General features: G+C 38.2%; 1 protein-coding gene across 5 annotated transcripts; it reads right to left on the bottom strand.

Annotated features, from left to right (window-relative positions):
• Positions 1 to 44,376: 44,376 nt before the first annotated feature.
• MINDY3 (MINDY lysine 48 deubiquitinase 3) lies at positions 44,377 to 140,352 on the bottom strand. Of its 5 annotated transcripts, XM_058681823.1 has the most exons (15): positions 140,016 to 140,352; positions 128,218 to 128,297; positions 124,498 to 124,558; positions 122,632 to 122,808; positions 119,295 to 119,346; positions 118,304 to 118,418; positions 115,569 to 115,642; positions 114,613 to 114,692; positions 101,186 to 101,256; positions 96,222 to 96,302; positions 76,653 to 76,725; positions 52,562 to 52,634; positions 51,109 to 51,196; positions 47,731 to 47,802; positions 44,377 to 45,342 (listed from the first exon to the last, which is right to left on the bottom strand). In XM_058681823.1, exons 1-15 carry the CDS (start codon positions 140,107 to 140,109, stop codon positions 45,193 to 45,195), a joined length of 1,341 nt encoding a protein of 446 aa, XP_058537806.1. In that variant the 5' UTR covers positions 140,110 to 140,352; the 3' UTR covers positions 44,377 to 45,192. The 5 variants fall into 5 exon arrangements, 4 of the variants coding, with proteins under 4 accessions (XP_058537806.1, XP_058537807.1, XP_058537810.1 ...); XM_058681824.1 differs by lacking the exon at positions 96,222 to 96,302; XM_058681827.1 differs by lacking the exon at positions 128,218 to 128,297 and having other exon boundaries at positions 140,016 to 140,062.
• Positions 140,353 to 144,179: the final 3,827 nt, after the last annotated feature.

Genomic DNA, 144,179 nt, shown 5'->3' with positions numbered 1-144,179 from the left:
TGTAGGTGCCTCCATGCAGGCACACACATATGCAGTAATAGATAACACCGCTTTTATTAGAAACTGTGAATGCAAGGTCAACACTAAGTTCTTTACATGTGTTATCATTATCGTTAATTTTCTTTCTTTTTTTTTTTTTTTTTTTAGCGTTTATTTATTTTTGAGACAGAGAGAGACAAAGCATGAACGGGGGAGGGTCAGAAAGAGGGAGACACAGAATCTGAAACAGGCTCCAGGCCCCGAGCTGTCAGCACAGAGCCCGACGCGGGGCTCGAACTCACGGACCGTGAGATCGTGACCTGAGCCGAAGTCGGACACTTAACCGACTGAGCCACCCAGGCGCCCCCATTATCGTTAATTTTCAAGAGAGAAACTGAAACTAGGAGAGTGGTTGGGTCATTTGTGAGTGTCCTGTTCCATCCTAAAGGCATTTTCCCTTTGGGACGGAGTATAATAATGTCAACTCTTGGTCAGCCACCTGTGTACTTTTTTCTAGCTTGTCATTCCTGTTTTAATTTTACTTCTGGCTTTGTATAGACAGAAATTATAAAATTTTATGTGTCCGTGCTATCATTTTCCCTCTTTATGTCATGCTTAGAAAGTCTTTTTCTATCCTAAGCCCATATAAAGTCACTTAGAATATTTACTAGTTGTATTTAAAATTTTCTCCAGTTTTATCGAAGTATAATTGATCTACAATGTGGTATTATTTCTGGGTGAACAGCATGATGTGATATATGTATATATTGCAAAATGGTTATAAGGTTGTTTAACATCCAACATATCAATGGTTACAATTTTTTTCTTGTGGCGAGCACTTTTAAGATCTACTTTCTTAGGAACTTTCAAATATCCAATATAGTATTGTTAATTGTGGTCACTATGCTGTACATAACATCTCCAGGGCTTAATTATCTTATAACTGGAAGTTTGTGCCTTTTGACCACTTTCACAAATCATGCCCCCCCCCAACCCCTGCCTCTGACAAACTCAATCTGTTCTGTGAGTTCAATTTGTTTTTATTTTAAGACTCCACATAGGAGTGAGATAATACAGTATTTTTTTTTTCCTCTGTCTGACACAATTCATTTAGCATAGCGCTCTCAGGATCCGATCCATGTTGTCACAAATGGCATGATTTCATTCTTTTTTTACAGCTGAATAATACTCTATGGTGTATATAAACCACATTATCCATTCATTGGTCGATGGACACTTAGGTTGTTTCCATATCTTGGCTATTGCAAATAATGCTGCAGTGAACCCGGAGGCATAGATACCTGTTTGAGGTCGTGATTTAATTTCCTTCAGGTGAACAACCAGTGGTGGAATTGTTAGATAATTGTTCTAACAATTATCTGTCTAACAATAGAAACATTGTTCTATTTTTCACGTTTTGAGCAACCTCCATACTCTTTTTGCATAGTGGCAGCCCCATTTTACATCGTCACCAGTAATGCATGTGGGTTCACTTTCCTCCTCACGCCCACCACACTTGTTATTGTCTTTTTGATAATGGCCCTTCTAACAGGTGTGAGGTAATATCTCATTGTGCTTTTATGTGCATTTCCCGGGTTAACGATGTTGAGCACATTTTCATTTACCTGTTGGCCATCTGTGTGTCTTTGGAAAAATGTCTCTTCAGATCTTCTGCCCATAGTTTAATCAAATTGTTGTTTCTTTTGACTATTAAAGTGTATGAAACCTTTATATATGTTTGGGTATTAATCCCTTAGTTACATGATTTGCAAATATTTTATCCCATTCAGTTGGTTGGCTTTTCATTTTGTTGATTTCTTTTGCTATACAGAAGGTTTATGGTTTGATGTAGTCCCACTTGTTTATTTTTATATTTATTATTGCCTTTGCTTTTGGTGTGAAATTAAAAAAAATCATTGCTAAGACCAATGTCAATAAGCTTATTCCTTATGTTTCCTTCTAGGAGTTTTATGATTTCAGGCCTTATGTCCAGGTCTTTAATCCGTTTGGGGTTGATTTTGTGTATGATGTAAAATGGAGGTCCAGTTTCATTCTTATGCATGTGACTGTCCAGTCTTACCATCACTATTTAGTAAAGAAACTAACTTTTCCCCCCTCGCTGTTTTTGGCTCCTTTGTCATAAATTGACCATACATATATGATTTATTTCTGGGCTCTCTATTCTGTTCTGATCTATGTATCTATTTTTATGCCAATATGATATGTTTGATGATAACAGCTTTGTAGGATAGTTGAAAATCAGAAAGTGTGATGTCTCCTGCTTTGTTCTTCTTAGCCAAGACCACTTTGGCTTTTCAGAATCTTTTGTAGTTGTATATGAATTTTAAGTTTGTTCTATTTCTGTGAAAAATACCTTTGGAATTTTGATATGCATTGAATCTGTTGGTTGCTTTGGGCAATACTTATTCTTTCAATCTGTGAGCATTTATTTGTGTCTTCTTTTATCAATGTCTTACATTTTCAGTGGACAGATCATTACCTCCTTGGTTGAATTTTTTTCCTAGATATTTTAATCTTTTTGATGCAACTGTAAATGGAAATTTAAAAAATTTCTCTTTCTGATGAATCATTATTAGTATATGAAGCCCAACAGATTTTTTTTTTTTTAAATTTTTTTTTTTCCAACGTTTTTTTTTTATTTATTTTTGGGACAGAGAGAGACAGAGCATGAACAGGGGAGGGGCAGAGAGAGAGGGAGACACAGAATCGGAAACAGGCTCCAGGCTCCGAGCCATCAGCCCAGAGCCTGACGCGGGGCTCGAACTCACGGACCGCGAGATCGTGACCTGGCTGAAGTCGGACGCTTAACCGACTGCGCCACCCAGGCGCCCCCCAACAGATTTTTTTAAGTTGATTTTGTAACCTGCAAAATTGCTGAATTCACTTACTGGTTCTAACAGGTTTTTTTTTGTTTTTTGGGGTTTTTTTTTTAAGATAATATCTTATCATCTGCAAGTTGAGATGGTGTTATTTCTCCCTTTCTGATATGAGTATTCTTTATTTATTTTTCTTGCCTAGTTGCTCTGCCTAGGAGTCACAGTGTTCTGTTGAATAAGAGTGTTGAGGGTAGACGTCCTGGTCTTATTCCCGATCTCTGAGGAAACCCTTTCAGGTTTTCATCGAGTAGAATGTTGGCTGTCGGCTTGTCATGTATGGCTTTTTTCTTTTTTTTATGTTGAGGAATGTTCCCTGTACACCCGCAGAGTTTTAATCATGAATGGACAATGAGGTTGTTAAATGCTTTTTTCTGCATCTACTGAGACAGTCATCTAATTTTTATCCTTTGTGTTGTTAAAAGGGTGTTATCACACTGATCTGCAGATGTTGAACCATCCTTGAATTCCAGGGATAAATCCCACTTGAACATTTGTTGAAGTTTTTGCATCCATATTCATCAGGGACATTGGCCTGTAATTTTCTTTTCTTACAGTGTCCTTGTCTGGTTTTGATGTCAGAATAATACTGGTCTTGTAAAATGACTTTGGAAATATTCCCTCCTCTTCTATTTTGTGGAAGAGTTTGAGAAGCATTGGTATTCTTTAAATGTTTGATAGAATTCACCAGTGAAGCCATATGGTCTTAAATTTTTGTTCGTTGGGAGATTTTTGTTTACTGATTCCATCTCAGTAGTAGTAATCAGTGTGTTCAGATTTTATAAGAAGTTTCTATGTTTCTATACATTTTTCCATTTCTTCTAGATTGTCTAATTTTTTGGCATAATTGTTCTTAGTAGTCTCTTATGATCTTTTGTATTTATGTGGTTTTACCTATAATCTCTTGGGTTTCTGATTTTGAATCCTGTTTTCTTTTTCTACCTTGATGACTCTAACTAAAGGCTTGTTAATTTTACCTTTTCAAAAGAAACAACTCTTAGGTTCATCTCTTCTTTTGTATTTTTTAGTCTCTATTTCATTTACTTCTGCTCTGATCTTTATTGTTTCCCTTCATATTACCTAACTGTGAGGTTTAATTTGCTCTTCTTTTTCTAGTTTCTTGAGGTGTAAAGTTCAGTTGTTTCTTTGAGATCTTTTTTGTTTCTTAACGTAGACACTTAATGCAATCAGCTTCCCTTTGAGAACTGCTTTTGTTGTTTCCCATAAGCATTGGTATGTTGTATTTCCACTTTAATTTGTAGACAGTTTTTTTTTTTTTTTTTGAGAGTGAGCGCACATGAGATGTGGAGGGGCAGAGGGACAGGGAGAGAGAGAAGATCCCAAGCAGGGTCCACACATAGGGCAGAGCCAAATGTGGGGCTCAATCCCACAACTGTGAGATGTGACCTGACCCAAAATCACAAGTTGGGCACTTAACTGAGCTGCCCAGGTGCACCTGTCTGTACATATTTTAACATTTCTCTTCTGATTTCTTTTTGGACCCATTGGTTGTTCAGAAGCGTGTTATATAACCTCCACACATTTGTTAGTTTTCTAGTATTTTCTCCTTATATTTGATTTCTAGTTTCATATCATTGTGGTCAGAAAAGATACTTGATAGGATTTCAGTCTTCCTAAATGTATTAAGACTTTTTTTGTGGCCTAACGCATGACCTATGTTGCATTATTTCCCATTGTGCTTGAGAAGAACGTGCATTTTGTTGCTTTTGGATGAAATGTTCTGGAAATGTATATGTCCGTCTGGTCTAATGTGTGGATTCAGTCCAGTGTTTCCTTACTGATTTTCCATCTTGATGATTGTTGAAAGTAAGGTATTGAAGTCCACAACTATTACTGTATTACTGCCTAATTTTCTTTTCAGGTTTGTTATATCTGCCTTATATATTTAGGTGCTCCTGTGTTGCATGAATAAATATTTACAAATACAAGAATATAATATAGAAATATGCAAATACAGTGTAAATAAAAATGTATATAATTATATACAAAAATACATATCTAAATATATAATTACATATGACATATGTATATATACAATTATATACATATATATAATATATATATAATATAAACATTTACAAATGTTATATCCTCATTGGATGTTAATCCTCGTTGGATTGACCCCTTTATCATTATATAATGACCCTGTTTGTCTCTGGTTAGTCTTTGAAAGTCTATTTTATCTGGTGGAAGTATAGCTACTGTTACTATTTTGTAGTTATTTTCTGGCTGTTATACAATTCGTCTGTTCCTCCTTCTCTTGCTCTCTTCCTTTGGTACTGGATGACTTTTCTGTAGTGGTATGCTTAGGTTCCTTTCTCTTCACCTTTTGTGTATCTGTTACAGGTTTTTGCTTGGTGATTACCATGAAGCTTCTATAAAACATCTTATTTTAAGCTGATAACACCTTAATTTAGAGTGCACATTGAGGCTTTACATTTTTGCCCTCCTCCATGTTTTATATTTTGATGTCACAGTATAAATTATAAATCACTTTATGTTGTGTGCCCTGTTGCAAAGGATGTAGGTAATAGTTTTATTTTTTAACCTTCATGCCAGGTTGATATGCTAATTACCCACCAAGATGACGGTTAGAGTATTCCAAATTTATATTGACCTTTACCAATGTGATTTATACTTTCATGGGTTTTCTTGTTACTAATTAACATCCTTTTGTTTCCACTTGAAGAAGTCCCTTTACCCTTTCTTGTAAGGCCAGCCTAGTGGGGATTAACTTGTTGCATTTGTCTGAAAAACCTTATTTTTCCTTAAATCATGAAGGACATCTTTTCTTGGTAGAGTATTCTTGGTTGGAATTTTTTTCTTTCAGCACTTTGAATTGTGCTACACCCTTCAGCTTATGGGGGTTCCCTTAGATGTAACAAGTTGTTTTTGTCTTACTACCTTAAAGATTCTCTCCTTGTCTTTAATTTCTGCAAGTTCATTACACGTGTCTCTCTGTATTCATCTTAACTGGAACACTCAGGCTTCTTGGTTATGGATGTATGTTTCTTTCCCCTGGTTAGGGATGTTTTCAGCATTTTGCCTCTTCTTATTCTGTGACTCCTATAATGCAAACACTGGTCTGCTTGATGTTGTTCTGTGAGTCCCTTAATCTACATCTTTTTCATTCTTTTTTCTTTTAGCTCTTCCACTGGGTGAAATCCATTGCCCCATGTATAAATTAAAAGATCCCTTTGTTCCATTTCATCTATTCTGCTGGTGAACCCCATTTGTTGAGTTTTCTTTTTTTTTTTTTTCAACTTTTTTTTATTTTTTTTTATTTTTTTATTTTTTGGGACAGAGAGAGACAGAGCATGAACGGGGGAGGGGCAGAGAGAGGGGGAGACACAGAATCGGAAACAGGCTCCAGGCTCCGAGCCATCAGCCCAGAGCCTGACGCGGGGCTCGAACTCACGGACCGCGAGATCGTGACCTGGCTGAAGTCGGACGCTTAACCGACTGCGCCACCCAGGCGCCCCTCCATTTGTTGAGTTTTCAGTTCAGCTATTTTGTTTGGTACTTGCTTATATCTCTTTGTGGACATTCTCACCCTATTCATGCATTATTCTCCCAAGGTTACTGAGAATCTTTATGACCATTATTTTGAACTCTTTCTCAGGCAAGTCACTTATCTCCATTTCATTAAGGTCTGTTTCTTGAGTTTTATCTTTTTCTTTTGTTTGCAACATACTCCTCTGTTTCTTTATTTTTCCTTGACTCTCATTGTGGTTTCTGTGTGTTAGATAAAATGGTCACCACCCCCAGCCTTGAGAGAGTGTTCTCCTATCCCCCAGCCTTGAGAGAGTGTTCTCCTGTAGATGAACCTTACCATGCAGCCCTGTCCTAGCTCCCTAGCTCCCTAGCGCCTGGGTTTTCCTCTGAACATTGTGATTGTGCCAGTTGCCTTTGTTCTTAGTGGCTCCCAGTAGTTGAGGGTGTGACAAGACTTTTCAGCGTCCAAAAGGGAAGGGTCTGAACACCTAGATGCAAGCTGATGAGAAGCTGGGCTGTAGGCGGCATTTCCTTTAAAAAAGTTTTTTTTTTTTTTTTAAATTCATGTACAGTTGACACACAATGTTACATTAGTTTGAGGTGTACAACATAGTGATTTGACAAGTTTACACGTTATGCTCTGCTCACAAGTGTAGATACCGTCTGTCACTGTGTCGCACTGTTACAATATCCTTGACTATGCTTTCTATGCTGTGCCTTTTATTCCCATGAATTGTCCATTCCATAACTGGAAGCCTGTATTTCCCACTCCTCGTCACTCATTTTGCCCATCCCACCACACGTCTTCCCTTCCAGCGACCGTCAGTTTGTCTTCTGTATTCAGAGGTGTGATTCTGCTTTTTGTTTATTCATTTGTTTTTTTAGATTACACATAGGAGTGGAATCACTGGGACTTGTCTTTCTCAGTCTTATTTCACTTAGCCTAATATCCTCCGGGTCCATCCACGTTGTCACAAATGGCATAATCTCATCCTTTCTTATGGCTGCATAATATTCCATTGTGTGCGTATATACGCACATCTTCCTTATCCATTTGTCTGTTGATGGAAATCATGCCCTGCATCTTTTCTGACCACAAAGGTATGAAACTAGAAGTAGATCACAAAGAAAAACTGGAAAAAATACAAACGTGGTGTCTCCACAACATGGTGCTGAACAGCCAATGGGCAACAAAGCAATCAAAGAAGACACAAGAAACCAAACACATGGAGACAGATGAAAATGAAAACACAGTGGTCCCCAATCTCTGGGACACAACAAAAGCAGTTCCAAGAGGGGAACAGAGAGCAATAGGCAGCAACTTTCAAGGTTCACAAGTAGAGCTCTTTCAGGGAAGGACTGGGAGATAGGCGTTTCTGTCTGCCCCCTCTGCGTTGAGCGCTGGGGTGGGGGGGATAGCCAGTTTTTTTGTTTGTTACAGTCCTTTGGAATCAAGTGCTATGTCCTGTGGGTGGCAGCTGGTAAAACTGGCTGAAGCGGGGCCCACAGATGGTGTCCACCGACCTCTCCATTTCTGGAGAAGATTGCCATCAAGGGTCCAAAGATGGTGTCCACTGACCTCCCCAGTCTCTGCAAAAGTTTGCAGTCAATGCCTAGCTTTGTATTAATTTAGAAGTCTGAACCTCAGGATGAAGCTTTTAAGAGGAGCAGGTAGGCCTCTTTCGTGGCAAGACTGGGAGATAGGCGTTTCAGTCTACTCCCTCTGTGCTGAGCCACCTATGCCCTGGGAGGACAGCCACAGTGACTCCTGGTGATCCTGCTCATTGGCTATATATAGCCTTGTGGGTCTTGTGGACCCAAGCACCACTGGCTCTCAGAGTGTTTTGGGGGCCCTTCTCTCTGGTGGAAGTCTTAAAAATTGGGGCACTAGTTGTTCGGTCCAACCTTTCACTCCTAAGAGAGAAGCTGGGATTTGTGAGTTCCTTCCCAATTGCATGTTACTGTACCAAGGGGTAGGAGTTACTCAGCTGGTTTCTGGATTTCCTTGAGAGAGAGTTGATTCATATCATGGCGGATAGGTTGTGTTCATGGAAGGAGAAGGCTCCTGTCTCTCCATCTTGAACTGGATCCCTTACTAGGACTCTCCTGTCACGTGCATTTGAATATATTTTATTACTAGGTGTGAGGTAGGAACACAACTACTTTTTTCCCCCTCAAATGGATACATGTTGACACATAAATCATTCACCCTTCTCCCATGTTTGAAACATCGCGTCTTCACCACACACATACGTATGCGTGTTTGTGCACTCATGAACTCATTTCTGCAAGCTCTGTTTGACTACGTTCATCTCTCTGCTGCTGGGTCTGTATCACACTGTTAATTATCATAGTTGGTTTTTTTTTGATGTTTATATATTCATTTTGAGGGAGAGAGTGAGAGTGCGAGGGGAGCAGTGGGGAGAGAGAGAATCTCAAGCAGACTCCATGCTCAGCGGGGAGCCTGACGTGGGGCTCAATCTCCCAGATGGTGAGATCATGACCTGAGCTGAAATCAAGAGTCGGATGCTTAACCAATGGAGCCACCTAGGTGCCCCTCATTATCATGTTTCTATTATGAGGACAGCTGGGCAGAAGCGTTAATTGATCCCAACCCTAATGTAGGAAATATGAGAGTAAATATGGATCAATAGATAACAAGTGAGCCATGAAAGAATGTTTCCAACGCAACTGTGGTTTGTTGGGTTCAGTAGGAGGAACAATGTGTATTTCAAGACATGTGTTGATGTTTTAAATTTCCCATAGAGACAGACTGCGGAGACCCCCAATGGGGTTTAACCTTGCAAAGTTCTTAAAAGAAGTAACGGACAATTTTCAGTCTCATGTCTGTTTTATTGCTGCACAGCACTGTCTGATCTCCTGGTGTTCTCTCACAATGAGCATGCTGAGACAGTTCCCTCTTCTTTCTTCTCTTTCTTCTTCCTTCTCTCCTCCTCTTCCCCAGCCCCCCTCCTACTGTAAGCAGTCTTCATGCCCAGCAGAGAGCCCAACACGGGGCTTGAACTCACAACACTGATACCAAGACCTGAGCTGAAGGGCACCTGGGTGGCTCAGGCAGCTGAGCATCCGACTTGGGCTCAGGTCATGATCTCACAGTTTGTGGGTTTGAGCCCTGCGTTGGGCTCTGTGCTGACGGCTCAGAGCCTGGAACCTGTTTCGGATTCTCTGTCTCTGTCTCTCTCTCTGCCCCTCCCCTGCTCATGCTCTGTCTCAAAAATAAATAAACATTAAAAAAAAAAAAAAAAGACCTGAGCTGAGATCAAGAGTCGGACTCTTAACCCACTGAGCCACCCAGATGCCCCATACTTCACTCTTTCTAATTAAGTTCCATGTCGTCCCTGGTTAAATAAGGAAGTTTGAAGGGATGGAAAGGATAGAACAGTAACAAGAAAACTGTGGGAAAGAAACAGCTGTAATTGTAAGGGTCTCACAAAATGTTGAATTTTGGTCCCATTTTCAAGTGCCTCAGTGGAGTCATTCACGTTTTCCTTTTTGTCTTTATGATACTAACAGTAAAGATAAAAAAGGAAATATCAGGGACACTACTTACCTGTAATGATAAATGTTTTTCCTCGGTTAGTGATGCTGTTAAATACCTCAAGCTGGTTTTATCGGTTGGCTCGTTACGTATAGTTTAAAGCATTGAGAAAAAAGACAAGTTACTCCTCCTTTTGCTATAATTTTTTAGTGGCCGCAAATTCATTTGTCAACAAAAACATGCTTGGCCTGTTTGCAATTTGCTTTGTCTGTAAACAAATGATAAACATAGTTGGAAAGGCTTATCAGGTTTTAATCAACAGGACAATTGTTTTGTGGTCTAGTCCTTGAGAATGTACACCATTCCCCCCCCCCTTTAGTTACAGTGTTACAGTGTTCAAGCAAAGGCCTCAAAAATAGCCAAGTGCCAGACAAAGACCTTCTAAATTCAGGCTTTCTTGGGGTTTATAATCCACTCCATGCATCCTAAGAACTTAATTTAGTTCATAAAGATTGCAGTTAGCAAATGAGCTTTCAAAGTCAAATGTAAGCGAAAGATATAAGACATGTATCAAGTTGGTCCGTCAGTGCAGAATAATCAAAAGGGCAGATCTTCCATAATCAATAGAAATCTGCAATACACCATTGGTTCTCAGATTATATGGCAAAACTCTGCTACGAGAACGCCCCAGACTGAATGTTTCTGTCCCTCCGAAATTTATATGTTGAATCCAACTCTCCAAGGAAATGATATTGGGAAGTGGGGCCTTTGGGAGGTGTTTCGGTCGTGAGGGCAGAGCCCTCATGAGTGGGATGAGCGCCCTCATCAAAGAGGCCCCACAGAACTGCCCTGCCCTTTCCACCAGGTGAGGACACAGCAGAACGAAGGCTCTCTGTGAGCCAGGAAACGAGCTCTTACTGACACTGAGTCTGCCAACACCTTGATCTTGGGTTTACCGGCCTCTACAACTGTGACAAATAAATTCTCATTGTTTATAAGCCGCTCAACTCTGGTACTTAGTTATGGCAGCCCAAATGGACCCACACAGAGACACGTCAGCCTCCGACTTGGCAATATCTTTGTCACGTGCCCTTTTTAAAGGTTGGGAATTTCTTCTATGATGTCATTTATCAATTCACTTAGCAAATGTTTCTCAAGTGCCCGAGGTGTGCCGGACCCGAGGTGGACGCATAGGACAAAAGTAGGTAGAAGGTCCTTCAAGTCACAAGGCTTACTTTCTAGAAAGGAAAGACAGACCATAAAAATCATAAAACCAGGAAAGACCTCGCATACCAAATGGTAAAAAGTGGTGTGGAGAAAAGGAACACGAGGGAAGGGAGATAGCAAACGCCTGGTCAGCAGTTGGTAGGGGCGTGTTGATAATTGATTTAGAGCCGATAGGAGGGCCTCACGGATAAGGTAGCGTGTGAAGATTTGGAGGAATTGAGAGAGTGAGCCGTGTGGGTATCTTGGGGAAGAGCGTTCCCAGGAGAGAGAGTGGGAGGCCCGCAGGCCATGCCCAGTGGATCTGGAGCACAGGGAAGCAGTGTGGATGGAGTTCGGGAGGAGAGGCCCTGACAGGGACTGACAGGAGGGGATGAGGGGCTGTGCAGCGTAGGGGACTTCCAGGCCGTGGAAGGGTGTGGATTTCCACGTGAGTGAGATGGGAAGTCTTTGGGGGATTTTGAGTGGAGGCATGACTGTTGGCTCTGACCTTAACAGGATCCCTCGGCTCCTGTATTGAAAATAGATCCTAGGAGCGCCTGGGTGGCTCTGTTGGTTGAGTGTCCAACCCTTGATCTTAGGTCATGATCTCATGATGGTGAGATCGAGCCCCATGTCGGGCTCCGTGCTGAGAGTGCGGAACCTGCTTGGGACTCACTCTCTGTCTCCCCCTGCCCCTCTCAAAATAATTTTTTTTTTTTTTTAAAAAGAAAATAGATCCTGATGAGTCAAGGTAGGGGATGCAGAGGTCCCATTTGGAGGTTTTTGCAATAATCTAGGAAGAAGGTCATGGAGATACAAAGAAATGATTACCTTCTGGATATATTTTTAAGGCACAGCCAACAGTGTTTGCTCATGAACTGGAGGAGAGGAATGAAGACAGTGGGAAGGGTGTTGGGCTGAACAGCTGGAAGAAGGGAGTTTAGCTAACAAACAGCAACCATGCTTATCTCACCGATGGCTCTGGCTACGTCTCTGGGTTTCTTTTACTTTGGGCCGCACCGCTCTACTGATTCCATTTTTTTTTCTTTTTAATTAAAAAACCGAAAGAGCAGTTTTAGGTTAACAGAATAATTCAGCAGAAAGCACAGAGATTTCCCGTGTGCCCTCTGCTCCCCATCATGCGCTGTGTCCCCCACTATCAACATGCCTCCCCCCGCCGCCGAGAGTGGGACATTTGTTACAATTGATGAACTTACACTGACACATCAGAATCACCTGAAGTCCGTAGTTTCCGTTAGGGGTTCACTCTTGGTGTTGTATATTCTGTGGGTCTTGACAAACGTATCTACCATTGCAATATCCTGCAGAATAGTTTCACTGCCCTGAAAATCCTCTGTGTTCTGCCTGTTGTTCCCTGCCTGTGAACGCCTGGCAACCGTTGATCTTTTTATTGTTTCCAGTTTTGCCTTTTCCAAAATGTCCTATAGTTGGAATCCCAAACTAGGTACGTTTTTCAGATTGGCTTCTTACACTGAGCAACAGGCATTTACATTTCCTCCATGTCTTTTCATGGCTTGATAATTCACTCCCTTTTTTGTGCTATTGGAATATTCTATGGTCTGTTACCCTACAACCCAGCAATAGCACTGCTAGGAATTTCCCCAAGGGATACAGGAGTGCTGATGCATAGGGGCACTTGTACCCCAATGGTCATAGCAGCACTTTCAACAATAGCCAAATTCTGGAAAGAGCCTAATTGTCCATCAGTTGATAAATGGATAAAGAAGTTGTGGTTTATATATACACTGGAGTACTACTTGGCAATGAGAAAGAATGAAATATGGCCTTTTGTAGCAACGTGGATGGAACTGGAGGGTATTATGCTAAGTGAAATAAGTCAGGCAGAGAAAGACAGATATTATGTTTTCATTCATATGTGGATCTTGAGAAACTTAACAGAAGACCATGGGGGAGGGGAAGGAAAAAAACATTACAGAGAGGGAGGGAGGCAAACCATAAGAGACTCTTGGATACTGTGAACAAACTGAGGGCTGATGGAGGGTGGGGAAGAGGGGAAGGTGGGTGATGGGCATCGAGGAGGGCACCTGTCGGGATGAGCACTGGGTATTGTATGGAAACCAATTTGACAATAAATTTCATATTAAAAAAAATATTCTACAGTCTGGATGTCCCACAATAAATTTATTCATTCACCTACTAGAGGTTATGTGGGTTCCTCCCAAGTTTTGGCAATTATGAATAAAGCTGCTATAAACATCCCTGTGCAGGTTTTGGGGTAGACACAGCTTTTGGACTTTTTTGGGCAAATACCAAAAAGTGTGATTCCTAGATCACATAGTGAGATGTTGTTTAGTTGTGTAAGAAACCGGCCAAACTGTCTTCCAAGGTGACTGTCCCATTTTGTGTTCTTGCTCACAGTGGGTGAGTTTGTGATGTTCCACATCCCCGCCAGCGTTTGGTGTTGTCCGTGGGTTGGCTTTTGCCCATTCTAGTAGGTGTTCAGCAGGATCTCATCGTTGTTCTGTTTCTTTTGTCAACGGTTGCCAAAAGTCTGTTTCTAAAACATAAACCGGCCTTTCCCAAAGACCTGATCCTCCTGGATCACTGAGGCCTTTTGGACTTCCTCTCAGATTTTAGAAACAGCTGCTTGGGTCTCAGATCAGACGAACCAAGAAACAAGGCTCTGTATCGGGCATTGCTAGTGGCCAAAATCATCTGAGACCCAGAGCCTACCGGTCATAGCTTCCATACACTTGGCTCTCTTCGTGGCCGTTGGTGTCTGTGAATGGCCCTGGGACTCTGTTAGTTTCTCTCTTTTTTATATGAAATTTATCGTCAAACTGGTTTCCATACAACACCCAGTGCTCATGCCCATCACCCCCCTTTCCCCTCCCTCCCACCCACCTCCCATCAACCCTCAGTTCATTCTCAGTTTTTAAGAGTCTCTTGTGGTTTGCCTCCCTCCCTCCCTCTCTTTTTTTTTTCTATGTGAGTTTCTAAATCAGATCATTCCCCTTGCCATGACTTGCTGTCCCCACTCTGCATAGTCTGTCAGAGTGCATCAACATTTCAGCCGTCATACTGAGGCTACTAAGTCTCAAATTTGCACCTGCAACCCTAAATTCTAGACTAACTTCTCACCTAAATTCTAGCTCTGTGTTTCTGGGTACCTAGAGAATATCCCCCTCACGTGTGTCTCTCTCTCCATGTCCCTCTCGGGGTCTCTGACGTTGTATGTCTCTGGGGTGTGCGAGTGATAGTCCTGCGTGTTCATGTCTTTTCCTCACATCCCCCCTTAAATGCATCCATGGGTCTTCCCCCATCAGATGAACTATTACATTCTATTACAGGATGAACTCGTCTATGTTGCAAAATAGTGAGAAGATTTGTGGGTAGAGGTGAAAAGCCTAACGAGTCTGGTGATAGCTGGTTGCCCAGAGTGTATCCACTGATAGGACAGTCCTCATCTCGGCGACTTGCACCCTAATCCAGATGAGGAGCTACCCAGAGTCCTGTGGTAGCTCCCCACCTGGTCCCTCACCCCCACTGTTGCTCCTTTATGATACATCCCCATAGAGCAGCCAGAGTGACCGATTTTCCCCAGCTATCTTCGGATGTAATTGACATATTGTATCAGTTTAAGGGGTACAACATGTTGATTTGACAACAGAATGGTCTTTTTCATTCTATCTATGTGTCTGTTGTTGTTATTATTATTATTATTATTATTATTGTTTATTTATTTTTTTTTAGAGTGTGAACAGGGGAGAGGGGCAGAGGGAGAAAGAGAGAGAATCCTAAGCGGACTCCACCCTGTCAGCACAGAGCCCAAGGCAGGGCTTGATTCCACGACCCTGGGATCGTGACCTGAGCCAAAACCAAGAGTGAGCCACTCAACCAACTGAGCCAGCCGGGCACCCCATGAATGAGTGATCTTTTAAATTCAATCCTGTCACGTCCTTGCCTCATGTTTTCCAGTACCCCATCGCTGTCAGAGTGAAGTTCCAACTTTTCACCGTGACCCGAAACTCTGTGTTATCTCCCCTCTGCCCACCTTCCCTAAACTGATCCCCTACTCTTATCCCTCTCAGTGCCAACGTTCCAACACGCAAAGCTAGTTCCCACCACAGGGCCTTTGCACTTGCTGTTCCCTCTGCCTAGAATGCCTTCCCAAATGCTTCCTTCACTAGCTCATCCTTGTCATCAAGCTCTCAGGTTTCCCTGATCTTCCAAGGTGATGGGGTTACCACCCATCAGTCCCATCCACACTCTACCGCATTTCCTAGTTTTATTTCCTATATGACATTTATAAATTACTATGGATAATTATGTTATGTGCCTACGTGTCTACAGTCTGCCTCTCTGCAGCAGAGTGTAAGCTCCCCAAAGACAGCATTCTTGTCTTAACCCCCACTGGGGCTGGAGCTTAGACCGGCCTCTGGCACATTGTGGGAGATCAAAACATATCTACTGAACAGATATATTTGAAACTCACCACTTCCCTCCTCATCCAACTTTTTTCTATCTGATTCCAAGTGACTTTCTTCCTTCTGCATTTTCCCAATCTTCTACGTGAAAATTTTGGAGTCTTTCCCATTGCTTCCTTTTTATTTGTTCCCCATGTTCCATACAACCCTCAAAGCAATTCCTGTCGATCTTTCTTTCCTGTGATTTTTTTTTTTTTCTTTCAGATTCCTTCTTCCCTTCCCTAGTCATGGCCCATATCATCGATCTGTTTTTCCATCTTTGGTCTTTCTATATTTTCCCAACATTCTGAAGAGTGAGGCCAGACATGTTTCTAAAAATTTGTTTTCAAATGTTATGCCCAAATAGGGTACATTCCTTTTAGGAGTCGGAGGCAAGTACAGAAATATCACTCTGTACAGTTATTGCTAAGTAGAAGCATAAAGAAGTGTATGTGATTAGCTATTAGAGTCACTGATCAACCGCGAGATCTTATGTATGTATTTTGCTGTTGAAACTGGTATCCTTGAATTGTATCCAGAAACCACCCATTTAAATTTAAACTAGTAGATGTGTCCTTGGTAATCTGGTGGTTTTTAATTCTGAACTAATAATCGCACAAGCCAATATTATTAAGTCTTTAAAGTAGAAATTTTTAAATTTTTTTTAATGTTTATTTATTTTTGAGACAGAGACAGAGCGTGAGCAGGGGAGGGGCAGAGAGAGAGAGAAAGACACGGAATCTGAAGCAGGCTCCAGTCTCTGAGCTGTCAGCACAGAGCCCGACACGGGGCTCGAACCCACAAACTGGGAGACCTGAGCCGAAGTCGGACGCTTAACTGACTGAGCCACCCAGGCGCCCCTAAAGTAGAAATTTTTAAAGAGTGAAATCTGGTTTCTCTGTCTAGCATTGTCTGTGGGACTCATTGCTTTGACTCTAATTGACCAGTTCCAGTGATTAAGATGAAAATATTCTTTGGCTTGGAGAATGATAGCCGTAGGTGTTATTAGCTTGCTATAATGTCCTTTTGGCAAGGCAGAGTTTTTATTTTTTATTTTTTATTTTTGTACTGGTTGCTTGCTCCCCAAAGGATCAGAAATTTGGTCTCCCGTTCAGATCTCTCACAAGGACCTGTTGGCTGTACCTGAATGGTACTGAGTTTCAGTGCAGGTAGATTTCCCAAGAAAAATTAGGGAATTGACATTGTCATTTAGAAATCAAGCTCTTTGTGAAGTTGGCTTGGGTGAAGTGATCTCACAGGAGTTCACACCTGGCTTAAGTGATCAATTTGCAAGGCTGGATGTTCAGTCTGTATTTGGTCCAGACACTCCCTGAGATGGTTGTGAGAAGCTGTTCCTTTGGCTGCCCCCAATGGCCCACATCCCTGACACTCATGTCCTGATGTAGTCCCCTTGCTCACCATCTCTGTGCTTGGCCACGTGTCTAACCTTGGCTGTTGCGATAGCAGCTAATGAAACGTGAGTGGAGACCTGCTGGGTGGCCAGCCTACAGCAGCTCAGCCACACAAGCAAGGCCATTGGGAATTTCCCCCCATCCCAGGGTCCCTGTCCTGAGACATAGTTTTCCTTTCTTGAAACACCTTTGGCCTTTCTACCCTAATTTCAATTGCATGTCCTTGACATACAAATAATAATAAGCATAATACAGCCTTTATGAAGCATTTGCTACGCACCAAGCACAAAGATGACTGGTTTATGATGTGTGATAACAATTCTGTGTAGTATAAATCTCAAAAGTTTTTTTTTTTTTTTTTTTTTAAGTTGATTTATCTTGAGAGAGAGACAGAGGGCACGGGAGCGAGCAAGCGATCGGGGAGGGAGCAGAGAGAGAGGGAGAGAGAGAGAATCCCAAACAGGCTCAGAGCGTGGCATGGGGCTCGAACTCATGAATTGCAAGATCGTGACCTGAGCTGAAATCAGGAGTCGGTCGCTTAACTGACTGAGCCACCCAGGTGCCCCAAATGTCAAAAGATTTTAACTCCCCCCAACCCTGCCACACCCCGAATCACTGGCTTAAACCATAGTTTGCCAAATGTTCCTTTCCCATCCTTCAACAAATTCTTCGCTAGAGTAATTAATTCGGCAAATGCTTACTGATTTCCCACTATGTGTTAAACTCTGGTGATACGGTCGTGAACAAAACAAGCAAACATCCTTGTTCTCATTGAGCCTACATTCTGTTGGGGAAATATAGATAAGTGTATCAGTTGGCCTTAGAGTTAGTTATGTGGCGGTAACAACGTTTAAAAACAATGACGACATTTACATTATATGGCCTTCACAGGCTGGCTGCTGTTTCTGTGAGGCTCGGGATATATGGGTAGAGAGAATTTCAAGAAAAGGGAAAGCAAGTGCAAAGGTCCTGAGGCAGGAATGTGCATGGTAGTTTGAAAACAGCGAAGAGGCCAGCTGTGGCGGGAACATCTGAGGGACTCTGTAGGGTGGTCATAGGAGTAAGATCAAAGAGGAAATGGGGGGTTATGGGTACAGATCATATCTGGCAGTATTAGCCGGTGTAAGGACTTAAGCTTTGATTCTGAAGAAGAAAGGCGACCCTTGGAGGGTTGTGAACAGGAAACTGACATGATCTGAACTGCATTTTAATAGGATTGTTCTGCCTGCTGTGTTAAAAATAAGATGTAGTGGGGCAAGACTGGGAGCTGGGATATAAGTGGGGAGGGAGGCTTTTTGGAATAATCCAGCAACAGAGCATGCTGGCTTGTCCCCAGAATGAAAACGGTGTGGTGGTGAGAAGTAGTTGGATTATGGACATATTTTGAAGGTAAAACTGACAGGCTCCTTTGTTGGTTTGATTGTGTGTGTGGTGGGGGGGGGGTGGTGGAGATTAAGAATAATTTTAAGAGTCTTTAACTTGCAGCTCACTCAAAATGAATCTAGTCTAAAGCTTGAATTTCAAACTCAGTGTCAGTCTCCCCTCCCTCCATTCCCCACCCTTACTGGGACTCTGCCTACTTGGACGAGGGGTGAAGGGGGTGCTGAGGGTGATCCTCCCATGTGCCGGGCAAGCCGGGAAGAGAGGGGAAGGGACGGCACCCGAAGGTCCTGCAGCCCCCTCTTGGCTGACGCTACTCCTTTCCTGGGTAACCCTAACCTGCCATCGATCCTCCCACTCAGGGGTGCCCAGTGGTGTTGTCTCAAGGGGGGGGGGCACGGATGAGCTGTTGACAGCGCACTGAGGGGCCCCCTTCCGCAGTTCTCTGATGTGTGTGAGATGCTCTGCTCCCTGGGCTGCTGTCCCAGCGAGGCCACCTGGAAATAATTCCAGCCCAACTTCTCCCCCTAGTGCCCCGAATCAGTAGGAATGAAAGTGGTTCCAGTGTCGGGTCGCAGCTTCCCTTCCCTCCTGTTCAGAACAGCTTATGAACCCGCCCCCGGGACCGCTGTCGGAGGAGGTCTTTCACCCCCTGTTACAAAACATGTTTCTCCTGATGCCTTTCATTTGGTTTCAGGGAGGGGAGCCTCCCTACCCACTCCCAAACCTGGTCTGAGGAGGAAATGCCCTCTGAATATTGAACTCCCACAAGGATGACCGCCCCAGAGACCCTCTCTGCTCCTCCCCTTCCTCTCGCTTTCTCGCACAAAGGAAGGAGGTTGGTGGTGGGAGAGTGGCCTGTGAAGCCGTGCAGCACTGCTGATGTGGGAAAACCAGCATCAGACTCTTTGGGGTCAAGATGGCAGAGAATTTGTTACAGAAGGAAGGGTGCTCATTGGCTTGGCCTCCTGCCCCTGGAGACCAGACTCCCTGATTGTCAGTCTCGCTGTGCCTCTGGCCTGGGGACAGGTAGGTCCTGATAGTAAGAGACTTGCATTTGAGCCCCTGCTCGGTGACCTCGGGCCTCAGTCTCTGAGTTTTTGCTTTCTCACCTGTGTAGTAGGGGTGTAACATGAACTCCACCAGGTTACCTTCTGTCTGTCTTTCTGGAGAGCCTTCCTGCCTGCTGTTGGAAAAGAATATCATCTTGGATTTCACCTTGGGGTGAATACTCGGCTCATGAGATTTCCCTTACTCAAGTGGGTGGGTGACTATTAGAATGGATTACAAATGGGGATTGTATTGAATAAGGATTTAACACACCACAGTCGAGTTTGTTCATTAAGGTGTTATTAGAACTACAGATGTGAGATTTGGTCGCTACCTCTTAGAAGCCCAAAACTTATTGCGGTGATTATTAACATTGTAAGTGAGGTCACAGACCCACATTGGGGAATGTATGACAACTGTGACCCTGTCCCACAAGAAGTTGGATTGTTTGGGACCTTGAATATTTTATTTTTTTTTCAGCGTTTTTTTTTGTTTTTTTTTTTGTTTTGTTTTTTTGGGACAGAGAGAGACAGAGCATGAACGGGGGAGGGGCAGAGAGAGAGGGAGACACAGAATCGGAAACAGGCTCCAGGCTCCGAGCCATCAGCCCAGAGCCTGACGCGGCGCTCGAACTCACGGACCGCGAGATCGTGACCTGGCCGAAGTCGGACGCCCAACCGACTGCGCCACCCAGGCGCCCCTGGGACCTTGAATATTTTAAACGTAGTTCTAGTTTTTCTGTCTAGTCCCAGCAGATGTGTGCACCATCGTTGTTAGAAAAAGAGTATTTTGGGTTGGTCAGGATACAGAATCATTAGTGGGCAAATGAATAACCTCAACATCAGTAGTAAAGATTATAATACCCACCACTTACTGAGACTTTACCTTGAGCCAGAAAATTCATGCCAAATATTTAGAATTCCCATGACAACCCATTTCCCAGGTAAGGAAAACAAGATAAGAAACAAAGCAACTTATTCAAGGATGCAGAGCTACTGAGTGGTAGGACCTGTGCCAGGGGTCCACTCCGACCTCAGAAACGTCCACTAGTTCAACCTCTGGCTTCAACATCTGGAAAGATTGTGTATTTCAGTTAGAATTCTGGGGCTCTGCCACATGGGCAAAAGTGGTACCAACCTCCTTGAAATTATAAAAATGAGGAGATAAGAAGTGTGCCCTCATAGGAAATTTGGCACATGAAAAAAACTCACCATGTTTTGTTTGTTTGTTTGTTCGTTTTTCTGGGGCAGTGTGATTTTGACATGGCATATTTCTCCTATTAAATTTTTACATAATCATATGTGCGTTTATGTGACAAAATGTTTTAATTTAATTCTGCAAGACAGCAATTGCTCGCAATTGCTTTCTCGCTCAGAATATTTGTTTGGCATTAGTCACTTGGTTTAATATGGAACACCAGTTAGTGCGAACACGAAAAGAGTGCATTGACAGGGAGGAAAATATTATTGCATAATATAACCACTGTGTTGATAGAATGAGTTAGTGTTCTTCAGTAGAGATGTTTAGCATTAATTCTGATTTGGAGCTTGGTGAAAAAATACTTGTACTGTGAGTCTTCTCAAAATACTTTGCTAGCCAAACATTTCTTTTCATGCTTAGAAAATTGTTTGAAATTACATATGCTGATAGGATACATACTGTGTTTATATGCCAGTTAATCATGGGATGCATTTTTTTTTCTCCAATTAGTCATTTTTACAAATTCGGGACTGGTGTAAATTTGGTGTGCAGTACAAAGTGTTTCCCAGGTCTCTCTGGCAATTCTGAGATTTTCACATTCCATCTTCTTCATGAGGAAGAGGTGAGCAGAAAAGAAAAAAAACATCCATTGATCATCTAGTATGTGAAGATATCTTTGATATCTTACTTAGTATGTGTAGTATAGTATTCACCAAGTTCTTGTGAATGAGATAAAGATCCTTTTCAACTTCATTTTACATATGATATATGTACAGAAGTATTTCGGTTGCCCAAATCCACTCTAGGGGCAAATATTCAGAGATGAGACCAGGCTTTTTTGTATCTCATTGTACTGAGCTGTGCAAAGTCGTCCTGTCTTTGAAAGCATGGGTGACATTGACTATTCTCTGGACTTAGGGCCACCATGGCTTACTGGCATTCAGGGGAAGGATACGAGGGAGAGACAAGACCAGCCTAGCGTCTGAACCTTGCTATGTTCTGATCATGTGATTATGGGCAGTAACTTCACGTCTTAACTTCAGGTACTACGCTTTAAGATGGGAAAACTTCTATCCTAGTGTTGTTGAAAAGTCTTAGGACAAGTCCAGTGGCTGACGCAGGGACACCATAACAGTGGTATCTGTAATTATAACTGAAAGACTTTGAGAAGGTCATACTTGACACACTGTAGGAGCTAATGCTGAACTTGACCCACAGTGTGGCTTTTTTCTCTAGTTGGCCTCTTTTTTCTGATGGTTACCAAGAATCCTTATGCCAAGGAATAAAACAAGAGAAGATGTTTTCAACTGGCTACTATTGAGTGTAAATTAGAGTGGAGAACAATCACAGCTTAATTCCTTTAACTTTGGTAACAAATGTGTGAGGCAGGCATAATAATTCCCATTTTACAGCAGAGGAATTAGAATTCAACCGTTAAGTAGCCAGCACGCTGCCTGGTCTAGCAGCTAGATTTTATGATCTCAAGTCCAGTGTTCTTTCTGCTCTATTGTCCATCTTCCTGGAATGGACTGGGATGAGCCTAAAATATCAATGGTATCTCGTGTTATTTAGCAATTAGTGTTTGATTTAAAAAAAAAGTTTTTTAATGTTTATTTATTTTTGAGGGAGACAGAGACAGAATGCGAGTGGGTTAGGGGCAGAGAGAGAGGGAGACACAGAATCCGAAGCAGGCTCCAGGCTCCAAGCTGTCAGCACAGAGCCCGACGCGGGGCTCGAACTCACGGACTATGAGATCATGACCTGAACCGAAGTCGGATGCTCAACCGACTGAGCCACCCAGGCGCCCCAGTGGTTGATTTTGAGAGAAGAGGAATATGCTGGTTTCCTTAGCCTTTACCTGTCTCTTTTGTTTAGTTTGTCTATGAGTATTATACGTCCCTATCACTAACATCCTTTTTCATTTGAGATAGAGTTGATCTATAACATTGTATTAGTCCAAGCCGTAAAATTTAATGGTTTGATATACGTATACTGTATTGCAAAGTGATTATCACAGTAAGTTTGCTGGAGCATCCATCACCGAACATAGTTACAGAGTTTTATTCTTATGATGAGAACGTTGAAGATCTACCTTCTTGGCAACATTCAAATATATAGTACAGTATTGTTGGTTATATTCACCATGCTGAACATTAGATCCCCAGGACTTAATTATCTTGTAACTAGGAGTTTGTACCTTTTGACCACCTTCATCTGCTTCAAGCACCTCTCACCCCACCCCCCTCCCTGCCTCTGGCAACCACCAGTATGTTCTCCGAGTCTATGAGTTCGTTTCTTTTTGATGCACATATAAGTGAGATAATACAACCTTTGTGTCTGACTTACTTCACTCAGCATAATACCCTCTAGGTCCATCCATGTTGTCACAAATGGCAAGGTTTTCCTTTTTCTCCTGGATGAATAGTATTCCATTGTAAATGTGTACCACATCTTTATCCATTCATCCAATCATGGACTTTTAGGTTGTTTACATATCTTGGCTGTTGTGAATAATGCTACAGTGAACATGGGGGTACACACATCTCTTCGATAACATGTTTTCATTTCCTTTGGAGATGCACCCTGAAGTAGGATTTCTGGATTGTGTGACAGTTCTGTTTTTAAGGTTTTGAGGAACCTCTGTACTCTTCTCCATAGTGGCTGAATTGGGACACAATCCCAACAGTGCACAAGGATTCCCTCTTCTGCACATCTTTGCCAATTTTATTATCCCTCATCGTCTCGGTGATAACCATTCATATAGGTGTGAGGTGATACTGTGGTTTTAACTTGCATTTCACTAATGATTACTGATGTTGAGTACCTTTTCATGGACCTGTTGACCATTTGGATGTCTTCTTTGGAAAAATGTCTATTCACTTTCTGTGCCCATTTTTAAATCCAACTGTTTGGGTTTTTTATTGACTTGTAGGACGTTTTATTTTAAAGTAAATTTTGGATATTCAATCATTATCTGTTGGGCTTGCCAATATTCTCTCCCATTCTGTAGGTTGTCTTTTCATTTGACGATGGTTCCTCTTGCAATGCAGGAGGTTTTAAGTTTAATAGAGTCCCATATGTAGATTTTATTTTTTGTTTGTGCTTTTGGAGAAGTATCCAAAAAATCATTACTAAGACCGATGTCAAGGAACTTCTTCCCTATGTTTTTTTCTAGGAGTTTCATGATTTTGGAATGTTATGTTTAAGTCTTTAATCAATTTTGAGTTAATTTTTGTTGGTGGAGTAATACAGGGGTCTGATTTAATTTTTCTGCATGTGTTTATCCAATTTTCCCATGATCGTTTGTTGAAAAGACTATCCTTTCCCTTCCAGATGTCCCTTATCACATATTAGTTGATTATATATGTGAGGGTTTCTGTCTCTATTCTGTTCCATTGGTCTTTGTGTCTATTTTCATTCCAGAACCACACTGCCATGATACTAGTTTGAAATCAGGAAATGTGATGCCTCTGTCTTTTTTTTCTGATTTCTCATGATTTCTTTGGCTTTTTGGGGTCTTTTGTGGTTCATTACACATTTTGAGATTGTTTGCACTATTTCTGTGAGAAATGTCATTAGAATTCTGATAAGTATTGTATTGAATCTATATAGTGCTTTGGGTATCATGGATAATTTAATATTAATTTTTTCTTTCATTCTATTAATATAGTGTATCACATTTATTGATTATCACATTTAATGATTTGATGAATCATTCTTGCATCCTAGGGATAAATCCCACATGGTCATGGTATGTGATCCTTACAGTAAATTCTTGACTTTGGTTTGCTAACATTGTGTTGAGCATTTTTGCCTCTTTGTTCATCTGGGATTTTGGTCTATAGTTTGCTTTTTTTTTTTTTTTTTTTGAGTGTCCTTATCTGGCTTTGGTATCAAAGTAATACTGGCCTTGTAAAATGAGTTTGCAAGGTTTTCTGTCTCTTCTGATTTTGGAACAGTATGGGATGTATTGGTGTTACTTTTTTAAACATGTGGCCAAATTCACTAGTGAAGCCATTTGGTCCTGGACTTTTCTTTGTTGGGAGGTTTCTAGTTACCAGTTCAATCTCCTTACAGTAGTTAATCTGAATATATTTTCTATTCATGATTCAATTTTGATAGGTTGTGTGTCTCCAGGAATTTACCCATTTCTTATAGGTGTTTTGACATAATTGTTCATAATAATCTCTTGTGATCCTTTATATTTCTGTGGCATCCACTGTAACTTCTTCATGTTCATTTCTGATTTCATGAGTCCTCTCTCTTTTTGTCTTGGTGAGTCTAATTGTCACTTAAAAAATATTTTCAAACACTCAGCTGTTAGTTTCACCAATCTTTTCTGTTTTCTGTTTGTGTCTATTTCATTTATTTCCCACCTGACCTTTGTTCTTTTCTTCCTTTTTCTAAATTTGGGCTTAGTTCTTTTTTCACTTTCTTGAGGTATAAAGTTAGGTCGTTTATTTGAGACTGTTCTTGTTTCTTAATGTTAAGTGTTGATTGGTATAAAATTCCCTCATCCCATAAGTTTTTGAATGTTGTATTTCCATTTTCATTTGTCTGCAGATATTTTCTGAATTCTCCTTTGATTTCTTCTTTGGCCTGTTCAGTAAGTAGCATGTTGTTTAATCTCCATGTATTTCTTAAATTTTCCAATTTTCTCCTTGTAATTGCTTTCTAGCTTCATGCCGTTGTGGTCAGAAAAGATGCTTTACAGCGTTTTATTTTTTTATGTGAAAAATGTTTTCTAATGTTTTATTTTTGAGAGAGAGAGAGAGAGAGAGGCAGAGCATGAGTGGGGGAGGGGCAGAGAGCAAGGGAAACATAGAATCCAAAGCAGGCTTCAGGCTCTGAGCTGTCAGCACGGAGCCTGATGGGGGACTTGAACCTATGAACCACGAGATCATAAAGTTGGACACTTAACCAGCTGAGCCACCCAGGTACCCCTATATGATTTTAATCCTCATAAATTTATTAACACTTGTTTTGTGATCTAACACATGATCTTTGCTGGATTATGTTCCATTGTGTTTCAGAGGAACGTGCATTCTGTTGCTTTGGGTGGAATGTTCTGGAAATGTTGTGTAAGTCCATCTGGTCTAACGTGTAGATTAAGTCCAATGTTTTCTTACTGATTTTTATCTAGGTAATCTATCCACTGTTGAATATAGAGTACTGAAGTTCCTACTATTATTGTGTTGCTGTACATTTCCCATTTCATATTTGTTAGTATTTTTTCTTAATATATTTAGGTTCTCCTCATACATTGGTGCATACATATTTATAAATGTTATATCCTCTTGTTGGATTACCCCTCTTTTTATATATTGACCTTTTTATGTCTCTTATTATAGTCTTTGACTGAAAGTCTATTGTGTCTGATAAATGTATAATATCTCTTTATTTTGATTTCATTTGCATGGAATATCTCTTTCCATTCTTTCCCTGTCAATCTGTGTGTGTCCTCAAAGCTGAGATGAGTCTCTTGTAGACAGCATATAGTTGGGCTTTGCTTTGTTTTTATCCATTCAGCCACCCTGTCTCTTGATTAGATTGTTAATTTCATTTAAATTTAAGTAATTATTGATAGGTATAGACTTATTATTGCCATTTTTGTGATTCTGATTTTGTGAGCCCTTTGAAAACTGTCTCTTAATTCATTATAGCCTTATGGGTCTCATGAGCCAAAGCCCTATTAATCTACAAAGCTAGATGTTTTGAGAGCCCATCTCTCAGATGGAAGTCTTGAAAGCTGGGGTACCAGATGGGGTTCGGTCTCTTCAGTCCTCAGTTGAAGTTAGGAGTTGTGAATTCCCAGTTGATTGCACGTTGCTCTACTGGGGTTGGGGCTTATGGCAAGACTGTGTCTCATCTCCTACTTGTTTCATTGTTTTTTTCAGCGGTGTTGTTCACTTGAAGGGTTGGAGTTGCTCAGCTAGTTTCCGGATTTCTATATGTAGTGGTACATGATGTGTGTCCTTAGGAGGGGGTGAGTGAAGGAGTCTCCTGGGTCACCATCTAGAACTGAACTCCCTTAATCACCTTCTTTTCTTTTTCTTTTTTTGCTATTTGTGTGTGTGTTTTTCTGTTTCTCCTGATTATCCTCTCTCCACATATTTATGTGTTAGTCCTTTCACATTTCTCTTATCAAAAAGTGCTGTCAATTATTGTGTAAGGATATAATTTAATGTGTTGATTCCCACTAGCCACATTTCAGCCCTGAAAGCTAGGCTAAATTTGCATATGAATTCTTTCTTGTGACAAAATGTATACATAACATAAAATTAGGTATTTCAGTCAATTTTAAGTGTACAGTTTAGTGGCATTAATTACTTTAACAATGCTGTGCAATCAGTACCACTATTTCCAAAAGTTTTCGTCACTCTAAACAGAAACTCTGTACCCAGTAAGTATTCATATGTATTTTTAAAGCCATCAACATAACCTGATGAAAATTATATTTCTGAGAGTATCTCAAATATCAGTCTCCAAGCAGGAGAACACATTTTACTTAGGGAATCTAGCAGAGGGTATCACTATATAGATTGCTTACTTCAATTCCATTCTCCATCCCAATTCCCTGTTTCCTCTTTGCTAACCAAATTCTATTTCCTTCAGGTGCCCATTCCTCAGAATTGATGACCTAAGTGACAGTTTAGTGTAAATCCTGATAGTCTAGACCTTTGACAGGTCTCAATTCTCCTTGTGTGATTGATTTAGGTTTGAGCATATTGCCCAGTTCTGGCCAATGAAACATAAAAGGAAATCAACTGGGAGGTTTCTAGGAAAGCCTTCCCTTTCCTAGGAGGAGAAAGATTCTCTCTCCTCTCTCTCTTTTTTTAAATTTTTTAAATGTTTATTTATTTCTAATAGAGACAGCATGAGTGGGGGAGGGGCAGAGAGAGAGAGGGAGACACAGAATCTGAAGCAGACTCCAGGCTCTGAGCTGTCAGCACAGAGCCAATGTGGGGCTCGAACCCACAAACTGTGAGATCATAACCTGAGCCAAACTGGACGCATAATCGACTGAGCCACCCAGGCACCCCAACTCTTTGTCTTTCTTTGATGGAAGTTTCCACAACTGGACATATGGCTTGGACTATGGCAGACAACTGGCAACTGTGATGATTGCCAACCTGAGTGCAAAGCAGGTATTAGGAGACAGAGAAGTCTAGAAGAACTTGACTCCTTGGTGACACTGCTGAAATACTGAATTAATGAGTCTTGGAGCATTTTATGACTGGAGTGGTATACATGAGTCCACCTCCTCGATGTTTAATTCTCTTTCTACTACATCCCATCCCTCACACTCCCACATCCAATCTACTTCATCCTGGTCAATTTTTTTTCCATGAATTCATCACATAACAGTCCGTATAATTGACTTACTATGTATGTTGTTAGTTGTCTCCCTGATAGAAAATAAGATCTGCAATGACAGGGATTTTTATTTACTGAGGTATGCCAGGTACTTAAGGAAGTGCCTGGTACATAGTAATTGCTCAGTAAAGATCTACTGAAGGAAATAATACATAAAGAAAATCCGTGTTCGAAGAACAAAAATTGACAAGCAACTGTGAAGCTGTAAATAGGTACACTAGAAAGCAAAAGTGGTAGGAGCAGGGGCCCACTAACAGAATTTACTGTCAATCATGAAGTCATAATGGAAAAACTCAAAGTCAACTGCACCTGCCCTGTCTTAACGTGTTTAATATATGTCACCTTTCCCTATTCAAGGTCGCGAGATTTTTACCAGCCATATTTTCATTTTTAGTTTTAGATGAGGTGTAACTTCCGTACAGAAAAGTACCTCAACCTTCAACATGGAGTGCTGTGGTCTTATGCACGTGAATATACACCGATAATCTTTGCCCACATAAAGATAGACTACTTCTGTACCCTGATAGTTTCCCTCATTCCCTTTCCTTGTCAGTGCCAACTGAAAAAGTAACCACTCTTCTGATTTCTGTCATCATAGATCAGTTTTGCTTATTCCCCACTCCCCCAGTTTTATTGGGCTATTATTGACATACTGTACTGTAGAAGTTGAATTGTACAGAATAATGACTTGACTTACATATATTTTTAAGTGAATAACACAACGAGTTTAGTTGATATCCATCTCATATAAATATACAAAAAGAAAAAAAAAACTTTTTTTTCCTGTTGTAAAGAGAATTCTTAGTTAAGTTTTCACATATACCGACATAGACCATCAGCAGTGTTAGCTAGAGTCATTATGATGTGCATTACATCTTCCATACTAATACGTGGAAGTTTATACCTTTTGACCACCTTCCTCCAATTCTACCCCCCCCCCCCAACTCTGGTAACCACAGATCTGATCATTTTTAATATGAGTGTGTGGGTGTGTGTATGTGTTTGAGAGTCCACATATGAATGAGATTATATAGTATTTATATTTCTCTGACATTTAAAAAAATTAATTTATTTTGAGAGAGAGCACACACAAGTGGGGGGGAGGGGCAGAGAGAGAGGTGAGAGAGAATCCCAAGCAGGCTCCGCTCTGTCAGTGCAGAGTCCAATGTGGGGCTTGAACCCATGACCAGTGAGACCTAAGCCAAAATCAAGAGTTGGACGCTTAACCAACTGACTACCCAGGTGCCCCACGTCTGACATTTCACTTAGCATAGTGTCATCAAGGTCCATCCATGTTGTTGCAAATGGCAGGACGTCCTTATTTTTATGGCTGAATAATATTCCAATGTATATATGCCACTTTATCCATTCATCCATTGATGGATCCTTAGGTTGCTTCTGTATCTTGGTTATTGTGAATAAAACTGCTGTTAATGTGAGGGTACATGTATGTTTTTGACATAGTATTTACATTTCCTTCAGATATATTCCCAAAAGTGGAGTTGCTGGATCATATAGTAGACCTGTTTTTAATTTCATGAGAACTCTCCGTATTCTCCCATAGTGGCTGCACCAATTGACAATCCCACGAACAGTGGGGAATTGTTCTTTTTTTCTCTATATCATCATCAGTATTTATATCTTGACATTTACTGCTATTCATTCTAACAGGCATGAGGTGAGTTTGTCATAAAGGTCTTTATTGTGTTGAGTTCTGTCCCTTCTTTATTTCATTTGTCAAGAGTTTTCATTGTGAATGGATATTGAATTTTGTTCAATGATTTTTCTGTGTCTATTGGATAATCATTTGAGTTTTTCTTTCATTCTATTAATATGATATTTTACATTTATTGATTCACACTTATGATTTCATTGAACTTAAATCTCAGTTTTAGAGGAATCAATTCTTAACAATATTATGTATACAAATCTATGATTATGATATATTCCTGTATTTATTTATGCTTTTGTCTCTTAGGAGTGCTTCCCAGTTTTCGGTGTAGAGACTTTCATGTTGTTCTTTGGATTTCTTCCTAGATATTTGATGTCTTTTAACGTCACTGGAAAGGATAATGATATTTTCCAATTGCCGAATCATGTCTATAAAAATATAATTGTTTTTGTATATTGACTTTAAATTCAGCAAGTGGCTGAATTAACTTATGAATTCTAAATGTTTGCATAGATTCTTTTGTGTATTATTAATCATAATACTTTCCAATGGTCGTACATGTTATTTCTTTTTGTTGTCTTACTGTCCTGGCTAGGACCTAGACAGGGCAATGCTATGCAGAAGACACATAATGGAAAGTAGTGATTCTCCTAAATTTGGTGGAGAAAGTGGTTAACATTTCACCATTAAGAATGTCTTTTGTAAACATCGCTTATCATATTTAAAAGTTCATTTCTAAGTTGACTGAGATTTTTAGTTTTTATTAATTTTAACTTTTAATTGTAGTTGACATATATTAGTTTCAGGTGTACAACATAGTGATTCAACAACTACATACTTTATGAAAGTAACAGTTACACACATTATGAAAGTAAATACACCATGATAAGTGTAGCTACCATCCGTCACCTAACAAAATTATTACAATGTTATTGACTGTATTCCCTTTGCTGTACTTTTCATCCCTGTGAATTATTTATAACTAGAATTTTGTACCTTTTAATCCCCTTTACCTATTTCACTTATACTACCAGTTCTTTATATTTATTAGTCCATTTCTATTTTTGTTCTTTTGTCTGTTTTTTTTAGATTTCATATATAAGTGAATCACGTGGTATTTGTCTTTCTCCGTCTGACTTCCTTCAATTAGCATAGTATACTCTATGTCCGTCCACGTTGTCATAAATGGCAAGATTTTACTCTTTTTCATGACCGAGTAATATCACATTGCGTGTGTGTATACTACACCTTCTTTATCCATTCTTCTACTGATGGACTCTTAGGTTGCTTCCATATGTTGACTATTGTAAATAATGTTGTAATAAACATAGGGGTGCATATATCTTTCCAAGTCAATGTTTTCCATGTTTTGGGGTCAATCCCCAGAAGTAGAGTAACTGGATCATATGGTACTTGTGTGTTTAGTCTTTTTGAGGAAGCTCCGTGCTGTTTTCCACAGCAGCTGCACCAGTTTACATTTCCACTAACAGTGCACTAGAGTGCACAACAACAAGTGTTGTCAACACTTGTTATTTCTTGGCATTTTGATACTCTCCTGACTGGTGGGAGGTGATATCTCATTGTGGTTTTGATTTGCATTTCCCTAATTGGTGATGTTGGGCAGTTTTTCATGTGTCTATTGGCCATCTGTACGTCTTCTTTGGAAAAATGTCTATTCAGATCATTTGTTCATTTCTAAATCAGATTATGGTTTTTGGTGTTGGGTTGTATTTATGTATTTTGGCTATTAGCCCCTTATTGGATGTATCATTTGCAAATAATTTCCTTTTAGTAGGTTGCTTCTTCATTTTTATAATCTTTTGAAACTTCATTTTGTTTTAATTCCAGTATAGTTGACATAGTGTTATGTAGTTCCAGGTGTACAATAAAGCGATTCAACAAGTCTATACATCACCCAGTACTCATCACAACAAATGAGCTCCTTAAACCCCATCCCCAGTTTCCCTCAATTCCCCTCCCCCACCTCTACTCTGGTAACCATCAGTTGTTTTCTGTATAATTATGAGTCTTTTTCTTGTTGTCTCTCTTTTTTTCCTTTGCTCATTTGTTTTGTTTCTTAAATTCCACATATGAGTGAGATCATATGTATTTCTGTCTCTGACATATTTTGCTAACCATTATACTCTCTTGTTCCATGTTGTTGCAAATGGCAAGGTTTTATTCTTTTATGGTTGAATAATAATCCATTGCATATATATGCCACATATTCTTTATCCATTCATCTATCAATGGACACATGGGCTGCTTTCATAATTTGGCTATTGTAAATAATACTGCAATAAACTTAGAGGTGCATGTATCACTTTGAATTAGTGTTTCTGTATTTTGGGGGTAAATACCCAGTAGTATGGTTACTGGATCAAAGGGTAGTCCTATTTTTAACTTTTAAGGAACCTCCATACTGTTTTCCACTGGTGACTGTAAATTTGCTTTACCACCAATAGTGTCCTTTGTAGTCACCACCACTTGTTTTTTGTGTTTTTGATTTTAGCCATTTCGACAGGTGTGAGGTGGTATCTCATTGTGATTTTGATTTGCATTTCCCTGATTATGAGTGATTATGAGCATCTTTTCATGTGTCTATTGGCCATCTAGATGTCTTTATTTGCAGAAATGTCTGTTTGGGTCTCCTGCCCATTTTAAATTGGATTATTTGTGTTTTGGGTATTGAGTTGTATAAGTTCTCTGTATATTTTGGATACTAATCCTACATCATAAATGTTACTTGCAAATATCTTTCCCCATTCAGTAGATTGCTTTTTGCAATTTAGTTTTATTGATTATTTCCTTTGCTGTGCAGAAGCTTTTTATTTTGATGTAATCTCATTAGTTTATTTTTGTTTTTATTTCCTTTGACTCAGGACAAATGTCTAGGAAACTGTTGCTATGTCTGATGTCAGAAAAGTTACTCCCTGTTCTCTCCTTGAGAAATTTTATGGATTCAGGTCTCACATGTAGGTCTTTAATCCATTTTGAATTTGTTTTTGTGTATGGTGAAAGAAAGTGGTCCAATTTCCTTCATTTGCATGTAGCTGACCAGTTTTCCCAACATCATTTGTTGAAGTGACTGTGCTGTTTCCCATTGGATGTTCTTTCCTTCTTTACCAAAGGTTAATTGTCCATATAATTGTGGGTTTATTTCTGCATTTTCTATTCTGTCCTGTTGATTTATGTGTCTATTTTTGTGCCAGTACCATAATGTTTTAGTCACTACAGCTTTGTAATATAACTTGGAAGTCTGGAATTATGATACCTCCAGCTTTGCTTTGCTTTTCCAAAATTGCTTTGGCTATTTGGGACCTTTTGTGGTTCCATAAAAATTTTAGGATTTTTTTGTTCTAGTTCTGTGAAAAGTGCTGTTGGTGTTTTGATAGGGATTGCATTAAATATGTATATTGCTTTGGGTAGCATAGACATTTTTTTTTTTTTTTAATTTTTTTTTTTTTTCAACATTTTTTTTTAATTTATTTTTGGGACAGAGAGAGACAGAGCATGAACGGGGGAGGGGCAGAGAGAGAGGGAGACACAGAATCGGAAACAGGCTCCAGGCTCCGAGCCATCAGCCCAGAGCCTGACGCGGGGCTCGAACTCACGGACCGCGAGATCATGACCTGGCTGAAGTCGGACGCTTAACCGACTGCGCCACCCAGGCGCCCCAGCATAGACATTTTAACAGTATTTTTCTGCCACTCATGAGCATGTCTTTCCATTTCTTTGTGTCATCGTCACATTCTTTCATCAATGCTTTATAGTTATCAGGGCACAGGTCTTTCAACTCTTTGGCTACTAGGTTTATTCCTAGATATCTTACTATTTTTGGTGCAGTTGCAAATGGGATTGTTTAATTTCACTTTCTGCTGCTTCATTATTAGTGTATAGAAATACAACAGGTTTCTGTACAGTGTTTTATGTCCTGCACCTGTACGGAATTTATCAGTTCTAGTAGTTTTTTCATGGCATCTTTAGGATTTTCTATTTAGTATGATGTCATCTGCGAATAGTGAAAATTTTACTTCTTCCTTAGCAATTTGGATGCCTTTTATTTCTTTTTACTGTCTAACTGCTGTGCCTAGGACTTTCAGTACTATGTTGAATAAAAGTGCTGAGAGTGGACATCCTTGTCTTTTTCTTGAACTTAGGGGGAAAGCTCTCAGTTTTTCCTCATTGGGTATGATGTTTACTATGAGCTCTTTGTATATATGGCCTTTTTAATGTTGAGGTATGATTCCTCTGAGTCTCCTTTTTTTGAGGGATTTTATCATGAATGAATGTTGCACTTTGGGTCAAATGCTTTTTCTGCATCTATTGAAATAATCGTGTGGTTTTTGTCCTTTCTCTTATTGATGTGATATATCACATTGATTGATTTGCAAATATTGAACTACACTTGGATCTTGGGAATAAATCCCACTTGATGGTGATGAATGAGCCAACAACCTTCATGTATCAGGCAGGCAGAAAGCCAAGCCATGTTCTTAGGATGTAAAACCAGACAAGCAAGAAGGCAATAGATTTTTGGCAGGGAGAAAGGATCAATAACCAATAGGTCTGGATTTGGAAAGGAAGAGATGATGTGAAATTTTATTCCCCGCCCCCCTTTGCTGGGCTTAGCAGGTAACCTATTTACAAAAACTCTTAAGGATTCTCCCTGTGTTTAAAAAATACTTTAACTGTGGCTTTTAGCTTTAGCCTTTGACTAAGGAGTAAAAGATACCTTAAAAATACAGGATCACCTATAGCCTTGGGTAAATTTTTTTTTATTTTTATTTTTTATTATTTTTTTATTTTTAATTTTTTTCCCATTTGATTATTTTGTAAATTTATTTTTAAAAAGTAACTGTTTACTAGTCTCTTCAGAGGGGAAAGGCCGTTCAGACAGAGGATTACTAGGATGAGTACTCAACTAAATGATAGAGGGAAACAGTAGGAGTTACGTCAGTCTTGTAGTCCTTTGGTGTAGGTATCTTTTCAACTCTTTTTCATTAGCTTTTTTGGAATGAATTTCAGTGAAACTACTTGGGAAATTTGAAACCTTCAGGAGGCTTCTGCATGTCATTCGAATAGGTATCCCATTCCACTAGGGAACCCTTGTTTTCAAGTGCACTTCTTTTTTTTATTTATTTATTTTTTTCAACATTTTTTTATTTATTTTTGGGACAGAGAGAGACAGAGCATGAACGGGGGAGGGGCAGAGAGAGAGGGAGACACAGAATCGGAAACAGGCTCCAGGCTCCGAGCCATCAGCCCAGAGCCTGACGCGGGGCTCGAACTCACGGACCGCGAGATCGTGACCTGGCTGAAGTCGGACGCTTAACCGACTGCGCCACCCAGGCGCCCCTCAAGTGCACTTCTTAAGTGATATTATCTAATTAGAATGATTCTTATAATGGCCATTGTATTTCTAGGTTGTAATTCCCCTGAGGGCTAGCTGCAGTTTGGTAGGACCCTAGCTTCAAATGGAGTTAACCCACATTTCTGTCTGGCCTAATTTTGGGGCCCCCCTCCTGATGGTCACCAAGCCAAGTTCCTCAGGACATGAAATAAGCTTAGTAAGATACTGCCATTTTTGCTAGGTATCTGCAATTTCTGGGACTGAAGTTCTTAGGTGTACTGGAAAGCGGTGCTTTTGACTCTTGAGAATTTAAGGATCCCATTAACTAAGACTTTGGGTTTCTCAGAACCAAACTAGTACCTAGAAGAAGGGATGTGCCTTAGGGGTGGAGACTGTGCATGATTTACAGTGTACTTCATTACACAGAAGTTTCTTGAAGTTGGTGGGTGACAGAGTGTCAATCTAACTCATGCTGTTGCCAAATTTTTCCATTATGGGAGTCTTCTTGAGGTCGTGAGCACCCTCCTCCTGTCCTTTAGATATTTGACCTGTGCCCACCAATTTTTGCAGCTTTTTGGTCTCCAAGATCCCTGTTAGCCATAGCTTTTATCTACATGAAACAAGGCAAATGAATGTGGGCACCTTAATGTGTCAAAGGAATTGAGAGATATTACTGTGTCCAGGACACAAGGCCCTTTGTGTACCCACCAGTTCCCATCGAAACTTACTGAGGTTTTCCACCTGGGGAATGTGGTCTGAAAGGCTAGAGGCTTAGCTCTAGCAGACCCTTCTGATGGTTCAGTTGGGCTCTGTGCAAAACTGCCAGTTCATATGGGCTCCAGGCATTACCATCTGACCTCTCAAGCTGACCTGTCCTGTAAAGGAAATCCAGCTCCTTTGGGAGGTCAAAATGCAAAAGTGACTGGAGCTCGGAATTGAGAGGGGCTTTCCCACAGCCCTCAAAAATGGCAAGAAAGTGAACTGAAAAGCTTCTCAGGTATCATGTCTGTGTTTCCTGTGGTCCCTGAATGCTGCTGGAGTTCACCTCAGATCCCATTGCTGCCACCAAATCTGTTAAAGAACAAAAATTCAACCAAGTAAATTTTAAAGATCTAATTGTCTTTATTAAATGACTTATGAATCAGGCAGCATCCCATCTAGCACACAGAGGGGGACTGAAGAGTTGTATAAATTGGAAGGTTTTTACAGGAAGGAGGGTGAGCCAAGAAAGTTATTAGTAAAATAAAAGGAAGGATTGTTTCAGGCAAGATCAACTTCCCTTATGGGGAAAGTCAGGAGATCTTATTATGCATACCATTTCATCTTCCTTTGGGGATGGAGAGGGCCCATGTGACCTATCAACGCATTGATAATGATCAGAAAAGTCCTCACTTACCAGTTAAGAGAACGTTTCTGGAGGGGGTAAAAACTGCAGTTAGATTAGGCATTAAGCTCCAGTTTATTGACTTGGGTCTTAATCTAAGTCATGCCATTTTGGGGCTGTGATTTTCTTTTTATCAGTTCTAATAGTTTTTGGTAGAGTCTTTAGGGTTTTCTACCTAAAGTATCATGTCGTCTGCAAATAGTGAGTTTTACTTCTTCCCTGCCAGTTTGGATGCCTTTTGTTTCTTTTTCTTGTCTGATTGCTGTGGCTAGAACTTCCAGTACTTTGTTGAATAAAAGTGGAGAGAGTGGACATCCTTGTCTTGCGGCTAATCTTAGAGGAAAAGCTTTTAGCTTTTCACTGTTGAGTATAACATAAGCTATGGGCCTGTCATATATGGACTTTATTATGTTGGGGTATGTTTCTTCTGGGCCTACTTTGTTGAAAATTTCTGTAATGAATAGATGTTGAAATTTGTCAAAAGCTTTTTCTGCATCTATTGAGATGATCCTATGATGTTTATCCTTCATTTTCTCAATATGACTTATCTTGTTTAATTTGCAAATACTGAATCACTGGAATAAATTTCATTTGGTTGTGATGAATGATCCTTTTAATGTATTTTTGAATTTGATTTGCAATATTTTGCCGAGGACTTTTGCATCCATGTTCATCAGGAATATTGGTCTGTAATTTTCTTCTTTTGTAATGTTTTTGTCTGGTTTTGGTATCAGGATAATGCTGGCTTCACAGATTGATTGGAAGCATTTCTTACTCTGGCATTTTTTTGGGAATAGTTTTGAGAAGCACAGGAATTAACTCTTTTTGGAATAGTTTGAGAGGCACAGGTATTAAATCTTCTGTAAATGTATGGTAGAACTCACCAGTGAAGTCATCTGGTCCTGCACTTTGATTGTGAGGAAATTTCTCTTCCTTCCTTCCTTCCTTCCTTCCTTCCTTCCTTCCTTCCTTCCTTCCTTCCTTCCTTTTTCTTTTTTCTTCCTTCCTTCCTTCCTTTTTCTTTTTTCTTCCTTCCTTCTTCTTTTTTCTTCCTTCCTTCCTTCCTTTTTCTTTTTTCTTCCTTCCTCCCTTCCTTCTTCCTTCCTTCCTTTTCTTTTTCTTTCTTTTCTTTTCTCTTCTTTTCTTTCTTTCTTCCTCTCTCCCTTCCTTCCTTCCTCCCTCCCTTCTTTATTTCCTTTCCTTTCTGCTTTCCTTTCTTTCTGATTTAACTTCGTTACTAGTAGTCTATTTAGATTTTCTGTTTTTTCTTGATTCAGTCTTGGAAGTTTGTACATTTGTAGGAATTTTTCCACTTCTTCTAGGTTGTCCAATTTGTTGGAGGGTAATTTTTCATAATAGTCTCTTATAATATTTTGTATTCTTTCATGTCAATTGTAACTTTTACTTCTGATTTTATTTGATTTCTCTATTTATCTTGAGTAGTATGATTAAAGGTTTATGACTTTGTCTTTTCTAAGAATCTGATCATAGTTTCATTGATATTTTCTATTATTTTTTTAGTTTCTATTTATTTCTGCTCTGATCTTTATTATTTCCTTCCTTCTACTAATTTAGGGATTTATTCTTTCATTCTTTTTCTAGTTCCTTTCAGTATAAGACTAAACTGTTTTTTTTTTTTTTTAGACTTGCTTTTTTTGAGATTTGTTTTCTTTAGACACAGTCCTGTATTGGTATATACTTCTCTCTTAGAACTGATTTTGCTGCATACCAAACATTTTGACCTGTAGTGTTTACATTTTAATTTCTCTCTAGATATTTTTTTGATTTTTTCTTTGATTTCTTATTTGAACTGTTGGTTATTTAGTAGCATATTGTTTAGCCTCCATTTGTTTGCATTTGTTTTAGTTCTTGAAATTGATTTCTAGTTTCATACCATTGTGGTTAGAAAAGATGCTTGATATAGTTTCAGTCTTATTAAATTTATTGAGACATGTTTGTGGCATAATGTGTGATCTTTCCTGGAGAATGTTCCATGTGCTCTTGAAAAGAATATTTTTCTGCTGTTTTGGATAGAATGTTCTGTATGTATCTGTTAAGTCCGTCTGACCTAATTTATCATTCAAAACTACTGGTTCCTTACTTTCAGTGTGGATGATCTATCCATTATGTGAGATATTAAAGTTCCTTACTATTATTGTATTAATGTCAACTTTCCCCTTTATGTCTGTTAATATTTGCTTTATATAATTAGGTGCTCCTACGTTGGATGCATAGATATTCACAATTGTTATGTCCTATTGTTGGATTAATCCTTTTATCGTTATGCACTGCATTTTTAAAAATCTTGTTACAATTTTTGTTTTAAAGTCTATTTTGTCTGCTGTAAGTATTGCTACCCAGTTTGTTTCCCCGCCTGCCCCCACTCTTCATTTGTATGCAATATTTTTTTCCATACCTTCACTTTCAGTCTGTATGTGTCTTTAGGTCTGAACTGAGTCTACTGGAGGCAGCATATAGATGGGTCTTTGTTCTTTTACCCACTCAGTCATCCTATGTCTTTTGATGGGAGCATTTACTTCATTTTAAAGTAATTATTGATAGGTATGTACTTATTGCCATTTTATGTTTATTGCTTTCTGGTTGTTTTTGTAGTTCTTCTCTGTTCCTCTCTTCTTCTGTGGCTGTCTTCCATTGTTATTTGATGAGTTTCTCTGGTGTTAGTTTGGATTGCTTTCTCTTTATTTTTTTCTATATGGATTATAATAAGTTTTTGGTTTGTAGTTGCCATGAGATTCATATGTAGCGTCTTATGTACACAGTAGTCTATATTAAGTTGATGGTTGCTTAAGTTTGAACCCATTCTGAAAGCACTGTTTTCCCACCTCTGTGTTTTATGTGTATAATGTCACATTTCACATCTTTTTGTGTATAATACTCTGGTGTTTTAACCTTTATGTTAGCTTTCTAAGTAGCTGATCTACTACTTTTCCTGTGTCTTCGCTTTTACCAGTGAAATTTTTTCCCTTTATAATTTTCTTCCAGTTACAGCCTGTTCTTTTTCTACTTAAAGAAGTCCCTTTGGGGCACCTGGGTAACTCATTTGGTTAAGTGTCTATTTTGGCTCAGGTCATGATCTCATAGTTGTGAGATCAAGCCTCACGTTGAGTTCTGTGCTGACAGTGTGGAGCCTACTTGGGATTCTCTCTCTCTCCCTCTCTCTCTGTCCCTTCCCCACTTGCTCATGTGCTCTTTCTCTCTCTCAAAATAAATAAATAAACTTTAAAAAAAAAGGAGTCCCTTTTAGTATTTCTTGCAAGACTGGTTTAGTATTGATAAACCCCTTTATCTTTTGCTTGTCTGAGAAGCTCTTGATGTCTCCTTCAATTGTGGATGATGACCTTGCCAGGTAAAGTATTCTTGATTTTATGTTTTTTTCCCCCAACATTTTGAATAGATCATGCCACTCCATTCTGGCCTGAAAAGTTTCTGCTGATAGATTAACTGATAGCCCTGTGGGATTTCCTTTATATGTTCCTTTTGTTGCTTTAAAGATTTGTCTATCTTTAATTTTTGCCATTTTGATTATTATGTGTCTTGGTGAGGACACATAATAATTGGGTTTATCTTATTTGGGGATCTCTGTGTGTACTGGATCTTGTCTGTTTCTCCAAATTGTAGAAGTTTTTAGCTATTATTTCTTCAAATAAGTTTTCTGCCCTCTTGTCTCTCTCCTTGTCTGGGATCTCTATAATAAAATGTTGCAATGCTTGATGTTGTCCCAGAGGTCCCTTAACCTATCTTCATTATTTTATTCAGGTGCTTTTAACTATTGAACTTGATTGCTTTCCATTAGTGTCTTTCAGCTAGCTGACCCATTCTTCTGCATCCTCTAATCTGCTGTTGATTACCTCTAGTGTATTTTTCATTTCAGCTTCTGTATTCTTCAGTTCTGACTGGTTCTTTTGTATTTTTTATCTCTTGGTTGAAGTTCTGAGTTTATGTACTGTTCTCTCAAGTCCAGTGAGTAATCTTTATGACCATTACTTTGAACTCTTCATCAGGTAGATCGTTGATCTCCATTTTGTTTAGTTCTTTCTCTATGGTTTTATCTTGTTGTTTCATTTGGGAGATAGGCCTCTGTTTCCTCATTTTGTCTGACTCTGTTGGTTTGCATTTATTAGGTAGGTCGGCTATGTCTTTTCATCTTCAAAGTATTGTTCTTATGGAGAAGGTATCCTCTGGTTCCCTATAGTGCAATCCTCCCTGGTCACCAAAACCAGGCACTCCCAGGGGTCTCCTGTGGGCTGTGTGGGCCCCTCTGTTGTGACTGAGCCATGAGTGCTATGCACTCATTGGTAGGTAGTGTTTGTCCCCTGCATGGCTGGTTGAGAAGCCCTGCTACAGCTGCTGTGGGTGTACTGCTAGGCAGAATTTACCCACAGTGCATCTTGCTGAGGGCCTGGTTGCAGGTACAGCAGGTGCAGTGATTTTGGGGTTAGCTCGGTCCCGTCCCCAACGCAGAAGGTGATTTCAAAAGGGCTTGCAGGGGCAGGCAGGTGGGTTGCATGGGGCTGGTCCACAGGGGAATGTTGTGGTGGGGCAAGCTGTGCTAGTAAGGTAGATGGGAAGTGTCAGGAAGTGGCCTCACAGGCATCTGGCTATCTAGGCCAAAGGGGGGCTCAGAAAATGGCATGTGCCAGCACTGCTGTTCCTGGAGAAAGCTCCTGCAAATACTTGCCCCTATAGCATACATCCTAAAACTAGTCAGTAAATCTCCTTTACATTTAAGCTAGGCAGTTTTCAAACTTTGCTTGCATTCGGTCTTGTGGTGTTACACAGCATGCTGGCTCTTTAGAGAATTGGGTTCCTATTGCCTTCTAGCTCTCTTGGAGCTAAGTCCTGCTGATTTTCAAAGTCAGACATTATAGGGGCTGATCTCTGTGGTGCAGGTCTCCAGGGATGAGGATTCCCAGTGTGGAGCTTGAACCCCTTGTTTCGTCATGCTTATGGTATCTCTCCAGTGGTGGGTAGCCACCCTGATGGTTTGGTTCCTTACCATGTCTCTGCTCTTCATTTTCTTTTCAACACGGCTTTCTCTTTATGACTTTAGTTGTGGAAGATCTGTTCTGCCAGTCTTCAGGTCATTTGCAGTGTGTTGCAATACATGTAGTCGTTTCTTCACTGTGTCAGTGGGAAGTGGTGAGCTCAGGCCTTGTCCTTTGCCATCTTCCCTCTCCTGAGATTATTTTAAAATCACGAATAGTTTTTTGTAGCAAATGCTTTTTCTCTTTTGAGATAATCATATGGGTTTCTCTTTTATATCTGTTAACGTTAGAAAAAATACTGATTTTTTAAAATCTGAAACAAGCTTAATACTTCTACAATACTATGTATTGCATATAAGCACATGTACACATACACCTGTGAATTTACTCTTGGGTTTCATATTTGTATAGGACTTTTGTGTCCATGATCATGGAAAATATTTGGTTGTAGTCTTTCTTGTGATGTCTTTTTCAGGTTCTGGGGTCCTCCCAGGGTCATTTTGGCTTCATAAAACCAATAGTTACTCTTTTGTCTATTTCCCAGGAGTACTTGTCTACAATCTGTATTGTTCTTTTTCTCAGTGTTTGGAAGCATTGCTAGTGAAGTCCTCTAGGCCAATAGTTTGCTTTGAGAGACAGCTTTAACATACTCATTAAACTCCTTTCATGGATGTGGAGTTTTCTTCTCATGTCAGTTCTGCTTTTTCAAATTAGCCCATTTCATCTAAATTTTTGAAATTATTGGTGTAATGTGGTTCATAATAGCCTTCAGTTTACCACCTAGAGAATTTATAGTTATGTTTGCCTTTTCATTCTAATCTTAATTTATTTTTCATTTTTTCTTCATCAGTCTTGCTAGGTTTACAATTTTATCAGTTTTTGTTAGTGAGCCAACGTCTAGATTTGTTTTTTTCTTGTTCTAGATGTGCTATTTCAATTTTCTCCTTTCATCTTTATCACAGTTCAGTATTTCTTCGTGTATTCACAATTACATAACCTTACCACTATCTATTCCACTTATCATCCCCAAAAGAAACTCCATTAGCAGTTTTTCTCCAATTGTTTCCCTATTCCATTTATCCTCCACCGCTGGTGACTGGTAATCCCCTTGCTCTCTCCATGGCTTGCCCATTCTGGACCTTTCACATAAATGGAATCATCTAATATGTGGTCATTTGTGACAGTCTTCTTTAACTTATTTTAATATTTTCAAGGTTCATCTATGTTGTAGCATGTGTCAGTAATTCTTTTGTATTGTCAAATAATACTTAATTGTATGTACATAACACATTTATTTATCCTTTCATTATATGAAGGACATTTAGGTTGTTGCCAATTTTGGCTAGTATGAATAACATCACTATGAATGCCTACGTAAAAGTTTTTGTGTGAATATATGTAGCTAGGATTGAATTGCCGAATCAGGCTAACTCTGTGTTTAGCTTTTTGAGAAACTGTACAACTATTTTTTTAAAGTGATTTCATCATTCATATCCCCACCCACAAGGGACCCACTTTCTCTACATCTTTGCCAAGCCTTTTTATTATCTCTTTGATTTTACACATTCTACTGCGTGTGAAATGGTAATTTGTGGTTTTGATTTTCCTTATGACTAATTACGTTCAGAATCTTTTAATGTGTTTACAGTATGGCTGTATGGGCATTTGTGTATCATCTTTGGAGATACGTCTCTTCAAATCATTTGCCCGTTTAAAAATACCTGTTTTTTATTTGGTATTTTAAGAAACCATTGCTTTGAGTTCAAGGTCACCAAGACTTATACCTGTTCCTTCTGGGAATTTTATAGTTCTTAGCTTTACAGTTAGACTTCTGATGATTTTATTTTTTGCACATAGCGTGAGGTAGGAGTACAAATTCGTTCCTTTGCATGCGAATACCCTTTTCAAGAAATCTTGTTTACTTTCTTCGGTGTACTTTGGGTTTGAGATGAAAGTTTACCTTTCCAATTTCCAAGCGTTCTACTTTTCTAATGTATTTAAAGCTGTTCATGTCCAAGCATTGCTTTAGTTACATCTATAAGTTTGACCGTTGGGTTATTCAGAAGTGTACTGCTTAATTTCCAAAGTTTTAGAGATTTTTCTTGACTGCTTTATGGTCAGCATATAGTCTACCTTGGTAAGTGTCCCACAGGCATGTATAAAGAAAACGTATCCACGGGTTTTTTTTCCAGTCATGTGAGGAAAGACCCTTCCAGTCTCCCAGCTGTACCTGTAGATTGAGAAGGAGACAAGCTCTCTCCTCTGTGCTCTGTTTAAACTGTTCAGACCCAGAATTTGTAAAATGATTGTTTAATGACATGAAGTTTGGGGATGGTTGGTTAGGTAGCAGTAGTAAAAAGTATACGCTATTTTGTAGGCTCAGTGTTTCTGAGAAAATCTGTGCTTTTTCATAATCCTATGGAATTTAGGACCCGAATTTGTTTTATATACATTTGGAAGTAGCCAAGATTAACAACAGCCAAAAAGACATTGTACAGCTGTAATTTTAGTAGCTAGAATCACAGTCCTGAACATAATATCACCAAAAGTCATACATAAAATCGTGTGCCACTTTTTTCTTATGCTAAAGTCTACTTATATTAGAATAGTTAACATCTATGACAATTAAATAAAACCCCAAGTAAATTCACAGAGGAAATACACCTTCAGCTAAACAGTGAAGACAAAATTTAGTTCTCTTGACAAATACTTCCCAAGTGAAGGAAAGAAACAATTTCTGGCTATTCACATTTCAAATTGCTAGGCAACAAACCTGAAGGAAATTTCTCTAGACAGGATAGGTCTTCTGAAGCTTTGTCTACTCAGGTTCTAGCACTCGGGGCTGGCTAAGTTATAGAGCTCTTAGGTCAGCATATGGTTTGGTCTCACTTTTCAAGGCATTTGTTGAGTACATCATAGAAAGCTCAAGAACTTTCTGCTGGGCAGAAACACTGTGAAGTATTAGTTTCTTCTGAGTAGCTAATGTAAGAAATGCAAAGCTACAGTTAAAAAAAGTGTTTATTTAGACCATCCACCAGGATAATAATAAATAATGCAATATACTAATGTAATAACAGATGTTCTCATGCATTTATCACATAAATATACAAGAAAGCTGGCTTACAGGCTGCTGGGACAAATTTGGAAAAGTGTATTTGGCAATACAGTTAACAGTGTTAAGACTATCAAACAGATTCTCTTACCTATCATTTTTTTGAAATATGTTCTCTATATATCAGTGAATAAATGGTAATCTTTCCTTATAGTTTCTACTTTTTATAAACATGCCAGAGCTAAGCCAATTGGCAAAGATTCCAGGTTGATAATTTGTTATTTATCAGTATTTCTAATGGAAACCAGATTTTAGAAAAGAAATAAGATTGAACTCTTCTGCCTTTCCATGTGGAGGCTGAAAGAGTGCAAGCCCGGATCACTGAAATAATAAACTGTGTCTGAATGAAATAAAAACCCAAAGTAGAAGTTTATAAAGAGTAACTCTGCTCAATATACAAATACTATATAGTATTAGGATGCTTTTAATTTGATAAATGACCAATTATCCGACTGTAAAAGTGATGAACTTTGATTAAAGCTTAATTTTGCTAGTAAATTTCACATAAAGAGTTAAAATAGGGTAACCTTTAACATAAAGCTTTAAAACAAATAATTTAAACTATCTTAAACACTGAAAATGTGTTTTTAATTGTTATTTACAGTTGATGATACCAGTGTATAGCTTAATGTAGCCAACCGCCTGTCCTGCATTCCTCTTTCAACATCTGCTATTACGAACTTTCTTCTAAATCCGTAGGCAAGTTAGTTCAGTGAAGGAGAGCGATCTGTGGTCCACAGTAACTCAATGTATGGCCATTTGGTTTGGAGACAGCGTTTAATAGGAGTGTCATCTGTCTGTAGCATGGGATCTTCAAAACCCATAACCACTGCAGTCCCTTCAACATACATGACCTGTTGAACAAAATCAAGCCACAAAGGTCAATCACTATTCTTAGCAAATTCTTATGAGGGATATGCTAACAAACAAGGTATTGCATATTGTTTCATCTGGAACTTGAATTTTACTTTGATAGAAATTATGAGCAAGAATGCCTGCTGACTAATGGGAAAATATATTTGGAAACGAGGGTGACAGGCATTGTAACTGAGAGCTCATCAGTTGATTTTTAGCTCATGATTTAAAGGAAACAAAAAGTCTATGTGAATCCTGAAGCACATGCAGGTTGTTTACGATAATCATCCTTTAATTAACATACACCACTTGGAAGAAATGTTTATTTATATAACGAAGGCACTGTAACAGAAACAAAGGTATATATTCTGAATTTAAAAGTGTTAGGTTTCCAGAACTGGAGGCAACTTGAATGTGTGTCAATGCAATTTGCTTACTAGAAAATGCTTGACAGATAAAACTAACCAGGTATTTTATATACAGTGGTAATGATCCTATAAAATATACATGGGCAGTTGGATACTGGAAGAAACTTTAATTTACAATGAACTTTTAGAACTCTCTATGAAATAATATACTAATACCCGAACTCATTAAATGGGCTCACCGTGTACATTAAATGAGTTAGTCAATTTCATTTCGTGAAGAGGAACTCAAATTATAAAAGGAAGAGATACAGACTGCCTTCTTCCAAAGTACGTATAAGTATTTTTATATATTCAGTGTTGGATACACATGATTGTAATTATGTTCGTCCAATGTAAAAGCTGTAAGCTGTTGGACTAAGGAGCCCAAAGAAATAAGCTTCTGTAAAAACACATTTGTATCTTTATTTTGGTTAATTTCTACTTTTGATGAAAGAAACTTGAAAAGTGTGAATTGTAGTTTTACTATAATTATCAGATAAAATAGGACCTATTTTTCAAAAGGAACTTCACTTGCTTCTGGCATTGGAGCAGACCTTCTTGGGCAAAGTACTAGGACCTACCTCTGTGGCCTCAGCCAGCCTGGGGTGGCTGGATCATACTCCCTTCTACAGTGCCAGCATTCCAATGTTTGTTTATTGCCTCAGATATTTTTGGTAGGACCCTACCCTGTGGGAAGTAGTACTGCTCATCGTATTTCTGTTTCATATATGTATACAACTTAACAACATACATGCTTTGCTTTCTAGTACTTACATCCTGTTGTCCCATTAATACTTGATTTCGGATCTTTGTGTTAGTGAGATGCTTGTCATGAGCATGATTTGAGAACTTACTATATACAGGTAGCATGGCCGAGTAGACCAAGGACATTATTGGGAATCAGGAACTCAGTTCCAATCCCTGCTCTGCCAATGACTTGGTGAGTCACTTAATTTCCCTGTCATTGATGCCTCATCTGTAAAATATGAATAATACTTGACTTACCTTGCAGGGACTGTGTAGGCAAATAACTAATTAATGACCATACAATACCTCCTATTACAAGGTTATGTAAAACTTCAAAATCTAGAGGAAGCACTCATCAACATCTATAGCAAAAAAAAATAAATAAAACTTGGATGCTCTGTTCTAATTTATCTTGTGAAAAAAATCTTCGCACTCATATTTCGTTATGAAAAAGTAACTTTCAGTCTCAGTTTTGGATTTGATGTACACTACGATTGTGTATAGCCATCCTCAATTTACTTACGAAACCAGCATGGGTATTCCAAATTAAAAAGGTATGTTAGGCCTTATTCCTTCTAATAGTAGCTGTATCGATTGCAACTGTTAATTGAATAAATGCAAATATTACCTATATATTTTATGTGTAAACAAAGCTAATTACCCAAACTTTTGACTTAAACCAGGTAGAACCAGAGTCCATGTGGAAGTGAATCACCTGTGTGCAGTTGTCAATGATTCACAAAGGAAAGCAGCAAAGTGGAGCACGTACTCAAGTGCAATCCTAGCTCTGCCATTTCCTGGCTGCTTGACAAGCTGCTTACCTCTCTGGGCTTCCACTTCCTCCTCTGTAACATGGGGATGGATACACAAACAATACTTACCCACAGGGAGGGTGGGAAACTTCAGATAAAACCAAGTATTTAACAGAATTCCAGGTAAATGCTCAATAAATGGTAGCTATTATGTTATTAAATACTTAAAAATATTTTCCTCAATCAAAAATCTTACCATTACCCCTTTCTTAATTTAAACAGATCAGTAACTATCATTGGGTGAAACTTGGTTTGGTAATATCTCTACAGCAGAGAGCAATAAAACATATGCAGATCAAGTTAGCTGTTTTGTCACAGTGAAACTATTGTTCCAAAACTCCAATGAGGATCTCGATGACTAACATATACTGATATATTTACCAACTCAGGTGAAGACAAATTACTATGTGAATTATCATACCTTTTCATTATAATTTGACTGCTTCAATCCATTGTAGTGATAGACAGTAAACGACTCTGGACCACTGGAGCCCTATTATAAATAAAAGACTATTAAAACTTTAAATTATACTCTGATATTCGGCAATTTCTAATTAGCAGTTGAAACGAAAACACAAGTTGCTTAAATCCCTACTCTTTGGCGAATTGTTTGATAAAGCAAGAAACTTACTAGACGTCATCTACCAGAAAACCTAAGGGCTGAACTAGTTGTTTCTGGGGAAGAGGTTGCAAAGTGGGAAAGTATTTATTTTTATTATAAGCTCTTCTATACTAGTTTATATTTTTAACTGTGTGCCATGCATTAGTATATATTTTCTTAAAGGATAAGACTCCAAAACACCCATATGTTTTGTAAAATATTATCTCTGCCTTTTTTTTTTTTCTGGTTGTAAATAATTTGTTCCTCTCAATAACTACCTAAGAACAGTAACGTCGCTTTTTGTCAACCTGCAATCACCAGCTAGACATCAGTACTTCTCATTTGGCTCACAATATCAAATTAGGGGTTTCCACACCACCCACCTCATCTAAATACTGTCAAATTTAAATAGCGAAAAGAGCCTTGTGGGAAATGAAAAGCAAAACTATAGCGTTCAGAGCCTATAACAGCATCCAATAAAGAAAGGAAATCCTATAACTTGCTATTATACTAAACTTGCAGGAATGTCTGATGATGTTAGCTCAGCTGCCTTATCCTGGGCTCTCAGCTAAAGATCAAGTTCAATTCTCTGAACTGGGGCATTCAAGGCCATCAGTGGCCTGGCCTCACCAAGCGCACCCGGCTCCAGTGATTTCCCACAGGGCTTGTGGCCTTGTTTTCCTTGCCGTATTGGATACAAGGATGCACATGTGACAGAAGCTGGTCCTGCAGTCTGCCTTAGAATTTGTCCGTTTTGGAATGTAGAGAAGAGAGATGCTAGGAATGCTGGCAAGGATGGGAGAGGGCCTGACTGCCTTCCTGGAGGCTCGCTGCGTCAGTTCTTGAGTTTGTCTAAGCTACTCCCCCCAGGTATGACCTTCCCCCCCGACTTCAGTCAATTCAGGCTGTGCTTTGCAATGAAGCATCCTAAAATACAGGACCTAGTCTATCTTTTCAGCTGAATCTCCAGCTACTCACTTTTCTGAATTCTCTGTTAGGACAGACATATTAGTCATTTCCCATGGAAAGACCTGGTGTGGTCAGCTCTTTGCACATTCATTTTTTAAAAACTCCTTTCTTCTCATTTTTCAAGATCTAATAAATCTTTCTACAAAAAATTCTATCCCACTCAAAATGCTTTACAAGAAATAGAAAAATAACTTGATCATTTTCTTAACTGTATACATCAGTCAATACAATTAGTTACTTAGATAATTTGGCTGCTTATTTTTCAGAGTTAATGTACTTTAACTTAGAAAGTATTTCACTGTCCTGGCTACACAATCTATATTCTTTAGTTCCACCTAACAATTGGGAGAAAATACTGGAGTATCAGCAGAAGGTAGGGTGACATGGTGGCAAAGTACCTACTCTGGACTCCTCAATCAGCCACGGTCTAGCTGTATGACCTCAAGCATTTTTCTGAAATTCTCTAATCCTTAACTTCCTCATGGCCAAAATGGGTGAAAATAGCACCTAATTTATAAGACAGTACCTCATGCACAGTTGTGAGCTCAAAAAATGGTAGCTGCTTCTGCAATTATTATTAACAAATTGCCTTGAAATGCTTACTTGTATTCCACCCCCCCTCCCCTCCAATCTGCCTCTCCTTGAGGCAAAGAAAGGCTCTTCCCTACTGCCTACTTTAAGCATTTGTAGAGATTACAGAAGTTAGAGAAATGTTTTCCTGGCTGTCCTTCTGAGCCCAGTTTTACAACTTCACTGAGTGTTACCATATTGATGTGTTGGGTACAAAGCAGTATAAATGAATGTGAATAGGTGGGGATGTGACAAGTCTTCCTCTGAAGCAGCAGGTCTCAAACAATGGCACCATTAGAATCCTCTGGAGGGCTTCTGATTCCCTAGGGCTGGGGATGAACCCAAGAATCTGCATTTCTGACAAGCTCTGGAAGATTACATTTTGAAAGGCAAGGGGACTAAATTTATCTTTAATTAGCTCAAGGAATACTACAATTAAAAAATGTTCTTGAACTAATGAGTTCTTAGAATACTTGTAAGTCCTATCATGTAATTAATTACATCTAAGATGTATATTTCCAAAAGACATGGTAACTATCCCCCTTCATTTACATTTCGCCAGCACTTTTCAAAATCCTGCCCTAAATTTAGTGCAATTTTTAATTTAATGCTATAAAGTGCTATAACTTACTGAACATTTATTAAGCTGTCTAAAACAGAGTATTAGGTTCCAGAAAAGAACTTTCTTAGAAAACGCTGGTAGTTGGGTGTATGAACAGATTGGTCATCACAATCCAGTGGACGTTCTAGTCATGTGCGGAAAAAGAAAAATTTTTTTTTCATGAAGCATTTACCCAAGTTTGGAGAAGTCTAATAGAGATCTTGTGATAAAGTTACTTTTTGAAATTCACCCCACTTTCTTTACTCACGGTAAGCGATCCAGATTTAGAAAATGTGGGTTCCTTTTTCTTTTTTAATTACCGAGGGTGAATGTCAGTAATATCATCTACTCTGTTAGAGATAATTTAAACCTGAAATATCAAATTAACAATTCTATCTTGACATTTTCCCTCCATTATTTTGTTCTAATTTTGCTTCTTGACAGTATGTCTTTGTAAGAGAGGTGAAAGAGAAACTGGCATTTCTATTGAAACAATAATCTTTAACTTAAGCCAGGCTGGTATCTGATGAAATGATCCCCATACACCTGACTCAAGTATTTGGCTTGGCCGTAAAATCCTTCACTGGGATAGGAAGCATGAAGAAAACACAGGCAGAGGCCGTACAACTGGCTTTGTCAACGATGCGGATGGAACACGTGTCCTAACAGGAAACGGCTCCACTCAAAGGTTCTTCTTTCACTCAACTAAAATTCTGCTGGACCTCAGCAGTTTCCACTACGTATGAACCTCTTTATCTTTATTTAAACATATTTAAAAATTGTAAAACGATGCAGACCATCTATGAACAACAGTGACCTGAGAGAAGGAAAATAGGGGTGCAAGTGGATAAAGAGCATCTTTGTCTTTTTACTCCACGTACTTCTGAATGTTATGCTTCCTGTAGAAGAACAGTATCATGGTATGTATACACTGATGTGCGTACATTTTTCCACTACCCCCACCCCGCAAGTGTTGCATTACTGTACTGAAACAGACAATCAAAAAACGCTCATCCCAATGGAACAAAACCGTAAGTGAATTTCTTCAACCATGTTACCTGATCAGGAAAAAATTCTTGGAGGAATGGACCCAATAATATGATTCCTAATCCTTCTGGATCTAATTTATTCTTCATGAGATTTATACTATAGGAAGAAGAAGAAGAAGAAAAAAGGAAAACAGTGGATACCAAAGGAAAAAAAGCTCACTTTTCTTCTTTCATGATTACATTACTAGCACTGTAACACATCTGACTGCCAAAAATCATAAGAACTGTTCTTTTTAGACCCTTAATGACAAATACACAGGAATGACATCTAATTTGCCAAAACTTGGTTATTTTTAAACCAGCGTGATCTGTTACTATTTAGAATTTAAATTACGATGATGACTTTGGAATATTGTTCCTTATTAGGTAAAGTAATTTAAAAACCTCGGCTTATAAACTCAGGCTTATAACCTCCCAAAGGCAAATTCTCTTTGCTTCATAGGTATGTCTGCATTTAACAATCAAATGAAGCACTTAACCTTAAAAAATGTTTAAGCTCAAAGAGAAAAAAAGAACAACATCGAAAGGCAGTGCTACATCAGATAATCAGAAACATCTCTAAAAATCTTACCTTTAAGAACCAAAGGAGAGGGAACCTTGAAATTCTTAGTCAATGTAAGCTGAAGGGTAAAGAGGTAGGATAATTCTCAAAGAGCTCCAGTGCATGACTTAGAGCAGGGGCAAGGACCATATTGTTCCAGGAGCAGCCTGGATTGAAGGCTGCTTTGCTTGGCCCTTAACATGCAGGTGTAGCCAAGGCTGGTGAAAGGTGTTATATGTAACCAGAAAGAAGGCAAAGTTTTAAAAGTGAAAATGGTCTTTTTAGAAAATTTTCATTTTCCACCTTCTCTCCCAAGTTATAAACGCCAGGTTAATTATACCTTATCATATATACTATGCAAAGGGTAAGACATTTGAATGTCTGAGTAAGGGCAGCAGGTTAGGACATGAAACAAATAGGCAAGGTCATATTTAATATGTTTAATTCATTAATCCTGAATAGGGTCCTGTTAGTTTATAGGCCATCACATATTATAAATGTGACTGGACCAATATACAGAATGAAGAACTCAGTCCAATCTGTCAGCTACTTCTAGAAAAACAATCTAACTCAAGTGTACTAACTTCACAATTCAAGGTATGTTACGTATTCTGATGAAAAAAGGAAAATTAGGTAGATGATATACAGCCACCTATGTAAGAATACGGAAAAAAAAAAAAAAAAACCACAAAACTTTTTCCCTCCTTTCCCTAAGAATTGTCAGTAACCAAAATTGCCTGAATTCAGTTTTCTTTTGCAAATTACAGTGATATAAACAAGATGGTCTCCACTTGGAAATCAGTTTAGCACAGAGTAATTAGGATTATACCATTTATTGGACTAGTTCACCTACTTCAACTTCTAATGTTTTAAAAGCAATAGAGTCTGAGTCACTTAAATAACACTTCCTATTTAGCTTACTATTCAGGATCTGAAACGAGGTCCAATGCTTTCATCACATCTTCTAGAAGTGATTCAGGTATGAATCCATTATCTGGGGAAAAAATTAGCAAAAACATTTTGGAATAAGAGTTTTGCCAAGACCTGCTATGAGAAAAACCATGTAAGAGGCAATTGTGGCTATTGTTACCAGACACTCTCTTCTTTTAGTTTTCTTGGGCACAGAGGCAAAGATTCATTTTAAGGTGAGCTTCTAATAAAAAAATTCCACATGCCTTCTACCTGAGAATTCCAAGGAGACTTTAAAGCCAAATGACTTCTTAAACAGGCTTACCAATTTCAATGAAAAGAAGTTTCTTTCTCTATTTAAAGTTATGGTAATTATTTAATAATTAGGTATGTCTTTGAATAAAACAATGTGAACTTTTATATTCCCTTTAAGAAATCCAATGAAAATCAGTCTTTACCAACAAATTCCTTTAGTTATAATGTCATTTAGCTTTTTGAAAGAATGTTAACTATGAGCTGGTATTTAAGTATTTGACAATATAAGACCGAGAGCTATCCCTGTAACAGACTTGATTTAAATAAAAACCATAGATTTAATGGGAAAAATTCAAAAGTTGAAATTCAGAATAGAATCAAATGGTTGATGAAGACTAGTTTGTGGAAAATATTCCTTTTCTTGGGCTTGTTGAGAGAACAGCATTGGGAAATGGCCCAAATTCAGATGAGGCAATGGAACATGACACACAAAGAAAGCGTGTAGGTCAATTTGAAATCACAGTTTTAACAAGCAAGTTCATTGCCTTAAATGTGCAGTGCCTGAGTTTCTCTACCCATTTACTCATTCTTGAAGACTGTTTCAGCTTTAAATCAACTTCCAACACAATATCCTTTTCAGGAATTAGATAAGTTAAAAACAAAGTCTTTTCATGGAGAACAAGATGTACAAAAGCCATGCTTCTGTAATTCTACAGAATAAAATGTAGCTGTTCTTTCGCGATGTGGCATATACTCTGTCTCTATCCGAAAGGAAATAAAGACTTTAAAGTCTTAAACCTCTCAAGTAGATGCTTACCCATTTGAAGCAAAACTGGCCTGGACTCAAGGCAAAGAATCCTTTAGGATAATTTAAAAAGTACAGTTTTAAAAAGTGAAGGTTTCATTCCAAATTGTCAAGTTATCAATAATTTGAGGTATACAGACTAAACTCTTTTCAAGGTACTTGTGAAAGGACTCGAGCTCTGTAAGCCTAACACTGATGAGTTTGAAAAGCAATCTGCTTAGCTAAGTCAGAGCTAAAACCAGCACTCGAAATGTAAAATAGGCTTTGTCTGGCCACTTGCTGACAGGAACGTTTCTCTGTATCGGTTTCCCTGTTTTCCAGCTATCATGTATATCCACTTGAGAGAAACCCTCTGTATTACAGTGTTCTCCATGAGCACTGAATGGCGGGCAGTTTTCTCTCTTCTTGCCATAACTAGAACCTTGACTAACCGACTGTATCATCTATGCAAAGAACAACTAGGAAAACAAACAACCTTTTTGGCTCAACTGGGATTAACCTCAAGCATAAACATTCCAACATATTTTTAAGATACCTACGAGTATCTTTTTTTTTTTTTTTTTTCAACATTTTTAATTTATTTTTGGGGCAGAGAGAGACAGAGCATGAACGGGGGAGGGGCAGAGAGAGAGGGAGACACAGAATCAGAAACAGGCTCCAGGCTCCGAGCCATCAGCCCAGAGCCCGACGCGGGGCTCGAACTCACAGACCGCGAGATCGTGACCTGGCTGAAGTCGGACGCTTAACCGACCGCGCCACCCAGGCGCCCCGATACCTACGAGTATCTTAAACACAGACATTCTGGAGAATAACAGTCACCAGCAAGCCCGTATTCTACATTTGGTACATACAGTACTTTAAAGCTAGATGGTAATGTAATTTTCAAAGACTTTTTACTATACTCAGGATGAGAAGAGGCGATTTGGTAATTGCTTACCTTTTTAAAACCTTAATTTTGATGTTACTTTATTCTTTAATCAAACAAATCAAATATCAGACAAATTCTTTAAGAAATTCTTAAGTCTGAAAGCAAATGAAACTTAAATCATCTAGTATTTAGGCAACGAATTCGTGGAAGAATATGGAAATAGAGACACTGATATCTCAAGACAGCAGAGGAAATGTGAGTACCATTTGCTGACTAAACAAACCTAAGAAACACCCTAGAGCTTGAACGCATCACTAAATTAAGCAGATAAACATAAAATGGACTTCCATTGGTTTTAAAGCTCAGAAGAAGGGGGACCAGGAGGTGGGAGAACACAAGAGAGTGTACCAGTTGTGATCCTAAGCAGTTACCATGTAAATATTTGAATATGATTAAACTGTGTTTGAAAGGACTTGGAAGGGGGAAAAGCTGTGTGTTTAAAAACTAGAATTTGGTGGGGGGTGGGAGGGTGCCTGGGTGGCTCTGTCTGTTAAAGTGTCAGACTCTTGATCTCAGCTCAGGTCATGATCTCACAGTTCGTGAGTTCAAGTCCCATGTAGGGCTCTGCACTAACAGCCCAGAGCCTGCTTGGAATTCTTTCTCTGCCTCACTCATGCTATCTATCTAGTAAATCAATAAGTCAATAAAAAATAAATTATTTTTATCAAAAGCTTGTAAAAAGCATCAAGTTCCTAAAGGCTGAGCGGAGGAATAACTCAATGTAAAAAATCAGTGATGCAGAAGAACTATAGTTCAGTAATTTCCTGATAAGCTAAAAAACATTTGCACCAATCATGATTTCTGTTCTGAAAGACAACAGACTTGCCCATCTGATGCTGCAGATGGAAAGCAAATATCAGGAACTAACAGAGAAGACAGGAGATTACTTGTGAGGAGATGGGGGTTAGGGTTGGGCAGAACACGACGGCCCTTAGGACCGTACATATTCAAACCACTGTAGGTGTAAGAGAGTCAAGTTTCTTGGGAATAGAAAATAAAACTGAGATTTAAAGATGTTTAACGTCATTTATTTAGTCAAATAATTATTTTTACTAAATGTTGTGTTGTATTATACTTTACCTAATCTTATTAAAAATATAAGGGGAGGAGTTAAGAAGGTGGAGAAGTGGGGGGATGAGGTCAGATCACTTGGCACACTCAGGACATCAATCTGTGGAGTGGCAGAAGGATCTCGACAATGGGAGGGAGACAGCTTGGCAGGAGGAGGTGCCTGTATGTGAACTGGGGGAGATAAAAGGATGTAGGTATGGAGGGGAGGGAACCCCTTCTGTGGAGACACAAAAGGGAAAGACAGACTGTGAAACTGCAGTAATGAGTTAGTACAAGAGGAAAACCTCTCCGGACCGCAGACTGGGGAACAAGAAATACGGAGAGTGACAGTTTCTATTTTGCAAACAGACTTAGGAGCTGCCCCCGTGTGCATGCCTGTGGGGAGGGGAGCCAGCTGGTGGGGGGAGGTGCAGTAGGGATCTCAGGAGCACACAGGAAAGAATACTCTCCTTCCTCCAGGAATGCGGGAGGAGGGTTTATTGCCTCTCTAAGGGCAAAAGACCCTGCAGGCGCCAGCCAAAGGCCTTTCATCAGCAGGGCGGAGTGGTGCTACCTGGAACCAGGGGTGCGGGATCCTTTCAGACATCAGGTTTTGTATCCTGGCTGAGGCCTAGGAGGCTGGGGAGACAGTGGAGCAGGACAGGCTGAGTGCCCGCTCTGTGAGGGCCGCCACTACAGTGTGGTTTGACACACTTGGTCCGGGGAAGGGAGACTGCGGTGGGAGACCAATTTTTCTCCCCATCACCAACACGGTGGGGCTCCAGGGAATAGGCCAGAAAGGACAGCGGCCCCTAGTGGTGGCAGGACCCGCTTACACCAAATCCTGCCCCGCCGTGCCTGGTAACTGCTTATCTACTGACACTGACAGAACCAGACGGCCTCTCCTCCAAACCAGCACAGCCACTGATCCCTGGCACCAACAGACAACTATTATTATTTTTGTTTTATATTTATATTTATGTTTGTTTAATCAGGCATTTTCACTCTATTCTTTTTACACCTTTTATATATCTCCTTTATTTTCTTTTCACTCTCTATGGATTAAACCATGCACTTTTTTTTTTTTTTTTTAAGCTTCTTGGCTTGGTCTTTTTTTCCCCCACTTTCATTTTTCTCTTTGTTTGGGATCAGGCTCCCCCTCCCTTTCCTTTTTTCCAGGGTTACTTCAACGAACAAATCAAAGCACACCTGGCAGAAGGTCCAAGCACTCCACCACTATAAGCAAGGGACAGCTTTGCAGAGGACTGACCAGTGTGATAGAACAGCCAAAACACAACAGAATACGTGCAACACACTCGAAAAACACTTCCTGAAAAGCCAGGCCCTGGACAGTGTATTACCCCTTTTTAATACAGTAGTACTCACAGGTGCAGGACACATAACAAGCTTTTAAAACATGTAAAAGACAAAAACCTGGCCAAAATCCCAAAATGGAAGAATTCTCATTAAAAGAAAATCTGGGAAGAAATGATAGCCAAAGAATTGCTCAAAACAGATATAAACAATATATCTGAACAAGAATTGAGAATAGCAGTCTTAAGGCTATCAGCTGGGGTTGGGAAAAAAACATAGAAGACAGCAGGCAATCTATTGCTGCAGAGATCAAAGACTTAAGAACTAGTTATGATCAATTAAGAAATGCTATAAATTAGATGCAAAATAAACTAACCACACTGACAGCAAGGATGGAAGAAGCAGAGGAGAGAATAGGTGAAATAAGATAAAATTATGGAAAAGGATGAAGCTGAAAAAAAGAGGGAAAGGAAATTACTCGATCACAAGAGGAAAATTAGAGAACTAAGTGATTCCAGGAAACAAAATAATATCCATATCATAGGAGTTCCAGAAGAAGAAGAGCAAGAGAAAGGGGCAGAAGGTTTATTTGAACATATTATAGCTGAGAACTTCCTCAATCTGAGGCAGGGAACAGGCATCCAAGAGTCACACAGAACTTCCTTCAAAATCAACAAAAACAGGTCAACACCATGACATAGAGAAACTGGCAAAATACAAAGATGAAAAGAGAATTCTGAAAGCAGATAGGGACCAATGGGCCTTAACCTACTAGGGTAGACTCATAAGGTTAGTACCAGTCCTGTCCACTGAAACAGTGTCAGAAGACATAGGGTATCAGACTGGATTAAAAAAAAAAAAAAAAAAAAAAGATCCATCTATATTCTGCCTACAAGAGCCTCATTTTAGACCTGAGGACACCTGCAGATTGAAAGTGAAGGGATAGAGAACCATCTATCATGCTAATGGATGGCAAAAGAAAGCCAGAGTAGCCATACTTATATCAGACAAACTAGGTTTTCAAAGACTGTAATGTAACAAGAGATGAAACATTATATCATAAAGGGTCTATCCATCAAGAAGAGCTAACAATTGTAAACGTGAAAGTACCCAATATATAAATCAATTAATTACAAATGTAAACAAATGTACAGATAATAATACCATAATTATAGGGGACTTTAATACTCCACTTACAACAATCATCTAGGCAGAAAATCAATAAGGAAACAACAGCACTGAATGACCATTGGACCAGATGGACTTAACAGATATATTCAGAACTTTTCATCCAAAAGCAGAATACACATTCCTCTCGAGTGCACATGGAACATTCTCCAAAATAGATGACATGCTGGATCACAAAACATCCCTCAAAAAGAATGAAAAGACTGAGATTATCATACCATGCCTATTTTCAGGTCACAACACTATGAAACTTGAAATCAACTACAGAAAAATGTGGAAAGCCCTCAAAAGCATGGAGGTTAAAGAACATCCTACTAGGGGCATCTGGGTGGCTCAGCTGATTAAACGTCCAACTCTTGATTTTGGCTCATGTCATGATCTCATCGTTCATGAGTTCAAGCCCCATATTGGGCTCTGTGCTGGAAGCATGAAGCCTGCTTAGGATTCTCTCTCTCTCTCTCTCTCTCTCCCCTGCTCATGCTGTCTCTGTCTCTCTGAGGATAAATAAATAAAAACTTAAAAAACAAAGAACATTCTACTAAAGAATGAATGGGTCAACCAGGAAATTAAAGAAGAAATTAAAGATATAGAGGCAAATGAAGATGAAAACATTTTGACAGTCTAAACCCTTTGGTATACAGCAAAGGCAGTTCTAAGAGGAAAATACATTGCAATTCACACCTATCTCAAGAAGCAACAAAGGTCCCCAATACACAACCTAACTTTACACCTAAAGGAGCTAGAAAGGCAGTAGCAAAGAAAGACCAAAGCCGGCGGAAGAAGAGAAATAATAAAGATTAGAGTTGAAATAAACCATACAGAACCCAAAAGAACCAGTAGAACAGATTAATGAATCTAAGAGCTGTTTTTTTAAGAGTAAACAAAATTGATAAAACCCCCTAGCCAGACTTCTCAAAAAGAAAAAGAGAACCCAAATAGATAAAATCACAAATGAAAGAGATCACAACCAACACCACAAAAATACAATTATTAAAGAATACTATGAAAAATTATATGCCAACAAAGTGGATAATCTGGAAGAAATGGACAAATTCCTAGACACTCACATACTATCAAACTCAAATGGGATGAAATAGAAAATTTTACCAGACTCACGACCAGCCAAGAAATCAAATCGGTAATCAAAAATCTCCCAATGAGTAAGAGTCCTGCGCCAGATGGCTTCCCAGGGGAATTGTACTGGAAGCAGAGTTAATACCTATTCTTCTCAAACTGTTGCAAAAAGGGAAAAGCTGCCAGACTCATTCTATGAAGGCAGCATTACCTTGATTCCCAAACTAAAGACCCCAAACTAATATCCCAAACTACAGATATTACAGGCCAATATCCCTGATGAATAGGGATGCAAAAATTCTCAACAAGTATATTAAATTCTTGAAATCAAATTCAAGAAAATCAAATTCAACAGTATATTAAAAGAATTATTCACCATAAATTAAGTGGGATTCATTTCTGGGCTGCAGAGCTGGTTCAATATTTGCAAATCAATCAATGTGATATATCACACTAGAAGAAAGGAGAAGAACCATGTGATCCTGTTAATAGATGCAGAAAAAGCACTTGACAAAATACAGCATCCTTTTTTTTTTTCTTCATGTTTTTTATTTATTTTTGAGACAGAGACAGAGCATGAGCAGGGAAGGGGCAGAGAGAGAGGGAGACACAGAATCTGAAGCAGGCTCCAGCTCTGAGCCATCAGCACAGAGCCCGATGCGGGGCTCGAAATCACAGACTGTGAGATCATGACCTGAGCCGAAGTCGGACGCTCAACCAACTGAGCCACCCAGGCGCCCCTACAGCATCTTTCTTAATAAAAATTCTCAAAGTCAGGATAGAAGGAACATACCTTAACATCATAAAAGCCACATATGGAAGGTCCACAGCTAATATCATCCTCCATGGGGAAAAACTGAAAGCTTTCCCCGGGATCAGGAACATGACAGGGATGTCCACTCTTACCACTGTTTGATAGTGTTGGAAATCCTAGCCTCAGCAATCAGACAACAAAACGAAATAAAAGGCATCCAAATCGACAAGGAAGTCAAACTTTCACTCTTTGCAGATGGCATGATACTCTATGCAGAAAACCCGAAAAGACTCCACCAAAAAACTCCTAGAGCTGATACAGGAATTCAGCAAAGTCGCAGGATATAAAATCAACATACAGAAATCGGTCGCATTTCTGTACAACAATAATGAAACAACAGAAAGAGATATCAGGGAATTGATCCCATTTACAATTGCATCAAAAACCATAAAATACCTTTTACCTAACCAAAGAGGTAAAACATTTGTACACTGAAAACTATAGAAAGCTTATGAAATAAATGGAAGAAGACACAAAGACACAGAAAAACATTCCATGCTCATGGATAGGAAGAACACATATCGTTAAAATGTCAATACTACCCAAAGCAATCTACACATTCAGTGCAATCCCAATCAAAATAGCACCAGCATTCTTCACAGAGCTATAACAAATAATCCTAACATTTGTATGGAACCACAAAAGATCCCCAATAGCCAAAGTAATGTTGAAAAAGAAAACCAAAGCTGGAGGCAACACAATCTCAGACTTCGGCCTGTATTACATAGCTGTAATCATCAAGACAGTATGGTATTGGCACAACAACAGACACACAGACCAACGGAACAGAAGAGAGAACCCAGAAATGGACCCACAAACGTATGGCCAACTAATCTTCAACAAAGCAGGAAAGAGTATCCAATGGAAAAAAAGACCATCTTTTTAAGCAAATGGTTCTGGGAGAACTGGACAGCCACATGCAGAAGAATGAACCTGGACCTCTTTCTTACACACACACAAAAGTAAACTCAAAATGGATGAACGACCTAAATGTGAGACGGGAAACCATCAAAATCCTACAGGAGAAAACAGGCAACCTTTTGGACCTTGACTGCAGCAACTTCTTACTTGACATGTCTCCAGAGGCAAGGGAAACAAAAGCAAAAATGAACTATACGGACCTCATCAAGATAAAAAGCTTCCGTATAGCAAAGGAAGCAATCAACAAAACTAAAAAGCAAGTGACAGAATGGGAAAAGATGTTTGCAAATGACATACTGGATAAAGGGTTAGTATCCAAAATCTGTAAAGAACTTACCAAACTTGACACCCAAGAAATAAATGATCCAGTGAAGAAATGGGCAGAAAACATGCAGGGACTTTTCCAAACAAGACATGCAGATGGCAGACACACGACAAGATGCTCAACGTCGCTCATCATCAGGGAAACACAAACCAAAAGCACACTGAGATACCACCTCACATCGGCTACAACAGTTAAAGTTAACAAATCAGGAAACAACAAATGCTGGCGAGGATGTGGAGAAGGGGATCTCTTCTGCACCGTTGGTGGGAATGCAAGCTGGTGCAGCCACTCTGGAAAACAGTATGGAGGTTCCTCAAAAAAATTAAAAATAGAACTACCCTATGACCCAGCGATTGCACTACTAGGCATTTATCCAAAGGTTACAGGAGTGCTGATTAAAGGGGCACATGCACCCCCATGTTTATAGCAGCACTATCAACAATAGCCAGAGTAAGGAAAGAGCCCAAATGTCCCTCGACGGATGAATGGATAAAGAAGATGTGGTATGTATATACAATGGAGTATTACTCGGTGATAAAAACAATGAAATCTTGCAACAACATGGATGGAACCGGAGGGTATTATGTAAGTGAAATTAGAGAAAGACATCATATGACTTCACTCATATGTGGAATTTGAGAAACTCAACAGATGAAATAGGCGAAGGGTAGGAAAAATAAGATAAAAACAGAGAGGGAGGCAAACCATAAGAGACGCTTAAATACAGAGAACAAACAGGGTTGCTGGAGGGTGTTGGGTGAGGGATGGACTAAATGTGCCATGGACATTAAGGAGGGAACTTGTTGGGATGAGCACTGGGTGTTATACGTAAGAGATGGATCACTGGATTCTACTAATGAAGCCAAGACTATACTGTAGGCTAACGAACTTGAGCATAAATTAAAAAAAAATTTTACTAACATATAGCTGCAATTTAATATAACACAGAAAAAAGTACTTTTGTCATTAGGCTAAGTTACGACATTTTCCTGTTTCAGTGTTCCTTGGCCTCTTCACCTTAGTGTTACTGCTGGTTTGTTCATCTGGCTCCCTGATAGATAGGAGCTCCTGCACTGCAGTGATTCTCTAACCCCAGAGCTAGCACAGTGCTTGACACAACTTGCGCTCAAGAACATTTGTTACATTTAATTATTCAACCTAATCCCAACTTCATGTTTCAACAAAGTACTCCATCCAGGCACCTTGGTTCAACCAGAAATGCTTTGTGAACATATTAAGTTCAGAAAGGAGTACTTTATGGCTTCTCCTGCAGAACCACTTTTATTACAAATGATAGAAAAGCTACAAAACAAACATGGTGGTGGGATATGGAAAAACTATGGCTGGGCACCTAAAATAGAGCGATAACTGTGCGACCACAAGGTAAAGCGTTGCAGTGACAAAAGGGGGAAAAGGGGAAGCAACAAAGGAACAGAGAAGAAAATGGTATTTCAGAGGAATAGAGAAGACTGAACAAAAGGCAATTTCTGGAGAATGTCTAAGGACTGATGAATAGTAAATAATCTCAAGTAAAATTATTCTCAAAGGTTACACAAATGCAGCACACTAAAATCAGACAAAAGATGGCAGTCAATATATCTCATCAACTTAAAAAAAATAGCATTTAAAGGGCTCTTTTTATATCAAAAAATAGAGCCCTGGCCCAAACAAGGTTGCCTCCTGAAATATAATTATACCAGGGAGGAGCGCCTGGGTGGCTCAGTCGGTGAAGCATTCGACTTTGGTTCAGGTCATGATCTCATCATTTGAGTTTGAGCCCCACATCGGGCTCTGTGCTGACAGCTCAGAGCCTTGAGCCTGCTTCAGATTCTGTGTCTCCTTCTCTCTCTCTGTGCTTCCCCCACTCGTACTCTCTCTTTCTCACTCAAAAAAATAAAATGTAAAAAAAAAATTAATTATACAAGGGAAAAGAAAGAGAATAAGAGAAAATAAAACAAATCCCATGGTGTGTAATGCACAAACTTGTGTCTGTCATTTCAAATACCATTTATGTAGAATTCAGTGCTTTGAAGGAAACCGAATAAGCTCTATGCCATTTTTTTTTTTTTTTTTTTTAACAACATGGTCAATTTACAGAGTAACTGAATAACCATGTAAACTAGATATAAGTCCATTTTAGGGAGGAGAAAACTGAGGTTAGGAACTTTCCCAAAATCACACAGCTGAGTAACAGAGGTAGGATTTGAATCCAGGCTGTCTGATACCAACAGAAATGTCTTTAGCAGTTTAGAAAGACATTTTACTTTTAATTTTTAATTGTAGTTGATATATACTATCAAATTAGTTTCAGGCATTAAACGGTGATTCAATAATTCTATAGGATACAAAATGTTTACCATGAGAAGTGTATTACAATATTTATTGACTGTATTCCCTGTGCAGTACTTTTCATCCCTGTGGCTTAAATTTTAGAACTGAAGTTACTACCTCATGACCCTCTTCCCATCCCCCCAACCTCCTCTTCTTTGGCAACCATCAATTTGTTCCCCCTGAGTTGTTTCTCTTGTCTTTGTCATCATTGTTATATTGTGGGCTTGTTCATTTGTTTTTTAGATTCTACACATAAGTAAAATCATATGGTGTTTTTCTCTCTCTGGCTTATTTCCCTTAGCCTTATGCCCTGTAGGTCCATCCATGTTGTTAATGACAAGATTTCATTCTTTTTTACGGCTGATATTCCTATGTGTATATACCACATTTTTAACTGTTCTTCTATAGACACTTAGGTTGTCTCCAGATCTTGGCTACTATAAATAATGCTGCAGTAAACATACGGGGGGGGGGGGGGGAACATATATCTTTCCAAATCAATGTTTTCCTTATCTTCTGGTAAATATCCAGAAATGGAATTACTGGATTGTGTGGTACTTGTATTTTTAATATTTTGAGGAAACTCACTACTGTTGTCCACGATGTGCCAGCGTGTATGAGCCTGTATGCACCACCAGCAGTGTACGAGGATTCCTTTTTTTCCATTTTTCTCCACATCCTTGCCAATGCTTTTTTCTTGTGTTTTTGCTACTAGAGGGGATATCTTATCATGATTTTGATTTGCATTTACCACATATACATTTCAACTAATGTGACATTGAGCATATTTTCATGTTGTCTGTTGGCCCCCTATAGGTCTTCTTTGGGAAGATGTGTATAGAGGTGTTCTGCTCATTTTAAAATTGGGATTTTTTTTGGGGGGGGGTGTTGAGTTGTGGGAGTTCTTTTAATATTTTAGATAATAACCCCTTATTAGATATATGACTTGCAAATATCTTCTCTCATTTGGTGCTTGCCTCTTTGTTTTGTTGGTTTCCTTTGCTGTGTAAAAATTTTCTAGTTTGATGGTAGTCCCAACAGATTTTAATTTGTTTCCCTTGAGGAGACAAATCCAGAAAAAATATTGCTGAGGTTGATCTCCAAATTACTGCCTATGTGTGTTTTTTTAAAAATTTCTAATTAAAAAAAATTTTTTTTAGGAGTTTATAGTTTCAGGTCTGACATTAAGCCTTTAATCTATTTTGAGTTTGTTTTTGTGTAGGGTGTAAGAAAGTGGTCCAGTTTTTCTAGCACCATTTATTGGAGAGACTGTCTTTTCCTTTTATATCCTTGCCTCTTCTGTCATAGATCAAATGACCATATACCATGGGTTTATTTCTGGGCTCTCTGTCCTGTGATATTGATCTGTGTGCCATACCATAATCGTTTTGATTATCATAGCTTTGTAGTACATCTTGAGACCTGGAATTGTGATACCTCCAACTCTGTTCATCATTGTCAAGCTTGTGTTGGCTATTTGGGGCCTTTTGGGGTTCCACACCCATTGTAGGATTTCTGTTCAAATTCTGTCAAAGCCACTGTTGGTATTTTGATGGGAATTTCAGTGAATCTGTAGATCACTTTGGTAATACGAACAATTTTAACAGTATTCTTCCAATCAAAGAGCATGGTACATCTTTCCATTTATTTGTATTGTCTTCAATTTCTTTCATCAGTGTCTTGCAGTTTTCAGAGTACAGGTCTTTCGCCTCCTTGGTTAAAATTATATCGAGGTATGTTATTCTATTTGATGTACTTGTAAATGGGCTGGTTCCCTTTCCTTCTTGTGATTTCATTATTAGTGTATAGAGACATAACAGATTTCTGTGTATTGATTTCATATACTGTAACTTTCCTGAATTTATTAATTAGATCTAGTTTTTTGGTGGAGTCATCATGATTTTCTCCATAAAGTAGTATGTCATCTGAAAACAGTGAATGTTTTACTTCTTCTCTACTAATTTGGATGCCTGTTATCTTTTTCTTGTCCAACTGCTGCAACTGTGACTTGCAGTACTCTGTTGAATAAAAGTGGCGAGAGTGGGCATCCTTGTCTTGTTCCTGATCCTAGGGAAAATGTTTCAGCTTTTCACCACTGAGTAGGTCAGCAGTGGGTCTGTCATATATGGCCTTTATTGTGTCAAGGTATGTTCCTTCTATATCCACTTTGTTGAGAATTCTATCATGAATGGATGTCGAATTTTGCCAAATGCTTTTTCTGCCATCTATTGAGACAATCATGTATTCTGTTGTGTGTATTAAACTGTGCTTGCAACAAATCCCACTTGATTGTGGTAAATGATCCTTTTAATGTATTTTTCAATTTGGTTGCTAATATTTTGTTGAGGATTTTTGCATCTTAAATTCTCGTTTTTATTTTTTTTGAGTTGTTTAGTATCAGAGTAATACTAGTCCCATAAATTAATTTAATAGCATTCCTTCCTCTTTTTCATTTTGGAATAGTATGAGAATGGTAAGTAGTAAGTCTTCTTTAAATGTTTGGTAGAATTCACCAGTGAAGCCACTGTCCTGCATTTATGCTTCTCACAAGTTCTTTTGTTTTAAAAAAAAAATTTTTTTTTAAATTTATTTTTGTTTTTTGAGAGAGGGAGAAAGTGTGTGCAAGTTGGGGAGGGACAGAGGGAGAGAGAAAATCCCAAGCAGGCTGTGGAGCCTGACACGGGGCCTAACCCCACAACCCTAGGATCATGACCTGAGCTGAAATCAAGAGTCAGACACTCAACCAAGTGACCCACCCAGGCAGGCACACCTTGTTCCAAGTGTTTTGATTAGTGACTCAATGTTGTTTACAGTAATGGGACCGTTCTCAGAAGAAGGTTGTACATTTTTAGGAATTTGTTTCTTCTATGTTAATTTGCCAATTTTTAAATAATAATCACTTGTAATTATTTGTATTTCTGTGGTCTCATAACTTCTCATTTCTGGTTTTGTTTGGGCCCTTTCTCTTTATTAGCTTCAGTAAAGGTTTATGAGTTTTGTTTATCTTTTCAAACAACTCAGTCTTGCTTTCATTGATCTGTTCCACTGTTGTTTGTTCTCTGTTTCATTTATTTCTGCTCTGATCTTCATAATATCCTTCCTTCTACTAACTTAAGCCTTTATTTATTCCTCTTTTTTAGTTCCTTTAGGTATAAGTTTAGATTATTTATTCAAGATATTTCTTGTTTCTTCAAGTAGACCTGTATTGAGATATACTTCCTTCTTAGAATTGCTTTTCCTTCATTCCGAAGATTGTGGACCATTGCGTTTTCGTTTGTCGACAAGTATTTCTTGATTTCCTCTTGGATTTCATTTAGCCTCTAGGTGTTTGGGTTTCTCCTATTTGTTTTTTTCTTGTAACTGATTTCTAATTACTTGCTGTGGTAGGAAACGATGGTTCATTCGACTTCAGTGTTCTTAAATTTATTGAGACTTGTTCTGTGGCCTATCCTATGATCTATCTTGGAGAATGTTCCATGTGCACTTGAAAAGAATGTGTGTTCTGCTGTTTTGGGGTAGAGTGTTCTAAACATATCTGTTAAGTCCACCTGGTTGAACATGTTATTCAATGTCACTATTTCCTTGATTTTCTGTGTGGATGATCTAGCCACTGATGTAAGTGGGGTATTAAAGTCTCCTCCTATTATTATTATATTGTCAATTTTGCCCTTGATGTCTGTTAATACTTGCTTTATATAATTAGGTTTTGTTATATTGGGTGCACAGATATTTACAAATCCCGTGTCATCTTCTTGGATGGATCTATTGCTTTATCATTATGTAATGTCCTTTGTCTTGTTATGGCCTTTGTTTTAAAGTCTATTTTGTCTGTTGTAAGTATTGGTACCTAGTTTGTTTTTTTTTTTTTTTTTTTAACTTCATTTGTATGAAATACTTTTCCAATTCTTCACTTTCCGTCTGTATGTGTTTTCTGAAGGAGTTTCTTGTAGGCAGCATATAGATGGATATTGTCCTTTATCCATTCAGTCACCCTATAGCTTTTGGTTGGAGCATTTAGTCCATTTATGTTAATGTAATTTTTATAGGTATGCTGCCATTTTGTTAATTGTTTTTTGGTTGTTTCTGTAGTTTTCTGTTCCTTTCTTTTCTGGTGGTCTGATGGTTCTCTTTAGTGTTATGTTTGAACTGCTTTCCCTTTGGGTATCTTTGGGTTATCAGAGGGTTCATATACAACATCCTATGTGTGTGGCAGTCTATATTAAGTTGATGATTGTTTAAGTTCAAATACATTCTAGAAGCACTAAATATTTACTCCTTTAAATATTTACTTCCTCTTTGAGGAAGTTCTCATGGATTTCATCCACTCTTCTCTAAAGTCCTGTTAGTATCTTTATGACCATTACTTTGAACTCTTTATCAGGTAGATTGCTTACCTCCATTTTGTTTAGCTCTTTTTCTGTAGTTTTGTCTGTTCTTTCATTTGGAACGCAGTCCGCTGTCTCCTCATTTTGTCTGAGTCTCTGTTTCTATGTAGTTGGTAGGTCACTTAAAATTCCAGGTCTTGAAAGGAGTGGTCCTGTGGTGTAGTGCCCTCCTGTTCAGGAGAACCAGGAGTTCCTGGGGTGACCCCTATGTGGATTGCATGTGCCCTAATGTTGTGGCTGAGCAGCAAATCCTGTGGGCACCCTGGTGTGCAGATCTTGTTCCCTGTGCAAGCAACTGAGAGAGAAAGTCATTTTCTGATACCTCGAGGTACTCCGAGATTTTTCTTTTATCCCATATCTTTGGTCACATCAATTTACCTCCAAAACATCTACTTTTTAAAGTTTTGTTATTTTTAAAACTTGTATAAAACATGAACCTGAATACAGTGCACATATCCAAACACTTCCCCCACAAAAGGGATACAAAAAAACCACGAAACTATGAACTTGCTTTAAAGACCATATGTAACACTTTCTATAGGTCTGATACCTGATTCATTTTTGGGTCTGAGCACACCTAATGGTGTTTATTTTCATTTCTGAATTTGAGATTATTCATTAAACTGAGCCAAGTAAAGCTTATTCCATCCAGTGGTGGGTAAATATACAGAGGTCAGTTGGTTGTACTTTTCATCTGAAGATTTAGAATGATATGTTTTTGGAAAGTGATGATTATTAAGTCCAAGAGAAAATAAACTAGCATGTTTCTTAAGTTAGAAAAAAGGCAGAGTGGAAGAAGCTAAATCAGAGTCGAGTCACTACTACAAGCACCATTCATTGTATAGAGAGAAAGGATCTCACATTTATAAAGTGGATACTGTGTGTTAAGTACTGGACAAGGTTCTTTCCACAACATTACTCATTTAATCTTCATGATGATTCTAAAAAATAGATGTGGTTATTTTCATTTGATGGATAGGAAAAAAGACTCATCAGACCCAAAAGCAACTAGCCTAAAGCTAGAAAAAAAAAAACTGAATCCATTCAGGAGTTCAAAAGGACTTATTGATTCCACAATGTAGATTTTCCTGTATCGTAATTTACAATGGCATGTCAGGTATGACTTGGTTTTAGTTACACACAAATGCAAAATTGATCAAATTAACCCACCTACAGTGATACAGTGGACGCTCTAGTGATATATATGTGAACTTTTAAAACTTTCTTTGCTAGAAATGTTAGACTTAGACTCAGACTCATAAGGATAATTTGTCTTGTCCTTCTGCATCTTTTCCCAGCACAATCAATTACGTGGAGTGGACTGATGTCAGCAAGATGGTGTGCGAGGAGGCCTTGAGGCATATCTCCTTCCACTCCCCACAAAAAACAACAAAAGCAGTAAGTAGGTAACCATAAACTTAAGAAAACACCTCAGGCAAAGCTCTAGAGTACAGAGAAGCAGCAGCAGCAACAACCCTGTGGGGTTCAGAACAGTGGAGGATGGCCGCATCCAGAAGTACAGCAAACATATTCCCTGGGTCACTCCGTCTCCTAGTCAAGATCAGAGTGCCACCAGGGAGGATCCCCTCTGAGGAAGTTCGCTACATGGCATAAGAGAAAAGAGGAGAACCCCAGCAAGCCTCACCACGGTGACATCTGCAGCCTTCGCTTCGCCCGCCTTCAGCAACGTTGATTCCAGTCGAAGGAGCTACCCACAACCCCCCTCACTTTGCGTCTACTTCCAGAGGCTGGAGCTACTGCTGCAGTGAGCCCTTCAACACGGCTGTCTCACTCCCACAGAGGGGGGCAATAGAGCACTTCACCATATGTGAGATCAGAGGTGCCATAGGTCTGTGTCCCACCTCTGCCCACCGCCCCACCCCCCCAGATTGCGGCTTTATTCCACCACTACCAGGGTGCCAATGGACACATCATTGCTGGCAAGGGTGCCCTGAGCCATACCCCATGTCCTGGATCACAGCTTTGAACATCACTTCCAGGGCTGTGCTGCCATTGCTCTGAGCCCAGTTCCCCAGGACCTGACATGCAGCTTCAACAGACCACCACTGAGATTGTGCTGCTGACCTGTGACTGCTTCCTGGAGCCCAAGTTGGGACTTTGGCTGACTCTATGCAGGCTATGCTGCTACTGCATCGTGTCATCACAGGGCCTGTGCCACTACTGTGTGACCCAACACTAGCTAGTCACCTGAGTGAGCCCCTAAAGCCCAGTTCTGTGGGATATCTGCACACACATGGACCCCAGACACCAGTACCACAGATGCAAGTGCATATGTAGCCCAGGATCTAGGCACTGTGATAGTTCTACACGTGCCTGATCCTTGGACCCTGATGTTAATAATGCTCTGAGTGCCAGCAGGCAAGACAAAGAGCAGAGAATACCCTCAGCAAGAACTTCCTCCCACAGGCAAAAGGGAAGAACAGAAATATTCCAGCAGCCACAGCCTTTGCCTCTGAGGACCACAGCACTACCAGCCACTGCTACCTGTAGGAAACTGTGCAGTCTTAGCCACAGAAGATCCCCACGCTATGGTCAATGTCAGACTCAGCCAATGAAGATGTACACAGTCTGTACCACTGTGTGGTCTCAAAAATCCACGATGCTGTTTCCCACCTAGGGGGTGCCATAGCAGCCACCTCCAGGTTAGTCTTCCTCCAATGAAGCCAGTCCAAAAAGGTGGGAAAAGGTGACTTACAACTTCAAGTGCACAGACATAAATGCAAAGCCATCAGAAACATGAAGAAACAAGAAAAGATAAAACCACCAAAACAGTGTAATTTTCCAGTAACTGACCCCATAGGAATGAGTATCTGCAAGTTACCTGAAAAAGAATTCAAGAGAATTCAGAAAACTCAATGAATTTAGGAAAACAACATGAGAACAAAAAGAAGTTCAACAAAGAAGTATAAATCAAAGAAATGAAATTTTGGAGCTTAAGGATATAAGAAATGCAGTGAAAAAAGCAACAAGTAGCTTGAATAGGCTCAATCAGGCAGAAGAAAGATGGATAGGTCTCTGGATATTATCAAGTCAAAGGAAAATGAAGAAATTAGAATGAAAAAGACTGAGAAATCCCAAATGCATTACACTGTTGGGCATCAACAAGAAAATCAATATATGCATTACGGAAGTTCCAGAGGGAAGAGGGGGGGAAAGAAATGAAAACTTCCCAATTCTGGAGAAAGAGATAGCCATTCAGGTAACATGAAGGTCTAAGATCCAAAGACATCTTCACTAAGACATATTATTGTAATCAAACTCACTAAATTCAAAGACAGAGAATTTTGAAAGCAGCAACAGAAAAAAAAAAAAAAAAGACTCCTCTCACACAATGGAATCTCAAGCCTATCAGCAGGTTTCTCAGCAGAAACCTTACAGGTCAAGAGAGTTTGGGATGCTACATTCAAAGTGCTCAAAAGAAAAAACTGTTAAAGGATACTTTACCCAGCAAAACTGTCATTCACAAAGGAGACAGAGATAAACATATTCCCAGACAAACAAAAGCTGAGGAATTTATCACCATGAGCCTGCCCTATAAGAAATACTGTTTTTTTTTTTTTCAAGCTGAAATGAAAGGATGCTGAATTAGTAACATGAGAACATAAATAAGTATAAAATTCACTGGTAAATGTGAATATAGAGTGAAATTCAGAATCCTCTATTGGAAGTGTAATAGAGAATTGTTTATGTCCAACACCTCAAGGAACTAGAAGGAAAAAAATAAATGAAGCCCCAAATTAATGTAAGGGAAAAAAGAACAAGGATCAGAGTGGACATAAATGAAATAGAAATGAAACAGAAAAGGTGAATGAAACTAAGAGCTGATTTTTTGAAAAGAGAATTGAGAAACCTTTAATAAGACACATCAAGGAAAAAAAAAGGACTCGAATAAAATCAGAATAGAAGATGTGACATCTGATACCACAATCATAGAAATACAAATGATCAGAGGAGACTACTATTAACATTTATATACTAAATAACTGGACAACTGGACAAGAAAAAGTGGATAAATTGCTACAAACATACAACAGATCAACTGTGAGTAAAGAGACTGAATCAGTAATCAAAAATCCGGTCAACAGACCGGACACAAGTCCAGGACCCGATAGCTTCACTGGTGAGTTCTAAATATGTTGAAAGAATACATACCAATTCTTCTCAAACTTTCCAGAAGCAGAAGAGGCAGGAATACTCCCTAACTCCTTTCATGAAGCCAGGATTATCCTGATATCCAAACTAGACAAAAATGGCACAAGAAAGGAAAATTGCAGGCCAATATCCCTGATGCAAAAATCTTCAACAAAATATTAGCAAATATTAAACAATACATAAAAGGTACCACATACAACCATCAAGTGGGGTTTATTCCAAGGATGAAAGGATAATTTAAAATACACGAATCAACCAATATGACATACCATATTAACAGAATGCAAGATAAAAAATCATATGATCATCTCAAGAGACGCCAAAAAAGCCTCTGACAAAAATGAGCATCCATTCATGATTAAAACTCTCCACAGTGGATATAAATGGAACTACCTCAACATAATAAAGGCCATGTTTTTTTTTTTTGTTTTGTTTTGTTTGTTTTTTTTAACATTTATTTATTTTTGAGACAGAGAGAGACAGAGCATGAACAGGGGAGGGGCAGAGAGAGAGGGAGACACAGAATCCAAAACAGGCTCCAGGCTCTAGGCTCTGAGCGGTCAGCACAGAGCCCGACGCGGGGCTCGAACCCATGGACCGTGAGATCATGACCTGAGCCGAAGTCGGACGCCCAACCGACCAAGCCACCCAGGCGCCCCAATAAAGGCCATGTTTGACTAGCCCACAGCTATTATCACACTTAACAGTGAAAAGCTGAAACCTCTTCCTTTAAGATCAGACAAGACAAGGATATCTACCCTTGCCACTTTCATTCAACACAGTATGAGATATCCCAGCCAAGCAATTAGGCAAGAGAAAAAAAGGGCATCCAAATTGGGAAGGATGAACTAAACCTGTCACTGTCTACAGAGGACATGACACTATATATTAAAAAAAAAAAAAAAAAAAAAACAACACACACACAAAAAAAACCCCTAAACACTCCACTAAAAAAGTGGTTAAACAAATTCAGTGAGATTGCAGAATATAAAAACCTGTTGTACATCTGTACACTTATAATGAACTATCAGAAAGAGAAATTAAGAAAATAATTCCACGTACTATTATGTAAAAAAAATAAAATAGGCATAAATTTAATAAGGAGGTGAAAGAGATGTAACTGAAAACTGGAACACATTAATGAAACTGAAAACACAAATAAAAAGAAGGCTATTCTGTGTTTATGGACTGGAAGAATTAATATTGTTAAAATGTCTACACTACCCAAAGCAATCTACAGATTCAATGCAATCCCTATCAAAATACCAATGGCATAGTACACAGAACTAGAATCAACAATTCTAAAATTTCTGCGGAAACACAAAGATCCCAAATACTCAAAGAAATCTTGAGAAAGAAGAAAGCTGGACACATCACACTTCCTGACTGTAAAGTACATTACAAAGTTATAGTAATCAAAACAGTATGATATTGGCATAAAAAAAGACACATAATTCAATGGAACAGAGACCTGAAACTATAAACGGTCATTTAAGAACAAAGGAATCAAGACATACAAGGAGGAAAGGACAGCCTCTTCTATGAATGGTATTGGGAAATGTGGAAAGCTACATGCAAAAGAATAGAACTGGACCACTATCTTAAACCATACATAAAAATTTAACCCATTTAATACTAGAATATAATATCAGGTTTTCTAATAAAAGTTTTATGTTTTCTAAGTGGTAAGCTTCAAGACACGTCTTGGCTATGACTTTCTGAATTTAACCCCAAAGGAAAGGCAACAAAATCAAATGTACATAAAACTAAAAAGCTACACAGTGAATGAAATAATCAACGAAATGAAAAGTCAACCTACCAAATAGGAGAAAATATTTGCAAATGATGTATCTGATAAGGGGTTATTATCCAAAATACATAAAGAACTCATACAACTCAACAGCAAAAAACCCACACAGTATTTTTAAAATATGGGTAGAGGATCTGGATAGACATTTCTCTAAAGTGGATATAAAGATGGCCAGCAGGTACATGAAAGGTACCACTAGTCATCAGGGAAATGCAAATCAAAACTACCATGAGATATCACTTCACACTTTTTGAATGGCTATTATCAAAAAGACAAGAAATAACAAGTGTTGGCAAGGATGTAGAGAAAAGGGAACATTTATGCACTGTTGGTGGGAATGACAGATGACATTATCATATTTATATTATATATATATGATATAAATATATTAACATAAATATAAAACCCTAAAAACTCCATTAAACCACTGCTAGAACTAATCAGTTATTTCAGTAAATTTGCAGGATACAAAATCAACATACTAACATCAGTTGCATTTCTATACATCAATGGACTACCTGAAAGAAAAATTAAGAAAGCAATCCCACTTACAACAGCAATGAAAACAATGAAATACTTAGAAATAAGTTTAACCACAGAGATGTAAGACTTATACACCAAAAACTGAGACACTGATGAGAGACTGAAGACTAACAAATAATGGAAAGATACCCTATATACTTGGATTGGCAGAGTATCGTGAAAATGTCCATAGTATCCAAAGCAATCTATAGGTTTCATGCAATCCTTATCAACATTCCAATGGAATTTTTCACAGACGGAAAAATTATTTTGGAACCACAGAAGACCCCACGTAGCCAAAGCAATCCTGGGAAAGAGAAATAAAGCTGGAGGCATCATGCCACTCGATTTCAACCTGCATTACACAGCTACAATAATCAAAGGGGTACGGCTCTGGCATAAAAACAGGCACATAGACCAGTTTAACAGAATGGAGAGCCCAGATGTGAACCCATGCACATATGGTTGACTAATTTTTCACAAGGGTGCCAGAAACATACAGTGAAGAAAGGACAGTCTCTTCAATAGATGGTTTTGGAAAAACTGGATAGCCACATGAAATGGATATGAAATGAAACCAGATCCCTTACACCACACAAAATTAACTTGAAATGGATCAGAGACTTAAATGTAAGATCTGAAACTGTAAAACTCCTATAAGAAAACATAGGAAAAAAGATCCTCATCACTGGTCTTGCCAGTGATTTCTTGGGTAAGACACCAAAACACAAGCAATAAAAACTAAAACAAGTGGGGCTATATTAAATTTAAAAGCCTCTGCAGAGCAAAGCAATAAACTGAAAAGGCAACCTATAGAACAGGAGAAGATCTTTGCAAGCCATCTATCTGATAAGGGGCTAATACCCACAACATTAAGAATTCAAGGAATTTAATAGCAAAAAAGAAAATAACCCAACTAAAAATGGGCCATGGGTCTGAATAGACATTGTTCTAAAGACAACATACAAACAGACAACAGGCATATGAAAAGATGTTCAATATTACTAACCATAAGGACAGTGAAATTCAAAACTACAATGAGGTATCATCTCACACTTGTTAAGATGGCTTTTATCAAAGAGATGAGATAAATGTTGGTGAGTATGTGGAGAGAACAGCACCTCTATACACTGTTGGTGAAAATATAAAACAGTAACCCATTAAAAAATAGTATGGAGTTCCTTAAAAAATTAAAAACAGAACTACCATATGATCCAGCAATCCTACTGGTAGGTATTCTCTGAAGGCAGCGAAATCAGTAATTTCAGGAGGTATCTGCACAACCCAAGTCACTGCAGCATTATTCACAATAGCCAAGATATGGAAACAACCTAAGTGTCCATAGATGGATAAAGAAGATGTGGTTTATATATGCATAAACAATGGAATATTGATTAGCCATGACAACGGAGGAAATCCTACCTTCTATAATAATATGGGTGGACCTTGACGGCATTATACTAAGTGAAGTAAACGAGACAGATAAAAGACAAATGCCGCACAAAGATCGATTCGTGAAACAGTAGAATGGTGGTTACAGGGGCTGGGCAGGGTAGATTCATTGGGGAGATGTTTAAGAAGTTACTTGCAACTAGTAGATAAAGGAGTTCGGGAGAGCTAATGCAAAGCATAGTGATTATAGTACAAAATTCTCTACTATGCTACAAGACTAGATCTTAATTGTTCTCACCAAAGAAAAATTATAACTATGTGACATGACAGAGGTGTCAGTTAATGGTACTGTAGTAATCATTTTGTAATATATAAATTATAAAAGCAACACTTGGTATACCTTAAACTTACAGAATATTATTTGTCAATTTTATTTCAATTTTTAAAAAACACTCTGGAAGACTTACTTAATATTAGTTCGAATAATAAAGGAATACCTTTTCAAAAACCTTGTTCAGAAGGTGGTATTTTCCCGTTTAACACTGACAGAGGTCAAGATTCAAGTAACCATAACTTTGTTACCCCCAAGAAACCTGCAAACCTTCTATTATGCTATGTGAGGATTTGACAATCACTTCAGTATCCTTATTTGTTCCCATTTTGACACTTCCCCTTTAAAATTTTCAAGAAATGCAATCTACATTTCCTTCAACAATCTAAAAACACTTTTGGATAAAACTCAGGTATTAATATATTTCAAATATGTAAAGAAATAAAACACAGCGTCAGTGTTAATAAAATAATAAAATCTTTTACCTTCTGGATCATAGGTTTGAAAAACTCTCCTGGCTTGTTCTGAAGGTGCCTCAGGAGCAACTAAAGCCATGTCCTGAAAAGACAGAAAGCACGCTATCAACCAGCTACAATATCATGACCTTAAAAATAAACAGGACAAATACAAGGCTAGGGTGAGGACACAGGACATCGGGAGTCAGAAGACTTGGGAGTTATAGTTCTATCAGATGTGTGTGACTAGGTAAGTCACAAACTCTCTGGGCCTTCACTGTACATTTGAAATTTGAAAAACAGGACAAGTACTTCAGCCATAGGGAATCGTTGTGATCGTGACACTGAAGCTTTATATAAAAGCTCTTGAAAAGTTTAGTATTACAGAGATGAGTCATTACTATAAAATAGAGTCTGCAAAAAGCAATGATCTACACATCATTGTTCAAATAAAAATAAACAGAACTTAAAATATACTCTAGTTTTCAAATACTTAAAAATTAAATCAAGATCTAGGATAGCAAACAATTACATAGAAATGCATTTGAAATTTATTAGCTTAGTAAGCATTTTACATCAATACCTGGCCACAGATCAACAATCAAGTTTTGCATGTCCAGGATTTTAATTTTTCTTAACTCACAGGAAACATCTAGAAGGCAGATTTCTTTTTCCCATAAAACGAATTCTCTATCATATCTAATTTCTTTACATAGTAAGCCATATTACAATTTATCAAAAACAACCACAAAATTGAGTGCTATCTTGGACTCTTCACAAAACTTTACTCCATATAAACGGTTAGAAAATTCTACTTCACTGACAGAAATGTAGAACCTGGGCCCCAGTTGTCCTCTATTCATAGTGTTGGTCTGAGCCCCTGTCTATAATTGTGTTCACTGACCCAAACCTCCTCAGGGAACAAGTTTCTAACTACCTCAATTTACCTTCTTGAATCCTCTTTAAGAAGTTATGGGATATACAATTTGAAATGCTGTTCCTCTTTGGAAACACATTTTTGTAAGAAATGTGCTAATTATCTTTTGTCCTAATCACTCCCCACCCCTGCCGCTTCACCCCAAAGATGAAGGAACAAAGTGTAAGAATCAATTAGAGTAGTTCTTATGAGACTAGATGCCTCAGTTTATATGGGAACATAAGTCAAATGGGAATGGGAATTAAAACAATTACACATTTTTCAGGTATTAAAGTAAAAAAAAAATGCTATTTTATAACACAAATTTGTTCTTTCCCACTTACTAGCCCTTTGCCTGCAGTTTCAGTACTACTTTGCAGATGATCTGCATGTCAAGTCGCATGTTTTCATCTGGCCTAACTTTCAATCCTTTCTGATTTCATGATCCAGTCCTTCATTGCTGGATACTTGGATAGTGTCTAATCTTTCACTATGAGAAACAGTGCTCTACCGAACAAAGCAGCACATGTAATTTCACACGTGTGCAGTTTTATCTGTAGGAGACAGCACGGAGTAGGATTGCTGGGTCAGAGGAAGAATGCACTTGTAATTCCGGTTGATACCGACAGACTCTTGTGTTATGTTTATTTAGCCTATTCAGAACATTATTTCTTAAAAACGCTTTCCTTTCTATAATATATCACCGGTAAAGCCTTAGAACTATAATTAACTTTGTACTGAAGCTGGGATCCCAGTGTCAGCTAACACTGGGGCTATTATTATTATTCCCTAGCTGCTTTTATCACATCCAAACCGTAAGTGTAAAAGTCGCTGCATGTATTTCACTGTAAGCTTTAGTTTCCTTAACTATTTTTTTAAGTTTATTTTTTTTCTTTTTAAAATTTTTTTAAATTTCATTTTCTTAATTTACATCCACCACATTTTTTAGCACATAGTGCAACAATGATTTCAGGGATTAAGATTCCTTAATGCCCCTTACCCATTTAGCCCATCCCCCCTCCCACAACCCCTCCAGTAATCCTATTTGTTCTCCATATTTAAGAGTCTCTTATGTTTTGTCCCCCCGTTTTTATTTTTGCTTCCCTTCCCTTGTGCTCATCTGTTCTGTGTCTTAAAGTCCTCATATGAGTGAAGTCATGATATTTGTCTTTCTCTAATTTTGCTTAGCATAATACCCTCCAGTTCCACCCACACAGTTGCAAATGGCAAGATTTCATTCTTTTGGATTAATACTCCATTGTATATATATATACCACATCTTCTTTATCCATTCATCCATCGATGGACATTTGGGTTTTTTCCATACTTTGGCTATTGTTGATAGTGCTGCTATAAACATTGGGGTGCATGTGTCCCTTCAAAACAGCATCCCTGTATCCCTTGGATAAATACCTAATAGTGTAATTGCTGGGTCATAGGGTAGTTCTATTTTTAATTTTTTGAGGAACCTCCATACTGTTTTCCAGAGTGGCTGCACCAGCTTGAATTCCCACCAACAATGCAAAAGAGATCTCTTTCTCTGCATTCTCACCAACATCTGTTGTTGCCTGAGTTGTTAATGTTAGCCATTCTGACAGGTGTGAGGTGGTATCTCATTGTGGTTTTGATTTGTATTTCCTGGATGATGAGTGATGTGGAGCATTTTTTCAAGTGTCTGTTAACCATCTGGATGTCTTCTTTGGAGAAATGTCTATTCATGTCTTTTGCCCATTTTTTCACTGGATTATTTGTTTTCTGGGTGTTGAGTTTGAGAAGTTCTTTATAGATTTTGCATACTAACCCTTTATCTGATATGTCATCTGCAAATATCTTCTCCCATTCTGTCGGATGCCTTTTAATTTTGCTGTTTCCTTTGCTGTGCAGAAGCTTTTTATTTTGACGAGGTCCCATTAGTTCATTTTTGCTTTTGTTTCCCTTGCCTCTGGAGACGTGCTGAGTAAGAAGCTGCTGCGGCCAAGATCAGAGAGGTTTTTGCTTGCTTTCTCCTGGAGGATTTTGATAGTTTCCTGTCTTACATTGAGGTCTTTCATCCATTTTGAGATTATTTTTGTGTATGGTGTAAGACAGTGGTCCACGTTCATTCTTCTGCATGTCACCGTCCAGTTTTCCCAGCACTACTTGCTGAAGAGACTGTCTTTATTCCATTGGATATTCTTTCCTGCTTTGTCAAAGATCAGTTGGCCACATGTTTGTAGGTCCACTTCTGGGTTCTCTATTCTGTTCCATTAATCTGAGTGTCTCTTTTTGTGCCATGCTTAACTATTTCTAACCCTTCTTTTCTTTTTCAATTCTTCCCTTTCGAACGGCTGCTGGAATCCGGGGATTCATCACTGAAATTCTGGCTAAGGAGAAAGTACAGGTCCAGATGAGATTTTATCCAAACATAAACTTGTACAGGCCCAAGACGAGGATACAGTCCTTAAGTTTCTCTTAACCATCTGCTGCATTTCAACCTTTGTTACTAGTAAGTGATGAGGAAAAACTTAAAACGAGGGTTAAAACAGGACTTTGGATTTTCTAAATATAAGTATGATCTAAACAGAGGGAAAGGAAATACTGTTTTTCTTGGTCAATAAATAAACTTTTTAGGGAAGAGGTGGCAGAGAATACATCTGAAGCATTATTTTAATACTCTTAATAAGTGAAGTTTTGGGAAATTACTACTGTTCAGTTACACTAATAAGGAAGATTCTGGTTTCAGCCACAGACAAAAGTTTACATCCAATCCTCTGCATTCAAGGTATCAGAAAATGCAGAAGTATAAAAGAATTAGAAGCGAACCACCTGATACCTTATCTCTAAGTTCCAAGCGCTACAAATGAAAAATATACTATGCTAATGTCAAAAAGATTTAAAACAGGCTTAATGAAAAGCGTGCTGCCTTATCTCTTGCCTTTGGTTATGAACATACAAACCACGTAGGCTTCAGAAAACGTATTATTCTTGTTTGAATAGGCTATATATGCTGGCCTGATACAGAAGATCATCTGAAGCTTGGGCACAACTCCCAGCGTCCTCTGGTTTAACAAATGTTCACTTAGAACAGGGGCTGGTGGTATACTTTTTCTCTAATGGGCCAGGGAGTACATATTCCAGGTCTTGCAGGCCATGTGATCTCAGCAGCAAGACAGCACAGTCAATACATAAACAAATGAGCATGGATATGTTCCAGTAAGTATTTTACAAAAATAGCTCATGGCTTGATTTGCCCTGTGGGCCAGTTTGCTAACCCATGATGTATTATTTCCTCAAATGCACCGACACTTATTAAATACGCCTTCTTTCCAACACATCTGGGGGTATAAAGAAGTCTTAGTACCTTAATGGGTTTCATAAAGAAGATAATTCTGGCTCTCATCTGAAAGAGAAAAGAGGGTAGGGAACCCTTGCTGGGAGGAATTAAGAGCCATGGCTGGGGGACTAGAACTGTGAGAAGAGCAGTAGTCAGCAAGGGAAGTCAGCTGTGGTGGAAGAACGAACATCAGGAGTTAGGAGGTGATGGTTACGTATCCAGGCAGAGCACAAGGCGTTCCCACAATGCTTAGCACACATGGAACACTTAGTGCTGCGAACAGGCCAGCGGAAGCCCGACGCGGGCACTAGACGAGACAGGGTTGCAGAGCCTATGAGATGAGGCACTGGAACGGATGACGGGCGGTTACTTCAAACATGTCACAGGAAAGGAAGGCAAAAAAGGAATTTAGACTGTTCACTGTTTGAAGTTTCTAAGTTGAACCAAGTAGCTCAAAACCCTGTATGTGAGCAAACAGCCCATGTGTCAACCACCTAAACACAAATTCTTTTTCTCCTCCCAAAACACGGCCCAGTGGCACGGGCTATGATATACTAATAGTGATACACTAATAGCTAATTTGCTAAACTCCTTAGAAATTAATTGTTCTTAATCATACCACTCATTTTAAGATGTGTTTATGCCAAAGGGAGAAGAGAAAAAGGAAAAGAAAAGAAAGGCCAAAGCAAAAAAAAGTGAATTCTAATGAAAACATTCCAAATGTTTTCATCCACAAATCAAAGCCAGTATGGTCTTCTAAACGGATTCCTGGCTTGCTTATTTTGAGTATTTACAATGATTTTTAGATTATTATAGAAAGCCATCTCTTAGTTAACACGTGCTTAAATTTACAGAATGTTTAAATGTTTATAGATGAAACCTGGAAAAGTTACAAAACCACCTATTCCCATTCAAGTGTTTCATGCTGAACTCTCTTTAACTTTCTAATTTGGTTTAAAATGACAAATTCCAACACTAATTTTAACCAATTTCTTTAACTTAAATACATTTGAACAAGGTTCTAGTTTAAACATCTGTAACAGAATGATCCAGGTCGTAAATTTGGTAATATATTAATGTCAAATGTATTTCATATTTGCATAGCAAGTTTGGCAAATGAAGAATTCTATTCAACTGAGGAAGACTCCTTTACCATCTTAAGGCAAAATATTTTAGCGAGAGATACAACTGATGTGTTTTTCTCACTGAACATAAAGGATGAAGTAAAACGGAACTCCGATGTAATAAATAACTGTGTAAGTATGAGGAATAATAAGAGAACATTACCCTTCAGATTTCCATTTCCAAGACTTAATATAGCAATAGCTTTTAGATTACATATTTAGTATATTCTTTGCATATAACTATCCACACCTCCATAATGTTTTGAACACTGTCCAGCCTGTTAAATGGTAAAGAAAGAGGTAGTCTGTACATTTAAGGTGACCACCTAGTGGGAGGGAGAAAAATGTGCTACTATATGCTTATTTTGGCGAACAGTATTAAAACTGTCTTAAGAAAATTACACTGCAAAACAAAATTCAAACATACACCCCCCCCCCCCCGCCAGAAAACCAATGAGTTACAAATAGATTCCAATGATGTGATTCCAAGTTATCCAAATCAGCAAGTATACCTGTAGACATTTTTTCCTTCGCCCCTAAATACATTAAGTAGGACAAAATACCGAGTTGTACTGCATCTGAAACTCTTTTAGGTACCCCTCATTGGGAAAAGATAGAAAACCTAACAGTCAAATATTTAAATATTGTTTTAGTTATTTAAACTCTGATTTACCATCAAAATTATTTTTACTCTAAAAGTAGTTCTCCATATTGGTCAAATATAATTGGATGCTTTTATCAGAGCAGAGGAATTTTAGAACAATTTCTATTTAGCCAATTTACTGGGCAACTGGGATTGCTACACAATATAGCTTTTAAAATGATCTGTCCTCAACCAACTTGCCTTAATTGGCAAAGTGCTATTGAAGAGAAGGGGGAAAAAGGCAAGCTGTTAAGGGACTATCTAATATCCTATAGTCATGAAACAAATATCTCTTTTCACGTAGTTCTGCCTACACTGTTACTATAATTATTTGGTGTTCACCATAAACCTTTTAAAATGTAACATTAGCTATCCTTCTCAACAGCCAGTGAAATATAAGGCAGGCCTATGTTCAGTTCATTGGCTAGGTGTAAGTAGCTCATTACTGAAAAGGTCTTTAAAGTTTATTCATTATGGCTTTCATCATTATCAAGAGCAATCTCTTGTCATAAGTAATCAAAGAACTTCTGAGAGTTTTACCTAACTTCAGGAATGATCACACATATAAAGTACAATTTAGCTCCCAGACAACATTTTATAGTGCTATGAAGATCCCTTCAAAAGAAAAAAAAGTTAACTGGTATAGAACATACCTTTAAGCTGTAAGCAATGTTTGCTTTAAAATCACTTTATGTTTCATATGCACTCTTAAACTCATTATACTTCTGAAAATATTTGGGGGTTACTATGAAACATTTTATATCAATTACCAAATGCTATTAAATATGTAACCGTTTTCAGTGTCAATGTTAGAAACAATTCAGGTAATGCCACGTCAACTGAAAGTAGCTAGGACACTGGTCTTTTTTCTTTACTCTTCCATTATTTCCCCCCAAATGTGCAAAAGCCCTTGGCTATCTCCACAGCAGCCCACGGCTGTGCAGCACGGATTTGTGCTGCACTGGCAGTGAAGTCAGGGAAGGAAACATAAGAAAAGCCCTTCAAGGCTCCTTCTCCAAAAAAAACCAAACAAACTTTAAATGTGCAAGTTGAAATAAGGCAGTAGGAGGAAGTCTCCAATAGGTATCATCATCGTCGTTACTATTATTAACACCAGTCAAGGGGCTTCTTTTTCTCCCTTTCATCGTAACTATACAGCTCATCTTAAAAATCCTTCCAACCTTTCTCAATTGGTTTCTGCCGGAGAATTCACCTCTACGACCTAAGGCATCTACTCTATGCAACCAGAATCATGTTCAGTGTTGTTGCTTATGTGAAGAACTGCGCAGAGAAGAGCTGTTAGCCTTTTAATTACTGATTTTCATTACGAAAACAGCTAACATAAGCCATTACTCTCTAGGCACATGATACCTCCATAATTCAAGAAAACTGACTCCCTAACTTATTTAAATGGTTGAAGTTAATATTCACTGATCAGCTGGATAAAAATCAAATACGTTGTTAAAAAGTTCCTCCTGATTTCTAAGTAAAGACTCTATATCAATTGAATCAATTTAAACTGCTAAATCACCTGGACACAAGAGTAACTGATTTATGGTGGTAGAAGGGGTTGTTCTCACACTCTTGCCCCTCCGGGCCTTGTAAGAGGATTATTTATCACTGCCTGTGGCTAGAGGACACAAAGTACCTCTCTGGTAGGGGTCTACTTCCTACCCTCACGGACATCAGGTTTGGCCAGAGAGATGAAAGCAGAAGTGACATCACGCTAGCCCCCAGAAGAAGCTTTAAGCGCCACCTGCGTTTTTGCCAGGTGTCTCTCTGTTCTCCCTCTGCCAAGAGAAGTGCACAATCCTATGGGCTGCTCCTTCAGTCCAGATCTTAGAATGAAGAAGGCACATGGAACGCACCTGCAGCCAACATGTAAAAGTAAGAAAGAAATGAGCTTTTGTGTGCGTTTGGGGAGAAGGGGTATGGGGGGAGTGGTGTACCCAGAATATGCAAATACAGGGTGCCCGGTCTGGAGAGGATTTAAATGTAACAAAACGGACGCCGTCGTAACGCTTTTTATCACCAACACATGCAGGCAAATTTGAACAATTCCAGTGGCAGACATCCCTCCTACCTGGGGTAGACTGCACTCCTCGAATACTGAAGAAATCACTTAAATTGCAAGGTCTTTGCTTCAGGGAGCTGGCATGAGGAATTGAAACCTAATATTCCGCCCAGGGTTTCACTTCGCTTGTGCCCCACGTGTATTCACTTTTCCTATTCATAGGTGGCTACCTTTTCCTCTCGTCTTTCCCTTCGTGTTTACCCACTAACAATTTTGATAATATGAACTGTATAAAGGGGTCGCAGTACTCAAAGTTCTAATATTCTTCAGTTTTATCATGACTTTAGAGAAACATTCTTATTCTTCATTATGAAAGTTGTTCTACTTCCACGAACATGCCTTACATTCATGCCTTGGGTATTCAGGTTAAGCCTCTCATACCAAGACAAGCATGCAAACATAGTATACCAAAGACGGTGTGGAAATAAATGATTATTCCAGCCGCTCCTGTATCTGATGCCAGCCTTTACTTCCTTCTTAATCTTCCAGCACAACTAGTCTGGTTCGGCCATCCTGAACCCATTGCTATTCCCCAAATATAGCATGGACTGTCGTCACCTCCCTCATCTCTCGTGTTTCTGCTTCATCTTTTCTCCAAACCTAGAACACAGCCCTCATCTCATATTAAGTCAAAAACTTATGTCCTTTAATTCATGTATCGTATCCTCCGTACCTCTCCCCTCTTCCAGTCTCTATTCCACTCTTGTATCATTATTTGCTTTTTGTATACCTAAGGGACAGAAGTCGTTAAGAGCTAAGGAGTCAGAAGACTTGAGTTTGAATCCTGGCTTTGGTGCTCACTAGCATTTAACTTCGGAGTTGTTATTTTTCACTGGCCCCAGACTATGAAATGCTGACGAAAAATGAGTACGTACTTACCTCACAGGGGTGAACTGAGGATTACACGAATGCATGTAAGACGGTTAGCGTAATACCTGGCACAGGCAATGCTCATTAAATGTAAAGAGAAAACTACTACAATGCATTCTTTATTAATTTTTGCATTTCAACAGTACTTAGTGCAATATAGGTAATGTAGCTATATTGGGTCCTATGGGAAAACAGATAAATCTCAGGTAGTATCAGTGATCACAAGAAGGTAGAAAGCTGGAAGAAATTACAGGAGCAACAAGGGAGAAAGAGAAACAGGAGTCCCAACACTGAAGATTTCAAGCCTGGACCATGAATAATGAGCAGGATTTTAATCACATTCTAGGCAGAGGGTAACATAAATAAAAGAAACATAAACAAAATCATAAACTTGTTAACACCATCATACATAAATACATGATATAAGACCTTTTGCTCCATTCTATCAACTCTATTTATTATAATTATTTTCATGAATTATAAATAAACACCTAGAGGTGTATCAATGCTGATCTAATTAAAACCCATAGACTTTGGGGCGCATGGGTGGCTCAGTTGGCTGAGTGTCTGACTTCGGCTCAGATCATGATCTCCCGGTTTGTGAGTGTGAGCCCTGCGTTGGGCTCTGTGCTGACAGCTCGGAGCCTGGAGCCTGCTTTGGATTCTGTGTCTCCCTCTCTCTCTATCCCCCTGTCCCCTGCTGCTCGCGCTCTGTCTCTCTCTCTCTCTCTCTCTCTCTCAAAAATAAACATTACAAAAAATTAAACAAAACAAAACAAAACATAGACTTAACTGATGACCAAACTCCTTTAGGCCTTTCTATCAATGATATTTTATCTTATTTGGACAATTATTTGGGTTCTACTGTAATAAAAAAAATCATTAGAAACTAATTGAAAGGGAAAGAGGGACTGCTTTCAGTCAGCAAGTTGACATGACTGAGATAAAAAGGAAATTCCTAAAAATTATAAAAACCAGACACAGGAACAGCTGCATAAGGGCATTCAGAGTAGTAGGAAAGAGAACATAAGAGCAATTTAATTGTCAGTTTTAGGAGGTAAAAATATTTATAATGCATTTTCAAAGAGTTCTGAAAAAAATCAGGTACAAAACAAAAGCTTTATCATGATGGCACAATCGCTGGCATAACCCTACAGATTAGCTGATGAGGGCTAGCTCCAAAGCGTGTTAAGCAGCCAGGTAACAGTTTGTGGTTAAAGATACATAGTTTTTCAATAATTCACGTAACTAAAAATTAATTTATGTAGACTTCTACCCAAACTTTCCAAATTGTTGAAATAACAGATGCTATTCTTATGTTTGAAGATAGATGTTAAAAGTCACATGACAAGTTATGACCTTAACTATTAAAATAAGTAGGTCTTAAATCCATTTTCTTTCTGCAGTAGAGAAGGCAGGGCATTGAAACCTAAGCACAAATTCACAAAGTTACTTAAGATAAATGGATAGGGTGGGGTGCCTCGCTGGCATGTGACTTGATCTCTGGTTTTTGTTTTTTCTGTTTTTTTTTGTTTTGAGTTTCAGTCCCACACTGGGTGGAGATTACTTAAAAATCTTAAAAAGCAAAAAAAAAACCCAAAAAACCAAAAACGGATACATGGATGGGATGACCAAACTGCTTTAATATATATAACAAAACCCCAACTATAACATTTTATGTGTTACAGAATGCCCAACTGTGAATTAACTGCATTCCAAGTTCCAGGACTTTGACTCAACAATGAAAGATACACAGAGGTGAATTTCTTTATAACGAAGTCTATAAAGTGTTGTTTTACTATTTTCCCTTAAAATTATGTTTCTTACATGTAGAGAAATGTATTATTGGTGAAGTAGAGCTGTCCAATTTTTAAATACCTAAAACAAGAAATCTAACACTCAACTGTAGTAGTTTTCCTAATGTTACACCAAAGAACAAACACACAAAAGGAGCTAACGCTGTAAAAAGAATTCTTAACAGTCTCCCAGTAACAGATACTACAGTAAGAGCAGTCAGCTCATGGAGGAACAGTTACATGTTTTGTTTCTCCTTCGCATTAAATTCAGTTTCTTTATATATTCTGAGCTGAAACAGTAATGTGTTTTCATGTGTTCTTACTAAAAGGAAAACTGCTTTATCACAGGAAAGGTCAAAGGTGATACTCTGCACATACAAAGAGACCTTTTTATAACCACAAAAGAGGACAGAAAGGGATGTAAAACTCATCTCTCCAACTTCAAAAGAAAGTATGAAATGGATTACCAAGGCAATTAGTCACTGATCTTCCAAGGATGAAACTAGATGTTATAGGTGGGTTCCAGCTACTTTTATATTGAACCAGCAGCTCTCATCCCACACCGAGGTTGAAATGCACAATAAAAACAAAAGAGACAAACTTATTTTGTCTACTATTTTATACACATAATTTTAATAAAATTAAAAGTATCGTATTTTCAAATGTAAAACCCTTGCTTTCAAATTTGCTCTGAAAACTAACTTCATAATTGCAATTCAAGAGGAAATTACGAAAATGACCCCAAAAATTTAATCTTAAAGCCAAATATAAAAAAGAAAAAGCATCAAAGGGAAAAATGATGGTTGGAGAGAAGGAAAAGATGGGAGGAGAAATGCTCAAATACTGACTGTGTCAGGTAGTATTTGGGCATTTAAATTATATGTTTCAGAATGAAAAGAACTGACTCCCAAAAGACGATTTAACTATTATAAAACAAATGTTACATAGCCTTGTTTTAATAATAAGAGCTCTTTTTTTAAAAAATTAAATATAGGTTCTAAATTCTTGAAGCATGTGCAAAGTCTTTTCTTTTACCTGTTCAGTAAGTTTGCGAGTTTTAAGCTTATCAAAAGTACCATGGCACTAGAATTAAAAAAACAAACAAACAAAAAAGTACACTGGTATGATGATTTTTAACATATTATCCATACCTACAAGGCCTGCTTCCTCACAATGTACAGAAAATTTTATTCTGATATGGCTCAGATGACTTGTTTGGAGAATTATCCACCCTACTTAACGGAAATTAAGTTTCCTTCTTTGAAGAAGTCCCTTTACCTACTGCATTTAGCTCACCCACATCCCTTTTTCCCAGGGTTCTGTGGGACTCCTGCTGCTTGATGACTAGGTTCCTGTAAGATCCCTGCAGTCAGGCTATGTGCTCTTCCCTCTTAGTATAAATCTCCCACTTACACAGGATTGCTTCCAGTTATGTCTTGCAACCACATTCTCTAAGATACATCAAATAATACAATATCATTTTTGTTGTTTCACAGACATAGATAAGAAAGGTCACTTTTTCTATGTCAGATGGAAGAGTACAATGACTTACAAAATGTGGGAGATAAATTTAAAAACTTAAATGATATTAAAAAGATAGCTATAATCAATCTGAAGTTTTAACAACCTGCTCATAAAAGTCAATTATTAAATTTATTTTTACCATTGATTTTTAAATAAAATTGAATTGTGAAAAATCTCTTCCAATCCCACAAAATGTGCTGAATGAATCTCTCCACGGGTCAGGAAAAAGGCTCTGATAAAATAAAAAAAAAGTTAAATTCTGGGCCACTGGACATCTCAAATACGAAGGGATAACTTTATTAAGTAAATAGTTTGGCACTCAAATTTATAATGACAAATTGTACACCTCTTTTAAAATAAATTAAATTAATATATGTAAGAGTCCTAAAAGTAAGCTATTCATCTCAAAAGGAAAAACCAAAACAGACAGTTAAGAAGTTATCTCACTGAATAGGAACAATTTTCTCACTCATCCTCAAACTATGAACATAAATTTTAAATATGATAGAGGATATGTGACGATGCTTATTTATAAATACTCATCAAAGCTGTTTTTATTCACTAATCTGGAGAAAGAATCTGCGTAGGTGTGTGTATTTAAGTTGATCAGCTAGGAGAGCAGAAGCAAGTTCTTCCGTTTTAGTCTCCATATAGTTAATGCATACACTAACTGTTATTTCTTGGTTTACAAGCTTACGGGTATGTTGAATTCTTATGATCAAAGACAACTTAGCATTCCTACGTCCCCATCTCCCTCCGTGTTCAAATCCCAACACAGCTGTATCACAATTTTTGGTGAGACAGATCTTCAGTGTTTTCTGCATGCAATCATTTGTTCAACAAAAGTTTAGTGAGCACCAACACTGTGTCTGGCCCTGTTCCAGGCACTGGAAAACAGCAGGAGATAAAACAGACAAAATTCCTGCCTTCAGAGAGCTTACTAGTGAGAAAGATAGATAATATATAAAACAAACAAGTAAAATATATAGTATGTGCCTAAAACCAGAATATATTGAGAACTCTTGCAATTCAATGAAAAGACCAACAACCCAATTCAAAAACAGGCAAAGGACTTGAACAGACATTTCTCCAAAGAATATATACAAAAGGCCAAAAAGTCTATTTAAAAAAAAGATCAACATTATTAGTCACTAATTAGGGAAATGCAAATCAAAGTCACAATGACTACTCGACACTCACTAGGACGGTTATAATAATAATAAAGAGGAAAATAACATGTGTTGGCAAAGACGTACAAGAACTTGGAACCTCGTACGCTGCTGGCTGGGATGCAAAATGGTGTAGCTGCTGTGGAAACAGGCAGTTTCCCAAAATGCTAACCAGAGAATTACAATATGATCCAGTCATTCCGGTTCTAGGTATTTACCAAACAGAACTGAAAACAGGGATTCAAACAAGTTCCTGTAGAGGAACCTTCACTGCAGCATCATCCACGAGAGTCAAAGTCTGTTGTCTGCAGAGAACAGAGTGTCATTTAGCCACGGGATGGAAGCAGTGAGGATACAGGCTACAAGGAGGTTGCACCTCAAAAACATTACACTCAGTGGGACGATCCCCAACAGAAGGCCACATGTATGATTCCATCTACACGAAATATCCCGTATAGGTAAATTCTCAGCGACTGAAAGCAAATGGGTGGCTCCTGGGGCTCTGGAGAGAACGAATGGGAGTCCATGCTTAATGGATATGCCATTTTATCTTGGAGCAATGGAAATGTTTTGGACCTAGTTATAGGCAGTGGTTGTACAACACTCTGAACGTACTGAAAGCCGCTAAATTGTTCACGTGAGAAGGGTTAATTATGTTGTATGAATTTCACCTCAATTAAAGTGGATCTATATCTAGGTGTGAGAGAGAGAATGTCAATGAAAAGGCGGGAAGAGCAAGGGGCAGAGAGCCAGGGCAGGCCTTCCTAAGGAGACGACACGTGAATACCGACCTGGAGGAAGAAGAGAATCCTTCACACAGGCAGCTGAGGCGAAGGCAACAGCAAATGCAAAGGGCTCGCTGCATTTCGGAGCCACAGCAAAGCTCGGTGAGGAGGCCAAGCACGACAGGAGGGGAGCAGTAGGAAATGCGATTGGAGGGGCAACAGGGAATCAGCTGAGGTGGGGCCGCTAAGTTATTCTAAGGACTTTGGCCTTTACGCTGAGCACAGGGGAGCCTATGTAGGGTTTTGAGCACAAGCGTAACATGAAGTAACTTACATTTTAACAGGGTCATTTTAGTTGCTGAACTGAGAAGATCCTACAGCTCCTCGAAGGGCAACGACAGAGTCATCAGTTAGGAAGCTACTGCCAACGATCTAGGAGAGAGATTTCTCCAATTTGTCTTTCAGTTCCTTATTAGTCCTTCAAATATTCTTTTCTCACAGCCTCCAGAGTTTCACGGATATAGTAACTTCTTTGACAGTTTTTGGTTTTTTGAAAAATTTTTTTTGATCCCTACACTGTCCTACACCAACTCCATTCTTTTTTTTTTTTTTTTTCCTTCTTTAATTTATCTTGAGTTCCTTTCTCCCTATTGCTCTGATTTCTGTTTTCCATGTAAGCATTTCAAGCACTGTCCATATGGGCAGGACTTGTAAACCTCACTGTGGGGTTATCTGGCCGGGCCGTCTCACTGAGATACCGCAAACTGCAGTATCCGTCTTTCCTCTTGACTGGGTCAACTGGCCCAACAAAAAATAAATTGCTTTAACCACGAGTGGGTGCATTCAACAATGCAAAGCTGCTGCGCTCTTTCTGAGGCTCTAAGGTTAATCACTAAAAACACTCATCTCATTAGCTTTCTCCACCCTTCGTCTATCCAATCCAATCTGGCACCAAGCCTGTCAGTTTAACTCAGGAATGGCTCTCTCAAATTTATGCACCTCCATCCATGGCTACCGTCATGACCCTGGCCAAACCACATTCCCTGCTTACTGGAAACACCACGGACGTCCTCCCTACCCACTCCCTAGGTTACGTCTCTTTTCCACAGTTAGCCACAGTCATCTTCCCAAGATGCAAATCTAATCCTGTTTCTTTCCTTCCTGCCCCGCCCCCCCACAACTGTTCCCACCACCTACTTTCAACAAGTCCAGTGGTTGTCACTGCTCTCTGAACGGTCTCCCTAAGTCAAAGACCTGCTTTTGCAGCCTCATCCTAGCCCTTGCCCCTCAAATTCTCCGTGCTCCCGCTCTTCTTCTTCAGTTGGCTCCCACCACAGTCTTGTGCTCCGACTATCTCCTGTCCAGGGAAAGCTCTTTTCTCCTCTTCCCACAGTCTGATCTTACTAAGGCCTCAGAGTGCGCATCTGACAGACACATCAGTTCTTCAAGGAAACGTTCCTAATTTCCAACACTAAGATAAATTCTTACAGCTTTATATACCTGTGCTTTGTCAGCCCTCATCATAGTTGTAACTGTTATAATTTATTAAGTGTGATTCTTTGATTAATGCCCCCCCCCCCCCCATTACAATGTACACCTCCGGAAGAACAGGAGCACATCTATTTTTGCTCACCACTGTTTGAGCACCTGGCACAACACTGGGCACATACTATATGCCCAGTAAATATCTGACCAGTGAGTACACACACGAATGATGACTGCTGCAACTCTTACTACCTCTGGTGTGTCACCTCAAGAATTATACTGCTTTTCAAAGGCATTTTCAAATGCTAAATTACAGATTACTTTGAAGATTGTGACCTTAAAACACACTTTTTTACTTAATCATAATCAGCACAAAGAAGCCAGCATGTGAAATACACATCCATACAATCCTATGAGTTTTACGGAAAAAGACACCAACACTTACGTTAAGCTGCTGTTACAGGCCATAGAACATAAAGTGAATGACCCCCCCCCCCCAAAAACAAACCCAAACTCAAAAATAAATAACAAACCCTAAATTACTTTTTGAGTAACAAAAACAAAGCTAAAATTACCTGATCAAATATAGAAATATCTAAGAAAGAATGATCAAATCATAGATCTTATAAAAACAGAATTTACAGTATTTTCTATATGGCAAATACTATATAGAAATATTTATTTCTATATAAATATTACTGTATTTAAAAATTTATTTTATTTTTTAAATTTTTTATAACGTTTATTTTTGGGAGACAGAGAGAAACAGACCACGAGAGCGGGAGGGGCAGAGAGAGAGGGAGACATGGAATCTGAAACAGGCTCCAGGCTCTGAGCCTGACAGCTGTCAGTGGGGTTTAGAACCCATGAACCGTGAGATCATGAGCTGAGCTGAAGTCGCTGCTTAACCAACTGAGCCACCCAGGCGCCCCTAAAAAATGTTTTTAAACTGGATCTAATAAGTGTAATCAAGTATTAGTGGCCTCATTTCCTACTTCTGTAATCTTCCAGCTTTTATTTCAAAGGGAAAAATTCTTTACTTGCAACTCTTTTAAAAAAAAAAAACATGTTCAAGCAACCTAAGTTCAGTTGTTTTAAAATACACTGAAAAGTAGGGGCGCCTGGGTGGCTCAGTCGGTTAGGGTGCTACTTCTGGCTTAGGCCATAATCTCCTGGTTCCATGGGTTTGAGCCCCAGGTCAGGCTCTGTACTGACAGCTCAGAGCCTGGAGCCTGCTTTTATTCTGTATCTCCCTCTCTCTGCTCTTCCCCTGCTTGCGCTCTCTTTCTCTCAGAAATGAATAAATATTAAAAAAATTTTTTCTTAAACACAGTGAAAAGGAATTACCCATACTTTTAAGAAGCTTCAGAATGAGTCATGAAAAAGTATTTTTAGAAGTTATAAATATCACTGGAACAAGTGTGGAAAATTCATGCAAAGGCTTTATTCACTGAACTAATGAATCCCCTGCACCACGTGCCAGACTATATATCAGATCCAAAGATACAAAGGTAGGTATCAAAAGAATTAGTATAAAATTCAAGACTTCTAAAGGAGAAGGTGATTTTTAAGACCTATTATAGCTGAAGAACCTAAAACCTTACTATAAAATTCTCTCCAATCACTTCACGCGGGTGTGCATTCTCCTATCAGGATTATGAGTAGCTTCCGGGGATGCAAATAAATGAAGACAGATTCCAACACCTTGTCTGACTCAGGAGGTGTACACGGAGCTTGTTTTGCCAGGCCTACAACTGATGTGGCAGGGCTTTCTGTTTCTCTCTGTCCTCAAGTCTCTAACTCGACATTTTGTGGCACGTGGCTGAGGCCTACGAGTAAGATGACTGCGAAAGCCCCTGCCCACAAGGGCTCACTGCTGACCACGGAAGACACAGAAACAGGCTTGGGAAGCAAGAACTGTGCACTGCCTGATACGAGCAATTGCACAATGGACCAAACACTATGGGATAATAGAAAATACCAAGCAGATGGGTAAGAAGTGTATGTTTCATAGAAATGTAGGTATCATTCACTTTCAGGACTCTTGTCAACAGACCTAACATTTAGATGCTTAAATACAAAATGCCTGCATATTTAAGTAGCTTGGTTGACATTATTCCTTCTATTTTACCTCCTGTAAAATCTTTTCTGTTGACAACAAAAATCACTTCTTGAATATCAAACATAAAATTTAAGATTTAAAATATTTTCATCTCGTTATCTTTTATATCTGAAACTTTTCCTGTTTCATAGGATTTATCACTTTTCCTATGCTAAAAAACAGAGCTGGAGATAAAAATAATAATTGGCTTGAAAATACATTTTTGCAAGTAAATTGGAACTGATTTTCTATTCTGGAAATTCAGAACACTTTACACAAAAATTAGTCAAATGGTGAAATCCTCCCTCTGGAATTAAAAGTTGTTCAGTTTCTGTCATTTACATTGTGCTTGTAACTTCTTCTCTACTTTAGGAGGGAAATAAACAGAAAAAGCTCTCAGACTCAATGTAACCTGTCAGTACTTTTAGTCCTGTAGTTCTATAAAAGCCTGTACTTTTAGTTGTATTTCATAGCTTTTTCTGTTTAAGAAAAGTTAAGTATGGATCTTGCTCTAAATCCATTATCTAGATTTTGGCAGCACATTAAAAGTAATACTGTAATAAGGGGCGCCTGGGCGGCTCAGTTGGTTGAGCGTCCAACTTCGGCTCAAGTCATGATCTTGCAGTTCATGAGTTCAAGCCCCGCACAGGGCTCTGTGCTGATAGCTCAGAGCCTGGAGCCTGCTTTGGATTCTGTGTCTCCCTCTCTCTCTGCACTACCCTTCCCCGCCTCGTTTGTGCTCTCTCTCTCTCTCTCTCAAAAGTAAATAAACATAGAAAAACTTTAAAAAAAAAAGTAATACAGTAATAAATGAGGAAATAGAATCCACAAAACTAAGTTTTTGGTACAATTTATACAATTCGTCTTCTTTCAGACACAAATAAAATTACACTAACAAGTACAACCTAAAAAAGTATATGGGGGTAATCAGGAAAGTCCACTAGAAATAAGAAACCTCAAAATACACAATTATATATTTTCTCCCTTTCCAACATCAGCAACTGCATCTAGGCACCCCCATGTTTAAGGAATACAGAATAATGAAAATGGCAGTGATGATGGCAACCACCAATATTTCCTGGGCACCTAACTTGCTCTAGGTGCTGCTAAATATCTTATATTTAAGCCTGATGACAATTCTAAGAGTTAGGTATTATCAGAAATCACTATTTTAAAGACATGGGAAAAAGAGGCTGAACGACGTTCAGAAGTGGCAAGGCTGGGATTCAAATGAAGTCTGTCTGACTCCAAAGCTCTTAACCACTCCACTGTGGACATAGAAATACTATAGTTAAAGGCTGAGATTTAGAAACAGGTTTAAGAATTTTAAAATAAACATATTCAAATACATTTAATCTATTTCAATATTGTAACCCCATATATATTAAAATTATAGGAAATATTACATCTTAAAAGAGAATTTCTATACCACTGAACTATTCATGTATTTAATAATGTTTTCCTAGATGTTGTAACTTAAAATTATTTTATATTACGTAAATTAGATTCTTATCCTCTTTACAAAAGAGCAACCTAAAACTTTTAAATTCAGTTACTTTCACCATAACAGAGTGATTTCTGGAAAATATCAAAAGCCAAAGCTCTCAAGTCACAAAAGGTAAAGAAATTATAATTAAATCATGACAGATTTTACTGAAATAATTGCAAAACTAGAGCAGTGTAACAATATTTTCTTCAGTATCATTTTTTTAGATTTTGGAATAATCCCCCTGTTAGTGGGAATACACTGAAGTTTGCACAAAGATCCAAACTAAATATGGACTTATATTACTTGTTTGCCTAATGTCATACTTAAAAAAAAAAAAAAAAAAAAAAAAAAAATCCTGCTATAAGCATACCTTGGCAAAAAATACGGTGAGGTGAGTTTCACTGCCAACAATCCAAATAGGGAATTTTGGAGATTTCAAGTAAGAACCAACCTAGAACAAATGTAGCAAAATAAACAAACAAATGAAAATCTGACAGTGCCTGTTGAATATTTGCCTGTGAATATTTGAAGCAAATGGAAAAATGTGCTGTGCCAGAATGCCTTACCCATAAAGGTCAAATGCTGAGTGTAAAAAAATCAATGTTATAAATACTGTCAGGGCTAAGTTTATATTGCATCTTTACCATCAGGATAACAATAATACACTTTTAACACAGGTAAAAAAAAAATAGTTTAGCACTAAGAATCATTCTCAGGTTTTACTAAAGTTGCTAGACAGAATGACCACTTTAAGAATATCAGCTTGACTGTCAAACCCTACAACTATAAACTTGATAATTACTTTATCAGGGGAGCAACTGTAAATTAACAAATATATTTATGAATAAATAAAGGGGAAAACCTTAAGAACATCCTGTCTTCAAAGAACGTAGGGCAATATAATAATCCCTCTAAAGCAAAATATATACTCCAAAATATTTAAGAATATGAAAGAACCCTGTCACTCTTTATGGTTGGAAGTTCACTCCTGTCACTCTGCATGGTTGGAAGTTCAAAGTTTTAAAATATGAAGTCTCCTTAAGATGTACAAAAAGTTATAGCCTACCTTCTAGGTTATACATTTAATCTATAAAACTATAGTATCTGAAATTTGAGAGTATCATTTTTGTGGGTGATGGAGAAAGTTTAAAATTCAACAAAAAACAGACTTGGGAAATCGCATCATGTTCACGTCGATCAATTCTATACCCCTATGAGGACAGAGACTACAACTTAAAAACAACCTTACCATTCAAATTTGCTGAATTTTCTTTTCTCACACAGACTCCCCGGAATGGGGGACATTCCGAGCAGCTACTTGCAGCAGTCAGGGCAATTCTTCCCTCATCAGTCAACAGGGTACCCTGCTTTCAACCACCACTACAGTCCTTTGGCATTTATGTTCATCATGGGGAAGTAGGGGAGAGGGACTCTTTTGTATTCACGGATAGAAACACCGGTATGTCTCTCCTATGATGGGCAGGGTGGGTTGGATGTGCTGATGGCAATGGTGAACCAGGAGAGCAGGAAGGGTGATGATTCGGGGGTAAAAGAGAATAAGGGCAAAGGACAAAGACAAAGGAGAAGCTCTAATCACAGGTTCAGAGTAGACGGAATTTTAGAGGTGCTCAGTGCAAGTCCTTCAATTTTACATCAAGAAACAGGAAGTATCCAGGATCCGCGCCTTGTCTGAATTCAAACAGTTAACAGAGCTGGAATTAAAACTCAGGATTTCTGACTCCTAATATGGTAGCTTTCCCTTACATCACGCTACCTCTTGGGGTGAGAAGTATAGACATTATTTAATTTCTATTTTAGAAAATGAGTATGTGTGTGTGTGTGTGTATTTAAATAAGGTAGAAGTAAAAAAGTGAGGATTATATACAGTAGAATCAAAAGGTAAACAAATGAACTCATTAAGTGTTTCATAATAATATAAATAAGTAAAGAGTGCATAAATAGTGCAGCCACTTTGGAAAAAGAGTCTGACAGTTCCTCAACAAGCATAGAATTACTGTACGACAAGCAATTTCATTCCTGGGTACACATCCAAGAGAGACAAAAACACGTTCACAAAAAACTTATACGGAATGTTCTTAGCAGAGTTATTCATAGTAGCACAAAAGCAGGAACAACCCGAACGCCCACCAGCTGATGAACAGATAAACACAAGTGATATATAAATACAATAGAATATTTGGTCATAAAAAGGAACAAAGTGCTAGTAGGTAAAACAAGAATCAACACTGAAAACATTGTGCCAAGTCAAAGAAGCCAGACACTAAAGGCCACCTATTGAAGGATTCCATTGAGATGAAATGTCCAGAACAGGCAAAACCACAGAGAAGTAGAGCTGCCAGGGGCTGGGGAGGATTGGGGAAGCGACCGCTAGTGGGGTTAGAAGATCTTGTCAGAAGAAGAAAAACATTCTGAAATTCAGTAAATGGTGACGGGTGCACGACCTTCTGAACTGCACACTTTAAAATGGTGAGTTTTATGGTATTTGAGTTTATTTATTTAAAAAAAGGGGGCGGCACAGACCAAAGCAGAGTCACCCTCTGCACTGTGTGCATATGTACCGACACGGTTTCATCTGTGTTAATGAACACATATGATCCAAATGACATGAAAATGTTAATGTCTAAAGAGCAATCTGCTGTGATGGTAAAGCACAGGGAAATGTTCAGATGCACAAAACTGATACAAACACAATGATTTCCTTAATGCCGTTTCTCTAAATGTTTGGTAAAAAGTAAATCTATACAGGTTTCCAGAAGGCCATTTACAGTTATGTACACCACAGTGTAATTTAGTTCTTCAAAAAACTTTGTCACACCATCCCGACCACTTCCCTTACAGGTCTCCCACACTCCAGGCCACTACGTACGGCCCTAAGTGCCCTGGAGCCAGCTGTCAGACAAGCAGAGACAGCCCTCAGTCTCAGAGCTGACTGAAACTATCCAACCCCTAGGGAGCCTATGAAACCTAGCCAACTCCATCCCAACGCCCATACACAGGCTGCCCTCTGTAGTAGCACCTTGCTGTTGCCCTGTCCCCAGGTGTCATCCCGTCTGTGGCGCTGTCTGGGAGCCCTCTCTTGTTTGGAGGTGTAAGTAACAGAGAGTTCTGCCTTTCATCTATCTGAGTACCAGTGGGTTGTGTCCTGCCATTATAATAATCTTTAGGGGTGCCTGGTCGGCTCATATGGTTAGGTGTCTGACTCTTGATTTTAGCTCAGATCATGATCTCGGGGTTGTGGGACTGAGCCCCATGTTGGGCTCTGCACTGAGCACGGAGTCTGCTTAAGATTCATTCTCTCCCTCTCTCTCCACCCCCACCCGGCTCGCATGCCATTTTCCCCTACCTCTTGCTCTCTCTTGAAAACAAACAAAAAACAAACAAAAAAAGTTACTGCTAGAGCACTAGAGCAATATGCATTAGGAGAACACATAGCCATTAGTGGTTTTCCACTAAGATCGTAGGAGGAAAATAGGCATTGCTCTACCTGCTCTTCCTGACAGCTAAAGAAAAGCAAAAAGCATGATTTAGAAAAGCTTACAATTCTGAAATTGGTAATTCACTCATTCAACAAATGTTTACTGACCACCAAGTATGTACCCAGAAATACAACATCACTGGCTTCAAAGGGTCTATAGTCCACTGGTGATGAACAGAGAAAAGCAAATTCAAGATCAAAAAAATAAATAAGTTAACAGACAAGAACATTATAGAGAGATTATTCCTATGCTATTATGAAAAAGGGTCACTGAGGCAATGGCCGAAGAAAGGGTCTTGGAGGCACCATTTTAAGTAGGACCTGCAGGGGACAGGGAGCCATCCACTCAAGATCTGGAGAATTCCTGGCAGAAATGATGGCAAGCACGAAGTCCTATTAGGCAGGAAAGGGCTTGGGTGTGTTCAGAAACTGGCAGGAAACCAGGAGGACGAGTGCACAGCAACAGAGAGGGCAGTGCGCCTCCAGAGGGCCAGACAGGATCTGGTTCAGGGCGTGGAGAGGGCAGTACGCCTCCACGGGGACAGACGGGATCTGGATCAGGGCGTTACAGGCCACACGGTGACAATTTCACAGTATATCATCTCCACACCCTATCCTCCTGCAAAACCCACACACATGCTTTAAAAAAAAAAGGCTTTACTGAAGTGTCTTTGACGTGCGAAAATGGTACACGTTAAAAGCGTGCAACTTGATGTTTTTATATATGCATACGCTGTGAAAAGATCACCACCATCAAGCTAATTAACATATTCATCACCTCCATACAGTTACCATTTTTGTGTGTGTACCCATGTGCACACTTGCCAGCACACACACACTTTTTAGGATCTATGAATGTTTGTGTGTGTTTCCTGGGAGAACGGGATGCAGCTTGATGCTCTGGTTGCCAGGCTACTTCAGAATAGCTTTAGCTTGTAAGTTAAAGTCACCGAAAATAATAAAACAGTTGCTACTGTGTAACAATATGATGTCTACTAAGAGATCCGGGCAGGATGGAACCTAATTCATTATCATACCATACCACTCCTTTCCAAGTGTTGTCATGAAAGAGGAACACTTCTGCTTAAAAGAAAGTAAGAAAGCAAGAGGGCAAGACACCGTCATTTTCCTAAATCACTATCACCAGAGCTACTGCTATGGAACCACAATTCTAAAATGGAAAAGAAAATGAGATCCACTTCTCCCTTTCCAAAATCAGGACACCTCATTAAGTGCAAATCATTAATGATTTGAACCCCACTTAAAACTATCCAATAGTTATTTCAGAACATCCAATAGTTATTTTAGAATATGCAGAAAAGCCATGAAATATTTATCAATAAATGAGAAGTTCCTAACCTTAGCCCATATGCTAAAGAATTTAATGCTATGAAATGCTTGGAATTTTGTTTTTAAGTGTGAAATCATTTTTCAGATGGAATAGACAAAACTTAAAACTTCAGGCATCTAGCAAATTCTTTTTCTTTGCCTCCTAAGTATTGCCAGTTGTTTCAGCAAAGCGTACCATTATGAGGAAGCAACAATACATCCTTTTCCCTTGGTTTACCAAAAAATGAATGTATACGCAATAATAGATTTATTTTTATAAATTGGTTTTTTTTTTACTGGGTTCCGCCCTCTGTCCTTGAAAACAGGAAACTCGGCATCATCAGCCAGCTTAACTCTATCCTTCATACGCCTGTCAGTTTAGGAAAGGAGATCAGGAAAGAAGTGGAGAGTATGTACTAGCAAGTTAAATGTCATCTAGGAGAAAATACCATCCACGACATTGGACATGTGAATAAAAAGCATTGAAAACACCTTCAGAATCAACTTACCTTACAGTATCTTAAAGCTTCCATTAATGTTAAGAATCCCACTGCTGCTTGTTCATGTATACCAAGAAGTTCTACAGAAAAGAAGTTAGCACTGCATTAGCATATATAAATCTGAAAAGTACCTATATGTAAATATAGATGTACCCTATATACATATTTTACATCAAAACTTTTATTCCCCAAACTATACTTCAAAACCTAGCACGTATTTACTGTTAAGAGTTCCATCAAATCATCGTATTACTAATTATTATCAAATGCCATTAGATCATGTTTGTGTGGGCGATGTGATATTCAGATGTACATTAAATGTCTTTACGAACTTTATTTTCAATGTTAATGTTTAAAATGAGGACATTTTTCTCTCTGAAAACCAAGGAGTTACGGACAAAAAGAAAAAAGAGATACTCAATAATATCCATTGTTTTGACTTAGAAAAACAAATGAATATGCTAAACTTAATCCATAAAATTTATCATCAGTGAACCTACTTGTAGAATACTTAAAACATGGGAATTTGATTCCATTCCTGACTCCTATAAATAAACACAGTGTGCTTAAGACTCCAGAAATAAAGACAAATAGAACAAGTTATCTGCCTTACAAAGGCTAAATTTATCAAGAGAGATAGAAGAAAAAACTTGTGTCTTCACTGTTTACACACACACATACACAATGCATCTTAAAAGTGATAAAAGAACATCTGTTTATTGTATTACAGAAGGTGTACAGAACTGACAACATGTGAGTTGAACCTCGAAGCATATGTAGGAATTTTTTCCAGGCCAAGAAGATGATACGAAGAAAATTCAAGGCAGAGGAAACAAGAAAGAATTATCAACAATAAAGAAAATCAATGTATTTAAGGGGTGAAGAATATGCCAAACCTTCCTTCAAGGTTTCTAGCCTGGGGAATCTGACAAATGGTGACTAACTGATAGAGTTAAGAAGAAGTAGGTTCCGAAAGTGGTATCAAGAGAGAACATGAGTTTGGTTTTAGACAAGCTGGAAGGGAGGAAACCTCAGGACTTCTAGCTACATACAGATGGATACACAACTAAGGCTCAGGAACACAAGGAAGAGGGGTCAGGGGAGGATACAGAGCTTTGGGCATCATCAGCAAAGAGATGAGAGGTGATGTCATGGATGTGGTTAAGAAAGAACTGACAAAGCTCAGAAAATGAAGACAAGTGATTATTTCACAACAAAGATGTAACTGTGGTGATGATCTTATCTTTTACAGACTATAGCTTTCAGTTGAGGTATATTAAGTAGAACTACAATAGTATTTGGATCCATAAATGTTTCTACAAAGCATTTTTTCTGGTTCAAAATTATGTCCACTGTAAATACTACACACACACACACACACACACACACACACACACACACATAGCTTTGCTTCCTTTTCACCATCTGGTCATGTTTTATCCACTTTTCTGTTAAGATATAGTGTTTTCCTTATTAATTAATGTAATAATATCAATTCTTAGTCATACCATGTATCCTTAAGTACAACATTCAGACAGTGTAAGCCAAGAACTGGTTGTTGAAACTTTTGGATTTGGAAATTCAAAATTAAGAGAATATACATATAATTATATTTTTCACTAGTTTCTTACAGGTACCAGGAGGGTATAGCAATAGTTTCCAAATTGTCATTTATGATTCCTAGGGATCCACAAGACCCTTTAGAGACTACATGGTTTTCATAAAAGGACATTAATTGCCTGTTTTTTTTGTGTGTGTGTTTTTTTTTTTTCTCTTAAACTTTCATGAGTACAGTGAAGTTTTCCAGAGGCCAAATGACATGTCATATCTCAACAGACTAGATCTATAAACAGATATGAGAATGTCTACTAATAACCTCAACATTGAAGGAACTTGCAAACTTTAAAACAATGTCACTCTTCTTACTGATTTTCTTCTTATTTTGGAAAACAGTTATTTATATTGAGAAGTGAAGGATGTATTATTGTCATTTTAAAATGAATTGATACATCTTTTAAATTTCTAAGTCTTAATTTCTAAGAAAAATATTGATCATTATTTGGTTATAACCCATACAAGAAAAAGCTCTTTGGGATCTTCAATCATTTTTAAAAGTATAAAGAGCATGAAAACAAAAAACACCTGAATCACTGAGTTATAGCATTCAAAGGAAAAAAAGGGAGTGGGGGTGAGTGACCCAAATAAGCAGAAATGGTACTCTACGGTCTTACAAATTTTCCCCTTCTCTTCCTTCTTAGATTTATTTTCAAGTTCAAAGAAGAATATGTATGTTGAGAAACATTTTCACACTTTAATTTCTAAAAATCAGATATCACCACCTAGTGTTATGATTAGATATTGCATCATCAATTTCCTTGTAATTTTAAACAAATGTCTCAAAGAATATATTTGTAACTTAATGCTACTAGCTATGGCGAACCAGCTGTTCGTAATTGTTGGGGAATGAATTATTCAGATTAGGTCAGTAATCACATGTTTAGGCATGCAGTTTGGATGATAATATTTAAAAACTACTCCTATTTCCTTAGACTAAATATTTAAATTTTTTATCTGTAGTAGCTAATGTGCATCCTTAAGAATATTTATTAGTGTACAAAGTTGTAAATATAGTGAGGATATACTCACCTCACATATTACAACTTATAGAATTTACTTATATAAGACTTGTCTCAGTAAGTCTCAAAGAAGTCAATTTACGTTTGCAGAAAATCCTAATAATTGTGTCATTATATTTGAGAATTTTCTAACTTTGTTTTCTTATCTTCATATTTCAGATTAATCATGATCAGAGTCCTTATCAACCCCATCTGCTTCAGTCAGTGAGACCATACACATACATACACACACACACACACACACACACACACACAGTTTTATATTCCTTGGTTTGCCATTCTACCCTTTTCTCTTCCACTTCAAGTGTCACTTCTCACCACCATCAGCCCATCTACAAAAGTCCTGTTTGGGCCTTTTAAATTTGATGCTGACTTGGAAACCAGATGACTGCACTGCACTTGTTTAAGAAACATACCCTGAGTGCCACGTAGTGAAAAGAAACAATGCTGCATAGTGCAGGAATACAAAGCTACCAGCAGGAATACAGAGATGAAGACAAGACCTTCTTTGCAAACCATGTAAAGATAAGGGATTAATAACCAAAATATATAGGGAACTCCTACAACTCAGTTGGAAAAATCCAAATCACCCAATTAAAAATTGGGCAGAGAACATGAATAGACATTTCTCCAAAGAATACATAAAAATGGCCAACAGGAAAAGATGCTCAACATCACTAATCATCAGAGAGATGCAAATCAAAACTACAAAGAGTTACCACCTCACACCTGTCAGCATAGCCATTATCAAAAACAAGCCAATCAAAAGCTGTTGGTGAGGATATATAGAAATTGGAACCCTTGGACACTTCTGGGGGCAATGTAAAATGGTATAGCAGCTACGGAAAAGAGTGTGGAGGTTCCTCAAAAAATTAAAAGTACAGCTACCATGTGATAGAGCAATTCTACTTCTGGGTGTTCAATCCAAAAGAAATGAAAATCTTTTGAGATAATCTTTCGAAAATCTCAAAGAGATACTGTGCTCCCTCACTCACTGCAGCACTATTCACAACAACCAACATGTTCAAACAACTTCAAAGTCCAGCAACTAATGAATGGAGCAACATACTGTGGTACATACATGGAATGGAGTATGACTCAGGCTTAAAAAAGAAGGAAATCCTATCATATGTGGCAACAGGAACGACCCTTGAGGACACTATGCTCAGTGAAATACACAAGTCACAGAAGGAGAAATGCTGCATGATTCCACTTAGATGGCTATCTAAAATCATCAGATTCAAGCGTAAGAGACTCTTAAAAACTGAGAACAAACTGAGGGTTGATGGGACGTGGGAGGGAGGGGGGGGTGGGTGATGGGTATTGAGGAGGGCACCTTTTGGGATGAGCACTGGGTGTTGTATGGAGACCAATTTGACAATAAACTTCATATATTGAAAAAAAAATAAAATAAAAAAATAAAATCATCAGATTCATAGAGGCAGGGTGGAATGACGGTTGCTAGGAGCTGGGAGGAGGAGGGAATGGGGAGTTGCTACCCACCAGATAAAGTTGCAACCATGTAAGATGAGAAGGTTCTAGATATCTGCTGTGCAACTTCACACTTACAATTAAAACGGTATCTTAAGTTAAAAATTCATTATGAAGGTAGATCTCATGCTGAATGTTCTTACTACAATTGAAAAAAAATCCTCTCCCCCTCCCTCAAAACAGTAGGTGACAGAGTAGAATGCGTTAAGTGCCATGAAAACGAAATGCTCAGAGGTCAGGACAGATCACTCTGGACTGTGAGACTCAGGAAGCTCCCCCTGGAGGGACAACAGCACTTGAGGTAGGCAGTGAAGGACTAGACAGGCACATGTGAAGGGACATAAGTCTTTGGCAAAAGGCATAGTATGAACAGAGAAATAAAAAACAAGTAGCATAATTTTGTTCAAGCACAGGTTCATGACAGTTGAAAAATAAGCTTGGATCAAGTTATGCAGAGTGCTTAAGAAAAAAGTTTGCAGTGAGAAAAATTAAAAATGATTTATTTCCAAGGATGTTAGAACAGCTAAACTAAAAGGTGATAAAATACTGAGAAAGACTTGGCTATCTACTGAGACATAAATTGCACACATATACACAATTTGAGCTATGAACTTTGTGAAATCTATTTTTGAAAGCGAAGAGCTTTTCAAACCCAGTTACTGTTTGTTTTATTCCTAAGAAGTCAGGTTGCTACAAGGTTCACACGTAGCTACGGTTGCCAAATTTAGCAAAAAAAACCCCCCAAAACCAAAAAAACCCCAAAAAACAAGAAACAAGATGCTCAGTTAAAATTTAAATTTCATATAAAAAAAACAACAACAACAATTTCTTTGGTAAAACTATATTCCAAATATTGAATGTCACATACTTACACTAAAAACGGTTTACTCTTTGTCTGAAATTCCAGTTTAACTGGGAGTCCTGTATTTTACCTGGCAACTTAGCTCCAACTAATTACATGTATTTTTACAAGTAAAAAAATTTAGAGAAAATAAGCACTTGTGCTCTTTTCTTACACAAATTCTGATAAACCAAACACTTCAAATTTGTATATCACCTAGCCACTTAATTACAATTCTTATTACTTAAAAAATACTAAAATTTCAAAATGATCTTAATCTTCAGGTTCTCTTAGTGATTATGTATCATGAGTTCATCAACTTTCAGTGAACTATTTAATTATAGCCTGGATAGACTGGGATATTGATTTCTATTAAAAAAAAAAACAAACAAAACAAGCAAGCAAGCTCTGTGTTTCTGATTTATAAGAGCTGACTCCACCTCAATTCCATAAAATGAAGAAAACATTAAAATAATTATCAAATGAACATAATAAATGTACAATACATTCAATAGCAGTACACAAATACAGCAGAAGGCCTTTAAGACAGAAAAGAGACGACCAGAAAACTGATATACAGGCAAACCAAGTCAAAGAGAAGCTCGGCTTAAAATATAAGCAGTAGTGCAAGCTAAAGAAAGATGGCAGGTAAAGAGGGGCCAGACCACAAAAGGATTTGAGAGCCTTCATTAAGGAGTTTAAGTGCACGGGTAAGCTGGTCACTGAGTGGTTGTGAGAAACTATCATGATCTGATTTAGCTTGTAAAATGCTACACCAGCCACTGGGAAGGACTAAGGGGGCGGGCAAAAGTGATATTAGGTGACTAGTTCTACTGTGTTCTATTGCAGAAGCAAAAGATAGTTGTAATGGTTGAGGTAGAATAAAGTACTTGGATTTGGGAACTGTGATCAACAATATACACTGTCATTTAAAGATACAAAAATAACAATCTAAATGGGAAGATTACTATCGTAAAGATGTCACTTCTTCAAAATAATCTACAAATTTAATATAACCTGAATCGAATTCTAACAAATTTCTTAAAAACTGAAACTTACAAAGCTGAAAAAAAGTTCAGTTGGACTGGATAATATAAAAATGGCTATAATCATTTTGAAAAAGTTCAACAGCAGGAAACATTTGCTGACAAATGTCAAAAACATTATAAAACTACGCAATAATGTAGTTTTGGCAAGAGAACTCACAAACCGATTAGTGGAATAGAGGAGTACGAAAAAAGTCTCATACACATGGAAAAATCTGTTCTTTGATCAAGTGGGTATTTCACATCTGTGGAGAAATGACAAGTTAGCAAGCACAGTAAGCAATTCTTTGGGAAAAAGAAAACAGATCCCTCTCTCACACCACTCATAAATAATCCAAATAGTCAAAAGAGCTAAACATTATTAAAAAAAAAAAAAAAAAAAAAAAAAAAAGCCTACAAAAGCAGTTGAAGAAAATACTAGGAAATATTAGTTTAATCTTGGGATGGGAGAAATACAAAACTGATTCAAGAAAAAAATTAAAAAACAAAACAGAAGCCATAACAGAAAAGATGAAATGATTTATCTTCCTAAGAATGAAAACCTTGGGTATGATAAAAGATACCACTAACAAAGTTAAAAGACAGAAAAGGCTGAGAGAAAATATTTACAACACATTTTTAACACACAAAAAATTTATAGAGCTCCTAGAAATTGTGAATAAAAGAAAATAAGTCCTTCCCCACAAAATTCCAAAAGCTAGAAAGAGGCAATTCCCAGAAGAGGAAATACTAAAAGCTAACAAACACACAAAAAGACAATAAAGCACAGGCTCAGGAGGAATGAGAGAAATGTGAATTAAAAGAGGCTATCAACTATCAGTAAGATGACATAATATTAAAGATGGATGGTTCTGAGAGGTGGCCAGGATGCAGAAAAACAGGAACTCCCCTACAATATTAGAAGCAAAGTGGACACATTAGCAGTTGGTAAGGCAGACTGTACAAGGTAACTTGGCATTATCTATCAGTTTAACAGGTGTTCTTCTAAGATTAAGTATATGAGTTATCATATTACCTAGGATTTTACTCCTAGGTATATAACAAAGAAAAAAGAAAAATGTATAGCCACACAAAAACTTGTACATAAATGCTCCTAACCACATTATTCAGGACAGCCAAGTGGTAACAAGCTGGGTGTCCATCAATCGATAAATGAATACATAAAATATGGCCTATCCACACAATGGAATATTATTCACCAATAAAAAGGAATGAATAGCTGGTATATGGCTAAAACATGGATGAAACTTGAAAACATGCCAAGTGAAAGAAGCTAGTCACAGATGATCAGATACTGTAGGATTCTATTTTTAATTTTTTAAATGTTTATTTATTTTTTGAAAGAGAGACAGAGCATGAGAGGGGTAGGGGCCGAGAGAGAGGGAGACACGGAATCCAAAGCAGACTCCAGGATCCGAGCTGTCAGCACAGAGGTCGATGTGGGGCTCGAACTCATGAACTGCGAGATCATGACCTGAGCCGAAGTCGGACATTTAACAGAATGAGCCACCCAGGAGCCCCTATAGGTTATTCTATTTATAAGAAATCCCCAGTTTCAGCAAATTTGTGGACAGAAAATAAAGTGGGCCTGGAGCTGAGTGGCAAAGGGATTATGGGGACTGACTGCAAAAGATAAAAGGGTTCTTTTTGGGCTGATAAAAATGTTCTAAAATTGATGTGGTGATGGCTGAATAACTCTAAGAACATATTAAAAACCATGGAACTGGACAAACAGTATCACATGGGGCGCCTGGATGGCTCAATTGGTTAAGCATCGAACCCTTGATTTTGGCTCAAGTCATGATCTCTTGGTTCCTGAGATGGAGCCCTGCATTGGGCTCTGCAGACAGAGAGGAGCCTGCTTGGAATTCTCAATCTCTCTCTGCCCCTCCCCTGCTCATGCTCATGCATGCTCTTTCAAAATAAATAAACATTAAAAAAAAAAAAAAAATAGTACCACAGGTATGTGAATTCTACCTTGATAAAGCTATTGCTAACAAAAATTAAGATGCCTAAATTTTTAGCACACATTCTACTTTTAGAAATCCTATAGGAATAGGATTGTACAGAAAGATTTATATACAAAACTGTTCACTGCAGTATTTCTTTATAACAGCCACAAATGACAACAATATACATGTTCACCATAAACTAAAGCAAAAGACAAACTGGCAAAAATGTTTATTATATGTTATATAATATAGGACAAATCAAGCATTGATATCCTCAATAAATAAAGGCAAAAAAAACTGCCCTATTTATCTTTCAGTGAGCCTTCTTGGCCTTTCCTGGATAATACAGAATACTCATTTTCTCATCAACTGCTGGATTGATGATTACTGCAGGGGAAAAAAGCCTATCAGCTTTACTGGTTGGACCCACTCTAAATCCCTCTATGTAAACTCATCCCTGCTCTTACTGCTGACTCCACACTTAAAAATTTCTCCCATCACCCATTTTTTTTATTCCTTCTTAAAGCAGTGGATTCAAACCCTTTCTCTCCTTTATATACCTCTAACTTTACCCCTGTCCACTCATTCTCAGCAGACTTCAAAATCTCAAAAATTCTCCCAATTTAAATCTTTAACACCTCAAATGCCTTCTTCTTTTCTTAGCACATTCTTTCTTTCTGCTTTAGAAGAACTGTGTATTGTTCCAATGTTACTGTTGTCCCTGACCCCATTTACTTTGATTAAAGGTGGTTTCCCTTTCCTGGGCCAATGAACAACTTAAGTGACTTCCATTCCTTAAAACAAAACCTAAATGCACCATCTCTCCACATGGGAATCAATTCCTCTCTTTTCCTCTTTCGCCAGCAAAACTACCTTGCTTATGCTGCTAAAATATGTACTCCCTATGATCTGGTTTCTAGCTCGATAGCTCTTTAAGTTTTTTTTTTTTCAATGTTTACTTATTTTTTGAGAGCGAGAGACAGAGAGAGAATGAGAGGGGGAGGGGCAGAGAGAGAAGGGGACAGAGGATCCGAAGCAGGCTCTGCACTGACAGCAAAGCGCCCGATGCGGGGCTCAAATCTACAAACCATGAGATCGTGGACTGAGCCGAAGGCAAACGCAGTTAAGACTGAGCCACCCAGGCACCCCCTCAATTGCTCTTTTAAAAGCAAAGACCTAGCTAATTGCTCAATTCATAGCCTGGTCTTAGTCCTCACTCTCCTTGAATGAGAAATATAGCATGTGGCTCATTCACTAACTCTGTATCACGGACAAGAATCTTTGGATTAAGGGCACCAGGGTGGCTCAGTCTATTAAGCGTCCGACTTGGGCTCAGGTCATGATCTCATGGTTCTCACATTGGGATCTGTGCTGACAGCTCAGAGTGTGGAGCCTGCTTCAGATTCTGTGTCTCCCTCTCTCTCTCTCCCTGCCCTTCCCCCATTCACGTTCTGTCTCTGTCAAAACAAAATAAATAAATGTTAAAAACATTTATTAAAAAAAGAAAATCTTTGGATTAAATTCTCAAAATCTGTTTCTTTCAATAAATGAGGCAAAAAATTACCTCTCAGGGTATGAATGTAACAAGATGAACTCCTACCACATCATCTTATATACTTACTATCGCACTCAAGATTCTGTTAAACGTAGTTTAAGAGGTGGTTTATCATAATGATTATGCATGCTGGTTACATGGAATCAGACTACTGTCATTCAAATCTCAGCTCTGCTGGTGTGAAACGAAGCAAGATTCTTAACCACTCTATGCCGTAGTTTCCTGTACTCTATGATCTTCATAGAACACTTACAAGAATGAAGTCATTAAGTACTAAGTACGGTTAAATAAACGTTCCCCACTGCTGCTTAATAAGCATTTAATCATCGATAGCTATACCTGCTCTTCAAAGAAAGTCAAATACTTGAGGCCAGAGATTTTTTCTGACACCAAAATACACCAAGTGACTTTCAAGTCAATTGGCCATGATGTTCCTTCATGTGTTCATTTCTTCAAGAAGCTTTATTTGAAAACCTACCGGTCCTTTGTCCATTACCCTCACGCATCTAATCAGTTGGATGCTGTGGGTTCTACGTTCCTATAGTCTCTGTCACGGAGGCGCAGGGTTACAGCGGAAGGTGATATGGTGGAATGAGCACAGGCTGTGGATGTGGTCAGAAGCACTTGATGCCTCTGCTGTTTGACGTTGGGAAATTACTAAATTATCTAAGGTTCAATTTTTGTATCTTTCCATCAAAGTTAAGAAAACACACATCTAAAACATACTGCTTAGCACAAAGCACACAAATACTAGTTGCTCTTCTTTTCTTCCTTCCAAATGCCTTCAATGACTCTTTTCCTAATGTTTGCCAACTAAAACGTCAACTTCTTAGTATCAAGAACCCTGAGGTCTTCTTCAGCCCCACGTTTATGATCATTCCTCATACTGGTCTCTCTCACAGGTGCCGTGCTCTCCTCCAGTGGTCCTCAAATGTGGCTGCACATCAGAATGATTCTGGGGTAATTTTAAAAGTACCATGTCCCATCTCTACCATGAAGAATCTCTAATTTATTTATTTACTCTTGGCGGGGGCCTGGGCACTGACTTATTTTTAAGTTCCTCAAGTGGTAATGTGTAGTCAGGATTAAGAACCTGGGGTCTCCTCAGTGTTGTCTGCCTCCCAGGCCCCAAACACAACCTGCTATTTTCCTCAAAATGCCCTCTCACTCATTCCAGCTGCCACCATGAAAATGTTACCTCCTACTTAAAGTCTCCCTGTTTAACATGGTAGGAACGTAAACATGGTAGGAAAAGTTCTCTCCTTCCTCTGAAGCTGTGCCACAGTTTCTTTCAACATGCTTCATTTCACACTGCATTACAGTCATTTACATGCACGTTCTTGTTTCCCCAAACTAGGTGTGTGTGCTTTTGAGGGAAGGCTGAGTTCTCCTCGTGGGCCAGTTAAGGCATTTTAGAAATTTGATCTTAATTGTCACAACATCTCTTTGAGGAGGGCATTAAACCTCCAAATTTTATAACCAAGGAAACAGAAGCTAGAAGTAAAGTAGCTTGCCTAAGTATTTTAAAACTAGTAACTTACAATTTTTCTTCATATATTACCTATATTGCAACTTTCTTGCAGGTTGTCACATCAGAAAAACGTCCAATAAATGCTGAATAAAGTATAGATTTTTAAGTTTGGTCACTGAAAACAGATCAAGTCAGTACTGCTAACAATTAAGGGAAAATGAAAAAAATATGACCTATTTTCCTTTCCAAGATAATTACTTCAAAGTCATTGCTTGGTTTTGATACTTAAACTATACTGAAAAAAATTCAGAGCAAAACAATAGTTTGGGAAACTACTATTTCAAGAAACAGAAAACAATGAATTTGTACACATCAAGAACCAAAAGTTGTGTAAGTGACTAATATTCTATAAAGAAAGTAATGAATTTACGGCAAGAAAAAAAGCCTATGGGAGGGTAGGTGAGGAAAGGCCTAGGGAGACAGAAAGCACAGTCTGGCTCTGGGAGTAGGAGGGGCACAGGAGAATTTGCAGAAGGAGAGAGAAGGACCAAGATAACCAGTATCAACAGCCAGAGGAACACACCCAAGTCCAGGCAACAGAGTTATGCGCCCCAGCCCAGTAGGGGCACCGAGGACAGGGGCTGCGAGGCGGAGACCCCTCAACCAAAGGGGAGCAGGAACCTTCCTTCTCTGATCATCTGAGATGATGGAAGATACTTCAGGCCCCGGAAACCGCAGGGGGAAGGGAAAAAGAGGGGTGTGGAGAAGTCATGTGGGTGAGTGCATATTACTCAAGAAAGAATGACATACTTTTAACTGGCAGGATTAAATGCCTTCAGTGTTGAATCAGAAGGGCAGGTTCAAGAACAGGACAGGCTCACTTACAAACAACAGAGCAAGGCAACCCGTGCAGTTTGTTCGTTCATAAATTTTTTGTCCTTTCAGAAATCAGCAAGACTAGGTTCTCATTCTAACTAAATATTAAATGAATAATTTCGCAGTATTTTTTTTTTTTTTAAGACAGAGGGGGCAAGTGAGTGAGGGGCAGGGTGAGACAGAGAGAGAGAGAGAGAGAGAGAGATTGAGAGACAGAGAGAGACAGAGAGAGAGAGAAAGAGACAGACAGACAGACACGGGACTCACTCGGGGTTTGTGTTTTACCCAAAGAGGGCTCAGGCTCACCCGATGCGGGGTTCATCCTCACCCAATGTGGGGCTCGAACTCACAAACTGAGATCATGACCTGAGCCGAAATCATATGTGTAACAGCTGGGCCATCAAGGCATCCTAATTTTGCAATATTTTATACAATGTATGGAGGGAAGGTGGTTCTTATATTCCTTAAATGGTAAAACAAAGGGATGGATTGTGCGAATGTGCTTTTAAACTTGAAATTCTATAATCTTTACTAACATTGCCCATGTTAATATTGTATCCTTTCGTGTTTCTGTTAAATAACTATACCCTATTTCTAAAACTGAAGAAAAATTCAAATTTAAGAACCAGATTCGTTCATTTAAATGGGAGTAAAAAGCAAAATATTTGCTTCTGTCATTTGGTGACAGTTTCATCTCATTATAGAAAAAAGAAAGACATTTTTTCTCAATCATATTTGCTTCTATCATTTGGTGACAGTTTGATCCCATGATAGAAGAAAGAAATAAAATTCCCTGTAAAGTATAGAAACTACAGTAGCTTCCTGTCCTATGCTACATACTCCAAAAAGAGGTACATAGCAGTTAATATAAGTTGAATAAGGAAATAACTGAATTTAGAATGACTCAGTAATCAACTGAAAGGAATTTTACTCAGAATTATTTATCAGCTCTTAACTGGATGCACTGGACAATAATGTGGCTTCACTTAAACGTCCCTGGGAACATATAAAGCTACAGCAGAGAAAAAAGTGAGACCAGAAATGGAGGTGTGGTGGATGGGGTGGTGGTTTAAAATTCTCAGGTAACATTACATCTACCCAGAATTTTAAAGGAAATTATGGACATTACATGTAATACAGGAAAAACCATTACCCTCACAAAATTGCAATACTTGTAATTCTCCTCAATTTTACGAAAATCCAATAGTGTCTGAGGCTTATAGATACCACTGCATAAATATGTACCAGATTTATAGATAATAAAAGATTTATTACTTTTCTAATGAAATGAGTCTTACAATCCCAATTTTATACTAGAAAAAACTTAAAGGCTTGAGAAGTAATTTGACTGAAGTCTTACACTTGGAATTTGAATCCAGGTGTGTCTGTCTCCAAACTCCATACTCTTTAAGTGACAGTGCCTTGAAAACAGGTAAGGATTCTTATATATAAAGCACTTATCTTACCTCTAAGTAATGCAGAGCCATTAAATACATGAATAACAATCAACTGTACTCCAGTGAAACAGCAGTCATAAAAGAGATCAACACAGCAAAAAATATACTTACTCATTCCTGAGCATTCTCTATCACCATCCCATACATTAGAAACAGCATGTCCAGTCAGTAGGAGGTTAATTAAACTTTGGCTATTAATAAAAATTTAAAAGTAATTAAAATATGAATAAACTAGTTTTCAAATCAAATGATCCCTATGGTAAGGCATAAAGTAATGACTACTTACATTACATTATGTTGGTTAAGAAACAAAGTTAGAGAAAACCTTACAGTTTTATTTTATACACTCAACTGAACAACAGCTTTGCTAAATGTATCACTACGTGTATCACCACATGGGTATCTATTGTGCTATACATTCAACTACACTTAACTTCATCCAACACGTCACCTTTTAGTGGACGAAAAAAAGATGAGACTAATAATTTGCTTGATATTTATAATACTCTATAAATATAAACATAATTATTATTTTTTGTTTGATGGCTGATTTAACTTTAACCTCTGAGGCAAAGCTCTAAAGAGAAAGACTTAGGTAATACAGTGGGTTAACTATCATTGTTTCATTGATTTTAGTAGAAATATTAAGAACTCGGGTGTGTGTTGGGGGAGGATGTTTCAGAGAAAAATAAGGAGAAAATATTTCCCCCAAACAGGAAAGCATTTACAAATAGTTAAGGATATACTTATTTCTAAGTAAATTTCATCCATTAAAAAATTTCATAAGTGAAACATACAGCAGAATTTGTTAAAACACCCCTGTTGTCATCTTAAAAGAAAATTTTTGCCATAATAGATGCAATGCATACATAAACCTGAAGTGGAAATTAACATTTCATATATAAAGCAAACGATGCGTAAAGTACAAGTTTGCTCAAGTTTCTATACTTTATGCTGTCAACACTGACAGACAAAATTATCTGACTCAGGAACGTTTTATCTTAAAGTCAAGTTCCTAAAAACTTAAGTCTGTGTAGGTAGGGAGATAACAGATTTTAGTTAATTACCTGCCATGTCCATATACAGGATCTATCAAAGGTTCATTTGAATCTTCAATTTCATTTTTTATGTTTTCAATGCCCTAAAGGAATCAAGAAATTCATTGGCTTATTTTAAAAACTAAAATTGAATATTACGGTAATTTAAAAACTGATCATTTTTTACTATAAAAGAATAAAGCACAATTATTTAAGTAACTTTTCTCCCCCAAAGTTACTCAGATTTGATGTGGGGCGGGGGGGGGGGGGGGGGGGGGTGGGGCGGGTGGCATTTGAGATGCTAATGGTAAGAAGTAGCTCCTCCAAGAATATCTTTTCTTTCATGGGCTGTATATCAAGAGTGCTGACGGACTCATGGGTAACAGATCTCATGTCAGCATGATGAGAGATAATGTTTAAGTTTCAGGAGGAAGGAGGAGAAAATTATTTAATCCAAAAGTTAATATTCACTTAATTCCAGGCTAAATAATACACCCGCTAAGGCATCTGATGTGATTGCTTGGGCCATTTAAAAAACATAGGAAATTTAAATATACAAAAGGTATAACTGGCATAAAAGAAAATAGAATTCTGATTTTGCATTCTCACAAACATCAGTAATTTAAATGTACTGACAAAATACAATGTAAAACTAGGAGGGCAGGAATTTTCTTATTTTCTTAAAAACCAATTTTCTGATATTTTTTGATTCCTCACAAGGGCATCCAGATCGTCAAAGGTCTGGATAAGTCCAAGACCTGGGCATTTTAACCTCATCAACTTGGAAAAGGCCAAGATAAACTGCCCTTCATTGTGCTACTCACCTAACTCTAACCACTGGTTCTATCAAATTACAGGCTATTTCTAAGGATTAAAGACATTCATCAACGATCCAAATACTGAATGACGGCCTAAATATTGTAGGAGAATACAAACAAGTATGAGGTCTTACACTTGCTTCCTTTTAAACAACACGCAGCAGCCCATGATAAAGCCAAAATGAGTACTATGAACAAGTGACATCATCACTGGTGAGGGAGGGGACATCATTTCAAAGAAGGACACAGAAGGACAAAGAAGGACAATCAGACATGATGGATTATTGGCTGTAGAGGGCAAGAGACGGAGGAGGTATCAAAAGTTTTGAGTATAAAACACCGGGGAAATAATGAACAGTCAAAGCTCAACTCCTACGAGCCCAGGCATCTTAGGTGCCACCCTCACGGCCACGGCCACTCGGTACATCTCACCAACTACGAGATACTTTTGGTTCTTTCTCTTAAGACATGCTCCTAAGATGTTTTTAAATTTCCAAATTTAGAACATGCTTCTCAACATGCTCCTTGTCTTTTCCATTTCCACAGTCACTGCTCTAGCTCACGTTCGGCTATTCAGTGCCCACTTTTCTCACCTTCCTGACTCCAGCCTTCTACGCCACATACAGACTCTCTCCACACAACTCTTAGCTCCAGTTAAGGAATCTTATCAACAAAAAGATCTTGTTATTCCTGTATTCAAAATTTTTGTTCTAATTTTGGCCAGATGAAATCACAATTATTTTTTGCACGGCACATACAAGGGCCTTCACATTCTGAGCTTTTTTTATATAGATGCGCCGTCTCATCGTCCCCAGTTGCCTTTCTGGTGTAAAATATGCTGCAAGCTACGCTGAATTCCTTATAGTTCTCTGGGTGTCATACCCCGAACCCATATGACTTTACTTGCTGTTTCCATGGCTTAGAAAATCTTCCCACAGCTTTTCCATCTAGAAAACTTTTCCTTATCCATCAAGACCCTATAACCACCACATGGTCCCTACCATATAAAATCTGTCCTTGAATTTACCGAAACAGAACCCCCAAACTCAGACATTTTCTGAGACATTTCTATTTGCCCCCCATGCCTTGTACATGTAGCAAATAGACACCAAAAACCACTGCCATAATGGAATTATTAAAAGTGTCAATTTATTTTTACAGTACTGAAGATGAACCATTAAAAAAAATGTATCTCTTATTATAATTCCAGTCCCTAGCATAGAGTCAATGCCCAATAAACATCTGTCCAATGAAAGAAATCTGCTATCAGACATGGCAAATCTAGCAGGATACTCAACTAACGTGCTGCTGGAGACAGGAGATTGGCACTTGGGGAAACAAGTCAGGATAGGATGTATATACACTGGAATTAACCACATAAAAGTAAGTTGAGAAAATAAAATGCCCATAAAAGAAAAAGGATGTCTACTGACAAGGACCGAAAATTTTTAGAATATAAAAATGTAGAGGGGGAGAGAAAAGAGCAGGAGATAACAGGTAAAGAAGAAAATGAAGCTATCAAAAAAAAAGGGGGAGAGGCCTCATGAAATAGTACAAAAAGAGAACCAGCACCGTGATTTATCTGTAAGTTAGGAGAGGGACTAAGGGTCAGAAAGAGCTTCTAGAAGGCAGGAAGGGGTCAAATGCCAGATACTAGGATGAAAGAAAACAAAATTCAGAACTGAGTCCATTTCATAATTAGAAAATTATTGATTACCCCCGTACCAAAGAAGATCAGGGGTAAAAATAAGTATCAAAGTACATAGGTACTAAGTGAGTGGTGCAGACAGAGAACTTGATAATTAGTAGCATAAGAGAGTTTTACTCAGATTTAGAAAAAGTATTGATTTACAAACAGTATCAAGAGTAAAATTACTCATCACAGCAGGAGAGACAGTCCTAAACTCAAACTAATAAAAGCCAGAAGAGGTAACTTTTTAAACAAACCTTTGTCAGTAACACAGAATACAAAAAAAGCAATACTCCAAATTTGTTTCCCCACATTGAATACTGGTCCAGGACAGCATCCTTTAATTCAGGTAAACTTCTGAATGATCTTTTTCTGGGGGGAAAAAAGAATTAAGTATTAGTACTATGATGAGAACGAGGACATTCACAAACGGGAAAATTTTTAAATCGCCTTATACATTAAACTGTGAACATACAAATGAGATTTCTGTAAGTGCCTCAAATTTTCAAATACGTATTTAGCCATAAAAGCAAAAGCTATTGCTGACAAACGTCCCTAAATATATACCATTAAAAAGAATGCCTATGTGGCAAGGAAACACTTCATCACCTGGGTGACCTATCTGGCATCAATAAATTCCACAATAATTATACATATTTAAAGAATGGAGTGGCCCTCTCTAAAAGGCGTTCAAGAAAAAAGAAAACTTGACTCTGTAAAGGCTGAAGACGATTTAATAAATATCTCAATACCAAAGGTAAGGTGAACATTTGTGGCCTCTTTTAAGAGAAATTAATGTCATATTGCAAATGCCACCAGTAATTCTATCAATGCGGCCATCCTTACCTTTCACATTAACACGTTTAATGCTCTAATGAAAATACGAGCACTTTTAACAAAAATCCTAGAAGGAATCTGGCAAATAAGAAATAATAATTCAAATATTTATCCTATTAGAAATCTTTGCATTCATTCAGGTCAGAGAAACATTAAGCTACAATGATTTTTTTTTTTTTTCATTCTAACGATGGAGAAGCTTTTCACATTATGAAAAAGTATATTTTGGTAGTTAGCTAATTTAGGAATCAGAGTAATTTAAGTAAACTTTTATAACTTATTATTTCAAAAACACTGGTAACAAACGAATCCTCAAGTATACAAATCTAAGTACCTTTCCATGGTATGAACAGACTTAAAATGGCAATGTGTCCACAAGGTAAGTATTTTAAATGTTCCAATGTTACTTACTGAATTAATGCATGAAATCGCTCAAAGCCAAGCTCTTCGACAGCCAAGGCAGCTATACATAAAAGACACTTTTCAGCACTCCACATGGCAAATAAATGACACAAGATACACACAGCAGGCTGTAAATACTTTCAAGCAATCAAAATTTTCCCTGTTTCCTTACTCCCTTAAAATTCTCAGTTTATTTTCAACTTTACTGTAACACAAATTTATATTTCAACTTCTTAGTTACCATGATTCTAACTAAAATGGATATGATACTGAGGATGTGGAAGGGGGATTAAATAATAAACCTTTACTTTCGATTCAATTACACTAGGATAGTTTATAATACATGAAAAATTACTGACAGAGTGCTTCACACATCACTGGGATGTGTCCTGCACTTTTAAATATTCAATTCATAGATCCAAGAAAAAGAGCTAATCTTCCTCCTTCATCATATAAGATCTTTAGGTTAAATGTTTAATTGTTAAACAAATGTTATAAAAAGGCATAGCACTTTGAAACTACACAGGTTCAAAGACAGCTTTAAGTTTGTTTCCTCATTTACTTGTACAACTGTTGAGAAGTTTTCAGTAACTTATTTAGATTATGATTATTATTAACACAGCACAATTATAAATTAAAAAAAAAAAAAAACCAAAGTAAATAAAAGACAGCGTTTAAATCCAAGGTAATGTCTCTGCAGCACTTTAAGTGTCAGGTCCCTCTCCAAAAGCGCTACGGGTGTTACGCCATTGAATGCTCTAACAACCCTGTTATCCCCATTTCACAGAAAAGGAACTGAGGCACAAAGAAGGAGCCTCCCTGGAGCAAAATGTAACTAACAACAGAGCTGAGATCTGAATCAAGCCAGTCTTGGCTCCCTCTACAAAGATACTCTCTTTAAAAATGTCATTACATGAATCAAAACGCCTACTCTATCACAATGCACAATTTCACAAAAATTTTATAAAGCAAATATTAGTACTTTTAAATATTAATTCTTACTAGAGAATGAGAGAAATGGATTTATTAGGAGTTCAAAATTAGGATTTTTGATTTATAATTTAAAATGTCTCATGAGGCCATCCTTTCAAAATCATTTTAATTTTCGAATGTTTCCAACAGTTTTTAAAAATCTTCACAAGTCCAAATAGGTTAATTTCAGTGATTTTTTGATTTGTGGGGGAAACAAACTGAAATTGAACCTGAGCATTCACTACTGCAAACAAGTGTGCGTTACCAAAAGCCAAAACTACACACACCACACAAGCCAATGAAATTAATGTTTGTGCAGAATGTAATATTGACAAGAGGAAAAACAGTTCACATGTAAAATCTCAGGATAAAACAAAAATTCGGCCTAATCTTTTCCAAATTGTACTAACTGTTCTGCAGTGCTTGATCACTTAAATAATTTTACTGGATATACACTATGAAAGTAGACATAAAGATAGTAATTTAGAGAAAAGAGGCAAGCAAAATAAAAAGCTTAGCAGGCAGGATGGTGGAAAAATATATAACACAAGAAAAAGAACATAGCTGGGAATAAAGGAAAGAACAGGTAAAACAGATTGTTATATGAAATATAAACTTTCAGTTTTTTTGCATTTGTCAACATCTATGGCAAATTCTCAAAATTTCAGTTAAAAAAACGTCATATTTTTACAGTACTAAAAACAGATTTAACACAAGGTTTTATTTCATGTCCACTCTTAAAATGAAGCAAGGGGAATTGGAAAACTACTAAAACATGTTTTTTGAAGAGGAATTAAATCTAATATGCCCACCTAAATTAGTTACTGAAGTACCAAAGTTAATATGAGGCTATTTAACCTAGAGCAATTTAACCTGTAACTACAGAAATGTACCGTATATCCCATAGAAAGCACATCGCATACCCCTAAAATACTAACGAGAAACGTTACAAGAAAAGACCTTACTATTTTCTTGCATATTAATATACAGATTGGCTTTAAGCAGATATTCTCTAAAACAAGTTTTAATTAGTTCAACTATTCCTCTGGCAAAATTTTAATGTCCTAAATGCAACTATTAAACATGCTTCCATGCAACCCAGTAAAGCCTGGAAAATATCTTAAAACCAATCTTAAGATTTTTTTATTATCGTCCTTGTGAACATTTTCTACTTGTTTTCTTCTACTGTCATCATCAATTCAAAACGTATGTTGAATTCTTTTTGAAAGGCTAAGTTTGAAAGACCCAAACAGGAAAAGTCATTCAACGGTTCAAATTTTTTAAAACTGTTCCTGGCAAATGTCCTACTGTTAGAATTTGCAACTGTAACTGCAAAAGTAGGAGAAAGAAGATGCTGACACATCAGAGTCATTTCAGCCCATGGAGACAATAGTCCCTGAGGGATCATCCTACATGGAAATGAAGATGTACATCACAAGTAATCAAAATTTACTCTCTATAAATCACGTTTATAATTTCTTTAAAAACAGTTTCTGCAGAGATGATAGTTATTGGAATGCATCATAGGAAGAAAAAGTCACTTATTCAATATAAACACGTGGAGCTACCAATTATCAAAAGTCACATACTAGCAAGAGAATTCCTGAAAAGAAAAACAGGAAAGCAATTCTTTATTTAGCTTCAGTACTATCAGAAGTTTCTACTTTACTAGTTCATTCTGGCAGTTTTAAGGTCAATTAAATAAGAATTTTCAAAGGCTAAAATCCACAGGGTACATATTTTTATGAACAAGAATAGCTATTATTTAAAGAGAAATCTTCAATAATGAAAACCTTAAATGAAGGAATAATTAAAACCCTTACTTAAAACTACCTTAAAATAATGCGTATAGACTGTATCGAGTAATATCCAAAAAGTTCAGGAGGAAAGAAACAATATGTAACAAAGAACAATGTCCCCACCTTTGCTCTAAGAAACAACTAAAGGTATTTAAGAAATTTTCTGATGTCCCTAGAACCCCTTTTTTTCCATTACCAAAAAAACCCCACAACGCTAAGGCATCTAAAACTAAAGTATGTAGGATTATGTTCCTTAAATTTTCTAAATGACAGTTCTAAAGCTCAAAATTTCATCAAGCAGACATTAACTAAAACTTTCTTAAAAAGTTTAAGAGATGCATTTCCTTTCTTTTTTCCAAAAGTGACAACAAGGGAAACAGGCCCCATTGCCCTCTGGTAGCTCAAAGAATTGAAAGGGAAATGACAAATACTAAGGCTCCTGAATTAAGCAGGGACTAAAAACGAGATGTGTTAGGAGATTTTACACCTTTTTTTTTTTTCCTTCAAAAACTTCAACAATTTTACTAAAACAAAGGTACAAGAAACTCCTCCGGGAAGTAAAAAATAGATCTTACCAGAATGCTCCACTTGGCAACTAGATTCTGCAGGACTCCCAGAAATGCCCGCAGTCTGCTCCTCGGTTGTCTTTCCTCTTAACCAGGAAACCAGGCAGAATGCTCCAGAGTTGTCACAACAGGCACTTTCTAAAATATCACATAAGGTATGACAAAGGAGTTCCTTCCGCTCTTCCTCTAAAAATAACCAAAGTACCAGTTATGATGGTTTTCTTTGAATAGAAGAAAATAAATCCTGTCATGGGTAACAACAGTAAGAATGTTTTAATTTAATAATGAAAACCATTTTAAGTGGATGGAGGACTCCTCCCCCAGCATAAATAGTCTTACGTTTTGGAACAACAATGTGCTTGAGGGTTAAAGTGTCATTACTATTAAATATTGCCATTAATTAGAAAAAGAATCCTGAAAAAGTAAGAACTAAACCTTAGGAGAGAGAAGTTCCCTGCACTAACCCGATACTGATCGCTCCCCTTCCTTGGGCTGTGAAGGGAGCACTGAAGCCGTGAGGGTCCCTCTACTGCAGAACCAGGCACAATGTGAGGGCCTGCTGAGACTTCTAGTTTTTTCCTCATTTCTGAATTAGTCTAATGTCTTTGATCTCCTTGTCCCACAGGGGTAAGGCTTAGGAGATAACACACCATCAGCACACACAATACCAAAATCATTACATTAGCAGACGCCATCATGGTTATGTTGTATAATATAGAGGCTCCCGATGCTGTATTGCAGTGATTGGAGCATTAGACTTTTATAGACAGGAGCACAAATGTTCAATTTCTTCCGGAACCTTAGCCACCTCCTCTTTTCAAGCAGTATCACTCCCCAAAAGTAGTGCTGTTCCTGAAACTTTCAGGAACAGCAGGGGGAGATGGGTATAGGAGCTATGCAAAATTTTATACTATGGGGAGATTTCTATTTCTAATAGACTAGTAGTTCTTTAAAGGAGGAACTATGTCATTCACTTTCTAACCACCACCATCTATACGTTTATGACAATGCTATGTATTTTATCAATGTGCATATATTTCTGTACAAGAAATACTTCAAATTTTACCAGTAAAGCAGTGATGTTAATATTAAATAGTATCTCTTGGTTTCTTCTCTACAATTTATTTTGCATTTCAGCTAGTAAATAATAAAAAAAAAATACATGGGGGACACTTTAACTCTTAAATTCAGTAGATTCTATGGGTATAGTTTGGAATGAAACTGTTCTGCCCTTATACACAAAACTAGGATTATATAATATATCCTACATTCTTCAGAAGTTACTGTGAGGTTCACATAAGAGTGTTCACGTATTAAAGGGAAGACGGTAAACCGTCAAGCAGAATGCAAACGTTTTATTATTATCAGCTAGCACCATACAGCTCTCTGACCTAATCATACTGCAGAAGCTATGACAGCTTCATCTGCGATTTAATTCGGTTCTTTGCAGTATCTGCATTGTGTAAGGCACGATACTAAAAGCTGCAGGAATGCAAAGATAACTGAGTTCCTCCTCAGAGCTAAGTGAGATAAAACAAACACAAATGACTATCCTTTACACGGTGCTATCATTTAACAGTTGAGAGAAATGCACCACTTTTTAGCGAGAGGCCAAGGGTTTATTTTCCCTTAGGTCTATTATCCTGTCTTATGCCTCTCAGGTAACCCAAATTTGGGAATATACACATTAAAATTTGAGGTCACTGTTCATGAAATTTTCTGAAACACTGAAAAAATAAAACTCTGGAAAAAAATACTCCATTTATAGTTTTTTTAAGATAAATGGTTTCAGTTCAAGTACTGCCAATGGAAGCTGCATAGATCATCTCTAAATTAGAAGGTGATGGAAAAGTTTATAGAAAGCCACTGTCATACCTGGGCAATCCCTCCAAGAAGACTTCTCAGAAGAAAACAGGAGCTTCTTCAAAAGAAAGGCCTTTATACAATTAAAGCAATAATTATTAGAATCCATTATAAACAAGACTTATTCTTTTTTTTTTAATGGGAAAAAAAACCTAATGTATATCTCCTTTATGGTCTACTGAACAGTGTTATAAAATTTTCAGAGTTTCCCTTCACATTCAACAGTAATTGAGCATATTATTCAGAATATACCACTATAAACTTGATTCTAGATCCCTAAAATTCTTCTTTCATAATATGTATTTTCCGGCAAATAGAACAACTGACCCAAAATAATAGACACATAACTGGAAAATTAAAGAAGCTTACTGCTCATTCACAAAGTAAAGACCCCAGAAACAGGAACAAGTCTACATTTCTCTTAGATACCTTGGGGGAAAAGATGTCACAACACAAAACTGGTTCTGCTCTATTAGTTCTGATTTGTGATATGAGAATATCACTACAAGACTCATCATTTTAAGGAGTTCCTAACTTCCTGGTTTAACTCAAAAAGCTTTAAGATTCAAAAGAAAAAAACAAATTGATCTCTGACCTTTTCTTAAGTGAGTTGACTCTGTTACACTGATGACTTGATAGAAAGAAGATCAGCGTAGTGTTTCCTTCTCAAAGTGTAGTTCAAGGACCATTTCCATCCCAGTCACCTGACTTGTTTACTTAAAATGAAGACCCTTAGGCTCCACCTATTGGATCTGAATCTCCAGGGGGCAGATCCAAGAAAAAGGTTACTTGGACGCTTCTCACTTACTGTTTGAAAGTGGTAGTGTATTGGTAAGAGGACTGCTTTTAGTCAGACACATCTGGGTCTGAATCCTGGTTCCACTACTTTACTAAAAATAATAATAGCATAAACTTTAAAAGGCTGCAGTGAGGATTATATAGAATAATCTATGTAATACACTTAGCACAGTACCTGGCACCTAATAAGCAATCATTTGAAAGTATTTCAAACAAAAAACAAAAAATGAATATTCTGCAGTGTCTTAAAGAAGTAAAATCTAAAACTACTACAATCAAGTGTTTCTGACTTTTTCCCAAAACAGCAACAACCATAAAATGGAGGACTATAACTACATTACAAAAGTTGGGAAAAGTGAGGTGGGATACCCACTGTTTTACCACTGATGTGATCACTGTCAGTATTTTGATATACTTCCTTCCAGTCTTTCTTTCATAACTGTCTTAATTTTTATTACAAGTGAGAAGCATAATGGGTATGTGATATTTCCCATTTTTCTGTTTTCCAACAGGATTCCTAACTATAATTCTTAATCACTACATATCTATCGAGCTGTCGAAATTTACTCAAACATTACTTCATGTTTAAACATTATTGTACACTAGCCTTATAATTGTTTACTACTGTAAATATAAAAACTTCTTATTGAATACAATCTTTTCCATATTAAGTATTATTTCTTTCAGAAAGATGCACAGAAGTGCAATGATTTCATCAAAAAATATGCATTCTTATACTTCTGGTTCTAACGTAAATTTCCCTCCCTGAATCAAAGTACAAATGCACCACATGGCAATATGAGTGTGCCAGCACCATCCTACCCTTCTAGGCCCTGGTAATTATTTTATATTTAAAAATTAGGAAGAGTCAGCAATGGAATCTAGTTGTAGTTTTCTTTGTACTTTTTTGGATTCCTAGTGAGGCTGAACGTCCTGATTCTTTGGTTATCCATCATCAGTCCACCTGTTATGCCTGCACACACATCATTTCACCACTGGAGCCTGAGTGGTTTTCTAACTGATTGGTACACATTCTTTGTAGAAGACAGACAATATCCACTTATTGCTAATATTCGTTGCAAATCTTTTTTTGGTCCAAATCTTTTCCATCTTTCTCTTGGTGTTGGCAATACATTAGTTTCTCTGTGGTTCAGTATTATGTCAAGAACATATTTAGTATACGGTATCAGATGATCTAACTTCATTTTCCCCCTCCAACTGGCAACCAGTCTTATCAGTGACATTTACTAAATTTCATTTTATTCTACCAGTGATTTGTAGTTCCTTCTTTATCACGGTATGTGATAAATTCTTGGTAAACTGCTATCTATAACATGGTCTACTCCTGTATTAGCCATCTGGTTCCACAATAAGCCTATTCTGGCAACAGGACCATGTTCTAATTTTTATAGTTTAAAGAAGTTTTACTATCTAGACTTGCTCATTTCCCTTCATTAGGCTAAATGGTTTAGTTTGGACTTTTACACTAAAAGTATTTTAAAAACCCCAAATTCTTCATGATTGACAAGATTTATGTGACTATGAAACTAAATTATGACCTCAAAGATACAGGAGGGTTTTGAACACTACAATTATCCCTTGCAAAAACAGCTATCATTATGGAAATATACTGAATTTTATAAAACAGGAAACTCCTGTGGTACACCTTACACTTAACTACATTCGTAGACTTTTAGTAAAAACCCTGGGTGCTAATATGGCCCAGGAGGCCCTGGGTTAATATAATCTAATTTAAATACAGACAGAACGAGCAATCTTCAAATTCAGATGGTAAGGTTTTGCTAGCAACCAAAATCTGTCCCCAGCATAACGGCATGATAACTCCAATACTAATTCACAGTTAAATTTTATTCTTTATATTCAGTAACTCCCAGACAATGTTCAAACATTCAAATTTTTCTTAATTTTTAAATAATTTTACTAACGCAAACAAAATCAATTTTAGCCCTTAAAGAAATAAAATAATGACTTATAAAGGGTATAATTTGGAATCAGTCATGAAAGGATTTTTTTCCTCCTTCAGAGAAATAAATTTTTAATTTAATAATATGGAGTATAAGGCTTGAGAGACCAGTTTACTTCGCAGCTAACAGTTCAGGAATGTGTTCCTTTTGTCCAATGAAAAAATATCACATTAAATATGTACTTTCAAAATGTGCTGATTAAAAAACAGAATAAATTCCAGTTTCTTTTATAATAGTTGTGAAGTTACACTGCTGGTCAGACACTGTAAGTATTATAGTAAACCAAAAATTCAATTTGTGGTTTTAAAAATGTAATGATTGTGGCAAACTGGCCCTTGAAATTCAAACAATAGAACATATCAAGATTCAAAATCGTATACATATATTCAGATTAACACTACCTTGTGCAAAGAAAAACCTTTCTTTTTTTAATTTTGGAAATTCTGTTTGAAGTCTGTTATTACTAATTTTATTTTAAAAGCTGAAGCCACAGCCTAAAATTGTAAAGACAACTTATTTTTAAAATGTATACAGTTTTAGAGCATGAAAATATTCACTCATCGTCAACTTTTTAGGAAAATCACTTCTACAGAAAGAACAAATGAAAATAATATATTGCTATGATGTAGCTATCCCTAGTATAAAATGCTATTACTCAACAGGATCATTGTATTAGAAAGATGTCATTATCATTAATTCCTAATTTTCTGAAGGTCAGGGAACACCTATTCTGGTTTTTTTGATGTAAGATTGTCAAAAGGCTATTGCTGCATAACCTGCTGATGTTCTGAACTCATTTTTATTCTGGATATTCATAGCACTTTACAAGAATAAAAAGTTAAAGAGATAACTGATCATGTCTCATGACACAGATATTAGAAAACAAAAAGTAAAGTATGAAACGTTTGAACATGTCCCTCTAAGGAGTCGGTAAAGTAGTCTATGTTACCTGAACAGGTGCAATAACAGCACAGGGGCCACCTTCAAACTGTTCTAATGCAGATCCCTCTGATTCACTAAACACAAACCCTAAAAATGAAAGCAAGTAGCAAAGATTAAAAATGTAATTCAAACAGCAGCCCAAAGAATTTTTAATGTACTTTGCTTTGAGAAAGACCACTTATTACAAAAGCAAAATATCTCCAAGTTAGGCACAGTGGTTCTTAACTTTTTGGGGTATCAAGGAATCCTTTGAAAAAAGATACAGAGCCTATGTTCCCACCCCTGTGCCACACATACGCGCGCGCACACACACACACATTTTGCCCCAGGGAGCCCTCTCAGTAGAATAAAGGAATAAAGTGTGGACCTCAGTAAAAGACCACTAAATTAAGTCATTTACTTGAAGAAAGACTAGATACACTATCTACTGAATTCAAACAATTTTTAGGACCTTTCTGTACAGAATCTTTTTCATTCCAATCTTTGAATCACATTCTATAAGCTAAAAATTAAATGGCATCATAGACAGTGTATGTGTCCACACTAGGTCTATCTCAATTTCAGTACTATCCAACCAAGACTGACTGGGAACAACTAGTACAAGTTCATTACAGAGAGCACAGGGCCAGACGTATGGAGGATTGTATTTGTTATCACCTTCAGGAAATCATTTTGCCTCTGTAGGTCTCTGTGTAGTTATCTTTAAAATGATTGTTTCCAATTCCAACATGCTAGGAATGTGTAAGGTTTCACCTGTAGTTCAGTCATTCATCCAACAAACATTTGATGAACGTAAGATACTATACCAAGCATCTAGGATGTATGCATGAATGACAAAGTCCCCGGTCTGGAGGAGCCTACAGTACAGGTGAATACGGACACAGGAGCAAATAAATAATAAAGAATAAGTGAAGGTTACAACAGAAGTATGAAGATAGCATTGTGGATATAGAGAGGAATAATTTACATGCCTGAGTCAAGTTATAACAGGTGACTTTGAGGCTGATCTTGAATAGGAATTTGCAAGACACAAGGGTGGAGAATGACTCCGAGGTAAAGAAAACACCTTTATTAAAGGACAAAGGTTTGATAAGAGCAGGGCAAGTTTATGGGTCAGGGGGAAATTTAGTGTAGCTTAAAGGTAGTATGGGGATAGGTAAAGGAGATGGTAAATGGGAGGAGGGAAATCTGACAAGAGGTTAATACTGGGAAGGGCCAGACCATGACAAGTACTGATTAAATATGATCATACTGGATTTCTGTTTCTTTTTAAAAAGAATAGAATGGGGATAAGACTGTTTCAACAGCCATACAGAGATGGTGTTGACCTAATAAAACTGACATTAGTATGGACAGGAGGAGCTATTTCTAAACAGTATTTCCAAGGTAAAAGTTAAGATTTGATGTGTATGTGCAAGTGGGACAAAGACATTAGAGCAGATGCTGAAGTTTCTAGCTTGAGACATGAGGTGATAGCAAGTGAGATTAGAAATACTGTCGAGGATCCCATTTCATCCACCTCCTCTCTTCGAACCTTTCAATCCCTCTCTTTCAAACAGTACTTAAACCTGGATCTCACATATTTAAAAACAAAAAAATCCTCCTTAAGAATCCACCAAAAGCTCCTTATTTACTCGAGTTGAAAACTTCTAGCGACACAAAAACTGGCACACAGATGTTTATGGTTCCTTTATTCGTAACTGCTAATGGAAGCAACCAAGCTGTCCTTCAGTAAGTGAATGGGTGGCTAAATGAACTGTGACACATCCAGACAACAAAGTATTTGTTGTATTTTATAATTTAGGGCACTGAAAACACTATGAAACCATAATAATGGATAAAAGTCATTATATGTTTGTCCAAACCCAAAGAATGTACAACATCAAGAGTGATCTGTAAGCTATGGACCATGGATGACAATGATATGTCAGTGTAGGTTTGTCAACTAGAACAAATATTCTACTGTGGTTGGGGGTAATGATAATAGGGAGGCTATGCATGTTGTGGGAGCAGGAGGTATATGAGAAATCTCTGTAGCTTCCCCATTTTGCTGTAACACTGCTCTAAAAAAGTGAAGTCTTGGGGCACCTGAGTGGCTCAGTTGGTTAATCATCTGACCCCGGCTCAGGTCATGATCTTACAGTTTGTGAGTCTGAGCCCCATATCGCGCTCTGTGCTGACAGCTCAAAGGCTGAAGCCTGCTTTGGATTCTGTGTCCCAATCTCTCTGCCTGTCCCCCACTCATGCTCTGTCTCTGTCTCTCAAAAGTAAATAAACGTTAAAAAAAGTTTTTAAAAAGTCCAAATTTAAAAAATGCATTGGACCAGTAAAAAAATCCACCAAAAACTCCAATCACCACCCTCTCCAAGCCCACCCAGTTGTCTATGTGCACTGTCTCACTCTCTTTACCTCACAATTTATTCAACCCACAAAAATTTGGTTTTCAACCTATGACTGCACCAAATTCATTCTCACCAAGTTCATCAATGACCGGTACAGGCTGTTCCTCAAGTCTCTTCTTATTTACTCCCGAGAGAATCATCTGAAATGCTCACCAACAACTTCTGAAAAAGCTTTGCCCCTTAGCTTTACTGGTCCAATTTTGTTTCAATTTTCCTTTTTTGTTTCTTCTCAGTCTCCTTGGTCAGTTCCTCTTAAATGGTAATGTTCCGCATGTCTTGGCGTTAGGAGCTCTATTTTTTTCATTCCAGACATCCTCCTTGGGTAATTCATCTACTCCCAAGATTTCCATTACTGGTAGTATTCAGGAAATTTTCAATTAGAGCCCAGATTAGAACTCCAGACATAAACAGAATCTCATTTCCTTACCATGGTCCTGTCTGATCTGCTTTCCACCTGAATCTCCTCTCTCATCCTTTGCCACTCTTCCTCTCAGATTTCAGGCAGGCTGAGCTTCTTCCAGGTCCTCAAATATCCCTATTCTCTCCGGTTTCTTACCCTTTGAACATACTGTTCCCTACACTGGAAACATTTGCTAACCCTTTCTCTGCCACTTGAAGGCAAGATTCTCTTGTTTCAAGGCCCCAAAACATGACTTCTATCTGTCCATTTCTATCCCATCTCAGTAGACCAGATCAAGCCATGATTGTCTCTCACCTCGAGGACTGTTAAGAGTTTCCAACTAGATGTCTCCACTCCTCCCCACCTGTCCTGCCTCCATCTTTATTTGTTCACCACAGACTTGCCACGGGAATATTTTAGATTTGGAAACCAGATTTTGTCCCAGCCTGCTTCAATACATTTCAGGGGCAATTAGAATGAAATTCAAACTCCTTTTCCTGGCCTTATAAGACACCATGTTGTATTAAACCCACCTTCCCTCAGTTCACTCTCATTTTCATCATCCACAGTGATCTTACAACATGGCAACACCTTGACTTGAGACCTAGTGCTTGCTGTTTCTACTACATGCATGTCCCCTTCTCTCTTCATAAAGCTGAATCCTTCTCCTTCTTAAGGACTCATGTTGGTGTTGACTCCTCAGAGATACTCCCTGATACACCTATCGAAGTAGGTGTGTCTAAATATCTAAGACGGTAGGTCTCTCCTACCATCCTCCAGAACAACCAGTACTTTTCATAATCTGTGATTACGATATTATTGTTTACTTGTTTATTATTGGCCTTACACGTGTCTTGCGTGTTCTGTTGCCCACTGTTTTCCTAGTATGTTGTATAGTTAATGTTCCATAAATGCTTTTTGAACTGTTGCAAGGAAAGAAAATGGGGGAATTTGCTTCTAGGTATTCCAAGTTCAGTTTTGAGATAACCATTTGGCAATATTTAGAAGTGGGGGAAATATGGGTTTGGAGCTCAGGGCAGGGGTTAGGATTAAAGACAGCAATTTGAATTATCTTCAACACGGCAGTCATAGTAAATGAGAACGTGTAAACAAAGACAATGGAGTTGGGAACATTAAAAAATAAGCAGAGGCTGAGTCAGCGAAGATGGACGAAAAGATTAGAAAGGTAAGAGAAAAACACATTGAAGTCCTCCAGGAAGCAAAGAGTAGTTACTTATTACAAATGCTGCTGAGAAAACACATAACATTCAAACAATGGATTAACCACATCACTGGGAATACAAAAGAAATCTAGAGCACTGGAGAGAGTAACCAAATTTTAAAGGGTTGAGGTATGATTCAGAATACAAGGAGAAAGAGTAAATACAAACTATTTGTTAAACAAGTGAAAAGGAAAAAAGATGATATCTTGAAGGGCAGCTGGATAAAGAATCATTATTTATTATTATTTATATAGGCTGAAGGACAGGAGTTTAAAAACAGGAAAGGGGCGATTATATGGGAAAGAGGAAGTTTAAAGACACCAAGTCCTCAAAGAGCTATGGTGTGGGGGGTGGCGAGACTGGATACAGAGAGGTCCTCAAAGTGTGGTCTACAGAACTTTGGAAAACTGAGACCCTTTCAGGGGATCTAGAAGAGGTTAAAATAATTCTCATAATGGTACTAAGACATCATTTGCCCTTTATGCTGTGTTGACATTCACAGTGATGGTACAAGAGTAATGGTGGGTTTTACCGCTGGTGCCTCAGCACACATGAAGGCAGTGTGGTTAAGCTGTGCTAGCAGTCATCCTAGTAAACAAAACCACCCTCTTTGACACAGAAAAAGCCAATTTAACTTAAAGAATGCCCTTACTGATGCTAATTTTATTAAACCTTGACCTTGAATAAAATGTCCTTTAAAAAAATATTCTGCATGACAAAATGGAAACTAAAGCACCTCTGCTACATACCTTGATAATGACTCTGCTACATACCTTGATAATGACTTGTCTCAAGAAAAAGCACTTGTGTAATTTGCTGAATTGCAAGCTGGAACTGCTTTTTTTGTAGAGCACTGTTTTTATTTTGAAGAGCTATCGACAAACTATGATTATTCAGACCTGGGTATGTGGCAGACCTTTCTCGGAAGTGAATGAAGGAAGCCTAATACTTCAAGGAAAATAACAGACTGTATTTTTGCCAGTGGTAAGTTTTCAGGCTTTCAAGCAATAACTAAAATTTTTGGAAAACCTGCATGCACCACTGTGAACTTGACAGCATCTCAATTCTTAGAGATTTTTCTAATGAGATCAGAGGTCATAGTAATAAATATGACTTCTGATATTGTATAATGAAATGTGTTAACATTAACATCTCTGTATAAACCAGTGGACCAGTAACTTCCAGATGACGGATGCATGCTGTTAGAAATGAATGCATCGGTAAAGATCCATTCAAAGTACAAGGCAAACCAATGGATTTCAATTTAAGAGAGTACAAAAAATTCATTGATGTGGCTTCTGATTCCAGATCACTAATAACCTGCAAGAAACTACCACTTGCCAAGTTTGGGTGTAGTACTAAAGAAAAATATCCTTAATTGTCCGAAAGGCCACTATAACTCTTACCTTACCAGTCGCAGTCTTTGTGAGGCTGGGTTTCTGCATACACTTCCTAACAACATCCTAACTCCCTGTAAAAGACTGAACAGAGAAGCAAATGCAAGGAGCCAGCAGTCTTCTAATGAGCCAGACATTCAAGATCCTTACAGAAATGTAAAACGATGCCTCAGGTCTCATTAATTTTATTTTTCATATTGAAATCTTAATAACTTTTAAGGTTATAATGGGGCCCTGAGTTAAAAAAACAAAAAACAAAAACTTGAGAGTCGCTGGCCTATGAGAAGAAGTGAATCTTGGCAGGCTTCTAAATTAACTGTTCAGGCAAACAGGGAGAATAAGAGTGATTTTTAATTACTAAAAATTAAATTATTAAAACTTAAAATTTTAAGTTTAATTATTCACAATTACTGAATAAGAATGAGGGGAATCGGAGAGAATTGAGAAGCAGGTTAATTCTGACAGACATAACAAAAGCTGACAGGATAAAGAACTAAGAGAAACACTGAGGGCTCAGCTAATGTTTGATCGCTGCATTTGTATTGATGGTGACAACAATTTTCTCCATCAGTACACAGCAGCCTGGGAAAAACAGAACAGATGACAGGCTAAATGGAGGGGAGAAACAGGTGCGACGCACAGGACAAATTCAGTAAGGACAATGAGACCTAAGGGTGCTGGTTATCACGTCAAGACAACTACATCTGAGGTCAACACAGGAACAAGAGCTGAAGCCAAGAGGCCCCCACTCAGCCCAGCTCTGCTCCTACTGGATGGAAATAGGGGAAGGGACCCTGGCCTTCAGCCTAAGGGCAAAGGTGAAACCAGGCTCTGTCAAACTTTCAGGGTACGTAATAAACATGAATCAGTACTGAATTCTTACCTTCCTTAAAATTACTACGAATGTAATGCAGTTGTCAAGATCTATGGGTGGGGCTTATAGCTGAAATGCATTACAGTGAGTTGTTTGGTATGTTAGATATAAAGACCCCATGGAGAGAATTCTTGGCAGACCTGCTGCCCACCAAATTCTGTTTAATTACAGTATATGCGTTTGACTGTGTTAACAGATAATGAACAAAGGCCATTAGTGCACAAAAGGAAATACAGTCAACTAAAAGTAAATTAAGTATTCTATTCTAAAACAGGACTATGCTAAATAGGCTTCTCCTTTCATAATAAGGTTGTGCTTGAATTCAAATTTTTTAGGATATAGAGTTCTCTCTTTTGTATTCTCATATTTAAATTACTTCCTACTTTTAAAAGGAATTAACTTTTCACAAAATGGTTGTTTTTCCTGATTAGATCCAGAATTAGCCATCTAAAGCATCTGATCCTAAATATATAATTTTGTATCACATTCCACAGTATTACAGACATGAAATCTGTTTTATAGCTTCTAATTTAAACCTGAGCCATGAACTTCTTTGCAATTTTCTAACCTTTCACTTTCATGTGACTTACTATGCATGTATACGTTATTTAAACCAGTTTTACAACTTCTGTCCCCATAATTCTGGATCCCCATGTAAACAAAAGCCCGGAGGAAAAAAACTTGGTTTGTCATTACAAACTCGATGATAATGGTTGAGCCAAAACTGAACTGGGCCTTAGTTTCCTCATCTATGAAAATCAGGAAACTACAATTATCCTTTGCTATCTCTCAGGGTTGTTGCAAGGATTAAATAAGACTTCCAAAAACTATAAAGTATAATACAATTTAAGATATTATGACAGATACTTTAAACTGAAAAACATGTATTCAAAGTACCAAGAAATTAACTTTTTCATATAAGCTCACAAATTTTAAATTTGAAAGAAATGGATTGTAGATGACATGATTCAGGTAGGTTGGAGAAAGGAGTATCTATTCTTGAGAGAAATAAAAGGCTTTCACCAACAAAAACCTCTGAAATGATACGATCTCACAGTATTATTCTTACTTTAGAAGAAAAATTAATAATACTGGCACATCACTTTATTATTTTGGTAAAATGTTAAATCACATTATAACAAACGTATTAACTTGTAAATACATTTTATACTTAAGTACTTCAAATAAATACTTAAATACTTTATATTTAAATACTTCAAAATAAAACGATCCTTCACTTTTCCTAATACATAACTTTTCCTAAGTTATTTGTTAAGTTTTATTTTTTTCTTCATATTACATAACAAAAATTGTCCCATACCCAAAGTCCAAACTCTGATTTGAACCAACCACAGCTCCATTCCCCACCTCACCCCCAAAGCAAGGCACTGTTAACAACTGTGTTTCTCCCTTTCTGGCTAATCTTATAGATGAAATAATAAAATAAAGCTTAGAGGAAAGGGGGGGAAAAAAGAAAAAATGGTTTCTCAGAGTTTATAATCTAGATCAGGGGTTGACCTGTTTCTGTAAATGCAGTTTTGGAACACAGCCACACCTGTATTATCTAGGGCTGCTGTTGCTGCAATGGCAGAGAGGAGTTTTAAGATAAATAAATAATAAATGCCAGGGACTCTTCTACAGAAAAAAGTTTGCCAAACACTGAACTAGACAATCAATACTGAAAAACAAAACAAAAAAAAAAAAAAAACCACAAACATTCCCAATAAGTCTAATGACTAAATGACTTTGGTTCTGCCGGGAGCTGGTCACTGCGACCACCTGCCACCATCTCCAGTGCTACTGTCATTGGTCCAAGTCACCACTTCCTCCCTGCTGCATTACTGCCTTTGTCTATCATTTCATCTTGCTGTCTCACTCAAGCCACTACAGTCTACCCTCAAACACAGCAGTCAGATCAGTGCTTTAAAAACTTGTCATGTCGTCTCTCTCTGCTCTGAACCTCTCAATGGCCTTTCATTTCATTCAGAAGAAACATCAAAGTTCTGACCATGGCCTCTAAGGCTTTCTAGGCCACTGGATGAAAATGAGGTCTTACATCATAGTTTATTACTCTCCCCTTCCCTCATTCCTTCTCTAGCCGAACTAGTCTCTTTCCTGTTCCTTGAACAAAAAAGCAAGGAATATTCTGCATTAAGTCTTTTATAGTGGCTATCCTCCCTGCCTGGAACACCCTTTCTTCAGATAACTGCACAGTTCACTCAGCTGCTTCAAGGTTTGCTCAAATCTCATCTTAAAATGAGGCCTAGTCACACTACCCCACTGCACAATCCCTCGTTCTTTACCTTCTAACTATCACTTATGCTCAATTTATGCTATGCGCATTATCTGCCGTCCTTCCCATCCCACCAAGTCTAACCTGCAACACTGCTGCCTGGAACACTGTTGTAGTGTGTTTCGGGAAGAAGGCAAGGAGGACAGACAGTGCTTTTGAATAATAGGTAGAGGGGCGCCTGGGTGGCTCAGTCGGTTGGGCAGCCGACTTCGGCTCGGGTCATGATCTCGCGGTCCGTGAGTTCGAGCCCCGCGTCGGGCTCTGTGCTGACAGCTCAGAGCCTGGAGCCCGTTTCGGATTCTGTGTCTCCCTCTCTCTGACCCTCCCCCGTTCATGCTCTGTCTCTCTCTGTCTCTCTCTGTCTCAAAAATAAATATTAAAAAAAATTAAAAAAAAAAAAAAGAGGTAGAAAATACACACTTTTCTTAAAAAACTATCACAGGCAACAGAGCAGGAAGGAAGGCGGCAGGACAGACTCAATTTCCTAGTTAGAAAATAATTGCAAACCTTAAAAGTACGTCTTTGAAAGAAAAACTGGCAACCCCCCCCCAAAACCCTCTTTTTTTTTTTTTTTTAAGAAAAAGGAATTGCAGAAGAGAATTCTCTAAAACTGCCAAGTGAAATAAAACAGCGACCATGTGCCACTTCTGTGGCTCACTGCTGTCATGTACAGTCTGTAACTGGCAGATCAATGAAGAGAAAAAAAGCAACTCTGGGCTGCACCAACCCCTGCAGCTTGTTTTAAACGCATCAAAAACGTTTAATGTGACCAATCGATATGGTTTCATAAATGGAATATCCCTAAACATAATTTTACAAATATTTACCCTAAACATCTCACCCTTTTAACGTGCTTCCAAAAAACTCGTTACGACTCCAGTTGTCAAAACACAGTGACAGACTGTGAACTAGAGCCAAAGTTGGTGTCACATTACAAATGCTGTAAGGCAAGTGCAGCAGAGCCGCGTCCTGTGCCTATGCTCAAATCCCAAATGACCCCCAAAGCGATCTTCAGCAGTGACTTCTGCCTCTAAACGAATAAATGAATGTAACGGCTAACAAAGCAAAACCATTAACAACCTCCCTCTGATTCAGAAGTGGTAACTTACAAATACATATTTGGCTGCCTGAAAATCTTCATCAGTGTAAGACCATGAAGAATTACCTATCCACGATATAAACACACTCTAAAAAGAAAAAAAAAATGTAAACGGTATTAACTGAATGATTCTCGTTAAGGAACTCCTACAGGACTACAAGGTGGCCGAGCGTTCTCGTATCATTATAAAGTTATAGTTTAAATAGTGGTTATCATGTATCAACTATCCTTCAATAAAAAAGAAAGAAGAGTAAAAACAAAATGATTATTCATCAGATAAACAATAATTTCTTGTAACTGTCAGCTCACGGCCAGAGAGTAATCTTTGGCTTAGCCTACAATGAAACAATTTTTAAATCAAGTGCTAACGGACTTCCATTGTGTGGGCGTTCACTCTATGTCAGATATTGTGCTAAGTGCCTGAATGTATTTATATGCCTTTAATCCTCACAACAACCCTGTAAGGTTGACACTACTATTATCTGCATTTTACAGAGAAGGAGACTGAGGCCTGAGGAAGTGAAATAACTTGAACCTGGAACCGAACTACACCTGTTCCAAAGCCCTCTCTTAACCAGTAGAAGTGCCTTTCAATCCTCCTTGAAACTTCATCACAGTATTAATATAAACAAGGCCGGACACGATCTTATTCTACGTTGTACATGCTTAATTAATGTTGACTACACGGGAAGTAAAAGTTTTCTTAATGCTTCACAGCCTTGTAGACTTCAGGGCTGTTCGCTATTAGGATAAAATGAAGTCGACGTAGAAAGCAAGCTTTAAAATCTGCAAATGCAGGTGTCCAAGATTTCAGAAAATGCTACTCCAGTGACGTAATCAAATGTGTAAAAAGTACAAAAGCAATTCCATGTTAAGGTTTGAAACCTTAACAAATCTGTGTGAGGAATCAGGAGACTTGTAATTCACTCCCTTTCTATCCATTTGTGTGACTCTGGCCTGGTCATTTAGCTTCATGACTCATTTTCCTCATCTGCAAAATAAGAGTGATGGACTAAATAACCTGTAATAACCTGTAATACATTATATCTAAGAGAGAGGAAGGGATTTCCTTCAACCCTGAATTCTTCTTACAAAATACACACTACGAACTAGGAACTTAGATTTACTATGCTAAAATTCCCCCAAATCCTTTGAGAACACGGATTCTGTAAATAAATGACTTAACAATAGAAATGAAGAGCTACCATTTACTGGCCTATGTTTTACATACTTACACCACGAATCCTCCTGACTCCAAAGACTATGCTTGTAACCTCACTTAACTTCAGTCTTTCTGAAGTCACCTTAAGTAATGTGCAAAGTTGAGTTTTATCATTAAACTTAAGAATTACAGGTAATTACTGGCACAAAGTGCCAAACGCAGAGCCAGGCAAGGCGGAGGAAAACAATAAATGGTCATTTTTATTTCCTTGGGGTTCGCAATAATAAAACTTCTTACATAACTCAAAATCCTGTCTGGATAATTAGACCAGCACGGGAAGTGCTGTGATCCACATTCCTTTGAACCGTAACAGATAACTAAACCATCTCAAAACTGGGGATACTTTGGGTCAAAAGAGCACCTGACAGCAAGCAACACTGGTATTTTTACGCCGAGGACCACGTCCGACCACACAGTTAAAACACAAACAACAACGCTGCCTTCTGGAATTGGCCACTTTGACTTTCCTGTGGACTCCCCTCTCGCCAAAATTAAACCACACGCCAATAACACGAAGCCTTGACACTGGGTACGGATTCGGGAAGCCGCAACACTGGCTGCGAAACTGACACCGGGGCACGGGGCACACCCTCAGTGTCACACACTGCAGCCCAACCACCATCCTTCTCTCATCCTGCCGGAGGGCAGCCCAGGGAGTGGCAGAGGCGCTTCGGGTCCTTAGGGGACAGCTGCAGCCATTCTCCTACTCAACCACTCCCCCCTCCCCCCACCCCGGGACAGGCAGGGCGTTTCTAGAAAGTCCAGTGTCCGAGCTGAGCACGGGAATCGGGACAGAGTGCAGGGCAAGCCAGGGGGGCTGTGGCGCCGGCGGCGTCGCAGCTAGACTCTCGCAGGGCAAAGGAAGCGGCTGGAAGTCAGAGCCCCATCAGGGTACCTTGTGTCCAGCGGCAGAAGATGGTGTCAGAGAGACCGGGGCTGCTCTTGGTGCCCCACACCAGCTCCATCAGCTCTTTAGTCAGTTCGGACATGATGGGGTACCGGCGAGCGGGTCTTCGCTTTCAGGACTCCCGCCCCGGAACATGGGGAAGGGGCGCCTTCAGGGACAGGAGTTGTGGGACGGCAGCGGCAAAAGAGCTGGGAGGGTGGACGGGCGGAGGGCGGAAGGCGAAAGGAGAGAAAGCTACTAGCCGAGACCGCGCCTGTCAAGCCAGCCGGAGCGGCAGCAAGGAGTTTCCCGTGCCGGAAGTGCCGGGCCACTTCCGGCTTCCCTTTCGCTACCGCCCCCGCCCCCGCCCGGTGGACCCGGGAGTCGCCTCCCCGGAAGCGGAAGTGGGGGGGGGGTTAGGAAGAGCTTAGGCACGCTCCGGTGGTCGCCGGTTTTCCTGAGCTTCGCCCCCCGCTTTAGGTGGGGTGGTAACTTTTGTACTGGCGGGGACGCCGCGTTCCCTGGGCGTTGGCCTGTTTTCACCATCCAGGAACCCCTCCTCCCTCGGCGCACCGCAGGCCCTGCGGCCCACGCCTTAGGGCCTGGAACGTAGACTAGCCCTTAAAATATGTAATATTAGTTACACAGAGCTACAACTCTAAGACGATGGTTGAGTCTCCGTGAGGAAACATCTGTGACTTCACAGAGAGCCACCACTAATTTGAAGGCTGTCGGCCTGTGTGCCTCGATAAATCCTATAAAGTCCAACCACCTATTAAATGCATAAGCGAAGGGTGTGGTGTGTAATGTGCGTTGGAAATGCCTCTACTGGGTGTAACGCAGACTTAGAAAGCTATTTATTGGGAAACAGATTCAAAGCAGCCTGTTTGTAAACGGTAGAGCATGCTCATCTCGTTTTTTGAGAGTGTTCGGTGAGTGGACAACACCTGAACTGAAGTCCAGGTTTAATCGTTGACAAACATGCGGTTGAATTTGGTTTGTGTAAAAACTTGTATTTAGGACGCCTAAAAAGGAGAGAACATATTGACCAAACTTTGAATTTAAAACAAAAGAGCCAATCTGATGGGTTCCCTACAGGTTGCAAATAAGAGGGCGTTGCTAATTTATCCTTTATTCCGAACTGCAACAATCTTTGCTGTAGTGCCTGAGCCATATCTATAGCCCTCCTAATTTTTATTCCCTTTGGAACTCTCTTTACCCTATTTTTGCAAACCAAATCTCACTCATTCTTCAAGACACAGTATGAATGCCATTTTGTAATAAAGCTGACTCCAGTCATTAAAATCTGAAGTACAAATTTTAGCTTCTGCAATTTCATGGTAATTCATGTGTAACTTACTCATGACAGTTACTGTCATCCTCGTAATTGCAAAGAATTACTCTTCTGAGGGGCACCTGGGTAGCTCAGTTGGTTAAGCCTCTGACTTTGGCTCAGGTCATGATCTCCCAGTTCATGGGTTAGAGCCCCACGTGGGGCTCTGTGCTGACCGCTCAGAGCCTCCAGCCTCCTTCAGTTTCTGTGTCTCTCTCTCTCTGTCTCTGCCCCTCCCCCCCCCAAACATAAATAAATATTTAAAAAATTTAAAAAAAAAACCAATTACTCTCCTGGGATATAAGTTTATGGAAGTCAAGGACTTGTCTTACTCATAGCACCTAGTATGGAGCATTGAACATTGCTGGATATCAGTAAGTATTTGTTGAGGGAATGATATTTGCCTTTACTGGAATTTAACAATTCGTTATCTTTTAGCACATTAGGGATCAGGAGAAGTAGTATTAAGTCCAGTTAAACATCTATTATTTGCTTGGTGGTTTACAATTTACAGGATTATTTCACTTCCTGAAAGACATAGAAGGGTCTATGTTCATAGAGTGTGTAAGAGGCAGACCTCTAAGTTCAGAGGTGTTGGCCACAATTGTTTTCTTTCCATTAATATACAAATAGTAGTTATACATTTGATTAACTCTCTATACATATGGGGTAAGGCTATACTTTCAAAACATAATTTTAAAAACAGAATATTTCTTGATCTGTGATTTTTCTAAGTTTACAGCTACAACGAGCTGACAAAATCTTCAGCACATTGATATGTCCTTTCCACTTTTAGGTTATATTCTTCATTTGCAGCGTTTAAAAATTTTAAATTAGCAGGACATCTTTTTAACAAGGAATATTTGATGTTAAATTATTTATGTTGCTTAATTCATTAGTTATAACATCTAAAATGTGAACTTACTTAAACTACAATAGAAATGCAAATTAATATTCGTTTCAAATGTTCTTATTCAGTAATTATACATAAACATAATACATTTTGGAAGCAGTCAAGTTTGTTGCATTTATATCTGGCACAGGATAATAATGAGTTTCTCTTATTATAATAACTTGAAAATTATGTACATTTACTTTGAAGTATTTATATTGCTCCATATTTTCACACATATTTTTTCTTAGGACCGTCTATGGTTTTGGTGAAAGTGATGTGTATCGTTAAGATGTACACAGGTTGCATGAATGATCTTTAGTCCTAAAAGAAAGTCCTGAAAAATCAGAAACATTCTGCTCGTATGTAAATTTTATTAGTAATATTTCTCTTTCGTTCAAATTGAAGTCAGGGCACAGCCATAAAACTAGGCTGAGATTTCCATCATGATTAATTCCCTTTAGCAGTCTTTACTAGTTCACAGCAGCAGAATTACTCTATCAAACCCCTAACTCTGGGCTTAGTTTCCTGTCTTTCCCCAAATTTCCCTGTCAAACGAAGCACAATGACTTCGTTACCTTGCTCCTAGCAATCACCACGGAAAGAATATTTCTCCAACTGGAATCCCTCTTAGTCGTCATTTAGTGTATTTGCATTCCGGTTATCTAAGAGAAATCATATCGTTGAAAAAACCTGCGCTATAATGTGGTTAATACATTCCAGGTGAGTTGATCAAATAATCCCATACTTACTCACTAAGAAAGCTATTTTATTTATGGGCCCTATGTCTTCCAGTAACAGCATAAATCTATCAAACAAATGAAATTCTTTCCTTTCCTTTAGCCTGACCTCATCTCGGCAGGATAATTTTCCTACCAAGCATTTAAGCCCACCATTGTCATTCCCAAGTATGGCATACTGCATCATTTCCCAAAGCATTTTCTACTGGCATTAATGCATGGTGGAAAGGGGATTCTATGATTAAAATCTGGGTTAAGGAAAGTTAAATAGTTATGGGGTACTTGAGTGGCTCGGTTAGTTAAATATCCGACTCTTGATTTCGGCTCAGGTCATGGTCTCATGGTTCCTGAGTTCCAGTCCCGCATGAGGCTCTGTGCTGACATGATGGAGCCTGCCTGGGATACTTTATCTCCCTCTCTCCATCTGGATTCTCCTCCTCTCAAAATAATTAAATAAATAAATATTAATAAATGAAAAATAGAAAAATAAAACAGTTGTTCACGGCAACTCTTCAAGAGAGAGAATTGTATTCAGGGCTAAAAGACATTTGAATGACTTTATTCACTGATCTTCTCACATAGTTTAGGTTGAGAATCACTGGTATAATGGAATGGGCTTCTGATTGGAATGAGAAAACATGAATGTTATGATTATGAATATGATTAAGAGGTACAAACTTTAAAAAAGGAAATATGAATGTTACTTATGTGACTACTAACTATGGCCTTGGATGAATCATTTAAACTATACTGTGCTTCTTCATCAATAAATTAAAAGGACTAACTTTAGATCATCTCTTAGGATGCCATTTATTTCAGATCCTGTCCCCTTCTATGATTTAAGAAAAAACACTGTTTAGAAATTAAAATATATGGAAAAAGTGAGAAGAAAAAGAATGTTGAGCATGTATATAGAATAAACAAATGACTTAGCATTATTCTCCACTAACACATAGAATAAAAGAGGTTATTTGTCCCTTACCACTTACTTGTGCTAACATTATGAAATGAGAAGATCAAATTCCAAAATATATATTAGTCCAAGACTGGCTATGTTAAATGAGTACATAATATTTGCACACTTGGATGTGTCATAGACACCTCAAACTCACTGTGTGTCAAATAAAACATCTTTTTCCATAAAATCAGCTCCTCTTTCAATGGTTCATGGTCAATGAATAGTGCCATCCTCTACAAACAAGCACATT

The sequence above is a fragment of the Neofelis nebulosa genome, chromosome 8 (assembly GCF_028018385.1).
Source record: "Neofelis nebulosa isolate mNeoNeb1 chromosome 8, mNeoNeb1.pri, whole genome shotgun sequence".
Taxonomy (NCBI): Eukaryota; Metazoa; Chordata; class Mammalia; order Carnivora; family Felidae; genus Neofelis; species Neofelis nebulosa.
This window is presented reverse-complemented; position numbering and strand designations above follow the sequence as displayed.

What these genes read in the sequence shown, in the direction of transcription:
- MINDY3 (XM_058681823.1), bottom strand. Translation starts at nt 140,109, where the DNA reads ATGTCCGAACTGACTAAAGAGCTGATGGAGCTGGTGTGGGGCACCAAG. An exon ending in CTGTTATTGCACCTGTTCAG is followed by an intron (nt 124,559 to 128,217) that starts GTAACATAGACT and finishes AATTGTATAAAG; the next exon opens with GCCTTTCTTTTGAAGAAGCT. An exon ending in AAGCTTTAAGATACTGTAAG is followed by an intron (nt 96,303 to 101,185) that starts GTAAGTTGATTC and finishes CATTTGTTCTAG; the next exon opens with GTTGGTTCTTACTTGAAATC.